This window comes from Mustelus asterias, chromosome 24 (assembly GCF_964213995.1).
Source record: "Mustelus asterias chromosome 24, sMusAst1.hap1.1, whole genome shotgun sequence".
NCBI lineage: Eukaryota > Metazoa > Chordata > Chondrichthyes > Carcharhiniformes > Triakidae > Mustelus > Mustelus asterias.
In genome coordinates, this window is record NC_135824.1 from 52,956,177 (window position 1) to 53,100,355 (window position 144,179).

General features: G+C 49.2%; 3 protein-coding genes, 1 non-coding gene and 1 pseudogene across 8 annotated transcripts; 4 read left to right on the forward strand and 1 right to left on the reverse strand.

Annotated features, from left to right (window-relative positions):
• Window positions 1–972: 972 nt before the first annotated feature.
• LOC144511101 (basic phospholipase A2 PC1 pseudogene) lies at window positions 973–93,857 on the forward strand (annotated as a pseudogene). Its single transcript, XR_013500750.1, has 3 exons — window positions 973–1,060; window positions 2,514–2,682; window positions 93,743–93,857. The product of XR_013500750.1 is annotated as a basic phospholipase A2 PC1 pseudogene (transcript).
• LOC144511436 (basic phospholipase A2-like) lies at window positions 27,959–51,433 on the forward strand. The gene is made up of 4 exons (XM_078241785.1): window positions 27,959–28,179; window positions 33,787–33,955; window positions 45,103–45,209; window positions 51,057–51,433. Exons 1-4 carry the CDS (start codon window positions 28,134–28,136, stop codon window positions 51,197–51,199), a joined length of 465 nt encoding a protein of 154 aa, XP_078097911.1. The 5' UTR covers window positions 27,959–28,133; the 3' UTR covers window positions 51,200–51,433.
• Window positions 50,137–50,329, forward strand: LOC144511603 (U2 spliceosomal RNA). Its single transcript, XR_013500852.1, has one exon. It is a non-coding gene; the product is annotated as a U2 spliceosomal RNA (small nuclear RNA).
• On the reverse strand, window positions 62,878–72,409 carry LOC144511439 (basic phospholipase A2-like). 2 transcript variants are annotated; one of them, XR_013500823.1, is made up of 3 exons: window positions 70,787–70,825; window positions 66,253–66,359; window positions 62,878–63,158 (listed from the first exon to the last, which is right to left on the reverse strand). XR_013500823.1 is itself a non-coding variant. In XM_078241793.1 (3 exons), exons 1-3 carry the CDS (start codon window positions 72,398–72,400, stop codon window positions 63,004–63,006), a joined length of 312 nt encoding a protein of 103 aa, XP_078097919.1. In that variant the 5' UTR covers window positions 72,401–72,409; the 3' UTR covers window positions 62,878–63,003. The 2 variants fall into 2 exon arrangements, 1 of the variants encoding a protein (XP_078097919.1); XM_078241793.1 differs by lacking the exon at window positions 70,787–70,825 and adding an exon at window positions 72,351–72,409.
• A 13,925-nt stretch (window positions 93,858–107,782) lies between the features above and the next one.
• On the forward strand, window positions 107,783–133,940 carry LOC144511434 (basic phospholipase A2-like). Of its 3 annotated transcripts, none has more exons than XM_078241783.1 (4): window positions 107,783–107,859; window positions 109,108–109,276; window positions 111,808–111,914; window positions 133,413–133,940. In XM_078241783.1, the coding sequence occupies exons 1-4, from the start codon at window positions 107,814–107,816 to the stop codon at window positions 133,565–133,567; spliced, it is 477 nt and encodes a 158-aa protein (XP_078097909.1). In that variant the 5' UTR covers window positions 107,783–107,813; the 3' UTR covers window positions 133,568–133,940. The 3 variants fall into 3 exon arrangements, with proteins under 3 accessions (XP_078097909.1, XP_078097906.1, XP_078097907.1); XM_078241780.1 differs by lacking the exons at window positions 109,108–109,276; window positions 111,808–111,914 and adding exons at window positions 127,225–127,393; window positions 129,491–129,597 and having other exon boundaries at window positions 107,797–107,859; XM_078241781.1 differs by lacking the exons at window positions 107,783–107,859; window positions 109,108–109,276; window positions 111,808–111,914 and adding exons at window positions 126,027–126,104; window positions 127,225–127,393; window positions 129,491–129,597.
• Window positions 133,941–144,179: the final 10,239 nt, after the last annotated feature.

The following is a 144,179-nucleotide window of genomic DNA, read 5'->3' on the forward strand; positions in this document are numbered from 1 at the left end:
GAAAGAGGGTGTAAAAGGGTGAAGGAGGGTGAAGGAGGGTGAAAGAGGGTGTAAGAGGCTGAAGGAGGGTGTAAGAGGGTGAAGGAGGGTTAAGGAGGGTGTAAGAGGGTGTAAGAGGGTGTAAGAGGGTGAAGGAGGGTGAAGGAGGGTGAAAGAGGGTGTAAGAGGGTGAAGGAGGGTGAAGGAGGGTGAAGGATGGTGAAGGAGGGTGAAAGAGGGTGTAAGAGGCTGAAGGAGGGTGTAAGAGGGTGAAGGAGGGTGAAGGAGGGTGAAGGAGAGTGGAGGAGGGTGAAGGAGGGTGAAGGAGGGTGAAAGAGGGTGTAAGGGGGGTGTAAGAGGGTGAAGGAGGGTGAAGGAGGTTGAAAGAGGGTGAAGGAGGGTGAATTTCCTTAATCTTCTGAAAAAGTAGGGTGGGCTTTGTTAACCATAGTGTCGGCATGGGGAGACCAGGACAGGTTGTTGGTGATCTGAACACCTAAAAACTTGAAGCTCTCGACCATTTCTACTTCGTCCTCGTTGATGTGGACAGGGGCATGTTGTTCTTTACGCTTCCTGAAGTCGATGACAATCTGCTTTGTTTTGTTGACATTGAGGGAGAGATTATTGTTGCTGCACCTCTTCACCAGATTCTCTACCTCATTTGTCGACTCGACAACCGGATCAGTAAATTTGCTCACTTATAAGTATCAGGAGATCATTGATCTGACTGCTGCGATTAAATAAATTAGACTGGGAATTGTGGTGAACAATCTGTACAGTTTTACTTTCCAGATGTCTTCAATGCCAAGTAAGTTAGTCAATGCAACCAAGCGCATCAGCACCACCCAATGACAACAGCTTCGTCAAACATCTCCCTCCTTGGATCACGGTGAGAATTGGAATGAGCGGCCAATGGGGTTGGAGGCCTATTTGCATTTGCTGAGCAAATATGGGTTGTAACCGCCCCGGGAGCAGAACAAAAGAGACAGAGCCCCGAGGAGACAAACATCCATCTCTGGAAGGAATCGAGAATGCATGGGGTCCTCGAAACTCATTGTGATCCTCCTCATCGTGCTTGGAGGTAAGTGATCAACTGCAGACCTCAGGGATGTGTTGGAGGAGTGCGGGTCATAGCAAATGAAGCAACACCCAAAAACTGGGCATGATTCAGAACAGATAAACTGTCAATGACATAGAAGGTAAAAGGAAATGTGAATACCTGTCCTGGGAGTGTTTGATAGGGTCAGTGTAGAGGGAGATTTACTCTGTATCTAACCCCGTGCTGTACCTGTCCTGTGAGTGTTTGATAGGGTCAGTGTAGAGGGAGATTTACTCTGTATCTAACCCCAAGCTGTACCTGCCCAGGGAGTATTTGATGGGGACAGTGTAGAGGGAGCTTTACTCTGTATCTAACCCCATGCTGGACCTGTCCTGGGAGTGTTTGATAGGGTCAGTGTAGAGGGAGATTTACTCTGTATCTAACCCCAAGCTGTACCTGTCCTGGGAGTGTTTGATGGGGGACAGTGTAGAGGGATTTACTCTGTATCTAACCGCGTGCTGTACCTGTCCTGGGATTGTCTGATGGGGGACAGTGTAGAGGGAGCTTTACTCTGGATCTAACCCCGTGCTCTACCTGTCCTGGGAGTGTTTGATGGGGACAGTGTAGAAGGAGCTTTACTCTGTATCTAACCCCGTGCTGTACCTGCCCAGGGAGTATTTGATGGGGACAGTGTAGAGGGAGCTTTACTCTGGATCTAACCCCGTGCTCTACCTGTCCTGGGAGTGTTTGATGGGGACAGTGTAGAGGGAGCTTTACCCTGTATCTAACCCCGTGCGGTACCTGTCCTGGGATTGTCTGATGGGGGACAGTGTAGAGGGAGCTTTACTCTGTATCTAACCCCGTGCTGTACCTGTCCTGGGAGTGTTTGATGGGGACAGTGTAGAGGGAGCTTTACTCTGTATCTAACCCCGTGCTGTACCTGTCCTGGGAGTGTTTGATGGGGACAGTGTAGAGGGAGCTTTACTCTGTATCTAACCCCGTGCTGTACCTGTCCTGGGAGTGTTTGATGGGGACAGTGTAGAAGGAGCTTTACTCTGTATCTAACCCCGTGCTGTACCTGTCCTGGGAGTGTTTGATGGGGACAGTGTAGAAGGAGCTTTATTCTGTGTCTAACCACGTGCAGTACCTGTCCTGGGAGTGTTTGATGGGGGACAGTGTAGAGGGAGCTGGTTGGTGTGAATATTATTGATGGCTTTAAGGGGAAACTCAGTGAGTACATGAGGGAGAAAGGAGTGGAAAGCTTTGCTGGTTGGGTTGGATGAAGATGGATGGGAGGAGCCTGATGTGGGACAGACACAGCCATGGATTGTTGGGCCGAATGGCCTGTTTCTGAGACACAATTTCTATTAAATTCACAAATATTCTTCTGCAGGTTGTTGTGGTTTTTACAATCCGCGTGCTGTTAAATTGTCTTCCTGCTCACTCTGATTCCGGACTTTCTGATACAATGTTTTATCCTGTTGTCCTCTTGTAGCAATGTGGATCCCTGCACAGGGCGCTTCCATTGAGCGGAGATACTTAATCAACTTAAGAAAAGTTCTTGATTGCACCGAAACGAAGTTCAATATAAGGCACTTCCTTCACTATGGCTGTTTCTGTAGAAGCGGAGGGAATGGCAACCAGCCAGTGGATGCAATTGACAGGTAAAATGAGAGCATTCCAGTGTAAAAAAACTCTCTCCGTGAAGCCAAGATGTGAATGTTTGCGCTGATTGAGAAACAGCAATGTCTTGTTAGATACAGAGTAAAGCACCCTCTACACTGTCCCCATCAAACACTCCCAGGACAGGTACAGCACGGGGTTAGATACAGAGTAAAGCATCCTCTACACTGTCCACATCAAACACTCCCAGGACAGGTACAGCATGGGGTTAGATACAGAGTAAAGCTTCCTCTACACTGTCCCCATCAAACACTCCCAGGACAGGTACAGCACGGGGTTAGATACTGAGTAAAGCTCCCTCTTCACTGTCCCCATCAAACACTCCCAGGACAGGTACAGCACGGCGTTAGACACAGAGTAAAGCTCCCACTACACTGTCTTCATCAAACACTCCCAGGACAGGTACAGCACGGGGTTAGATACAGAGTAAAGCTCCCTCTTCACTGTCCCCATCAAACACTCCCAGGACAGGTACAGCACGGGGTTAGACACAGAGTAAAGCTCCCACTACACTGTCCCCATCAAACACTCCCAGGACAGGTACAGCACGGGGTTAGATACAGAGTAAAGCTCCCTCTTCACTGTCCCCATCAAACACTCCCAGGACAGGTACAGCACGGGGTTAGACACAGAGTAAAGCTCCCACTACACTGTCTTCATCAAACACTCCCAGGACAGGTACAGCACGGGGTTAGATACAGAGTAAAGCTCCCTCTACACTGTCCCCATCAAACAATCCCAGGACAGGGCAAAGCAGAGTGAAGACATTCCTTAGAAAGACAGAACTTGCTTCTGTGCAAACCTTCCCACTGCCTCCAGGCAGAGTAACTGCTTCAGTGATGAAAGATTTTTAAAGTGTGATCACTGTGGTAAGGTCAAAGCCAATTTATACACAGCTTGTGCTCCGCGCTCCCTTCTCTTTAAGCCACCCCTTATGTGTCAGCAAATCCCATTCCAGCCCCTCTCTGGCTGTGCTGCACCCTCCCAATCAGAATGTCCTGCAGTGGATACACTGGGACCCCCCCTCAACAAGGAACATTTCCCCATGGCAAGGCCAAACTTTTCTCTCTCCTGATTGGTTCACCATTCAGTGCCCTGATTGGCCATTCCAACCCAGTGGCACCATTGGCTCATCAGGCATCCCATCGAGGTGGTTAACAGGTGAGGCAGTGGTTTGGAGGAGTTACTGGAGAAATTGTGCAGGGAGCTACTGGGGGTAATTTATAGGAAGTTACTGGGGGTAAATGATGGGGAGTTAGTGGGGGTAATTTATAGGGAGTTACTGGGGGTAATTTATAGGGAGTTACTGGGGGTAACTTATCGGGAGTTACTGGGGGTAATTTATAGGGAGTTACTGGGGGTAATTTTATAGGGAGTTACTGGGGGTAAATGATGGGGAGTTACTGGGGGTAATTTATAGGGAGTTACTGGGGGTAACTTATCGGGAGTTACTGGGGGTAATTTATAGGGAGTTACTGGGGGTAATTTTATAGGGAGTTACTGGGGGTAATTTATAGGGAGTTACTGGGGGTAATTTTATAGGGAGTTACTGGGGGTAATTTTATAGGGAGTTACTGGGGGTAATTTAGAGGGAGTTACTGGGGGTAATTTTATAGGGAGTTACTGGGGGTAACTTATCGGGAGGTACTGGGGGTAATTTATAGGGAGTTACTGGGGGTAATTTATAGGGAGTTACTGGGGGTAATTTAGAGGGAGTTACTGGGGGGTAATTTAGAGGGAGTTATTGGAAAAATTTTGTCGGGAGTTACTGGGGGTAATTTATAGGGGGTTACTGGGGTAATTTATAAAAAGTCTCTGACTATCCACTCTGTCTCTGCCCCTCATCAGTTTCTAGACCTCTATCAGGTCTCCCCTCAGTCTCCATCTTTCCAGTTAAATGGGTCCTAGTTTATTCAAGCTCTCCTCATAGTCAACACCCTCGAGACTAGGCAACATCCTGGTGAAACTGGTGAAACTTCCTTGCCTTCTCTCCCAAAGCCACCCCCCGACTTTATCCCAAATAAACAAATGTGTTGAAACAAAAGAGGAAAACCCCCGTGCAGCAATGACCTTATTCCCTCAGTTCAAGGGAATGAGTTCCCTGAGGATGAATCTTTCATTCCTGAAAACTCCAAGGACAACCCGATCTGAGGCTGGGTTGGAATTATTCAGCCTCTGACTGAGTTTTAGTCTCTCCAAGAGAAAACTTCAATCTGAAATGTTATCTCCTGTTTGTCAACCTGTTTAGATGCTGCCAAATGCACGATGACTGTTACAATGAAGTAAGAAGTTTAACAACACCAGGTTAAAGTCCAACAGGTTTATTTGGTAGCAAAAGCCACACAAGCTTTCGAGGCTCTGAGAAGAAGGGGCTCAGAGCCTCGAAAGCTTGTGTGGCTTTTGCTACCAAATAAACCTGTTGGACTTTAACCTGGTGTTGTTAAACTTCTTACTGTGTTTACCCCAGTCCAACGCCGGCATCTCCACATCATGTTACAATGAAGCCATGAAAATGGGGTGCTTTGCGAAGATCAGGCCGTACCCTTTTACCTGCAATAATGGAGTCCCCAAGTGCGGTGAGTAAAAGCCCAAATACAATCTATTCCGACCTTGGGAATTTCCACTGGCTCCCCGTCCCCTCCCTTCCCTCAACAGGTCAACATCAGCAATGTACAACAGCAGCTTTTATCTGATGCCATTAGAGTCATGAAACATCCAAAGTCGGCTTCAGATGACCAAAAGCTTCGGTCAAAGAGGGTTTAAGGAATGTCTCAATCCAGGCGGAAAGGTGGAGGGAGGGAATTCCAGAGCTTGGGAGCGACTGAAATCAGGAATACACAAGGGAACAGAATTACTGGCGCGCTGAGGTCGGGAAGGGTGATGGGGCTGGGGAAGATTGCAAAGATAGCAATGGGCATGGCCACAGAAGCATTGGAAACAAGATTTTAAAATCAAGAGTTCGCTTGGACAGGCGCCATTGCAGGTCGATGTTCTGGTTTGCCTTAAGTTCATGGATGATCTCATTACGACCTTAACTCCACGTTGCTGCCTGTCCCCATAACCAGGGGTCCCAGGCTCCACTGCTCCCTGGGGTGAAGCTTTCTAAATACTAACCACCCACTGAAGAAATCACTTTCTCCTCCTCTCCTTCTTCACGGAGAGACCCTTTACTTTGAAACTGTATCATCTAGTTCCAGATCCCCCCCAGGAGGGGAAACAGCCTCTCAGCATCTACCCCTGACAAGCCAGTACAGAATTTCATATGTTTCAGTAAGATCACCTCTCACTCTTCTCAACTCCAATGAGTATGGACACAACCTGCTCCAGCTTTTTGTCAGTGACAGATGTCAGGTGAACTGGCCGATAGCTTGCTACGTTCGCTCTCTCTCTCCTTGCTTAACTAGAAGAGTTCACATTCTTCTGAGCCAAGATCATTTCTCACTCACTGCCGTGTTGATCTCATCTTTTATGAACAGATCCACCCCATTTCCTTTTACTTTCTTCCTCTGCTTCCAAAATGTCAATTGCCTTTGAACATTCAGTTGCTCGCCTGAGTCACTTTGCAACTGCATCTCTGCACTGTTGATCAGATCGGACCCACTTATTTCTATCTGGGGGAACATTATCTGTCCCTGATGCTGTTGCCCTGTCCAAAACCCGGAGTCCAGCTCATTCACTCGGACGCGCAGTTCCTCGAGCTGTAGATACTTCATGCAGATGTGGTTGCTGTGAATCAGATACCTGCCTTGCAATGTATTTTGTTTCACGAATTTAGGTTTCCAGTTAAGAAATATCACTCAGTAACGATTTGCAGTTATTAAGCTGTTTAATCAGTTAAGCTATAAAGTTTAAAGTTTACTTATGAGTGTGACAAGTAGGCTTACATTGACACTGCAAGGGAGTTACTGTGAAAATCTCCGAGTCACCGCACCCGTTTGTGTAAACAGAGGGAGAATTTAGCATGGCCAATGTACATAACCTACATGTCTTTCAGACTGTGGGAGGAAACCGGAGCACCCGGAGGACACCCATGCAGACACGGGGAGAACGTGCAGACTCCGCACAGACAGTGACCCAAGCCGGGAATCGAACCAGGGTCCCTGGTGCTAAGAGGCAGCAGTGCTAACCACTGTGACACCGTGCCACAAATTTGCTGCAGTAATTATGAATAAAATAGAATTGACAGGATCCAAGACACATATGACCCCACTCCTACGCACGTAATCATGCACACACACACACTGGGGTACAGTTCCTGAAGGTGCTGACTCTCACTGGGATACAGTTCCTGAAGGTGCTGACTCTCTCTGGGATACAGTTCCTGAAAGTGCTGACTCTCCCTGGGATACAGTTTCTGAAGGTGCTGACTCCCACTGGGATACAATTCCTGAAGGTGCTGACTCTCTCCGGGATGCAGTTCCTGAAGGCGCTGACTCTCACTGGGGGACAGTTCCTGAAGGTGCTGACTCTCACTGGGATACAGTTCCTGAAGGTGCTGACTTTCACTGGGATACACTTCCTGAAGGTGCTGACTCTCACTGGGATACAGTTCCTGAAGGTGCTGACTCTCTCCGGGATACAGTTCCTGAAGGTGCTGACTCTCACTGGGATACACTTCCTGAAGGTGCTGACTCTCACTGGGATACAGTTCCTGAAGGTGCTGACTCTCTCCGGGATACACTTCCTGAAGGTGCTGACTCTCACTGGGATACAGTTCCTGAAGGTGCTGACTCTCACTGGGATACAGTTCCGGAAGGTGCTGACTCTCACTGGGATACAGTTCCTGAAGGTGCTGGCGCTCACTGGGGGACAGTTCCTGAAGGTGCTGACTCTCACTGGGATACACTTCCTGAAGGTGCTGACTCTCACTGGGATACAGTTCCTGAAGGTGCTGACTCTCACTGGGATACAGTTCCTGAAGGTGCTGTACCTGTCCTGGGATTGTCTGATGGGGGACAGTGTAGAGGGAGCTTTACTCTGTATCTAACCTCGTGCTGTACCTGTCCTGGGAGTGTTTGATGGGGACAGTGTAGAAGGAGCTTTACTCTGTATCTAACCTCGTGCTGTACCTGTCCTGGGAGTGTTTGATGGGGACAGTGTAGAAGGAGCTTTACTCTGTATCTAACCCCGTGCTGTACCTGCCCAGGGAGTATTTGATGGGGACAGTGTAGAGGGAGATTTACTCTGTATCTAATTCCATGCTGTGCCTGTCATAAAGATCATAAAACATAGGAACAGAAGTAGGCCATTCGGCTCATCGAGTCTGCTCTGCCATTTAATGAGATTGTGACTGATCTGATAATCCTCAACTCCACTTTCTTGTCTTATCCCCATAACCCTCGATTCCCTTAAAGCAGGGGTCTCCAAACCTTTCAGTACGAGGGCCACATCGTATATTTTACACATTTTCGTGGGCAAAAGAAAAAAATTAGTTTTATAAATGAATGAATAAAATTTATTTTATCCGGGCTGGATGTGGCCCGCAGGCCGTAGTGCTGACTCTCACTGGGATACAGTTCCTGAAGGTGCTGACTCTCACCGGGGGACAGTTCCTGAAGGTGCTGACTCTCACAGGGATACAGTTCCTGAAGGTGCTGACTCTCACTGGGATAAAGTTCCTGAATGTGCTGACTCTCACTGGGATACAGTTCCTGAGGGTGCTGACTCTCACTGGGATACAGTTCCTGAAGGTGCTGACTCTCACTGGGATACACTTCCTGAAGGTGCTGACTCTCACTGGGATACAGTTCCTGAAGGTGCTGACTCTTTCCGGGATGCAGTTCCTGAAGGTGCTGACTCTCACTGGGGTACAGTTCCTGAAGGTGCTGACTCTCACTGGGATACAGTTCCTGAAGGTGCTGACTCTCACTGGGATGCAGTTCCTGAAGGTGCTGACTCTCACTGGGACGCAGTTCCTGAAGGTGCTGACTCTCACTGGGACGCAGTTCCTGAAGGTGCTGACTCTCACTGGGATACAGTTCCTGAAGGTGCTGACTCTCACTGGGGTACAGTTCCTGAAGGTGCTGACTCTCTCCGGCATACAGTTCCTGAAGGTGCTGACTCTCACTGGGATACAGTTCCTGAAGGTGCTGACTCTCACTGGGATACAGTTCCTGAAGGTGCTGACTCTCACTGTGACGCAGTTCCTGAAGGTGCTGACTCTCACTGGGATACACAGATGGTTTGGTGCTTCTCACTGTGATGTGATTCTGATCTGTTAATTTCACCCGGAGAAATCACCATGTTCGGGAACCTCCCACGACATTTATTGCCTCATATATTTGCAAGCCTCAGTAACATTATCGGTCCCTCAACCATTATGGATCACCCACAACTTTAAAGAACCTGCAAGAATAACGATTCCTGCAACATTGCAAATTCTCACATCTTTAAACCCACCCACAACATGAGTGTGTACATTAATGTGTGTACATTCGGGTGTATATCTGTACATGACAGTGCATATTTCACACTGTGTATATTTGGTTACTCTCCTTTCTTTTACAGGTGATGATTTTATAACAAAGCAAAAATCCTGTCGGAAGGTGTGCGACTGTGATGTTGTGGCTGCAATCTGCTTCAAGAAGAATGAGAACAACTTCAAGCAAAAGTTTGAGGGCTGGGACCAAAAGCAATGCAAACCATCTGATAATTCCAGCTAGCAATGAAGCGATGGTGATGGGACTGAGAGTCAGTCTGACAAGCGTGTCTCCAATCGAATATTCCGGGTGTGATTGATGGGATTTCTCTCTCACTGATTTCTAATTCCTCACCGAGTGTCTCTCATATCCACGTTTTGTTGCTGTTTTACCTTTTAATTTGTTTGAAATGTACTTTGCAATTCTGGCAAAATAAATGATTGAAGAATGGAATCCTGTGAGTGGAGTGTTTGTTAATTACTGATACAGGAATCATAGGAACATCGAAAGTAGAAGCAGGAGCCGGCCATTCGGCCCTCCGAGCCTGCTCCGCCACTCCTTTTCATCATCCCTTTCTCTCGGCTCCTTTGCCTCCGTCGCATTTGTTCCGATGATGCCACCTTCCAAACTGGCGCTTCTAATATCTGCTCCATTTTCCTCAACCGTACAGTTGTCGACAGGGCCCTCGACAGCGTGCGGTCCATCTCCCGCCCCATGACCCACACCCCCTCCCCTCCCTCCCAGAACAAGGATAGAGTCCCCCTTGTTAGAAACATAGAAAAACTACAGCACAAACAGGCCCTTCGGCCCGCAAGTTGTGCCGAACACATCCCTACCTTCTAGACCTACCTATAACCCTCCATCCTATTAAGCTCCATGTACTCATCCAGGAGTCTCTTAAAAGACCCTATTGAGTTCACCTCCACCACCACTGACGGCAGCCGATTCCACGCGCCCACCACCCTCTGTGTGAAAAACTTACCCCGAACATCTCCCCTGTACCTACCCCCCAGCACCCTAAACCTGTGTCCTCTCGTAGCAGACATTTCCACCCTGGGAAAAAGCCTCTGAGAGTCCACTCGATCTATGCCTCTCAACATCTTATACACCTCTATTAGGTCTCCTCTCATCCTACGTCTCTCCAAGGAGAAAAGACCGAGCTCCCTCAGCCTATCCTTATAAGGCATGCCACTCAATCCAGGCAACATCCTTGTAAATCTCCTCTGCACCCTTTCAATCTTTTCCACATCCTTCCTATAGTGAGGCGACCAGAACTGAGTTCTGGTCGCCTCACTGAGCACTGAGCACAGTACTCCAAGTTCTCACATTTCACTCCACCAGCCTCCGCATGCAAAGCATAATCCTCCGCCATTTTCACCAACCCCAGCGTGATGCCAACACCAAACACATATTCCCTTCGCTCCCTCTGTCAGCATTCCACAGAGACCGTTCTCTCCGGGATAATCTAGTCCACTCCTCCACTATACCCAACACCTCTCCCGTCACCCCATGGCACCTTCCCATGCAATGGCAGAAGGTGTAACAACTGTTCTTTAACCTCTTCTATGCTTATCATCCAAGGTCCAAAACACTCATTCCAGGTTAAGCAGAGTTTCACTTGCGCCTCTTTCAATTTGGTCTATTGCATTCGCTGCTCCCAATGTGGTCCCCTCTATATCGGAGAGACCACTGGGTGATCGCTTTGCTGAGCACCTTCGGTCTGTGCGCAATCAGGACCCTGACCTTCCGGTTGCTTGCCATTTTAACACACCATCCTGCTCCCCGTTGCTCACATGTCTGTCCTTGGCCCTGCTGCAACGTTCCAGTGAAGCTCAACGCAAACCGGAGGAACAGCATCTCATCTTCCGGCTCGGCACTTTACAGCCTTCCGGTCTCAACATCGAATTCAACAACTTCAGATAATTTGCTCGACCCACCTCGGTCCCTCTGTTTTCATTCTCTATTGTTTAATTTTTTACTGTTCTCTACCTTTTATTTCATTGTTGTCTTTCTTCATTTTTCTTCCCGCTCTTTCCCCCGACTTTATCCCCTTCCCCTACCTTTTCTCCCCCTTTGCTTCCCTTTTTCTAAATCTTACCTCTGTCCCATCCATTTTCCTACCGCCGCCCCCACCCCCGTTCCCCCCAGCAACGTCCTCATGTTAGCTTCTCTGCCGTTTGGCCGTTCACACCCTTTATTCTCTCTGTGGGACTGCTATTAACTGGTTTCCCTAGTTTTTGTGGCTATAACTCATCTTTCATTCCCTCCCCCTGCAGTATAAATATCTTTGGTTTGATTAATTATTGTCACATGTATTATCATACATTGAAAAGTATTGTTTCTTGCACACTATACAGACAAAGCATACCGTTCATAGAGAAGGAAAGGAGAGAGTGCAGAATGTATTGTTACAATCATAGCTAGGGTGTAGAGAAAGATCAACTTAATGCGAGGTAAGTCCATTCAAAAGTCTGACAGCAGCAGGGAAGAAGCTGTTCTTGAGTCAGTTGGTACGTGATCTCAGACTTTTGTATCTTTTTCCCGATGGAAGAGAGAATGTCCGGGGTGCGTGGGGTCCTTAATTATGCTGAGGCAGTGGGAAGTGTAGACAGAGTCGATGGATCGGAGGCTGGTTTGCGTGATGGATTGGGCTACATTCACAACCTTTTGTAGTTCCTTGCGGTCTTGGACAGAGCAGGAGCCATACCAAGCTGTGATACAACCAGAAAGAATGCTTTCTATGGTGCATGTGTAAAAGTTGGTGAGAGTCATAGCTGACATGCCAAATTTCCTTATTCCTCTGAGAAAGTAGAGGTTTTGTGGGCTTTCTGAACTACAGTGTCAGCATGGGGGGGACCAGGACAGGTTGTTGGTGATCTGGACACCTAAAAGGTTGAAGCTGTCGACACTTTCTACTTCGTCCCCATTGACGTAGACAGAAGCATGTTCTCCTTTACGCTTCCTGAACTCGATGACAATCTCCTTTATTTTGTTGACATTGAGGGAGAGATTATTGTTGCCACATCAGTTTACCAGATTCTCTGTCTCATTCCTGTACTCTGTCTCGTCATTGTTTGAGATCCGACCCACTACGGTGGTGTCGTCAGCAAACTTGGAAATTGAATTGGAGGGGAATTTGGCCACAGTCATAGGTGTATAAGGAGTATCGTAGGGGGCTGAGAACACAGCCTTGTGGGGCATTGGTGTTGAGGATGATTGTGGAGGAGGTGTTGTTGCCTATCCTTACTGATTGTGGTCTGTGGGTTAGGAAGTTCAGGATCCAGATGCAGAGGGAGGTGCCAAGGCCCAGGCCACGGAGTTTGGAGATGAGTTTCGTGGGAATAACAGAGTTGAAGGCTGAGCTGTAGTGAACAAATAGGAATCTGACATAAGTGTCCTGGTTATCTAGGTGTAGTAAGAAGTTTAACAACACCAGGTTAAAGTCCAACAGGTTTATTTGGTATAAACCTGTTGGACTTTAACCTGGTGTTGTTAAACTTCTTACTGTGTTTACCCCAGTCCAACGCCGGCATCTCCACATCATATCTAGGTGTGCCAGGGTTGAGTGCAAGGCCAGGGAAATGGTGTCTGCTGTGGACCTGTTGCGGCGGTAGGCAAACTGTAGTGGATCCAGGTAGTCCAGGAGGCTGGAATTGATTCGTGCCATGACTAGCCTTTCGAAGTACTTCATAATGATAGATGTCAGAGCCACTGGCCGATCGTCATTAAGGCACGCTGCTTGGCTTTTCTTAGGTACTGGGATGATGGTCGTCTTCTTGAAGCAGATAGGGACCTCAGATTGTTGTAAAGAGAGGTTAAAGATGTCTGTGAATACCCCCGCCAACTGATCCGGGCAGGATCTGAGTGCACGTCTGGGTACCGCATCCGGGCCAGTTGCTTTGCGTGGGTTGACCTGCGAGGAAGCTGCTCTGACATCTGCAATGGTAACCCCAGATACAGGTTCATCCAGGGTGGAGGGCATGCTCTCGCTGACCTCTGGCTCAAAACGGGCACAGAACGTAATTGAGCTCATCAGGGAGGGGTGTGTTGGAGCCGGCGATTTTTACTTGGACCAATGGGGAAGGTCACCGTCTCTGACAAAGGGTCACCTGGACTCCAAACCTCACCTCTTTTCTCCCCTACAGATGCTGCCAGACCTGCTGAAATTTTCCAGCATTTTCTCTTTTGCTCACTGAAGTCGGAAAATATACCTCTTGAGGCTGGTATGAGTCAAAATACAGTCAGGCTTTATTCTCACAAGCTTATGGGAGAACTTGACCCCTTGAAAGCGGAAGCCAAAGTTCTCTCTGAACATAAGAAGCGTGGATATTTATACATCAGGGTTCCCAATACAAGCCATAAAGCAAAGTCCAGTTAACAGTCCTTGATCATAAATTATAGTTCCTTTAACAGCTTCTGATAGTCTCTGGATCATGGTTAGAGACCATCTGGTATCCTTGGATCATAAAGCACAATTCTCCTGGTAGTCGAAGCCAAGGTGCCACCTCTGGTCCCCTGCTCTTCCCGCAGTTTTTCCTTTGAGGTGACTGAGTACGAGTGCAGCTGTCCCAGTGGGAGTCCTCCTTCAAACGGCCATCCTCGCACTCTACCATTTGCTTCCTTTGTTTAAATCATACACAAGCCTACGAGAAAGAAAGACTTACTCCCTAACATCTATATTTAACTGTCTGTTTTATCAGAATGATATAAACAAGCGAGGGAACCATGAACAAATGGCTTATACTAAAAGTAAAAGATGAAAGACATGAACAAATGGCTTATATTACTACCAGGAGCAATATAAACAAAGGGGAGACTAGCCATAAAGAAGGGTTATGTTTATGATACATTCCAGGTACAAAGTTCAACCTTTTAGGCACAAAATACATTGAGTACAAAAAAAACATTAACCCTTTCCCTTCTTCACTCACAGTCTTAGAGCCTTTCAGCCACAGTGACCAAGGGAAAGGGGGAATTGTGTAAAACTCCCTCTCAGGCTGTATGACTCACATTGAACGTATACAGTGAATATTACATGGATCACAATTGGATGGAGGCACCGTAGCTTGCCACTCAATCTAGGTAGACAACTTCAATACCTTGGCACCATTTGTAAGGACAATTTTGAAATGTCTGTGATGTTTATCTGACTGTATTGAAGCACCTCAGCGAGCAACTGATCTTTGTAGAAAACCGAAATATTGTTGCAGTTTGTGTGACAGCCATTTTGGAATGTTCGTTCAGATATTTTACAAGTATATTTTTGCAAAAAAAATGAAGTATTTTGCGCTTTCTGCAGTCTGTTTCTCTGAATTTCTCCTTCCTGGGGTGTCACAGTGGGTTAGCACTGCTGCCCCACAGCGCCAGGGACCCAGGTTCGATTCCCGGCTTGGGTCACTGTCTGTGCGGAGTCTGCATATTCTCCCCGTGTCTGCGTGGGTTTCCTCCGGGTGCTCCGGTTTCCTCCCACAGTCCAAAGATGTGCAGGTTAGGTGCGTTGGCCGTGCTAAATTGACCCTAAGTGACAGGTAGACTCGCAGGGTAAATATGTAGGGTTATGGCAATAGGGCCTGGGTGGCATTGTGGTCGGTGCAGACCCAATGGGCCGAATGGCCTCCATGAGTCCATGACGGAGTTGAGCCTGACTATTTAAAGTAAAGTTTATTTATTAGTCAAAAGCAAGGCTTACATTAACATTGCAATGAAGTTACTGTGAAAATCCCCCAGTCACCACACTCCAGCGCCTGTTCAGGTCGATGCACCTAACCAGCACGTCTTTCAGAGTGAGAGTGAAAACCGGAGCACCCAGCGGAAACCCACACAGACACGGGGACAACGTGCAGACTTCATACCGACAGTGACCCAAGCCGGGAATCGAACCCGGGTCTCTGGCACTCTGAGGCAGCAGTGCTAACCGCTGTGCCACCGTGCCTATTTGTGGGATGATTGGGATTCCTGACTCCCTGCTGGCAATGATATATCTGACCTCATGCTTGCTGGGAGACAGCCAAAAGGAAGCAAGAGGCAGACTATCTGGTGGCTATTGGATATCACAGAATGAATTTCTGTGTATGTGTATCACAAAGTCTTATCTCAGTATCCTGTACGGCCCGGGAGCCACACCTCTCACTGCAACTCACAACCCATCAATCATTCCCTCAAACCTTTCCTGGTGAAAGTGAGAGCTAACAAGAATGTCTTGGAGACACAAAGCCATTCACTAACCATATGGACCCCTTCAGTAATACAGGAAGCAACTGATAGACCAGGAAAAATGGGTGTGATTTTCCCCCTCCTAGCGGCAGGTTTCACGGTGGCGTGCGGGATCTCACACTTGCAGGTAGCGGGATACTTGGACTTTGGGTGGAAACCGGAGCACCCGGAGGAAACTCATGCAGACACGGGGAGATTTCCTGTAAAACCGCACTGAACTTGAAAACACTTAATCAAAACATAAAATATATCAATACAACAGAATCATCATAACCGTCTCTCACTGGGATACAGTTCCTGAAGGTGCTGACTCTCACTGGGATACAGTTCCTGAAGGCGCTGAATCTCACTGGGGTACAGTTCCTGAAGGCACTGACTCTCACTGGGGGACAGTTCCTGAAGGTGCTGACTCTCACTGGGATACAGTTCCTGAAGGTGCTGACTCTCACTGGGATACAGTTCCTGAATGTGCTGACTCTCACTGGGGTACAGTTCCTGAAGGCGCTGACTCTCACTGGGGTACAGTTCCTGAAGGCGCTGACTCTCACTGGGGTACAGTTCCTGAAGGCGCTGACTCTCACTGGGGTACAGTTCCTGAAGGCGCTGACTCTCACTGGGGTACAGTTCCTGAAGGTGCTGACTCTCACTGGGGGACAGTTCCTGAAGGTGCTGACTCTCACTGGGATACAGTTCCTGAAGGTGCTGACTCTCACTGGGGGACAGTTCCTGAAGGTGCTGACTCTCACTGGGATACACTTCCTGAAGGTGCTGACTCTCACTGAGATACAGTTCCTGAAGGTGCTGACTCTCACTGGGATACAGTTCCTGAAGGTGCTGACTCTCACTGGGGGACAGTTCCTGAAGGTGCTGACTCTCACTGGGATACAGTTCCTGAAGGTGGTGACTCTCACTGGGATACAGTTCCTGAAGGTGCTGACTCTCACTGGGATACAGTTCCTGAAGGTGCTGACTCTCACTGGGATACAGTTCCTGAAGGTGCTGACTCTCACTGGGATACAGTTCCTGAAGGTGCTGACTCTCACTGGGGGTCAGTCCACTGCCTCATGGAATGTGCCTTTGTAAAGAAGGTCTGGAGTGAGATGAGGGCTGGAATTTTCTGGCCGTTCACGCCAGCGGGATTCTGGTCTCGGCGATGGCGCACCCCGGCCATGGTTTTCCCAGCGGCAGGAGGTGCAATCAATCAGAAATCCCATTGACAGCGGCAGGAACAGAAAATCCCAGCGCGAGTGAACGGCGCGCCAGCTCCCGCCATGAGAAACACGTGATGAGGCAGTCAGAAAATCCCGAGCAGCTCCGTGACGCAGGGCTCTGGGCGGCATGGTGGCACAGTGGTTTGCACTGCTGCCTCACAGCGCCAGGGAACTGGGTTCGATTCCCAGCTTGGGTCACTCTCTGTGTGGAGTCTGCACGTTCTCCCCGTGTCTGCGGGTTTGCTCCAGTTTCCTCCCACAGTCCAAAGATGTGCAGGTTAGGTGGATTGGCCGTGCTAAATTGCCCCTTAGTGTCAGGTGGATTAGCAGGGTAAATATGTGGGGCTACGGGAATGGGGCCTGGGTGGGATTGTTGTCAGTGCAGACCCGATGGGCCGAATGGCCTCCTTCTGCACTGGAGGGATTCTATGATGGAGCTTAGCTTGGCTATTGAAAGTAAAGTTTATTCGTCAAAAGCAAGGCTTACATTAACACTGCAATGAACTTACTGTGAAAATCCCCCAGTCGCCACACTCTAGCGCCTGTTCAGGTTGATGCACCTAACCAGCACGTCTTTCGGAGTGAGAGTGAAAACCAGAGCACCCAGCGGAAACCCACACAGACACGGGGAGAACGTGCAGACGCCATACCGACAGTGACAAAAGCCAGGAATCGAACCCGGGTCGCAGGGTAAATATGTAGGGTTATGGCAATAGGGCCTGGGTGGCATTGTGGTCGGTGCAGACCCAATGGGCCGAATGGCCTCCATGAGTCCATGACGGAGTTGAGCCTGACTATTTAAAGTAAAGTTTATTTATTAGTCAAAAGCAAGGCTTACATTAACATTGCAATGAAGTTACTGTGAAAATCCCCCAGTCACCACACTCCAGCGCCTGTTCAGGTCGATGCACCTAACCAGCACGTCTTTCAGAGTGAGAGTGAAAACCGGAGCACCCAGCGGAAACCCACACAGACACGGGGACAACGTGCAGACTTCATACCGACAGTGACCCAAGCCGGGAATCGAACCCGGGTCTCTGGCACTCTGAGGCAGCAGTGCTAACCGCTGTGCCACCGTGCCTATTTGTGGGATGATTGGGATTCCTGACTCCCTGCTGGCAATGATATATCTGACCTCATGCTTGCTGGGAGACAGCCAAAAGGAAGCAAGAGGCAGACTATCTCGTGGCTATTGGATATCACAGAATGAATTTCTGTGTATGTGTATCACAAAGTCTTATCTCAGTATCCTGTACGGCCCGGGAGCCACACCTCTCACTGCAACTCACAACCCATCAATCATTCCCTCAAACCTTTCCTGGTGAAAGTGAGAGCTAACAAGAATGTCTTGGAGACACAAAGCCATTCACTAACCATATGGACCCCTTCAGTAATACAGGAAGCAACTGATAGACCAGGAAAAATGGGTGTGATTTTCCCCCTCCTAGCGGCAGGTTTCACGGTGGCGTGCGGGATCTCACACTTGCAGGTAGCGGGATACTTGGACTTTGGGTGGAAACCGGAGCACCCGGAGGAAACTCATGCAGACACGGGGAGATTTCCTGTAAAACCGCACTGAACTTGAAAACACTTAATCAAAACATAAAATATATCAATACAACAGAATCATCATAACCGTCTCTCACTGGGATACAGTTCCTGAAGGTGCTGACTCTCACTGGGATACAGTTCCTGAAGGCGCTGACTCTCACTAGGGTACAGTTCCTGAAGGCGCTGACTCTCACTGGGGGACAGTTCCTGAAGGTGCTGACTCTCACTGGGATACAGTTCCTGAAGGTGCTGACTCTCACTGGGATACAGTTCCTGAAGGCGCTGACTCTCACTGGGGTACAGTTCCTGAAGGCGCTGACTCTCACTGGGGTACAGTTCCTGAAGGCGCTGACTCTCACTGGGGTACAGTTCCTGAAGGTGCTGACTCTCACTGGGGGACAGTTCCTGAAGGTGCTGACTCTCACTGGGATACAGTTCCTGAAGGTGCTGACTCTCACTGGGGGACAGTTCCTGAAGGTGCTGACTCTCACTGGGATACACTTCCTGAAGGTGCTGGCTCTCACTGAGATACAGTTCCTAAAGGTGCTGACTCTCACTGGGATACAGTTCCTGAAGGTGCTGACTCACTGGGGGACAGTTCCTGAAGGTGCTGACTCTCACTGGGATACAGTTCCTGAAGGTGCTGACTCTCACTGGGATACAGTTCCTGAAGGTGCTGACTCTCACTGGGATACAGTTCCTGAAGGTGCTGACTCTCACTGGGATACAGTTCCTGAAGGTGCTGACTCTCACTGGGGGTCAGTCCACTGCCTCATGGAATGTGCCTTTGTAAAGAAGGTCTGGAGAGAGATGAGGGCTGGAATTTTCTGGCCGTTCACGCCAGCGGGATTCTGGTCTCGGCGATGGCGCACCCCGGCCATGGTTTTCCCAGCGGCAGGAGGTGCAATCAATCAGAAATCCCATTGACAGCGGCAGGAACAGAAAATCCCAGCGCGAGTGAACGGCGCGCCAGCTCCCGCCATGAGAAACACGTGATGAGGCAGTCAGAAAATCCCGAGCAGCTCCGTGACGCAGGGCTCTGGGCGGCATGGTGGCACAGTGGTTTGCACTGCTGCCTCACAGCGCCAGGGAACTGGGTTCGATTCCCAGCTTGGGTCACTCTCTGTGTGGAGTCTGCACGTTCTCCCCGTGTCTGCGGGTTTGCTCCGGTTTCCTCCCACAGTCCAAAGATGTGCAGGTTAGGTGGATTGGCCGTGCTAAATTGCCCCTTAGTGTCAGGTGGATTAGCAGGGTAAATATGTGGGGCTACGGGAATGGGGCCTGGGTGGGATTGTTGTCAGTGCAGACCCGATGGGCCGAATGGCCTCCTTCTGCACTGGAGGGATTCTATGATGGAGCTGAGCTTGGCTATTGAAAGTAAAGTTTATTCGTCAAAAGCAAGGCTTACATTAACACTGCAATGAAGTTACTGTGAAAATCCCCCAGTCACCACACTCCAGCACCTGTTCAGGTCGATGCACCTAACCAGCACGTCTTTCAGAGTGAGAGTGAAAACCGGAACACCCAGCGGAAACCCACACAGACACGGGGAGAACGTGCAGACGCCATACCGACAGTGACAAAAGCCAGGAATCGAACCCGGGTCGCAGGGTAAATATGTAGGGTTATGGCAATAGGGCCTGGGTGGCATTGTGGTCGGTGCAGACCCAATGGGCCGAATTGCCTCCATGAGTCCATGACGGAGTTGAGCCTGACTATTTAAAGTAAAGTTTATTTATTAGTCAAAAGCAAGGCTTACATTAACATTGCAATGAAGTTACTGTGAAAATCCCCCAGTCACCACACTCCAGCGCCTGTTCAGGTCGATGCACCTAACCAGCACGTCTTTCAGAGTGAGAGTGAAAACCGGAGCACCCAGCGGAAACCCACACAGACACGGGGACAACGTGCAGACTTCATACCGACAGTGACCCAAGCCGGGAATCGAACCCGGGTCTCTGGCACTCTGAGGCAGCAGTGCTAACCGCTGTGCCACCGTGCCTATTTGTGGGATGATTGGGATTCCTGACTCCCTGCTGGCAATGATATATCTGACCTCATGCTTGCTGGGAGACAGCCAAAAGGAAGCAAGAGGCAGACTATCTCGTGGCTATTGGATATCACAGAATGAATTTCTGTGTATGTGTATCACAAAGTCTTATCTCAGTATCCTGTACGGCCCGGGAGCCACACCTCTCACTGCAACTCACAACCCATCAATCATTCCCTCAAACCTTTCCTGGTGAAAGTGAGAGCTAACAAGAATGTCTTGGAGACACAAAGCCATTCACTAACCATATGGACCCCTTCAGTAATACAGGAAGCAACTGATAGACCAGGAAAAATGGGTGTGATTTTCCCCCTCCTAGCGGCAGGTTTCACGGTGGCGTGCGGGATCTCACACTTGCAGGTAGCGGGATACTTGGACTTTGGGTGGAAACCGGAGCACCCGGAGGAAACTCATGCAGACACGGGGAGATTTCCTGTAAAACCGCACTGAACTTGAAAACACTTAATCAAAACATAAAATATATCAATACAACTGAATCATCATAACCGTTTCTCACTGGGATACAGTTCCTGAAGGTGCTGACTCTCACTGGGGGTCAGTCCACTGCCTCATGGAATGTGCCTTTGCTAAGAAGGTCTGGAGAGAGATGAGGGCTGGAATTTTCTGGCCGTTCACGCCAGCGGGATTCTGGTCTCGGCGATGGCGCACCCCGGCCATGGTTTTCCCAGCGGCAGGAGGTGCAATCAATCAGAAATCCCATTGACAGCGGCAGGAACAGAAAATCCCAGCGCGAGTGAACGGCGCGCCAGCTCCCGCCATGAGAAACACGTGATGAGGCAGTCAGAAAATCCCGAGCAACTCCGTGACGCAGGGCTCTGGGCGGCATGGTGGCACAGTGGTTTGCACTGCTGCCTCACAGCGCCAGGGAACTGGGTTCGATTCCCAGCTTGGGTCACTCTCTGTGTGGAGTCTGCACGTTCTCCCCGTGTCTGCGGGTTTGCTCCGGTTTCCTCCCACAGTCCAAAGATGTGCAGGTTAGGTGGATTGGCCGTGCTAAATTGCCCCTTAGTGTCAGGTGGATTAGCAGGGTAAATATGTGGGGCTACGGGAATGGGGCCTGGGTGGGATTGTTGTCAGTGCAGACCCGATGGGCCGAATGGCCTCCTTCTGCACTGGAGGGATTCTATGATGGAGCTTAGCTTGGCTATTGAAAGTAAAGTTTATTCGTCAAAAGCAAGGCTTACATTAACACTGCAATGAAGTTACTGTGAAAATCCCCCAGTCGCCACACTCTCGCGCCTGTTCAGGTTGATGCACCTAACCGACACGTCTTTCAGAGTGAGAGTGAAAACCAGAGCACCCAGCGGAAACCCACGCAGACACGGGGAGAACGTGTAGATGCCATACCGACAGTGACAAAAGCCAGGAATCGAACCCGGGTCTCTGGCGCTGTGAAGCAACAATGACTCTCACTGGGGTACAGTTCCTGAAGGCGCTGACTCTCACTGGGGTACAGTTCCTGAAGGCGCTGACTCTCACTGGGTACAGTTCCTGAAGGTGCTGACTCTCACTGGGGGACAGTTCCTGAAGGTGCTGACTCTCACTGGGATACAGTTCCTGAAGGTGCTGACTCTCACTGGGATACACTTCCTGAAGGTGCTGACTCTCACTGGGATACACTTCCTGAAGGTGCTGACTCTCACTGAGATACAGTTCCTAAAGGTGCTGACTCTCACTGGGATACAGTTCCTGAAGGTGCTGACTCTCACTGGGATACAGTTCCTGAAGGTGGTGACTCTCACTGGGATACAGTTCCTGAAGGTGCTGACTCTCACTGGGATACAGTTCCTGAAGGTGCTGACTCTCACTGGGATACAGTTCCTGAAGGTGCTGACTCTCACTGGGATACAGTTCCTGAAGGTGCTGACTCTCACTGGGATACAGTTCCTGAAGGTGCTGACTCTCACTGGGGGTCAGTCCACTGCCTCATGGAATGTGCCTTTGCTAAGAAGGTCTGGAGAGAGATGAGGGCTGGAATTTTCTGGCCGTTCACGCCAGCGGGATTCTGGTCTCGGCGATGGCGCACCCCGGCCATGGTTTTCCCAGCGGCAGGAGGTGCAATCAATCAGAAATCCCATTGACAGCGGCAGGAACAGAAAATCCCAGCGCGAGTGAACGGCGCGCCAGCTCCCGCCATGAGAAACACGTGATGAGGCAGTCAGAAAATCCCGAGCAACTCCGTGACGCAGGGCTCTGGGCGGCATGGTGGCACAGTGGTTTGCACTGCTGCCTCACAGCGCCAGGGAACTGGGTTCGATTCCCAGCTTGGGTCACTCTCTGTGTGGAGTCTGCACGTTCTCCCCGTGTCTGCGGGTTTGCTCCGGTTTCCTCCCACAGTCCAAAGATGTGCAGGTTAGGTGGATTGGCCGTGCTAAATTGCCCCTTAGTGTCAGGTGGATTAGCAGGGTAAATATGTGGGGCTACGGGAATGGGGCCTGGGTGGGATTGTTGTCAGTGCAGACCCGATGGGCCGAATGGCCTCCTTCTGCACTGGAGGGATTCTATGATGGAGCTTAGCTTGGCTATTGAAAGTAAAGTTTATTCGTCAAAAGCAAGGCTTACATTAACACTGCAATGAAGTTACTGTGAAAATCCCCCAGTCGCCACACTCTAGCGCCTGTTCAGGTTGATGCACCTAACCAGCACGTCTTTCAGAGTGAGAGTGAAAACCAGAGCACCCAGCGGAAACCCACGCAGACACGGGGAGAACGTGTAGATGCCATACCGACAGTGACAAAAGCCAGGAATCGAACCCGGGTCTCTGGCGCTGTGAAGCAACAATGCTAACCACTGTGCTGTTTGTGGGATGATTGGGATTCCTGACTCCCTGCTGGCAATGATATATCTGACCTCATGCTTGCTGGGAGACAGCCGAACGGAAGCAAGACGCAGACTATCTCGTGGCTATTGGATATCACAGAATGAATTTCTGTGTATGTGTATCACAAAGTCTTATCTCAGTATCCTGTACGGCCCGGGAGCCACACCTCTCACTGCAACTCACAACCCATCAATCATTCCCTCAAACCTTTCCTGGTGAAAGTGAGAGCTAACAAGAATGTCTTGGAGACACAAAGCCATTCACTAACCATATGGACCCCTTCAGTAATACAGGAAGCAACTGATAGACCAGGAAAAATGGGTGTGATTTTCCCCCTCCTAGCGGCAGGTTTCACGGTGGCGTGCGGGATCTCACACTTGCAGGTAGCGGGATACTTGGACTTTGGGTGGAAACCGGAGCACCCGGAGGAAACTCATGCAGACACGGGGAGATTTCCTGTAAAACCGCACTGAACTTGAAAACACTTAATCAAAACATAAAATATATCAATACAACTGAATCATCATAACCGTTTCTCACTGGGATACAGTTCCTGAAGGTGCTGACTCTCACTGGGGGTCAGTCCACTGCCTCATGGAATGTGCCTTTGCTAAGAAGGTCTGGAGAGAGATGAGGGCTGGAATTTTCTGGCCGTTCACGCCAGCGGGATTCTGGTCTCGGCGATGGCGCACCCCGGCCATGGTTTTCCCAGCGGCAGGAGGTGCAATCAATCAGAAATCCCATTGACAGCGGCAGGAACAGAAAATCCCAGCGCGAGTGAACGGCGCGCCAGCTCCCGCCATGAGAAACACGTGATGAGGCAGTCAGAAAATCCCGAGCAACTCCGTGACGCAGGGCTCTGGGCGGCATGGTGGCACAGTGGTTTGCACTGCTGCCTCACAGCGCCAGGGAACTGGGTTCGATTCCCAGCTTGGGTCACTCTCTGTGTGGAGTCTGCACGTTCTCCCCGTGTCTGCGGGTTTGCTCCGGTTTCCTCCCACAGTCCAAAGATGTGCAGGTTAGGTGGATTGGCCGTGCTAAATTGCCCCTTAGTGTCAGGTGGATTAGCAGGGTAAATATGTGGGGCTACGGGAATGGGGCCTGGGTGGGATTGTTGTCAGTGCAGACCCGATGGGCCGAATGGCCTCCTTCTGCACTGGAGGGATTCTATGATGGAGCTTAGCTTGGCTATTGAAAGTAAAGTTTATTCGTCAAAAGCAAGGCTTACATTAACACTGCAATGAAGTTACTGTGAAAATCCCCCAGTCGCCACACTCTCGCGCCTGTTCAGGTTGATGCACCTAACCGGCACGTCTTTCAGAGTGAGAGTGAAAACCAGAGCACCCAGCGGAAACCCACGCAGACACGGGGAGAACGTGTAGATGCCATACCGACAGTGACAAAAGCCAGGAATCGAACCCGGGTCTCTGGCGCTGTGAAGCAACAATGACTCTCACTGGGGTACAGTTCCTGAAGGCGCTGACTCTCACTGGGGTACAGTTCCTGAAGGCGCTGACTCTCACTGGGAGACAGTTCCTGAAGGTGCTGACTCTCACTGGGATACAGTTCCTGAAGGTGCTGACTCTCACTGGGATACAGTTCCTGAAGGCGCTGACTCTCACTGGGGTACAGTTCCTGAAGGCGCTGACTCTCACTGGGGTACAGTTCCTGAAGGCGCTGACTCTCACTGGGGTACAGTTCCTGAAGGTGCTGACTCTCACTGGGGGACAGTTCCTGAAGGTGCTGACTCTCACTGGGATACAGTTCCTGAAGGTGCTGACTCTCACTTGGATACACTTCCTGAAGGTGCTGACTCTCACTGGGATACACTTCCTGAAGGTGCTGACTCTCACTGAGATACAGTTCCTAAAGGTGCTGACTCTCACTGGGATACAGTTCCTGAAGGTGCTGACTCTCACTGGGATACAGTTCCTGAAGGTGGTGACTCTCACTGGGATACAGTTCCTGAAGGTGCTGACTCTCACTGGGATACAGTTCCTGAAGGTGCTGACTCTCACTGGGATACAGTTCCTGAAGGTGCTGACTCTCACTGGGATACAGTTCCTGAAGGTGCTGACTCTCACTGGGATACAGTTCCTGAAGGTGCTGACTCTCACTGGGGGTCAGTCCACTGCCTCATGGAATGTGCCTTTGCTAAGAAGGTCTGGAGAGAGATGAGGGCTGGAATTTTCTGGCCGTTCACGCCAGCGGGATTCTGGTCTCGGCGATGGCGCACCCCGGCCATGGTTTTCCCAGCGGCAGGAGGTGCAATCAATCAGAAATCCCATTGACAGCGGCAGGAACAGAAAATCCCAGCGCGAGTGAACGGCGCGCCAGCTCCCGCCATGAGAAACACGTGATGAGGCAGTCAGAAAATCCCGAGCAACTCCGTGACGCAGGGCTCTGGGCGGCATGGTGGCACAGTCGTTTGCACTGCTGCCTCACAGCGCCAGGGAACTGGGTTCGATTCCCAGCTTGGGTCACTCTCTGTGTGGAGTCTGCACGTTCTCCCCGTGTCTGCGGGTTTGCTCCGGTTTCCTCCCACAGTCCAAAGATGTGCAGGTTAGGTGGATTGGCCGTGCTAAATTGCCCCTTAGTGTCAGGTGGATTAGCAGGGTAAATATGTGGGGCTACGGGAATGGGGCCTGGGTGGGATTGTTGTCAGTGCAGACCCGATGGGCCGAATGGCCTCCTTCTGCACTGGAGGGATTCTATGATGGAGCTTAGCTTGGCTATTGAAAGTAAAGTTTATTCGTCAAAAGCAAGGCTTACATTAACACTGCAATGAAGTTACTGTGAAAATCCCCCAGTCGCCACACTCTAGCGCCTGTTCAGGTTGATGCACCTAACCAGCACGTCTTTCAGAGTGAGAGTGAAAACCAGAGCACCCAGCGGAAACCCACGCAGACACGGGGAGAACGTGTAGATGCCATACCGACAGTGACAAAAGCCAGGAATCGAACCCGGGTCTCTGGCGCTGTGAAGCAACAATGCTAACCACTGTGCTGTTTGTGGGATGATTGGGATTCCTGACTCCCTGCTGGCAATGATATATCTGACCTCATGCTTGCTGGGAGACAGCCGAACGGAAGCAAGACGCAGACTATCTCGTGGCTATTGGATATCACAGAATGAATTTCTGTGTATGTGTATCACAAAGTCTTATCTCAGTATCCTGTACGGCCCGGGACCCACACCTCTTACTGCAACTCACAACCCATCAATCATTCCCTCAAACCTTTCCTGGTGAAAGTGAGAGCTAACAAGAATGTCTTGGAGACACAAAGCCATTCACTAACCGCACGGACCCTTCAGTAATACAGGCAGCAACTGGTAGACCAGGATAAATGGGTGTGATTTTCCCCCTCCTAGCGGCAGGTTTCACGGTGGCGCGCTGTAGCTCACAGTCGCGGGCAGGGCGATCCTTGGACTTTGGGTGGAAACCGGAGCACCCGGAGGAAACCCATGCAGACACGGGGAGACTTACTGTAAAACCGCACTGAACTTGAAAACATTTCACCAAAACATAAAATATGTAAGTACAACAGAATCATCATAACCGTCTCTCACTGGGATACAGTTCCTGAAGGTGCTGACTCTCAGTGGGATACAGTTCCTGAAGGTGCTGAATCTCACTGGGATACAGTTCCTGAAGGTGCTGACTCTCACTGGGATACAGTTCCTGAAGGTGCTGACTCTCTCTGGGATACAGTTCCTGAAGGTGCTGACTCTCACTGGGATACAGTTACTGAAGGTGCTGACTCTCACTGGGATACAGTTCCTGAAGGTGCTGACTCTCACTGGGATACAGTTCCTGAAGGTGCTGAATCTCACTGGGATACAGTTCCTGAAGGTGCTGACTCTCACTGGGATACAGTTCCTGAAGGTGCTGACTCTCTCTGGGATACAGTTCCTGAAGGTGCTGACTCTCACTGGGATACAGTTACTGAAGGTGCTGACTCTCACTGGGATACAGTTCCTGAAGGTGCTGACTCTCACTGGGATACAGTTCCTGAAGGTGCTGAATCTCACTGGGATACAGTTCCTGAAGGTGCTGACTCTCACTGGGATACAGTTCCTGAAGGTGCTGACTCTCACTGGGATACAGTTCCTGAAGGTGCTGAATCTCACTGGGATACAGTCCCTGAAGGTGCTGAATCTCACTGGGATACAGTTCCTGAAGGTGCTGAATCTCACTGGGATACAGTTCCTGAAGGTGCTGACTCTCACTGGGATACAGTTACTGAAGGTGCTGACTCTCACTGGGATACAGTTCCTGAAGGTGCTGACTCTCACTGGGGGACAAATGCTTAAAGTGCTGAGAGTACTGTTTAACCAGATGGCTGTTGCCAGCTTATGGCTCATTGGAGTCCCCCTTGTTGACCTGTGAGTCTGCAATGCAAATTGTGGCAGGATATTTAACCATGTGGTGCATCACCGCTGATCCCAAAATCGACCAAGTGAAATGGCTCTACATACGTGTCCCCGGTAACATTAACTCAGTGAATGAGGGAGTTGTGGTTAACAGTTGGGACGTAGAGAGTTCTGCAACCCGGTCAGTAAATTTACAGACTGATAAACATGGGGAGATCATTAATCTGACTGTTGTGATTAAAGAAATTATGTTGAACTGACAGCTGAGAGACTCTGGCTCCAATTCAATCCATACACTGGATTGGATTGGATTGGATTGGATTTATTGTTGGCCCATGTAATAGTGTACCGTGAAAAGGATTGTTTCTTCTGAGCTATACATACAAAGCACAACACTCCCAAGTAAATTAGTCAATGAAACCAAGCCCATCAGCACCACCCAATGACAACAGCTTCTTCAAACATCTCCCTCCTTGTATCACGGTGAGAATTGGGATGAGCGCCCAATTGGGTTAGAACCTTATTTGCATTTGCTGAGCAAACATGGGTTGTAACCGCCCCGGGAGCAGAATAAAAGAGACAGAGCCCCGAGGAGACAAACATCCGTGTCTGAAAGGAATTGAGAACACAGTAAGAGTTTTAACAACACCAGGTTAAAGTCCATCAGGTTTATTTGGTAGCAAATACCATTAGCTTTCGGAGCACTGCTCCTTCGTTTACTGTGTTCACGCCAGTCCAACGCCGGCATCTCCACATCAGGAATCGAGAAGTCATGGAGTCCCCGAAACCCATTGTGATCCTCCTCATCGTGCTCGGAGGTAAGTGATCAACTGGAGACCACAGGGATGTGCTGGAGGAGTGCGGGTCATAGCAAATGAAGCAACGCCCAAAAACTGGGCATGATTCAGAACAGATAAACTGTCAATGACAAAGAAGGTAAAAGGAAATGTGAATACCTGTCCTGGGAGTGTTTGATGGGGACAGTGTAGAGGGAGCTTTACTCTGTATCTAACCCCGTGCTGTACCTGTCCTGGGAGTGTTTGATGGGGGCAGTGTAGAGGGAGCTTTACTCTGTATCTAACCCCGTGCTGTACCTGTCCTGGGAGTGTTTGACGGGGGACAGTGTAGAGGGAGCTTTACTCTGTATGTAACCCCGTGCTGTCCCTGTCGTGGGAGTGTTTGATGGGGACAGTGTAGAGGGAGCTTTACTCTGTATCTAACCCCGTGCTGTACCTGTCCTGGGAGTGTTTGGTGGGGGACAGTGTAGAGGGAGCTTTACTCTGTATCTAACCCCGTGCTGTACCTGTCTTGGGAGTGTTTGATGGGGGCAGTGTAGAAGGAGCTTTACTCTGTATCTAACCCCGTGCTGTACCTGTCCTGGGAGTGTTTGATGGGGACAGTGTAGAGGGATCTTTACTCTATATCTAACCCATGCTGTACTTGTCCTGGGAGTGTTTGATGGGGACAGTGTCGAGGGAGCTTTACTCTGTATCTAACCCCGTGTTGTACCCATCCTGGGAGTGTTTGATGGGGGACAGTGTAGAGGGAGCTTTACTCTGTATCTAACCCTGTGCTGTACCTGTCCTGGGAGTGTTTGATGGGGGACAGTGTAGAGGGAGCTTTACTCTGTATCTAACCCTGTGCTGTTCCTGTCCTGGGAGTGTTTGATGGGTACAGTTTAGAGGGAGCTTTAGTCTGTTTCTAACCCTGTGCTGTTCCTGTCCTGAGAGTGTTTGATGGGGACAATGGAGAGGGAGCTTTATTCTGTATCTAACCCTGTGCTGTACCTGTCCTGGGAGTAAGAATATAAGAACATAAGTACTCGGAGCAGGAATAGGCCATCTGGCCCCTTGAGCCTGCTCCGCCATTTAATAAGATCACGGCTGATCTTTTCGTGAACTCAGCTCCACTTACCCGCCCGCTCACCATAACCCTTAATTCCTTTACTGTTCAAAAATCTGTCTATCCTTACCTTAAAAACACCTTGCCTTAAAAACATTCAATGAGTAAGCCTCAACTGCTTCACTGGGCAGGGAATTCCACAGATTCACAGCCCTTTGGGTGAATAAGTTCCTCCTCAACTCTGTCCTAAATCTGCTCACCCTTATTTTGAGGTCATGCCCCCTAGTTCTAGTTTCACCTGCCAGTGGAAACATCCTCCCTGCTTCTATCTTGTCTATTCTCTTCACAATCTTATATGCTTCTATAAAATCTCCCCTCATTCTTCTGAATTCCAATGAGTATAGCCCCAGTCTACTCAGTCTCTCCTCATAAGCCAACCCTCTCAACTCCAGAATCAACCTAGTGAATCTCCTCTGCACCCCCTCCAGTGCCAGTATATCCTTTCTCAAGTAAGGAGACCAAAACTGTACACAGCACTCCAGGTGTGGCCTCACCAGCACCTTATACAGCTGCAACATAACCTCGCTGTTTTTAAACTCCATCCCACCAGCAATGTAGAACAAAATTCCATTTGCCTTCTTAATTACCTGCTGCACCTGCAAACCAACTCCTTGTGATTCCTGCACAAGGACACCCAGGTCCCTCTGCACAGCAGCACGCTGCAATTTTTTACCATTTAAATAATAGTCCATTTTGCTGTTATTCCTACCAAAATGGATGACCTCACATTTACCAACATTGTACTCCATCTGCCAGACCCTCGCCCACTCACTTAGACTATCTATATCCCTTTGCAGACGTTCAGTGCCCTCTACACACTTTGCTCATTTTAGTGTCATCTGTGAATTTTGACACTTGGTCCCCAACTCCAAATCGTCGATGTAAATCGTAAACAATTGCAGTCCCAACACTGATCCCTGAGGCACACCACTAGTCACGGATCGCCAACCAGAAAAACACCCATTTAGCCTCACTCTTTGCTTTCTGTTCGTTAACCAATCCTCTATCCATGCTAATACATTACCTGTAACACCGTGCACCTTTATCTTATGCAGCGGCCTTTGGTGCGGGACCTTGTCAAATGCCTTCTGCAAATCTTGATACGCCGCATCCACACGTTCCCCATTGTCCACTGCACATGTAACGTTCTCAAAGAATTCCACCAAATTAGTCAAACATGACCTGCCCTTAATGAACCCATGCTGTGTCTTCCCAATGGGACAATTTCTATCCAGATGTCTCGCTATTTCTTCCTTGATGAGAGATTCAAGCATTTTCCCTACTACAGAAGCTAACCAGCCTATAGTTACCCACCTTCTGTCTACCTCCACCTCCTTTACCTTTCTGTCTTTCCTTCCGAACAGTCTGATACCCCTGGATATTTAACTCCCAGTCCTGACCATCCTGCAATCATCCCTCTGTAATGGCCACCAAATCATATTCATGCCTTCAACTTATTTATCTTGTTTCGAATGCTACGAGCATTCAGATAAAGTGCCCTTATGTTAGTTTTTGTACCTTCTTTTTGAATCCTAACACCTCCATTGATAACATCTCATGAGTTCTCCTTCCTTTTTACTTTTTTCCTGATTCCTGACTTATCGAATCCCTGGCCCGCAGAAGGAGGCCATTCGGCCCATCAAGTCCACGCCAACCACAATCCCCCTCCTCCTCCTCCCCGGGGCCCTATTTCCGTAACTCCTCATATTTACCCTGCTAATCCCCCTGAAACTATGGTTAATTTAGCATGGCCAATCCACCTAACCCGTGGACTGTGGGAGGAAGCCGGAGCACCCGGAGCAAACCCACGCAGACACGGGGAGAATGTGCAAACTCCGCATAGACCCGAGGCTGGAATTGAACCTGGGTCCCTGGCGCTGTGAGGCAGCAGTGCTAACCCATTGTGCCACCGTGCCGCCCATGTTCTTATGTTCTCTCAGATCCATAGACTGTTAACATCAAAGGATGAGGCAATTTGCTGGTCAGGTGACTGAAATCTGATTGGAATTTTAAGGGGAGTGGTGGCATAGTGGTGATGTCACCAGACTCTTAATCCAGGGACCCACGGTAATATTCTGGGGATTGGGGTTCAAATCCCACCACAGCAGTTCAGTTGTAAATGTGATGATGACAATGGAACCATTGTCGCAAAAACCCATCTGGTTCATTAATGTCCCTGTCGGGAAGGAAATCTGCCGTCCTTACCTGGTCTGGCCTACATGTAACTCCAGGTCCACAGGAATGTCATGTTGCAGCTGCATAAGACTTTGGTTAGGCCGCATTTGGAGTTTTGTGTATAATTCTGGTTGCCACACTACCAGAAGGATGTCGATACATTGGAAAGGGTGCAGAAGAGATTTACCAGGATGTTGCCTGGTTTGGAGGATATGGACTATGAACAAAGGTTGAATTGTTAGGGTTAAACTTGGATTGTTTTCATTGGAGCGTCGGAGGATGAGTGGGGGGACCTGATAGAGGTTTACAAGATTATGACAGGCTTGGATAGATGGATAGCCAGTCTCTTTTCCCAGGGTCGAAGGGTCAATTACTCAGGAGCATAGGTTGAAAATGAATGGGGGAAAGTCTATAAGAGATGTGAGGGGCAAGTTTTTCACACAGAGGGTGGTGAATGCCTGGAACGCGCTGCTGGAGGAGGTGGTGGAAGCAGATTCTATAACAAGAGGCATCTGGATGGATACATCAATCGGCAGCGAATAGAGGGATATGGACCATGTAGAGGCAAGAAAATGTTAGATTAGAGAGGCATCTGTGTCGGCACAGCACTGGTGGGCTGAAGGGCCTGTTCCTCTGCTATACTGTTCTTTGTTCAATGTGGTTGACTCTTAACTGCCCTCAAGTCACTGAGTTCAAGAGCAATTAGGGATGGACAACAAATGCTGGCCACACCACATGAAAGAACCTAAAAAGGACTCGTTCCCTGGTGAGATTGTGGAACTCTCTGGCACAGTGAATGGTTGGTGTGAATATTATTGATGGCTTTAAGGGGAAGCTCGGTGAGTACATGAGGGAGAAAGGAGTGGAAAGCTTTGCTGGTTGGGTTGGATGAAGATGGATGGGAGGAGCCTGATGTGGGACAGACACAGCCATGGATTGTTGGGCCGAATGGCCTGTCTCTGAGACACAATTTCTATTAAATTCACAAATATTCTTCTGCAGCTTGTTGTGGTTTTTACAATCCGCGTGTTAGAAACATAGAAAACTACAGCACAAAACAGCCCCTTCGGTCCCACAAGTTGTGCCGAACACATCCCTACCTTTTAGGCCTATGTATAACCCTCCATCCCATTAAGTCCCATGTACTCATCCAGGAGTCTCTTAAAAGACCCTATTGAGTTCGCCTCCACCACCACTGACGGCAGCCGATTCCACTCGCCCACCACCCTCTGTGTGAAAAACTTCCCCCTAACATTTCCCCTGTACCTACCCCCCAGCACCTTAAACCTGTGTCCTCTCGTAGCAGCCATTTCCACCCTGGGAAAAAGCCTCTGAGAGTCCACCCGATCTATGCCTCTCAACATCTTATATACCTCTATTAGGTCTCCTCTCATCCTACGTCTCTCCAAGGAGAAAAGACCGAGCTCCTTCAGCCTATCCTCATAAGGCATGCCACTCAATCCAAGCAACATCCTTGTAAATCTCCTCTGCACCCTTTCAATCTTTTCCACATCCTTCCTGTAATGAGGCGACCAGAACTGAGCACAGTACTCCAAGTGGGGTCTGACGAGAGTCTTATATAGCTGCATCATTATCCCCGGACTCCCAAACTCAATCCCTCGATTGATAAAGGCCAGCACACCATACGCCTTCTTAACCACCTCCTCCACCTGCGGGCCGATTTTAGAGTCCTGTGGATCTGGACCCCAAGGTCCTTCTGATTCTCCACAGTACTAAGAGTCTTTCCCTTTATATTGTACTCCTTCATCCCATTTGACCTGCCAAAATGGACCACTATGCATTTATCTGGGTTGAAGTCCATCTGCCACTTCTCCGCCCAGTCTTGCATCCTATCAATGTCCCTCTGTAACTTCTGACATCCCTCCAGATTATCCACAACCCCACCAACCTTCGTGTCGTCGGCAAACTTACCAACCCATCCCTCCGCTTCCTCATCCAGGTCATTTATGAAAATGACAAACAGCAAGGGTCCCAGAACAGATCCCTGGGGCACACCACTGGTGACCGACCTCCATTTAGAAAAAGACCCATCTATACCCACTCTCTGCCTCCTTTGGGCAAGCCAGTTCTGGATCCACAGGGCAGCAGCCCCTTGGATCCCATGCCCTCTCACTTTTTCTAGAAGCCTTGCATGGGGGACCTTATCGAATGCCTTGCTAAAATCCATATAAACCACATCTACCGCTTTCCCTTCGTCAATGTGTTTAGTCACATTTTCGAAGAACTCCACCAGGCTCGTAAGGCACGATCTGTTGTTAAATTGTCTTCCTGCTCGCTCTGATTCTGGGCTTTCTGATACAATGATTTATTCTATTGTCCTCTTGTAGCAATGTGGATCCCTGCACAGGGCGCTTCCATTGAGCAGAGAAACTTAATCAACTTCGCACATGTTATTGACTGCGTCAATCTGCAGATCAGCAAATTGCGCTACGCCGACTATGGCTGTTTCTGTGGACGCGGAGGGACTGGCAACCAGCCAGTGGATGACACTGACAGGTAAAATGAGCCATGATGTGGAGATGCCGGCGTTGGACTGGGTGGGCACAGTAAGAAGTCTCACAGCACCAGGTTAAAGTCCACTCACCTGATGAAGGAGCAGCACTCTGAAAGCTCGTGATTCCAAGTAAACTTTAACCTGGTGTTGTGAGACTGCTTAATTTGATTTATTATTGTCACATGTATTAGCATACAGTGAAAAGTATTGTTTCTTGCGCGCTATACGGACAAAGCATACCGTTCATAGAGAAGGAAACGAGAGGGTGCAGAATGTAGTGTTACAGTCATAGCAAGGGTGTACAGAAAGATCAGCTTAATATAAGGTAGGTTCATTCAAAAGTCTGACGGCAGCAGGGAAGAAGCTGTTCTTGAGTTGGTTGGTACATGACCTCAGACTTTTGCATCTTTTTCCCGACGGAAGAAGGTGGAAGAGAGAATGTCCGGGGTGCGTGGGGTCCTTAATTATGCTGCCTGCTTTGCCGAGGCAGCGGGAAGTGTAGACAGAGTCAATGGATGGGAGGCTGGTTTGCGTGATGGATTGGGCTACATTCACGACCGTTTGTAGTTTCTTGAGGTCTTGGGCAGAGCAGGAGCCATACCAAGCTGTGATACAACCAGAAAGAATGCTTTCTATGGTGCATCTGTAAAAGCTGGTGAGAGTCGTAGCTGACATGCCAAATTTCCTTAGTCTTCTGAGAAAGTAGAGGCGTTGGTGGGGCTTTCTTATCTTAAGGTAAAATGAGAGCAGTCCTATGTAAAAAAAATACTCTCCGTGAAGCCAAGATGTGAATGTCTTGCTCTGGGGCAAAGCAGCGAATAGACATTCCTTAGAAAGACAGAACTTGCTTCTGTGTAATCCTTCCCACTGCCTCCAGGTAGATGCTAATTTATACACAGCAAGATCCCACATTAGCTGAGATGTAAAGATCAGGTTGATCTGTGTTACTGATGTTGATGGAGGGATAATAAGTCTCACTGATACCCTGGGTTCCAGTTTCGGGCTTGAAACAACATCCCTCAGTCATTCCTATGAACGGACTGTCATTTATCCTGTGAGGGGGTCTGTTCTAAACAGATTGATACCATGAACACCCGGGGGAGCAGACATCCCGTCTCTCAGCAACATTCCTGTTTTTCACCCAAATTCCTGGTATTCATAGAATCCTACAGTGCAGACGGAGGCCATTCGGCCCATCGAGTCTGCACCGACCACAAACCCACCCAGACCCTATTCCCGTAAGCCGACAAAACCGCATCATATCTGCCCTGCGAATCCCCCTGACAGACTTCCTGTTTCTATCACGAGCTTTCATGGTCAGATGGGCCGACATCAAGCTGGTATCCTCTGACCGCTGCCTCCTACTGACCGCTGCCACCTTCTGACCGCTGCCTCCTACTGACCGCTGCCACGTTCTGACCATTGCCACCTACTGACCGCTGCCTCCTACTGACCGCTGCCACCTACTGACCGCTGCCACCTTCTGACCGCTGCCTCCTACTGACCGGTGCCACCTTCTGACCGGTGCCTCCAACTGACCGCTGCCACCTTCTGACCGCTGCCTCCTACTGACCGCTGCCTCCTACTGACCGCTGCCACCTTCTGACCGCTGCTTCCTACTGACCGCTGCCACCTACTGACCGCTGCCTCCTACTGACCGCTGCCACCTTCTGACCACTGCCTCCTACTGACCGCTAACACCTTCTGACCGCTGCCTCCTACTGACCGCTGCCACCTTCTGACCGCTGCCTCCTACTGACCGCTGCCACCTTCTGACTGGTGCCTCCTACTGACCGCTGCCATGTTCTGACCACTGCCACCTTCTGACCGCTGCCTCCTACTGACCGCCGTCACCTACTGACCGCTGCCACCTTCTGACCACTGCCTCCTACTGACCGCTGCCACCTACTGACCGCTGCCTCCTACTGACCGCTGCCTCCTACTGACAGCTGCCACCTTCTGACCACTGCCTCCTACTGACCGCCGTCACCTACTGACCGCTGCCACCTTCTGACCACTGCCTCCTACTGACCGCTGCCACTGACTGACCACTGCCTCCTACTGACCGCTGCCTCCTACTGACCGCTGCCACCTACTGACCGCTGACACCTTCTGACCACTGCCTCCTACTGACCGCCGTCACCTACTGACCGCTGCCACCTTCTGACCACTGCCTCCTACTGACCGCTGCCACTGACTGACCGCTGCCTCCTACTGACCGCTGCCTCCTACTGACCGCTGCCGCCTACTGACCGCTGCCTCCTACTGACCGCTGCCTCCTACTGACCGCTGCCTCCTACTGACCACTGCCAACTACTGACCGCTGCTTCCTACTGACCGCTGTCACCTACTAACCGCTGCCTCCTACTGACTGCTGTCACCTACTGACCGCTGCCACCTACTGACCGCTGCCTCCTACTGACCGCTGCCACCTACTGACCGCTGCCTCCTACTGACCGCTGCCTCCTACTAACCGCTGCCTCCTACTGACTGCTGTCACCTACTGACCGCTGTCACCTACTGACCGCTGCCTCCTACTAACCGCTGCCTCCTACTGACTGCTGTCACCTACTGACTGCTGCCACCTACTGACCGCTGCCACCTACTGACCGCTGCCTCCTACTAACCGCTGCCTCCTACTGACTGCTGTCACCTACTGACCGCTGCCTCCTACTAACCGCTGCCTCCTACTGACTGCTGTCACCTACTGACCGCTGCCTCCTACTGACTGCTGTCACCTACTGACCGTTGCCACTGACTGACCGCTGCCTCCTACTGACCGCTGTCACCTACTGACCACTGCCACCTACTGACCGCTGTCACCTACTGACCGCTTCCTCCTACTGATCGCTGCCACCTACTGACCGCTGCCTCCTACTGACCGCTGCCACCTACTGACCGCTGCCACCTACTGACCGCTGTCAACTACTGACCACTGCCTCCTACTGACCGCTGCCACTGACTGACCGCTGCCTCCTACTGACCGCTGCCTCCTACTGACCGCTGCCGCCTACTGACCGCTGCCTCCTACTGACCGCTGCCTCCTACTGACCGCTGCCTCCTACTGACCGCTGCCTCCTACTGACCACTGCCACCTACTGACCGCTGCTTCCTACTGACCGCTGTCACCTACTAACCGCTGCCTCCTACTGACTGCTGTCACCTACTGACCGCTGCCACCTACTGACCACTGCCTCCTACTGACCGCTGCCACCTACTGACCGCTGCCACCTACTGACCGCTGCCTCCTACTAACCGCTGCCTCCTACTGACTGCTGTCACCTACTGACCGCTGTCACCTACTGACCGCTGCCTCTAACTGACCGCGGCCTCCTACTAACCGCTGCCTCCTACTGACTGCTGTCACCTACTGACCGCTGCCTCCTACTAACCGCTGCCTCCTACTGACTGCTGTCACCTACTGACCGCTGCCTCCTACTGACTGCTGTCACCTACTGACCGTTACCACTGACTGACCGCTGCCTCCTACTGACCGCTGTCACCTACTGACCACTGCCACCTACTGACCGCTGTCACCTACTGACCGCTGCCTCCTACTGATCGCTGCCACCTACTGACCGCTGCCTCCTACTGACCGCTGCCACCTACTGACCGCTGCCACCTACTGACCGCTGTCACCTACTGACCGCTGCCTCCTACTGATCGCTGCCACCTTGTGGTGAACCATCGTTGGTTCCCACTAGATTGTACTGAGCCATGGTCTGGCCAGTACTACGAGTATGTATATATGTTGCTGTTGGGGTTAGGGATGGGTTGTTCTACTTGTTGCTGTTGGGGTTAGGGTTGGGCTGTTACACCTGTATTATAGTTATTATTGGACATCCCAGTCGGGCTCCGCCTCCTGGGAGAGGTATAAAGGTCACTGCTCTGTCTAGGACCCCTCAGTCTGGGATCGTGTACTATACATGGTAGCTTCGTTGTAATAGTAAATAAAAGCCTTTATTTCCTTGAGCATCTCAAGCCTCGTGTGTGATAACGCTCATCAATTTTATTTACTATTAATTAAACTCTCGTCGTTAAAAAAAAAAGAAAACGATAGAGAGTATGGAGCAAATGTTAAAACCCGAACGTCTTACACTGGATCCACGTGCAGCGGGTGCCTCTAACACCTTCGACCACTGGTTGAAATGTTTTGAGGACTACCTTGCAGCCTCCGCAGCGGTCACCACAGACGATGACAGACTCCGGGTCCTCCACGCGAGGGTAAGCAACACCGTATATCTCGCGATCCGTGCGGCCACCGACTACACAAGGGCCCTCGAGCTTCTTAAGAAGCGCTACATTAAACCGCCAAACGAGATGCATGCTCGATACCTCTTAGCCACTCGACGACGGCAGCCCGGCGAAACGACAGAAGAGTACGCGAACGAGCTCCTACAGCTAGCCAGGGGCTGTAACTGCAAAGCAGTGTCGGCAGACCAGAACATGAACGACCTCGCTCGAGATGCGTTTGTGGCGGGAATCGGATCATCTTATATCCGACTCAGACTGTTGGAGCAAGGTAATCTTGATCTCACTAAGTCGATAGAACTAGTGGATACGTTGGAGACGGCCTCCAAAAGCCTAGTATTGTATCCCGAAGACCACGTGGAGACAATGTGGCAGGAGCAGTCGCTGATCCCTCCTCGTCCCTCGGGTTCGAAAAGCTGCATGATGGCGTGCTCACACTCGGGCCTGACGACGGCAGCAGCTCCGGGCGGCCCGCGGTGTTACTTCTGTGGGGGAGTGAAGCACACTCGGCAGCGATGTCCCGCTAAAGCTGTGTTGTGCTCCGCCTGCAGTAAGACGGGGCACTATTCGAAGGTATGCCGATCCAAACTTACTTCCAGGAACAGCAGTGCGGCCTGCGACTCCCCGGAGCCCGGTTCTTCGTCGTCGGCATCGTCGAGGGTTTCGACCACGTGCGAGGCCGGGACGCCGCCATTACAGTCGACGGAGTCGCAAGAGATGCGCGACCACCAGGGGTCGCTGATTTTGGCGCCATCACCCACGTGCGACCTATGGGAGCAGCCATATTGGTCGGCACCGACCGCGAACGACCAGCAGGGGTCATCTTCATCTATCTCAGCTGCCTGCAGTGGCGCTCACGAACCAACGGTGGCGTCGATCATCCTGGACCAGGCCAAGCCTCACAGACTCGACAAGTCTATGATAGACGTTCAGGTAAACAAACACTTGATTTATTGTCTGTTTGACAGCGGGAGCACTGAGAGTTTTATTCACCCAGACGCTGTGAAGCGGTGTGGCCTCCAGATCCAACCTGTCAAACAGACGATTTCGATGGCATCAAGGTCCCGGTCTGTCACCGTGCTAGGGAGTTGCGTGGTAAATTTAACGGTGCAGGGCACAGTTTACGAGCGCTTCAAGCTCCTGGTGTTACCGCACCTTTGCGCGCCAATACTCCTCGGACTAAATTTGATGGTCCACTTGAAGAGTGTAACCCTACAGTACGGTGGGCCACTCCCTCCGCTTTCAGTGGGAGAACAGCAGCTTCCAAATTGCCTGTAGCCTCTCGATGCTGAAGATTACCACACCCTCCCTGTTCCAGAATCTTGTGCCAGGCTGCAAGCCCATCGCGACTAAGAGTAGGCGTTACAGCGCTGAGGATCGGATCTTCATTCGATCTGAAGTTCAGCGGCTCCTCAAGGAAGGGATCATACAATCTAACGCTAGTCCATGGAGAGCGCAGGTCATGGTGGTCAAGAGTGGGAACAAACCCCGGATGGTCATTGACTATGGTCAGACCATTAATAGATACACGCAGCTGGATGCGTATCCCCTCCCGCGCATATCTGACATGGTCAACCAGATTGCGCAGTACCGGGTGTTCTCCACCATAGACCTCAAGTCTGCCTACCACCAACTCCCCATTCGCCCAGAGGACCGACAATACATGGCTTTTGAGGCGGATGGTCGCTTGTATCACTTTCTCAGGGTTCCTTTTGGTGTCACCAATGGGGTCTCGGTCTTCCAGCGTGCTATGGACCGAATGGTGGACCATAACGGACTGCGGGCTACCTTCCCGTACCTGGATAACGTCACCATCTGCGGTCATGACCAGCAGGACCACGACACAAATCTCCTTAAGTTCCTACGCACTGCATCTCGCCTGAATCTGACCTACAACAGGGAGAAGTGTGTATTTCGTACGCGCCGTTGAGCCATCCTCGGATACGTGGTGGAAAACGGGGTCATTGGCCCTGATCCAGACCGTATGCGTCCCCTCCTTGAACTTCCCCTGCCCACTAGCGCAAAAGCACTGAGAAGATGCTTAGACTTCTTCTCTTACTACGCACAGTGGGTTCCCAATTACGCGGACAAAACCCGTCTGCTCATCAGGTCCACCTCTTTTCCCCTAACACCAGAGGCTCGATTGGCCTTTGATACACTAAAAGACGACATCGCGAAAGCCACGATGCACGCTGTTGATGTGTCCATCCCCTTTCAGGTGGAGAGCGATGCATCTGATTTCGCCCTGGCCGCCACACTTAACCAGGCGGGCAGGCCCGTCGCCTTTTTTTCCCGCACCCTCCAAGGCCCCGAAATTCGACATTCAGCGGTGGAAAAGGAGGCCCAGGCCATTGTGGAGGCTGTCAGGCATTGGCGCCATTACTTGGCGGGAAAACGGTTCACCCTGATCACGGACCAGCGGTCCGTGGTGTTCATGTTCAATAACACGCTGCGGGGCAAGATCAAGAACGACAAGATCTTGAGGTGGAGAATCGAACTCTCCACCTATAATTACGACATCATGTATCGTCCAGGGAAACTCAATGAGCCCTCGGATGCCCTGTCGCGTGGAACATGCGCCAGTATACAGGAGGACCATTTGCAGGCTCTCCATAATGACCTATGCCATCCTGGGGTCACTCGGCTCTACCACTTCGTAAAAGCCCGCAATCTGCCCTACTCGGTGGAGGATGTCAGGTCCATAACGAGAAGTTGTCGGGTATGCGCGGAATGCAAACCGCACTTTTACCGACCTGACCGGGCACAACTAGTCAAGGCCACTCGTCCCTTCGAAAGACTGAGTGTCGACTTTAAGGGCCCCCTTCCCTCGACAGATCGGAATGTGTACTTCCTCAACATCATTGATGAGTACTCGAGATTCCCTTTTTTTATTCCCTGCTCTGATGCATCCGCTGCCACGGTTATCAAGGCATTCCGTGATCTTTTTACTCTGTTCGGGTACCCCTGCTACATTCACAGCGATAGGGGCTCGTCGTTCATGAGCGATGACTTGAGGCAATACCTGCTCTCATACGGGATTGCCTCTAGTAGAACCACGAGCTACAACCCTAGGGGTAACGGACAGGTGGAACGTGAGAATGCTACAGTCTGGAAGGCTGTCTTACTGGCGTTGAAGTCAAAAAGCCTTCCAGTCTCCCGTTGGCAAGAGGTGCTCCCTGATGCGCTCCATTCCATACGCTCACTCCTGTGTACGGCAACCAACGCCAATCCTCATGAGAGGCTGTTTTCATTCCCTCGGAAGTCTTCCTCTGGGACCTCATTACCGTCTTGGTTGATGTACTCAGGACCTGTCCTCCTGCGGCGACATGTAAGGGCCCGCAAGTCCGACCCGTTGGTCGAACAGGTCCATCTCCTCCACGCCAACCCTCAGTATGCCTATGTGGCATACCCTGACGGGCGAGAGGACACGGTCTCGATTCGAGACCTGGCGCCAGCAGGGGGCTTGGAAACCCCTGTCGCTCCCATACCTCCTGTTAGAGACCCCCCAACTATTGTTTCCCCTCCTGACACGGCGCGGGCAGCATCGGGACCATTACTTAACCCTTTTACTCCCGTGTACAGCTTGCCTGAGTCCAGGAGATGGTCACCACTTCAGGGCGTGTCGGAACTCAACGGATTATCATCACCTCGGTGTCAGCCGGCCCATGAGACTGTGGAGGAACCGTTGGACATCGCCTTGGGGAGAACGCCACCGCGAGTGCCTACTCCGGTGTCATCACCGGTGTTGAGGAGGTCACAACGACGGTGCGGTCCCCCAGACCATCTGAACTTATAGACTGATGACAAATTATTCTGTTTTTTTTGTACCCCACCGGCCTTTGTCTTCAAAGGAGGGGTGAATGTGGTGAACCATCGTTGGTTCCCACTAGGTAGTACTGAGCCATGGTCTGGCCAGTACTACGAGTAGTATATATGTTGCTGTTGGGGTTAGGAATGGGTTGTTCTACTTGTTGCTGTTGGGGTTAGGGTTGGGCTGTTACACCTGTATTATAGTTATTATGGTACATCCCAGTCGGGCTCCGCCTCCTGGGAGAGGTATAAAGGTCACTGCTCTGTCTGGGACCCCTCAGTCTGGGATCGTGTACTATACATGGTAGCTTCGTTGTAATAGTAAATAAAAGCCTTTATTTCCTTGAGCATCTCAAGCCTCGTGTGTGATAACGCGCATCACACCTACTGACCGCTGCCACCTACTGACCGCTGCCTTCTACTGGCTGCTGTCACCTACTGACTGCTGCCATCGACTGACCGCTGCCACTGACTGACCGCTGCCTCCTACTGACCACTGCTACCTACTGACCATTGCCACCTACTGGCCACTGCCACCTACTGACCGCTGCCTGCTACTGACCGCTGCCTCCTACTGACCACTGCCACCTACTGACCACTGTCACCTATTGACCGCTGCCAAAAACTGACTGCTGCCACATACTGACCGCTGCCACATACTGGCCACTGCCACCTACTGACCGCTGACTCCTACTGACCGCTGTCTCCTACTGACTGCTACCTCCTGCTGGCCGCTTCCTCCTACTGACCGCTGCCTCCTACAGGCAGACCAGGACATGGAAGCTGAATGTGAAACTGTTGACCCCAGAGGAACTCAACTTGCTTACCCCACACCCCCACCGATCACCCCTAAGCCCTGCCTGTACCCTGCCCCCTTGGCACTATCCCATGCCCGGCGGTCAGTGCCAAGGTGCTCCCTTGGCATGGGCACTTTGCCCCTTGCGCAGTACCAGGGGCACAGGCTACACTGTCAGGGTGCCCATGCCCACGGGGCACCACCCCCCCCGGCGCCCGACCCCCTGGGGGAGGCCCCTATTGCTCCCCCTTCACCCCAGTGGGGTCGTCCCACTAGCTCCCCAAAAGTGGGAGCTTGTCTGTACCCTGCCGGAGTGAAATTGCACTGACGGCCTGGAGACTTCAGTCCTGGGCCCGATAATCACATTTAAGTAAGATTAGAACTAGATTAAAATCACCTACCTGCTGTCCCCGCCGGTTTCCAGCGTGGTCCCGATCGCGCCGGGGTTTGGGGAGAGAATCCACATTTGGAGCCAAGTGCTCTACGCAAACATCAGTAGCACAGTTTCAATCAATGGGTGGGAATCGGAAAGCTTTCCAATTAAACCGGGCAACATGACGAATGGAAAGAACTGGAATATTATTGCACTTTGTGTGACGGCCATTTTGGAATGTCTGTAATGTTCTTTTAGATATTCTATGTTTTACAAAATAAAGAGACCCTTTTCAGAATTCCCAGTGAGAAACATTGAGCTCTGGCTCAAGGTCAGTAAATATTTAAAGTTTATTTAGTAGTGTCACAAGTAGACCTACATTAACACTGCAATGAAGTTCCTGTGAAAATCCCCCATGAGTGAAGCTGCGATCCAGTGATCGCCATTCCCCAGAGGATTCGATCCACTGAAATAAAATTCTGTCGCTCATAACCGCTGTCTGCAATAATTGGGGGGGTCTTTTAAAGGATTAATCAACTCTGATTGGACATATTCCAGAGATGTCATCACATGACGTCTTACCCTTCACTTCCCCCGCCTCCCCCCCCCCCCCCAACCCCTCCCCATCCCACCCAGACCCCTGCCATTGGTCACTCAACTTGGGCATCATCTCGGAGCTCCACTGTCCCAAGGGTTTTGGCCTTTGGAAGACCTGGTCATCACAACAAATGACCTAAGGTAACTGGACATCTGTTGTTACTTAGACGTTTGGGCAATCTTCCATGATCAAAATACAAAAGGAACAAGTTAAAACAGGCATTCAATATTGGATTTTAAGTGTAAAAAACCAAAACATTCCGACAGTCATGTTTGTCATGGGCAGCCTCCATGTTTGTCGTGGGCAGCCTCCATGTTTGTTGTGGGCAGCCTCCATGTTTGTCGTGGGCACCCTCCATGTTTGTTGTGGGCAGCCTCCATGTTTGTTGTGGGCAGCCTCCATGTTTGTCGTGGGCAGCCTCCATGTTTGTTGCGGGCAGCCTCCATGTTTGCCTTGGGCAGTCTCCATGTTTGTTGTGGGTAACCCCCATGTTGTTGTGGGCAAGATGGCATTTTCATTCACAGAATATTGGTTTGATAATGTAGATACCAAGAATAATTGTCCATATTCATCGAGTTCAGGGCAGCATGGTGGCACAGTGGTTAGCACTGCTGCCTCACAGCGCCAGGGACCCGGGTTCGATTCCCGGCTTAGATCACTGTCTATGTGGAATTTGCATGTTCTCCCCATGTCTGTGTGGGTTTCTTCCGGGTGCTCGGGTTTCCTCCCACAGTCTCAAAGATGTGCGGGTTAGGTGGATTGACCATGCTAAATTGCCTCTCAGTGACAAGGGGACTAGCCAGGGTAAATGCATGGGGTTATGGGGATAGGGTGGGATTGTGGTTGGTACAGACTCGATGGGCCGAGTGGCCTCCTTCTGCACTGTCGGATTCTATCAGTATTCATGATATCACCTCTCGGCTCCAAACATCCCTCCTCCATGCTGCCATTGGCCCACTCTCGGGGTGCCCCACCTTTCCAGACCAATTGGAAAGTGAACAGACTCTTTGTCATCTGATTGGATGCTTTTTTTGAGAAACGGTTTCTCCCTCCCTCCCTCCCACTTTATCCCCAATAAACAAATGTGTTGAAACAAAAGAGGAAAACCCCCGTGCAGCAATGACCTTATTCCCTCAGTTCGAGGGAATGAGTTCCCTGAGGATGAATCTTTCATTCCTGAAAACTCCAAGGACAATTCTTCAGAGTTGGTAACCCAATCTGAGGCTGGGTTGGAATTATTCAGCCTCTGACTGAGTTTCAGTCTCTCCAAGAGAAAACTTCGATCTTCTAACAGATATCCCCCGTTTGTCAACCCATTTAGATGCTGCCAAGTGCACGATGACTGTTATGGTGAGGCTGAAAAGATGGGATGCTACCCTATCTTCACATTGTACAACTCATGCTGCGTAAACGGAATCCCAAAATGCCGTAAGTACCGCATTTGGAATACTGCGCCCAGTTCTGGTCGCCACACTACCGGAAGGACGTGGAGGCTTTAGCGAGAGTGCAGAGGAGGTTTACCAGGATGTTGCCTGGTATGGAAGGGCTTAGTTATGAGGAGAGATTGGGTAAACTGGGGTTGTTCTCACTGGAAAGACGGAGGATGAGGGGTGACCTAATAGAGGTGTATAAAATTATGAAAGGCATAGATAGGGTGAACGGTGGGAAGCTTTTTCCCAGATCGGTGGTGACGTTCACGAGGGGTCATAGGTTCAAGGTGAGCGGGGGGGGAGGTTTAACACGGATATCAGAAGGACGTATTTTACACAGAGGGTGATGGGGGCCTGGAATGCGCTGGCGGGCAAGGTGGTGGAGGTGGACACACTGGGAACGTTTAAGACTTATCTAGATAGCCACATGAACGGAGTGGGAATGGAGGGATACAAAAGAATGGTCTAGTTTGGACCGGGGAGCGGCGCAGGCTTGGAGGGCCGAAGGGCCTGTTCCTGTGCTGTATTGAATTTGGGGCTGCATGGTGGCGCAGTGGTTAGCACTGCTGCCTCACAGTGCCAGGGACCCAGGTCACTGTCTGTCTGGAGTCTGCATGTATCTTTGTTCTTTGTACAACACCAAATGAAATCTATTCCAACCTAGGGACGTTCCTCTGGCTCCCTATCTCCTCAACAGGCCAACATCAGCAATGTGCACCGACCACGTTTATTTCCCTGGTGCCATTAGAGTCATGAAACATTCCGAAGTGGCTTCAGATGATTTTGGTCAAAGAGGTTTTAAGGAATGTCTCATAGAGACGGAGAGGTGGAGGGAGGGAATTCCAGAGCTTGGGAACCTGGGAACTGAAGACACGGCCACCAATGGTGGAGGGATTGAAACTGGGGAAGCTCAGTTAGAGGAGCGTTGAGATCTGGAAGAGTTATGGGGTGGCGTAGATTGCAAAGATTGCGACAGGCATTGCCACAGAGGAATTGGAAACAGGATCGAGAATTTTAAACTCAAACTATGGAATTTTCCCGTCCGCTACAGGAATCATAGCGGGCGGGACATGGACAACGCAAAGATCCATTGACGGATTGTCCAGTCTTGGGGCGAACGTGGTCGGAAAATCCTGCCCAAAGAGTTTGCTCGACCGGGAACCATTGGGCGCACAGGGATGAGAAGAACATAAGAGGAGGCCATTTGGCCCATCAAACCTACCCCAGTATTCAAAACGATCATGGCTGATCTGATTGTGGCCTTAACTCCACTTTTCTGCCTGTTCTCCATAACCACAGCTTTGTCGATCAGTCACTCCCCATTGAAATAATATTCTGTCTTTCTATTCTTCCTGCCAGGCTCACATTTTCCCACATTACACTCCACCTGACAACATTTTGACGACTCGTTTATCTTACCTATATCCCTTGGCAGGTTTATTCTGTAAGAGTTTTAACAACACCAGGTTAAAGTCCAACAGGTTTATTTGGCAGCAAATAAACCTGTTGGACTTTAACCTGGTGTTGTTAAAACTCTTACTGTGTTCACCCCAGTCCAACGCCGGCATCTCCACATCAGGTTTATTCTGTACAGTTTGTTTCCTTCAGTAAGTCTAGCTACAATACTTTTAACCAAACCATTAATAAACATTATGAATAGCTGAGGCCCTAACACTGATCCCTGTGGGACCCCACTGGTTACAATTGAACAACCAAAAACAATTTCATTTGGGGCTGCATGGTGGCGCAGTGGTTAGCACTGCTGCCTCACAGTGCCAGGGACCCAGGTCACTGTCTGTCTGGAGTCTGCATGTTCTCCCCCTGTCTGTGTGGGTTTCCTCCGGGTGCTCCGGTTTCCTCCCACAGTCCAAAGATGTGCGGGTTAGGTTGATTGGCCGTGCTAAATTGCACCTTAGTGTCAGGGGGATTAGCAGGGTAAATATGTGGGGCTATGAGAATAGGACCTGGGTGGGATTGTTGTTGGTGCAGACTCGATGGGCCAGGTGGCCTCCTTCTGGACTGTGAGAATTCTATGATAGAGGACATTGTTTAGTTATCAGAACAATATAATTAACATATCATTAACACCCAATACTAGTTTAAACTGATGACTGTCTGTGTGGAGTTTGCATGTTCTTCCTGTGGCTGCGTGGGTTTCTTCCGGGTGCTCTGGTTTCCTCCCAGGCTAGATGGATTGGCCATGTTAAACTGTCTCTTAGAGTCCAAAGATGTGAGGGTTAGGTGGATTGGCCATGCTAAATGTGCGGGGATAGGGTGGGGGGGGGTATGGCCTGGGTAAGGTACCCTTTGGGAGAGTCGGTGCAGACTCAATAGACCAAATGACCTCCTATTGCACTGTAGGGATTCTATGGATTCATAGAATCATAGAAACCCTACAGTGCAGAAAGAGACCATTTGGCCCATCAAGCCTGTACTGATAACAATCCCACCCAGGTCCTATGCTCATAACCCTACATATTTACCTTGCTAATCCCCCTGACACTAAGGGGCAGTTTAGCATGGCCAATCCACCTAACCCGCACATCTTTCGGACCGTGGGAGGAAACCGGAGCACCTGGAGGAAACCCACGCAGACACGGGGAGAACGTGCAAGCTCCACACAGACAGTGACCCGAGGCCAGAATTGAACCGGGGTCCCTGGCGCTGTGAGGCAGCAGCGCTAACCACTGTGTCACTGTGCCGCTATGTGGATCTTTTTGAAAAAAAAACCTCACAAACCAATCACCTACTTGCTTATCTAATTAATACCTCTGGACTTCAATCTCTGGTCATCGCTGAGTCTTACCAACTCCATTGGACCATCCATTATTCTGTCAAAGACTGGAGAAACACCTCTTCCAACACTGTGTCAAATTCCCTTACTCACCATATCCCTCAATTCAGTTCCCTGTCGAATCCGTACTCCAGCGAACTGGCCTTCACACTATTTTGTACATTAGCAAGAAATCTCCTGTATTCACATGAGGTGGAACTTTAAAGATCCAAGTCAGGCCATGCTAACTAGGGAACCAATTCTAACCAGTCACCCAATTAACTACCATTAGCCTGTTCACTATTTTCTGAAAGAAATTGCAAGTTAATGTTAAAATGAATCTAAATGCAACACTTGGCAAGGTATCAAAAAGAGATCATCTTTTAAATGGCTTGGAATTTCCTCGCTCACCTAATCCCAGGGTTCAGTACTCTGTTGTGCACTGGGACAGGTCAGCGGGTATCTGCACCATCCAGTCCATACAAAGCACGAGTCCGCAGATTCGAGGAGGGGCAACATTCATGGCGATGTCAAGCTTTTGGATGGTTTGCTGCTTCTCACTGTGGTGCCTCTCTGGTTAATTTCATCCGTAGAAGTCACCATGTTCAGGATTCCCCCTCCCCGCCCTCGCTCCACCCCCACAATGTTTGGGGACCCCCGCCTTCTGTCCACACGCATGCCTCACCGCCCCCCCCCCCCACAACCCCCCGCCACCCCACCCCCGCATTCTCAATATGTGTTGAGCAGCACGTGGCACAGTGGTTAGCACTGCTGCCTCACAGCGCCAGGGACCCGGGTTCAATTCCCAGCTTGCATCACTGTCTGTGCGGAGTCTGCACGTTCTCCCCGTGTCTGCGTGGGTTTCCTCTGGGTGCTCCGGTTTCCTCCCACAGTCCAAAGATGTGCAGGTTAGGTGGATTGGCCATGCTAAATTGCCCCTTAGTGTCCAAAGATGTGCAGGTTAGGTGGATTGGCCATGCTAAATTGCCCCTTAGTGTCCAAAGATGTGCAGGTTAGGTGGATTGGCCATGCTAAATTGCCCCTTAGTGTCCAAAGATGTGCAGGTTAGGTGGATTGGCCGTGCTAAATTGCCGCTTAGGTCCATAGCATAGGCTAGAGGGATTAGCGGGGTAAATATGTCGGCTTATGGGGATAGGGCCTGGGTGGGATTGTGGTCGGTGCAGACTCAATGGGCCAAATGGCCTCCTTCTGCACTGTAGGGATTCTATGATCCTATGATTCTGTTCTATCACACACGTTCAAATCCCGCCACAGCAGATGGTGGAATTTGAATTCAATTTTTAAAAATCTGGAATTAAGAATCTACTGATGACCATGAAACCATTGCTGATTGTCGGAAAAACGCATCTGGTTCACTAATATCCTTTCGGGAAGGAAATCTGCTGTTCTTACCTGGTCTGGCCTACATGTGACTCCAGAGCCACAGCAATGTGGTTGACTCTCAACTGCCCTCTGAAATGGCCGAGCGAGACACTCAGTTCAAGGGCGACCAGGGATGGGCAATAAATGCTGGCCCAGCCAGCGACGCCCGTGTCCCATGAATGAATAAAGAATAAAACCAACAACATTCTAGAACATTATTGGGCTCCCAACCATTGTGAATCACCCATACATAACATTACATACACAAAATTCTGCTGTACAGAACTTTAGTTCGGCCTCTTTTAGAATATTGTGTGCAACTCTGGTCGCCACATTACCAGAAGGATGCTTTGGAGAGGGTACAGAAGAGGTTTACCAGGATGTTGCCTGGTCTGGAGGGTATTAGCTATGAGGAGAGGTTGGATAAACTCGGTTTGTCGGCCTTTTGGCTAAGATCAAGTGTAGTTATGCGGATGCTGCACTTGGTTGAAGTCATTAGGTTACATTGAAGCTTCATATGTTTCATATGAAGCAATTTTTAAAAGCAGTATCTCGGCCTTTTGGCTAAGATGCAAATGAGATCAAGTCTTGGAGGAGGAATTGCTTTCCCTCCTCCAATCAGCTTGGCTCATGTAGATCAGGCCCAGGACAGGGTAAATGGTCGCTTGCCCTGTCTTGCCAGCCTGGATCGGAAATGTCTCAACTTGTTGAGACTCTGAATTGGACTTGATTTGATTGAATTGGAAAAGTATTTTAAAAAACTCGGTTTGTCGCTTCTCGGCCTTTTGGCTAAGATCAAGTGTAGTATGAAGAGGATGCTGCACTTGGTTGAGGCCATTGGGTCGCATTTAAGCTTCATATTCATATGAAGCAATTTTTAAAAGCGGCATCTCGGCCTTTTGGCTAAACTGCAAATGAGATCAAGTCTTGGAGGAGGAGACCTCCCCCTCCTCCAATCAGCTTGGCTCATGTAGATCAGGCCCAAGACAGGTGTGAAGGCCCTGTCTTGTCAGCCTGGATCGGAAATGTCTCAACTTGTTGAGACTCTGACTTGGATTTGATTTGATTGAATTGGAAAAGTATTTTTTAAAAACTCAGTTTGTTCTCACTGGAACGACAGAGGTTGAGGGGTGACCTGATAGAGGTTTACAAGATTATGAGCGGCATGGACAGAGTGGGTAGTCAGATGCTCTTTCCTAGGTTAGAAAGGTCAAGTACTCGGGGACATAGGTTTAAGGTGCGTGGGGGAAAGTTTAGAGGAGATGTGCGAGGCAAGTTTTTTTTACAGAGGGTGGTGAATGTCTGGAAGGCGCTGCCCGGGGAGGTGGTGGGAGCAGGTACGATAGCGGCATTTAAGGGGCAACTAGACGAATACATGAATAGGATGGGAATGGAAGGATACGGACTCTAAGTGCATACGGTTTTAGTTGAGGCAGGCATCATGATCGGCGCAGGCTTGGGGGGCAGAGGGGCCTGTTCCTGTGCTGCACTGTTTTTTGTTCTTTGTTCTCTTAAGGAACCAACAACAATAAAGGATTTAACAACATTGCAGAATCTCAGATATTTAACCCCCATCCACCACGTTGGTGCGTACATTAACGCGTGTATATTCGAGTGCATGTATTCATGTATACATCACAGTGCGTACCTCAGACTGCGTATATTTAGTTGTTGTCCGCTCTTTTTCAGCTGATACGTGGCCAACAAGTTCAAAATGCGGAAAGAAAGTGTGCACTTGTGATGTGGAAGCTGCCGTGTGCTTCAAGAAACACAGCGACAAATTCAACACCAAGTTTGAGAATTATGACCAAAAGCACTGCAAGACCATCTGATAACTCCAGCTAGCAACGAAGCGATGGTGGTGAGACTGAGAGTCACACTGACAAGCGTCTCTCCAATCGAATATTCCGGGTGTGATTGATGGGATTTCTCTCTCACCCTCTCACTGATTCCTAATTCCTCGCCGAGTGTCTCTCATATCCACGTTTTGTTGCTGTTTTACCTTTTAATTTGTTTGAAATGTACTTTGCAATTTTGGTGAAATAAAACACACCGATTGAAGCTGCAATGCTGGGAGTTGCAGCGTTTGTTAATTACTGATACAGGAAACATTCTCGACGGTCAGGGCGCCGGGAGGGAGATGAACAATTCCAGCAGGTGTAGGCAATTCCATTGAAGGCAGAGAGACAAAACAGAATGTGCAAAGATAGGAGAATGAGGGGCAATGTGGATCATCATCACCATTTCAATTCTCATAAACCGGCCCAAAAATACCCAGTCACGGTTTGTCCATCGAATTGACACATTCTCAGGTGTCATTGCGAATTCCACAGCTCACACCTTCAGCTCTCTCCCACACTCACACACCTAAAGCTATAACGCAGCGAGATTAACACCCCCCCCCAAAACCCACCAGACTACCCCGGAGTAAAGCTCCTTTCAGACAATATTCCCCACACATTCCTCATCCGTGAGGGAATGAATTAGTTACTGAAGGTACAGATGCTCATTGGGACCCACTCAGACAAAGTGCTAACTCTCACTGGGATACGGTTCCCGAAAGTGCTGCCTCTCACTGGGATACAGTTCCCGAAGATGCTGATCTGATTGGGGTATTGTTCCAAAAGGTGAAAGTATCTACTTTCCAGAAGAGGAGTCGCTGGAGTTTTTGAAATGCATTAAGTTAAATACATCCGCGGGAACTGATCAAGTGTATCCCAGGACATTGTGGAAAGGTAGGGAAGAAATTGCGGGGCTCCTAGCAGAGATATTTGTATCATCGACAGCCACGTGTGAGGTGCTGGAAGACTGGAGAGAGGCAAGTGTCATGCCGTTACTTCAGAAAGGGAGCAGGGAAAAGCCAAGGGAGTGGCGTGCAGTGAGCCTAACGCCCGCGGTGGGTAAGTTGTTGGAGGGGTTTCTGAATCTACAGGCATTTGGAAATGCAAGGACTGATCAGGGACAGTCAGCGTCGCTTTGTGTGTGAGAAATCATGTCTTACAAATTTGATAAGAGTTTTTTGAAAGGGTGACCAAGGAAATAGATGAGGGCAGTCTGGTCGACATTGTCTACATGGACTTTAGCAAGGCCTTCGACAAGGTACCGCATGGTAGACTGCTCAGTAAGGTTAGATAACATGGGATCCAGGGAGAACTAGCCAATTGTATACAAAATTGTCTTGCCAGTAGGAGACAGAGGGTGGTGGTAGAGGGCTGCTTTTCAAACTGGAGGCCTGTGACCAGTCGTGTGCCACAGGGATCGGTGTTGGGTCCACTGTTGTTTGTCATTGATATAAACGAGTTGGATGAGAATATCGGAGGCATGGTTAGTAAGTTTGCGGATGACTGCAAAATTGATGGTGTAGCGGTTAGTGAAGAAGGTTATTTGAGTCCACAACGGGACGAAGATCAACTGGGCCAATGGGACGCGGAATGGAAGATGGAGCTTAATTCAGATAAATGGGAGGTGTTGCATTCTGGTAAGACAAACCAGGGCAGGACTTACACAGTGAATGGTAGCGCTCTGGGGACTGATGTCAAACAGAGAGGACTCGGGGTGCAGGTACATAGTGAAAGTGGCGTCACCGGCAGACAGGGTGGTGAAGGAGGCGTTTGGCACATTTGCCTTCATCGGTCAGAGCATTGAGTACAGGAGTTGGGACGTTATGTTATAACTCTACCAGACATTGCTAAGGCCACATTTGGAGTACTGCGTACAGTTCTGATCGCCTTGTTACAGGAGACAAATACATTTGGACAGGGACATGGATGGGAAACATATAGAGGGAAATGGGCCAAACACAGGCAAAATCAGTTCTGAAAAGCTGGTAGGCTTGGACGAGTTTTACTGAAGGGCCTGTTTCTGTGCTGTATACCTCTATGAGTCCAGGAGCAGAGTCTCACTGGGGTAAAGTTCCTGAAGGTGCTGACTCTCACTGGGATACAGTTCCTGAAGGTGCTGACTCTCACTGGGATACAGTTCCTGAAGATGCTGACTCTCACTGGGGTACAGTTCCTGAAGGTGCTGACTCTCACTGGAGGACAGTTCCTGAAGGTGCTGACTCTCACTGGGGTACAGTCTTGGGCAGCCTCCATGTTTGTTGTGGGCAGCCTCCATGTTTGCTGTGGGCAGCCTCCATGTTTGCCGTGGGCAGCCTTCATGTTTGTCATGGGCAGCCTTCATGTTTGTCATGGGCAGCCTCCATGTTTGTTGTGGGCAGCCTCCATGTTTGTTGTGGGCAGCTTCCATGTTTGCCGTGGGCAGCCTTCATGTTTGTCATGGGCAGCCTCCATGTTTGTCATGGGTAGCCTCCATGTTTGTTGTGGGCAGCCTCCATGTTTGTTGTGGGCAGCCTCCATGTTTGTTGTGGGCAGCCTCCATGTTTGTTGTGGGCAGCTTCCATGTTTGCCGTGGGCAACCTTCATGTTTGTCATGGGCAGCCTCCATGTTTGTCATGGGTAGCCTCCATGTTTGTTGTGGGCAGCCTCGATGTTTGTTGTGGGCAGCCTCCATGTTTGCCATGGGCAGCCTTCACGTTTGTCATGGGCTGCCTCCATGTTTGTTGTGGGCAGCCTCCATGTTTGTTGTGGGCAGCCTCCATGTTTGTTGTGGGCAGCCTCCATGTTTGTTGTGGGCAGCCTCCATGTTTGTCATGGGCGGCCTCCATGTTTGTTGTGGGCAGCCTCCATGTTTGTCATGGGCAGCCTCCATGTTTGTGGGCAGCCTCCAAGTGGGTCATGGGCAGCCTCCATGTGTGTTGTGGACAAGATGTAATTTTCTTTCACAAAATATGATGATGTGGATACCAAAAATATGCTACCATTGGTCCGTCATGTCCATTCTCAGGGTGCCCCGCCTTTCCAGACCAATTGGAAAGTGAACAGACTCTTTGTCATCTGATTGGATGCTTTTTTGAGAAACGGTTTCTCCCTCCCACCCCCCACTTTATCCCCAATAAACAAATGTGTTGAAACAAAAGAGGAAAACCCCCGTGCAGCAATGACCTTATTCCCTCAGTTCGAGGGAATGAGTTCCCTGAGGATGAATCTTTCATTCCTGAAAACTCCAAGGACAACCCGATCTGATGCTAGGTTGGAATTATTCAGCCTCTGACTGAGTTTCAGTCTCTCCAAGAGAAAACTTCAATCTGAAATGTTATCTCCTGTTTGTCAACCTGTTTAGATGCTGCCAAGCGCACTCTGATTGTTATGGACAAGCCAGCAATTATCTTTCTGTTCCGAAGTTAGTAACGTTCCATGAAATCTGCATTAAAGAGACCCCCAGATGTCGTAAATAAAACCCCAAACAAAATCTATTCCGACCTTGGGAATTTCCACTGGCTCCCTGTCCCCTCCCTTCCCTCAACAGGTCAACATCAGCAATGTACAACAGCAGCTTTTATCTTTCATTTTATTCATTTGTGGGACATGGGCGTCGCTGGCTGGCCAACATTTATTGACCATCCCTAGTTGCTCTTGGAGGGCAGTTGAGAGTCAACCACATTGCTGTGGTTCTGGAGTCACATGTAGGCCAGACCAGGTAAGGATGGCAGATTTCCTTCTCTAAAGGGACATTAGTGAACCAGATGGGTTTTTCCGACAATGGTTTCATGGTCATCAGTAGATTCTTAATTCCAGATATTTAAATTCCACCATCTGCCGTGGGTGGGATTCGAACCCGGGTCCCCCAGAACATCAGCTGAGTTTCTGGATTAATGGTCTAGCGATAATACCACTGGGCCATCGCCTGTCCTATCTGATGCCATTAGAGTCATGAAAAATCCAAAATGGCTTCAGATGACCAACAGTTTTGGTCAAAGAGGTTTTAAGGAATGTCTCATAGAGACGGAGAGGTGGAGGGAGGGAATTCCAGAGCTTGGGAACCTGGGAACTGAAGACACGGCCACCAATGGTGGAGGGATTGAAACTGGGGAAGCTCAATAGACCCGAGTTACAGGAGCGCTGAGATCTGGAAGAGTTATGGGGTGGCGTAGATCACGAAGATTGCGACGGGCATTGCCGCAGAGGAATTGGAAACAGGATCTGTCTCCCTGTTATTGCTACCAAAGTGGATGACCTCACACTTCTACACAAAGGTTTCCTTGGCCAGGAGCCATTGTAGGTTAGTGTGCACAGGGATGATAAGATTGTAAGAAATAATGGAAGCAGGAGGCCATTTGGCCCCTCAAACCTGCTCTGGTATTAAATACAATCAAGGCTGATCTGATGACCTTACCTCCACTTTTCCTGTCCTCCATAACCACCGCACCTTTGTAGATCTGTCGAACTCAGCCTTGTATATACCGAATGACCCAGCACCACCCTGCTCGCTTGGGGAGAGAATTCCAAAGACTAATGACCCTCTGAGAATGGAAACTCCTCCTCATCTCCATCTTCACTGAGAGACCCTTTGACTCTGAAGCTGTGCCCTTCCAGATTCCCCCAAGAGGGGTAACATCCTCTGGGCACAGGCCTGACACGCCAGCACAGAGTAATGTATGTTTCAATAAGATTACCTCTCATTTTTCCAAACTCCAATGCGTTTAGGCCCAACTTGCTCAACCTTTCCGCCTAAGACAACCCCTCCATCCCAGGAATTAGCCGTGTGACCCTTCCCTGAACTTACACTCGTTTAAGTATATTCCCCCTGAAATACAGTGACCAAAACTGTACACTTTAAAATACAGTGACCAAAACTGTACACTTTATTCCCTGTGTGGCCTCCCCGATGCCCTGTACAGTTGTAGCAAGACTTCCTGACTTTTATACTCCATCCCCCGAGAATACAGGTAACACTCCATTTGCGTCCCTAATGTTTGGTGTACCTGCACGCTCATGTTTTGTGACACATGTACAAGGACACCCAGATCCCTCTGTACCGCAGCGTTCTGCAGTCACTCCCCATTGAAATAATACTCTGCTTTCCTATTCCACCTGCCAAAGTCAACAAGCTGACGTTTCCCCCGCATTACACTCCATCTGGCAAAATTCCGTCCACTCGCTTATCCTATCAGTGGTAGCGGGGCTCCTTTAAGGGAGAGGAAACCCTGAGGGTCACGTGATCGGGCCAGAACCTACGGTTAGACAGCGCGGGAAGCCGAGCCAATCAGGTGCAAGGGCATGCATCCTGGGTCGGGGGAGGGGCCTCAGTTGGAGGCTTGGGGGGCGGGGGGGGAAGAGGGAAGACGTGCATCACTGTTCTTTCAGAGCCTTGTTTGTATCAATATTGTTGGGAATAAACCCTTTCCAACCTGAAGCCACAAGCTGCCTTCAAAGTTTTCACACTATTTACACCCCTTGGCAAACATTTTGCATCTTCCTTACAATTTCTTTCCATCAGTAAGTTTAGCCGCAATACATTTGATCCTTTCGTCTGAACCATTGATCTTGGTTGTAAATGAAGTTTATTTATTAGTGTCACAAGTAAGCTTACATTAACACTGCAATGAAGTGACTGTGGAAATCCCCTCGTCGCCACACTCCAGCGCCTGTTCAGGTACGCTGAGGGAGAATTTAGCATGGCCAGCGCACCCTAACCAGCATGCCTTTCAGACTGTGAGGGGAAACCGGAGCACCCGGAGGAAACCCACGCAGACACAGGGAGAACGTTATCTATTAATGATTCAGAAGAGGGAACTGAATGTATCATCTCCAAATTTGTAGATGATACAAAGTTGGGTGGGAGGGTGAGCTGTGAGGAGGATGCAGAGATGCTTCAGCGTGATTTGGACAGGCTGAGTGTGTGGGCATCTGCATGGCGGATGCAGTATAATGTGTAGAAGTGTGAGGTTATCCACTTTGGTAGCAATAACAGGGAGACAGATTATCACTTGAATGGGTGTAAATTGAGAGAGGTGGATACTCAACGAGACTTAGTGTCCTCGTGCATCAGTCGCTGAGAGTAAGCGCACAGGTACAGCAGGCAGTAAAGAAGGCAAATGGTATGTTGGCCTTCATAGCGAGAGGATTTGAGTATAGGGATAGGGATGTTTTGCTGCAATTGTATAGGGCGTTGGTGAGGCCACACCTGGAGTATTGTGTGCTGTTTTGGTCTCCTTATCTGAAGAAGGATGTCCTTGCTATAGAGGGAGCGCAGCGAAGGTTTACCAGGCTGATTCCTGGGATGGCAGGTCTGTCATAAGAGGAGAGACTAAGTCGGTTAGGATTATAAAGAACAAAGAACAAAGAACAGTACAGCACAGGAAACAGGCCCTTCGGCCCTCCAAGCCTGTGCCGCTCATTGGTCCAACTAGACCATTCGTTTGTATCCCTCCATTCCCAGAATGATCATGTGACTATCCAGGTAAGTCTTAAACGATGCCAGCGTGTCTGCCTCCACCACCCTACTTGGCAGCGCATTCCAGGCCCCCACCACTCTCTGTGTAAAATACGTCCCTCTGATATCTGAGTTATACCTCGCCCCTCTCACCTTGAGCCCGTGAGCCCTCATGATCACCACCTCCGACCTGGGAAAAAGCTTCCCACTGTTCATAGAAACATAGAAACATAGAAAACTACAGCACAAAACAGGCCCTTCGGCCCCACAAGTTGTGCCGAACATATCCCTACCTTTAAGGCCTACCTATAACCCTCCATCCTATTAAGTCCCATGTACTCATCCAGGAGTCTCTTAAAAGACGCTATTCACCCTATCTATACCCTTCATAATTTTGTACACCTCTATGAGGTCTCCCCTCATTCTCCGTCTTTCCAGGGAGAACAAGCCCAGTTTACCCAATCTCACCTCATAGCTAAGACCCTCCATACCAGGCAACATCCTGGTAAACCTTCTCTGCATTCTCTCTAAAGCCTCCATGTCCTTCTGGTAGTGTGGCGACCAGAACTGGATGCAGTACTCCAAATGTGGCCAAACCAGCGTTCTATACAGCTGCAACATCAGACTCCAGCTTTTACACTCTATACCCCGTCCTACAAAGGCAAGCATACCATATGCCTTCTTCACCACCACCTGTGCTGCCACCTTCAAGGATTTGTGGACTTGCACACCTAGGTCCCTCTGTGTTTCTATACTCTTGATGGCTCTGCCATTTATTGTATAACTCCCCCCCTACATTAGTTCTTCCAAAATGCATCACTTCGCATTTATCTGGATTAAATTCCATCTGCCATTTCTCTGCCCAATTTCCCAGCCTATCTCTCTCCTGTTGTATTGTCCGACAATGTTCATCGCTATCCGCACGTCCAGCCATCTTCGTGTCATCCGCAAACTTGCTGATAACACCAGTTACACCTTCTTCCAAATCATTTATATATATCACAAATAGCAGAGGTCCCAGTACAGAGCCCTGCGGAACACAACTGGTCACAGACCTCCAGCCGGAAAAAGACCCTTCGACTGCTACCCTCTGTCTCCTGTGGTCAAGCCAGTTCTCTACCCATCTAGCCACTTCTCCTTGTATCCCCTGAGCCTTAACCTTCTTAACCAACCTGCCATGAGGGACTTTGTCAAATGCCTTACTGAAATCCATATAGACAACATCCACGACCCTTCCTTCGTCAGCCATTTTTGTCACTTCCTCAAAAAACTCCACCAAATTTGTAAGGCACGACCTCCCTCTTACAAAACCATGCTGTCTGTCACTAATGAGATTGTTCCGTTCTAAATGCGCATACATCCTGTCTCTAAGAATCCTCTCCAACAACTTCCCTACCACGGACGTCAAGCTCACTGGCCTATAAATATCCGGGTTATCCCTGCTACCCTTCTTAAATAATGGTACCACATTCGCTATCCTCCAATCCTCAGGGACCTCACCTGTGTCCAATGAAGAGACAAAGATTTCCGTCAGAGGCCCAGCAATTACATCTCTTGTCTCCCTGAGCAGTCTAGGATAGATGCCATCAGGCCCTGGGGATTTGTCAGTTTTAATGTTACCTAAAAAACCTAACACTTCCTCCCTTGTAATGGAGATTCTGTCTAACGGGTCAACACCTCCCTCTGTGACACTCCCAGTCAACAAGTCCTTCTCCTTTGTGAATACCGATGCAAAGTATTCATTTAGGATCTCCCCTATTCCCTTGGGTTCTAAGCATAATTCCCCTCCTTTGTCCCTGAGAGGTCCGACTTTTTCCCTGACAACTCTTTTGTTCCTGACATATGAATAAAATGCCTTAGGATTCTCCTTAATCCTGTCTGCCAAGAACATTTCGTGACCTCTTTTTGCCCTTCTAACTCCCTGTTTGAGTTATTTCCTACTCTCTCTGTATTCCTCCAGAGCTCCATCTGTTTTCAGTTGCCTGGACCTAACGTACGCCTCTCTTTTCTTTTTGATCAGATCCTCAATTTCCCTGGTTATCCACGGCTCTCGAATCCTATCTTTCCTATCCTTCCTTTTTACAGGCACATGCCTGTCCTGCAGCCTTATCAACTGTTCCTTAAAAGACTCCCACATGCCAGACGTGGACTTACCCCCGAACAGCCTCTCCCAATCAACGGCCACCAATTCCTGCCTAATCCGGTTATAGTTAGCCTTCCCCCAATTTAGCACCCTACCCTTAAGACAACACTCGTCCTTGTCCATTACTATCCTAAAGTTAACAGAGTTCTGGTCACTATTTGCCACATGTTCCCCTACCGAAACTTTGATGACCTGACCGGGCTCATTTCCCAGAACTAGATCCAGCATAGCCCCCTCTCTAGCCGGGCTATCTACATACTGTTCCAAAGAACCTTCCAGTACGCATTTGACAAATTCCTCCCCGTCCAGACCCCCAGCCCTAAGCACTTTCCAGTCTATACCAGGGAAATTGAAGTCTCCCACTACAACAACCCTATTTTTTCTGCACATATCCAGAATCTCCTGACATATCTGTTCCTCCACTTCCCGTGGGCTGTTGTATATTCACTGGAGTTTAGAAGAGTGAGAGGGGATCTCATGGAAACTTATAAAATTCTAACAGGGTTAAAGACAGGGTGGATTCAGTAAGAATGTTCCCGATGGTGGGGGGAGTCCAGAACTAGGGGTTATAGTTTGAGGATAAGGGGATAAACCTTTAGGCCTGAGTTGAGGAGAAATTTCTTCACCCAGAGGGTGGTGAATGTGTGGAATTCACTCCCACAGAAAGTAGTTGAGGCCAAAACATGTGATTTCAAGAAGAAATTATATTTCGCTCTTGGAACTAAAGGGATGAAGGGATATGGGGGGAAGGGGGGGATCAGGATATTGAATTTGATGATCAGCCATGATCAGAATGAATGGCGGAGCAGCTGGAAGGGCCGAATGGCCTCCTCCTGCTTCTGGTTTCTGTGTAAAAATGTTCTTTATAATTCTGGTGAAATAAAATACACTGATTGAAGCATGCAATGCTGAGAGTGGGAGTGTTAATTCATTATTGATACAGGGAACATGTCCAGTTAATTCCTGTGCACACAATGTGATCTCTCACAGACAGTGTGGGATCCTGCTGCCCTCTTTGTACTTTGTGGTGCGACTCTGCCGCCTGCTGGTGTAACAGCGGCAGCAGCAGCCGTCACCTCTCTGCTCTCAAATGGTGATAGACCGCCTCCTGCTGTCACAGTCTGGAACTGCCGACTTGACTGAGGCAAATGCTGCAACTGCGAGGGGAATTTCCACATTGCTGTGATCAGTGTAAATAAAAGTTGGGAGAGATGTTAAGTGGGCTATCACACCCGGGTCGAAATTACACCAAGTAAATATTACTAAAAACCCTTATTCATTCTGACTCCAGTCCCAAGTTATTGAAAAGCGTTGAATTCTTGAGCAATGTAAGTCAAGACTTTGTCCATTATGATGTCCAAAGGTGTGCGGGTTAGGTTGATTGGCCATGCTAAAATTGCGCCTTAGTGTCCTGAGATGCGTAGGTTAGAGGGATTAGTGGGTAGATGTGGGGGTAGGACCTGGGTGGGATTGTGGTCGGTGCAGACTCGATGGGCCCAATGGCCTCTTTCTGCACTGTAGGATTTCTATGATTTCTATGATTTCTATGTGGAAATGCTGGCGTTGGACAGAGGTGGGCTCAGCAACAAGTCTCACAACACCAGGTTAAAGTCCAACAGGTTTATTTGGAAGCACGAGCTTTCGGAGCGCTGCTCCTTCATCAGGTGAGTGGAAGTAGGTTTCACAAACACGGCATATATAGGCAAAGACACAATTGCAAGATTATGGTTGGAATGCGAGTCTTTACAGTTAAGCAAGTCATTACAGGTCCGGACAGTGCAACTGGAGAGAGGGATAATCACAGGTTAAAGAGGTGTGAACTGTATCCCAGTGAGAGTCAGCACCTTCAGGAACTGTATCCCAGTGAGAGTCAGCACCTTCAGGAACTGCATCCCAGTGAGAGTCAGCACCTTCAGGAACTGTATCCCAGTGAGAGTCAGAACCTTCAGGAACTGTATCCCAGTGAGTGTCAGCACCTTCAGGAACTGTATCCCAGTGAGAGTCAGCACCTTCAGGAACTGTATCCCAGTGAGAGTCAGAACCTTCAGGAACTGTACCCCAGTGAGAGTCAGCACCTTCAGGAACTGTATCCCAGTGAGAGTCAGCACCTTCAGGAACTGTATCCCAGTGAGAGTCAGCGCCTTCAGGAACTGTATCCCAGTGAGAGTCAGCACCTTCAGGAACTGTCCCCCAGTGAGAGTCAGCACCTTCAGGAACTGTCCCCCAGACAGAGTCAGCACCTTCAGGAACTGTATCCCAGTGAGAGTCAGCAACTTCAGGAACTGTATCCCAGTGAGAGTCATCACCTACAGGAACTGTCCCCCAGTGAGAGTTAGCACCTTCAGGAACTGTATCCCAGTGAGAGACAGCACCTTCAGGGACTGTATCCCAGTGAGAGTCAGCACCTTCAGGAACTGTATCCCAGTGAGAGTCAGCACCTTCAGGAACTGTATCCCAGTGAGAGTCAGCACCTTCAGGAACTGTATCCCAGTGAGAGCCAGCACCTTCAGGAACTGTATCCCAGTGAGAGTCAGCACTTTGTCTGAATGGGCCCCAATGAGGATCTGTACCTTCAGTAACTAATACATTCCCTCACGGATGAGGAATGTGTGGGGAATATTGTCTGAAAGGAGCTTTACTGCGTGGTAGTCTGGTGGGTTTTGGGGGGGTGTTACTCTCGCTGCGTGATAGCTTTAGGTGTGTGAGTGTGGGAGAGAGCTGAAGGTGTGAGCTGTGGAATTCGCAATGACACCTGAGAATGTGTCAATTCGATGGACAAACCGTGACTGGGTATTTTTGGGCCGGTTTATGAGAATTGAAATGGTGATGATGATCCACATTGCCCCTCATTCTCCTATCTTTGCACATTCTGTTTTGTCTCTCTGCCTTCAATGGAATTGCCTACACCTGCTGGAATTGTTCATCTCCCTCCCGGCGCCCTGACCGTCGAGAATGGTTCCTGTATCAGTCATTAACAAACGCTGCAACTCCCAGCATTGCAGCTTCAATCAGTGTGTTTTATTTCAGCAGAATTGCAAAGTACATTTCAAACAAATTAAAAGGTAAAACAGCAACAAAACATGGATATGAGAGACACTCGGTGAGGAATTAGAAATCAGTGAGAGGGTGAGAGAGAAATCCCATCAATCACACCCGGAATATTCGATTGGAGAGACGCTTGTCAGAGTGACTCTCAGTCCCATCACCATCGCTTCATTGCTAGCTGGAGTTATCTGATGGTTTGCATTGCTTTTGGTCCCAGCCCTCAAACTTTTGCTTGAAGTTGTTCTCATTCTTTTTGAAGCAGATTGCAGCCGCAAAATCACAGTCACACAATTTCTTCCAGGATTTTTGCTTTGTTATCAAATCATTGTCTGCAAAAGAAAGGAGGGTAACCAAATATACACAGTGTAAAATATGCACTGTCATGTACAGATATACACCCGAATGTACACACATTAATGTACACACTCATGCTGTGGGTGAGTTTAAAGATGTGAGAATTTGCAATGTTGCAGGAATCATTATTCTTACAGGTTCCTTAATCTTGTGGGTGATCCATAATGGTTGAGGGATCGATAATGTTGTTGAGGCTTCCAAATATATGGGGCAACAAATGTCGTGGGAGGTTCCCTACACGTTGATTTCCACGGGTGAAATTAACCGATCAGAATCACATCACAGTGAGAAGCAGCAAACCATCTGCGTATCCCAGTGAGAGTCAGCACCTCCAGTAACTGTATCCCAGTGAGAGTCAGCACCTTCAGGAACTGTATCCCAGTGAGAGTCAGCACCTTCAGGAGCTGTATCCCAGTGAGAGCCAGCACCTTCAGTAACTGTACCCCAGTGAAGAGTCAGGACCTTCAGGAACTGTATCCCAGTGAGAGTCAGCACCTTCAGGAACTGTATCCCGGAGAGAGTCAGCACCTTCAGGAACTGTCCCCCAGTGAGAGTCAGCACCTTCAGGAACTGTACCCCAGTGAGAGTCAGCACCTTCAGGAACTGTACCCCAGTGAGAGTCAGCACCTTCAGGAACTGTATCCCAGTGAGAGTCAGCACCTTCAGGAACTGTATCCCAGTGAGAGTCAGCACCTTCAGGAACTGTATCCCAGTGAGAGTCAGCACCTTCAGGAACTGTACCCCAGTGAGAGTCAGCACCTTCAGGAACTGTACCCCAGTGAGAGTCAGCACCTTCAGGAACTGTACCCCAGTGTGTGTGAGTGCGTGCGTAAGAGTGGGGTGATATGTGTCTTGGTTCTGACTTCACCAACTGGCTTGGGTTCTATCAATTCTATTCTGTTCATAACTACTGCTGCAAATTTGTGGCGCGGTGGCACAGTTGTTCGCACTGCTGCTTCACAGCACAGGGACCATGGTTCAATTCCCGGCTTGGGTCACTGTCTGTGCGGAGTCTGCACGTTCTCCCCGTGTCTGCGTGGGTTTCCTCCGGCCGCTCCGGTTTCCTCCCACAGTCCGAAAGACGTGCTGGCTAGGTGCATTGGCCATGCTAAATTCTCCCTCAGTGTACCCGAACAGAGTGTGGTGACTAGAGGATTTGCACAGTGACTTCATTGCAGTGTTAATTTAAGCCTACTTGTGACACTAATAAATAAAATTTAAACTTTCTAGCTTAATTGATTAAACAGCTTAATAACTGCAAATCATTACTGAGTGATAATTCTAAACTGGAAACCTAAATTAGTTAACAAAATACACTACAAAAGAGGCCATAGAGTCATAGATGTTTACAGCATAGAAACAGGCCCTTTGGCCCAACTTGTCCATGCCGCCCTTTTTTTTTAAACCTCTAAGCTAATCCCAATTGCTCGCGTTTGGTCCATATCCCTCTATACCCATCGTACCCATGTAACTATCTAAATGCTTTTTAAAAGATAAAATTGTACCCGCTTCTACTACTACCTCTGGCAGCTTGTTCCAGACACTCACCACCCTCTGTGTGAAAGAATTGCCCCTCTGGACCCTTTCGTATCTCTCCCCTCGCACCTTAAACCTGCACCCTCTAGTTTTAGACCCCCCTACCTTTGGGAAAAGATATTGACTGTCTAGCTGATCTATGCCCTTCATTATTTTACAGACCTCTATAAGATCACCCCTCAGCCTTCTACGCTCCAGAGAAAAAAGTCCCAGTCTATCCAGCCTCTTCATATAACTCAATCCATCAAGTCCGGGTAGCATCCCAGTAAATCTCTTCTGCACTCTTTCTAGTTCAATAATATCCTTTCTATAATCGGGTGACCAGAACTGTACGCAGTATTCCAAGTGGCAAGGTGTCGGATTCACAGCAACCACATCTGCATGAAGTATCTGCAGCTCGAGGAACTGCCTGTCTGAGTGAATGAGCTGGACTCTGGGTTTTGGACAGGGCAACAGCATCAGGGACAGATAATGTTCCCCCAGATAGAAATAAGTGGGTCCGATCAGATCAACATTGCAGAGATGCAGTTGCAAAGTGACTCAGGCTGGCAACTGAATGTTCAAAGGCAATTGACATTTTGGAAGCAGAGGAAGAAAGTAAAAGGAAATGGGGTGGATCCGTTCATAAAAGATGAGATCAACACGGCAGTGAGTGAGAAATGATCTTGGCTCAGAAGAATGTAAACACTTCTGGTTAAGCAAGGAGAGAGAGAGCGAACGTAGGAAGCTATCGGCCAGTTCACCTGACATCTGTCACTGAAAAAAAGCTGGAGCAGGTTGTGTCCATATTCATTGAAGTTGAGAAGAGTGAGAGGTGATCTTCCTGAAACATATGAAATTCTGTACTGGCTTGTCAGGGGTAGATGCTGAGAGGGTGTTTCCCCTCCTGGGGGGGGGATCTGGAACTAGATGATACAGTTTCAAAGTAAAGGGTCTCTCCGTGAAGAAGGAGAGAAGGAGAAAGTTATTTCTTCAGTGGGTGCTTAGTATTTAGAATGCTTCACCCCAGGGAGCAGTGGAGCCTGGGACCCCCTGGTTATGGGGACAGGCAGCAATGTGGAGTTAAGGTTGCAATGAGATCAGCCATGAACATAGGGCAAACCAGAGCAAGTTTGAACCCGTCGACCTGCAATGGCACCTGGCCAAGCGAACTCTTGATTTTAAAATCTTGTTTCCGATGCTTCCGTGGCCGTGCCCATCGCTATCTTTGCAATCTTCCCCAGCCCCATCACCCTTCCCGACCTCAGCGCGCCACTAATTCTGCTCCCTTGTGTATTCCTGATTTCAATCGCTCCCAAGCTCTGGGATTCCCTCCCTCCACCTTTCCGCCTGGATTGAGACATTCCTTAAACCCTCTTTGACCGAAGCTTTTGGTCATCTGAAGCCGACTTTGGATGTTTCATGACTCTAACGGGATCAGATAAAAGCTGCTGTTGTACATTGCCGATGTTGACCTGTTGAGGGAAGGGAGGGGACAGGGAGCCAGTGGAAATTTCCAAGGTCGGAATAGATTTTATTTGGGTTTTCACTCACCGCAATTGGGGACTCCATTATTGCAGGTAAAAGGGTACGGCCTGATCTTCGCAGAGCACCCCATTTTCTTGCCTTCATTGTAACAGTCATCGTGCACTTGGCAGCATCTAAACAGGTTGACAAACAGGAGATAACATTTCAGATTGAAGTTTTCTCTTGGAGAGACTGAAACTCAAGTCAGAGGCTGAATAATTCCAACCCAGCCTCAGATCGGGTTGTCCTTGGAGTTTTCAGGAATGAAAGATTCATCCTCAGGGAACTCATTCCCTCGAACTGAGGGAATAAGGTCATTGCTGCACGAGGGTTTTCCTCTTTTGTTTCAACACATTTGTTTATTGGGGATAAAGTCGGGGGTGGGAGGGAGAAACCGTTTCTCAAAAAAGCATCCAATCAGATGACAAAGAGTCTGTTCACTTTCCAATTGGTCTGGAAAGGCGCGGCACCCCGAGAATGGGCCAATGGCAGCATGGAGGAGGGATGTTTGGAGTCGGGAGGTGGTGTCATGAATAGTCGATGAATATGGACAATTATTCTTGGCATCTACATCATCAAACCAATATTTTGTGAAAGAACATCGCATCCAGCTCAAGACAAACATGACAAGGAAGGACGTGGAAGCTTTGGGAGAGAGGGCAAAGAAGGTTCACCAGGATGTTGCCTGGTCTCGAAGGTGTTGACGATGAGGAAAGGTTGAATAAACTAGGATCCATTTAACTGGAAAGATGGAGATTGAGGGGAGACCAGATAGAGGTCTACAAAATTATGAGGGGCAGAGACAGAGTGAATAGTCAGAGGCTTTTAATAAATTACCCCCAGTAACCCCCTATAAATTACCCCCAGTAACCCCCTATAAATTACCCCAGTTACCACCTACAAATTGCCCCCAGTAACCCCCTATAAATGACCCCCAGTAACTATCTATAAAATACCGTAGTAACTCCCTGAAAATTACCCACATTAACTCCCTATGAAATTTCTCCAGTAACTCCCTGTCACATTTCTTCAGTAACTCCCTATAAATTACCCCCAGTAACACTCTATAAAATTTCTTCACTAACTCCCTATAAAATATTTCCAGGAACTCCCTGCAAATTAACCCCATTAACAACCTATAACATTTCTCCAGTAACTTCCCATAAAATTTCGCCAGTAACTCACTAAACATTACCCCAGTAACCCCCAGTAGCTCCCTGCACAATCACTAAACATTACCCCCAGTAACTCCCTGTAAATTACCCCCAGTAACTCCCTGTAAATTACCCCCAGTAACTCACTAAACATTACCCCCAGTAACTCCCTGTAAATTACCCCCAGTAACTCACTAAACATTACCCCCAGTAACTCCCTGTAAATTACCCCCAGTAACTCCCTATAAATTACCCCCAGTAGCTCCCTACACTCGCTCAACATTACCCCCAGTAACTCCCTGTAAATTACCCCCAGTAACTCCCTATAAATTACCCCCAGTAACTCCCTATAAATTACCCCCAGTAACTCCCTATTAATTACCCCCAGTAACTCCCTGTAAATTACCCCCAGTAACCCCCTATAAATTACCCCCAGTAACCCCCTATAAATTACCCCCAGTTACCACCTACAAATTGCCCCCAGTAACCCCCTATAAATGACCCCCAGTAACCCCCTATAAATGACCCCCAGTAACTATCTATAAAATACCGCAGTAACTCCCTGAAAATTACCCACATTAACTCCCTGTGAAATTTCTCCAGTAACTCCCTGTCACATTTCTTCAGTAACTCCCTATAAATTACCCCCAGTAACACTCTATAAAATTTCTTCACTAACTCCCTATAAAATATTTCCAGGAACTCCCTGCAAATTAACCCCAGTAACAACCTATAACATTTCTCCAGTAACTTCCCATAACATTTCGCCAGTAACTCACTAAACATTACCCCAGTAACTCCCTATAAATTACCCCCAGTAGCTCCCTGCACAATCACTAAACATTACCCCCAGTAACTCCCTGTAAATTACCCCCAGTAACTCCCTGTAAATTACCCCCAGTAACTCCCTGTAAATTACCCTCAGTAACTCCCTGTAAATTACCCCCAGTAACTCCCTGTAAATTACCCCCAGTAACTCACTAAACATTACCCCCAGTAACTCCCTATAAATTACCCCCAGTAACTCACTAAACATTACCCCCAGTAACTCACTAAACATTACCCCCAGTAACTCCCTATAAATTACCCCCAGTAGCTCCCTACACTCACTCAACATTACCCCCAGTAACTCCCTGTAAATTACCCCCAGTAACTCCCTATAAATTACCCCCAGTAGCTCCCTACACAATTTTTCCAGTAACTCCCTATAAATTACCCCCAGTAACTCCCTATAAATTACCCCCAGTAACTCCCTATTAATTACCCCCAGTAACTCCCTGTAAATTACCCCCAGTAACTCCCTATAAATTACCCCCAGTAACTCCCCATAAATTACCCCCAGTAACTCCCTATAAATTACCCCCAGTAACTCCCTATTAATTACCCCCAGTAACTCCCTATAAATTACCCCCAGTAACTCCCTATAAATTATCCCCAGTAACTTCCTATAAATGACCCCCAGTCGCTCCCTGCACAATTTCTCCAGTAACTCCTCCAAACCAGTGCCTCACCTGTTAACCATCTCGATGGGATGCCTGATGAGCCAATGGTGCCACTGGGATGGAATGGCCAATCAGGGCACTGAATGGTGAACCAATCAGGAGAGAGAAAAGTTTGGCCTTGCCATGGGGAAATGTTTCTTGTTGAGGGGGGGTCCCAGTGTATCCACTGCAGGACATTCTGATTGGGAGGGTGCAGCACAGCCAGAGAGGGGCTGGAATGGGGTTTGCTGACACATAAGGGGTGGGTTAAAGGGAAGGGAGCGCGGAGCACAAGCTGTGTATAAATTGGCTTTTACCTTACCACAGTGATCACACTTTAAAAATCTTTCATCATTGAAGCAGTTACTCTGCCTGGAGGCAGTGGGAAGGTTTGCAAATGGAAATTGGAGAAACATATGTTCTGGTAGACAAACATGCTAGTATAGTTCGTCATAGAACATAGAACATAGAAAAGCTACAGCACAAACAGGCCCTTCGGTCCACAAGTTGCGCCGAACAATTTCCTTACCTTCTAGGCTCATTTATAACCCTCTATCTTACGAACCTCCATGAACCTATCCAAAAGTCTCTTAAAAGACTCAATCGAATCCGCTTCCACCACCACTACCGGCAGCCGATTCCACGCACCCACCACCCTCTGAGTGAAAGACTTACCCCTAACATCTCCTCTATACCTACTCCCCAGCACCCTAAACCTGTCATATAGATTTACTTTGCGGAATTTGGGAGGATAGCAATGATCATAAAATATTTGTTCCAGCAGAGAAAAAAACTCAGCTGCTCCTCCCAATCTTCCAATTTTCTATTTTAAAACTGCTTTAACAGTATTTTGTACCCTTGCAAAGTGTTCGGAACATTATAACCACTGTGTGGAATCATTGCTTATAATTTGTGCTGACTACTAATGATTTGCATATGACACTGGACTACCAATTGAATTTGTTTTTGTCATTGAAAGAACATGTGAGGTAATGCATTTTGGAAGGTCTAGTACAGATAGGAAATATACAGTAAATGGCAGAACCCTTAAGAGTATTGACAGGCAAAGGGATCTGGGTGTACAGGTACACAGGTCACTGAAAGTGGCAATGCAGGTGGAGAAGGTAGTCAAGAAGGCATACGGCATGCTTGCCTTCATCAGCCGGCGTACTGAGTTTAAAAATTGGCAAGTCATGTTGCAGCTTTATAGAACCTTAGTTAGGCCGCACTTGGAATATAGTGTTCGATTCTGGTCGCCACACTGCCAGAAGGATGTGAAGGCTTTGGAGAGAATACAGAAAAGATTTACTAGGATGTTGCCTGGTATGGAGGGCATTAGCTATGAGGAGAGGTTGGAGAAACTTGGTTTGTTCTCACTGGAGTGACGGAGAATGAGGGGCGACCTGATAGAAGTCTTCAAGATTATGACAGGCATGGACAGAGTGGATAGTCAGAAGCTTTTTCCCAGGGTGGAAGAGTCAATTACTAGGGGGCACAGGTTTAAGGTGCGAGGGGCAAGGTTTAAAGGAGAGGTACGAGGCAGATCTTTTACACAGAGAGTGGTGGGTGCCTGGAACTCGTTGCCGGGGGAGGTAGTGGAAGGGGATATGGTAGAGACTTTTAAGGGGTGTCTTGACAAGTACATGAATAGGATGGGAATAGAGGAATATGGTCCCTGGAAGGGTAGGGGGTTTTAGTTAAGTCGGGCAGCATGGTCGGTGCAGGCTTGGAGGGCCGAAGGGCCTGTTCCTGTGCTGTAATGTTCTTTGTTCTTTGATTACACAGAAGCAAGTTCTGTCTTTCTAAGGAATGTCTTCACTCTGCTTTGCCCCAGAGCAAGACATTGCTGTTTCTCAATCAGCGCAAACATTCACATCTTGGCTTCACGGAGAGTGTTTTTTTTACACAGGAATGCTCTTATTTTACCTGTCAATAGCATCCACTGGCTGGTTGCCATTCCCTCCACGAATACAGAAACAGCCGTAGTAAAGGAGTTGCCTTATATTGAACTTCGTGTTGGCGCAAACAAAAAGGTGTCGAAAGTTCATTATGTTTCTCTCCTCAACAGCGATTCCCTGTGCAGGGATCCACATTGCTACAAGAGGACAACAGGATAAATCATTGTATCAGAAAGCCCGGAATCAGAGCGAGCAGGAAGACAATTTAACAGCACGCGGATTGTAAAAACCACAAGCTGCAGAAGAATATTTGTGAATTTAATAGAAATTGTGTCTCAGAGACAGGCCATTCGGCGCAACAATCCATGGCTGTGTCTGTCCCAGATCAGGCTCCTCCCATCCATCTTCATCCAACCCAACCAGCAAAGCTTTCCATTCCTTTCTCCTTCATGCACTCACCGAGCTTCCCCTTAAAGCCATCAATAATATTCACACCAACGATTCCCTATGCCAGAGAATTTCACAATCCCAACATCAGGCAATCCCAGGACAGGCACAGCACGGGGTTAGATACAGAGTAAAGCTCCCTCTACACTGTCCCCATCAAACACTCCCAGGACAGGTACAGCACGGGGTTAGATACAGAGTAAAGCTCCATCTACACTGTCCCCATCAAACACTCCCAGGACAGGTACAGCATGGGGTTAGATGCAGAGTAAAGCTCCCTCTCCACTGTCCCCATCAAACACTCCCAGGACAGGTACAGCATGGGGTTAGATACAGAGTAAAGCTCCCTCTACACTGTCCCCCATCAGATAATCCCAGGACAGGTACAGCGTGGGGTTAGATACAGAGTAAAGCTCCCTCTTCACTGTCCCCCATCAAACAATCCCAGGGCAGGCACAGCACGGGGTTAGATGCAGAGTAAAGCTCCCTCTACACTGTCCCCATCAAACACTCCCAGGACAGGCACAGCACGGGGTTAGATACAGAGTAAAGAACCCTCTACACTGATCCTCATCAAATACTCATCGGACAGGTACAACACCGGGTTAGATATGGAGCAAAGCTCCCTCGACACTGTCCCAATCAGACACTCCCAGGACAGGTATAGCATGGGGTTAGATACAGAGTAAAGCTCCCTCTACGCAGTCACCATCAAACACTCCGGGGACTGGTACAGCATGGGGTTAGATACAGAGTAAAGCTCCATCTACACTGCCCCCACCAAACACTCCCAGGACAGGTACAGCACGAGGTTAGATACAGAGTAAAGCTCCCTCTCCACTGTCCCCATCAAACACTCCCAGGACAGGTATAGCATGGGGTTAGATACAGAGTAAAGCTCCTTCTACACTGACCCTATCAAACACTCCCAGGACAGGTACAGCACGGGGTTAGATACAGAGTAAAGCTCCCTCTACACTGTCCCCCATCAAACACTCCCAGGACAGGTATTCACATTTCCTTTTACCTTCTTTGTCATTGACAGTTCATCTGTTCTGAATCATGCCCAGTTTTTGGGCGTTGCTTCATTTGCTATGACCCGCACTCCTCCAGCACATCCCTGAGGTCTCCAGTTGATCACTTACCTCCAGGCACGATGAGGAGGATCACAATGAGTTTCGGGGACCCCATGCATTCTCGATTCCTTCCAGAGATGGATGTTTGTCTCCTCGGGGCTCTGTCTCTTTTGTTCTGCTCCCGGGGCGGTCACAACCCATATTTGCTCAGCAAATGCAAATAAGGTTCCAACCCCATTGGCCGCTCATTCCAATTCTCACCGTGATCCAAGGAGGGAGATGTTTGACGAAGCTGTTGTCATTGGGTGGTGCTGATGCGCTTGGTTTCATTGACTAACTTACTTGGCATTGAAGACACCTGGAAAGTAAAACTGTACAGATTGTTCACCACAATTCCCAGTCTAATTTATTTAATCGCAGCAGTCAGATCAATGATCTCCTGATACTTATCAGTGAGCAAATTTACTGATCCGGTTGTCGAGCTGACAAATGAGGTAGAGAATCTGGTGAAGTGGTGCAGCAACAATAATCTCTCCCTCAATGTCAACAAAACAAAGCAGATTGTCATCGACTTCAGGAAGCGTAAAGGACAACATGCCTCTCTCTACATCAACGAGGACAAAGTAGAAATGGTCGAGATGTTCAGATCAACAACAATCTGTCCTGGTCCCCCCATGCTGACACGATAGTTAAGAAAGCCCCACCAATGCCTCTACTTTCTCAGAAGACTCCGGAAATTTGGCATGTCCGCGACGACTCTGACCAACTTTTACAGATGCACCATAGAAAGCATTCTTTCTGGTTGTATCACAGCTTGGTATGGCTCCTGCTCTGCCCAAGACCGCAAGGCGCTACAAAAGGTCGTGAATGTAGCCCAATCCATCACGCAAACCAGCCTCCCATCCATTGACTCTGTCTACACTTCCCGCTGCCTCGGGAAAGCAGCCAGCATAATCAGTGACCTCACGCACCCCAGACATTCTCTCTTCCACCTTCTTCCGTCGGGAAAAAGATACAAAAGTCTGAGTCACGTACCAACCGACTCAAGAACAGCATCTTGCCTGCCGCTGTCAGACTTTTGAATAAACCTACCCCACACTAAGTTGATCTTTCTCTACACCCTAGCTATGACTGTAACACGACATTCTTCACTCTCTCCTTTCCTTCTCTATGAACGGTATGCCTTGTCTGTATAGCGTGCAAGAAACAATACTTTTCACTGTATGTTAATACACGTGACAATAATAAATCAAATCAAAAATCTCTTCACATCCCAACTGTGAATGACAACTCCCGAATTCACTGAGTTAATAATCCTGTGGACACATATGTAGGGATGTTGCTTTTTGTCAACTTTTGGAAAAGCTATGATGTACCACATGGTTAAATATCCTACCAAAACGTGCATTGCAGACTCATAGGTACAAAAGTGGGACCCCAATGCGTCAGAGGCTGGTAACAGCCATCTGGTTAAACAGTAATGTCAGCAATTTAAGCAATTGTCCCCAGGTGAGAGTCAGCACATTCAGGAACTGTATCCCAGTGAGAGTCAGCATCTTCAGGAACTGTATCCCAGTGAGAGTCAGCATCTTCAGGAACTGTATCCCAGTGAGAGTCAACAACTTCAGGAACTGTATCCCAGTGAGAGTCAGCACCTTCAGGAACTGTATCCCAGTGAGAGTCAGCACCTTCAGGAACTGTATCCCAGTGAGAGTCAGCACCTTCAGGAACTGTATCCCAGTGAGAGTCAGCGCCTTCAGGAACTGTATCCCAGTGAGAGTCAACAACTTCAGGAACTGTATCCCAGTGAGAGTCAGCACCTTCAGGAACTGTATCCCAGTGAGAGTCAGCACCTTCAGGAACTGTATCCCAGTGAGAGTCAGCACCTTCAGGAACTGTATCCCAGTGAGAGTCAGCGCCTTCAGGAACTGTATTCCAGTGAGAGTCAGCACCTTCAGGAACTGTATCCCAGTGACAGTCAGCGTCTTCAGGAACTGTCCCCCAGTGAGAGTCAGCACCTTCAGGAACTGTATCCCAGTGAGAGTCAGCACCTTCAGGAACTGAATCCCAGTGGGAGTCAGCACCTTCAGGAACTGTATCCCAGTGAGAGTTAGCACTTTGTCTGAGTGGGTCCCAATGAGGATCTGTACCTTCAGTAACTAATTCATTCCCTCACGGATGAGGAATGTGTGGGGAATATTGTCTGAAAGGAGCTTTACTCCGGGGTAGTCTGGTGGGTTTTGGGGGGGTGTTAATCTCGCTGCGTGATAGCTTTAGGTGTGTGAGCGTGGGAGAGAGCTGAAGGTGTGAGCTGTGGAATTCGCAATGACATCTGAGAATGTGTCAATTCGATGGACAAACCGTGACTGGGTGTTTTTGGGCCGGTTTATGAGAATTGAAATGGTGATGATGATCCACATTGCCCCTCATTCTCCTATCTTTGCACATTCTGTTTTGTCTCTCTGCCTTCAATGGAATTGCCTACACCTGCTGGAATTGTTCATCTCTCAGTCCCATCACCATCGCTTCATTGCAAGAAAGTTACAGCACAGAAACAGGCCCTTCGGCCCTCCAAGCCTGCACCGACCATGCTGCCCGACTTAACTAAAACCCCCTACCCTTCCGGGAACCATATCCCTCTATTCCCATCCTATTCATTTACTTGTCAAGACGCCCCTTAAAACTCACTGCCATATTGTAGCGGGATCCCTCTTTTTAACTCCACTGGGCTTATTTTAGGTTTGGTTCTCCGTCACCCAAACCCCACCAATGCCCGAGTGATTCTCTCTCTCGCCGATGGAACAACGGCCACCTTGCGTCTACTTCACTAGAGTAGCGCTCCCAAGAGAGAGAAAAGGAAACTGCTGCCTATCCACTACCTGGCAGCCTTTCCTGAGTGGGCGGTTTCGAAGCGCCCAGGGTACCCTCAGTTCTAGACTCCGGAATTATGGTAAGGAATATTTCATATTGTGACTTAGTCAGAGATCATTGGTGAGAAATTGAAAAAGATCAAAACGGACTCCAATGGAAGTCAAAGATATATATATATATATTTATTAAAACATCAAGGTCAATCACCAAACACCAGGAAAACAACACACAATGCCTTATGCTCTATAAGACTATAGCTATGGAAGGAATACTAAAACGGACACACCGGAATGCTTACTTTACACAAGTTTACCACATCTTAAACTATGAAAGGTGCATGCAAAAGCCCCCCCTTTTCCCAAAGCCTCATCCACTATGATGATCTCGGGAACTTCGCGAATTACATGGGAATACTCACAATCCGAGTTTAAATTGCTCAGTGGGCTTCGGGCTGCGTGCTGGAGACGAACGAGAGGCAGGAACAGGAGACAAGTGCTGCTATGCTGGTCCGAAGAGAAAAGAGAGAGATGGCCGGCCTGACCATTCTTTTATATTGTAAAACTTGCATTTTTTTCCTGCCAACTCCGCCCCCTTCCAACCGGCAGTTCCACAGACAAAGGCTTGCTAATGTTATCTGCAGCTGCGATCTTACAGTCCATAGAGACCAGATGATCCCATCCCAGGTGATAGGTCTCTTGCTGTTCTTTATTGTTCCATCGGAGATCGTTTAATTGTTTTCCCACTGTGGAAATGGGCTTCTCCTCGCTCTGGGACAAGGCCATTATCACCTGTATTGAGTCCAGACCAGGTGTATTGTCTTGCTGCCGGCCTAGTCTGGTGATGTCGTGAGTTCCTTTTTGTGCTGCTGATAACCTAATCAGCAGTCCGTCTGGTTTCTGGCTGCTTGCAATTTTTGGACTGGACCCCTTCACACACACACACACACACACACACACACACACAGGCTGGCTGAGCTCCCTGGGAAATTTTTGGTCAAGTCCTGCAGCCAAATGTGGCCACTTTCACAGTTCTTTAGGGTTCAAGTCCTTTTCCCAGCTCATAAAAAGGCCTGAGTTGCCCGAAAAACTTACAGATGCCCCTTCGATACATCCAGACTCGCTCGGACCGTATCGACATAAACGTTTGAGGGGCAACATTTCTCCTCCTTCGTGACTGTAAGCACCCCCTACTAACCCGCGAAGCCCTGTGTCCCGAGGAATCCCCTTAATCTGAGCTACACCCCTTTTATATACAGCAACACAGAGAAAGGTGACATAGGTAGATACATTACAACAATCCCTTGCAATATGCGGGATGGAAAAACATTAAATACAACAAGTACAGCAATAAACCAGCGGCCCCCAAACGTAGGGGTTACCGCATATATGTACAGAAACTTCACAGCATTGGGATACAGTAGCGGTTTTTCTTTTAACAACACCTGGTATAATAGCTCTGTCTCGCGAGGGCACCATGCTGGTAGACGCACTTCAGTCAAATTTAACACAACAGAGGCAACAGCGTAATGTACCCCCTGGTACAATAACTTCTTGGTGGGGATGAGCACTAGGCCATTCTCAGACCCCTTGGTGGTTGTCGGACAGTTGTGGGGGTTGATCGGTTGGGCCGTGGGCAGGGGTCTCTTTACCTGAACCAGCAGTTCGGTAGCTTTCACAGTCATCCCAGCCCAGGGAGTTACGCATCCCTTCCCAATGCGGTCCCAATTTATCCCGCCCCCGGAGTCCTGCCACCACCTCACGAAGGTGATCGATGCCCCTTGTGGACATACCCTGGCAGACCCCCATAGGCACAAATATATCCCCTGGTCATAAGCCCACCACTTCTCCCAACATACAGTAATCCCTCCTGGTGACCACATGATGGTCCGGTAGGTATCATTGTCCAGTTGTTCCCAGTCCGAGGATCGATCCCTCATGTCCGGGCTCAGCTTCCTGAGCCACCACCACCTCCCCAAAGGAACATCCCCCTTACAGGTTAAACACACCCGCCTGCCCTCCGTCACCCTAACCCGGTCAGTCGCCACCTGTATCTCTCTGCAGAGTACAGAGGCCTCTCCGTATGTGAAGCTCTGGTGGCTGGGGTACCTGGTCGAGTTCGACCCCAGCCACCCAGGCCACCTCCCCACGTGGGAGTAGCGTGTCTGCTCCGAGGTCACCAGGTCTCCCTGACCGGTAGTTACGAGGGGTGCCCTGCCGCCAGAGCACCCATATAGCAACGACTCCTCCATTTCCCCTCTACGGGTCTCACACATCTCCAGGCACATTGTTATACTCAGTATCCATATGGCAGGACGACCCATCTGTAAAACAAAACAGAAGACCTCCTTGCCTCCACATTGCCGTTTACCCTTCCTGGAACCACTTCAAACGGAAGGGCGCCATTGTATTCCTCGCTTGCAGTTACCGCTTTTGAAATTGCCACCGTGCAATTTCACAAGCTGCCGGCTGCAGTACTGTATTTCGCAGCCTGGCTCCCCAGGGTCCTAGTGCCCTGCGTCCATTCTTAAACTAGAGAAGTTCCCGACCTCCTCACTACTGTTCCCAATTCGGAAAACATCACATACACAGAATAATCTACACGGAAAACTACTAAAACAACCAGAACGTGAATCCTATATCTATTTACACCACCACCCGTCTCCGGGTGGTCAACTTAAAACTGATCCTCACCCTGCTGAGGCCAGTCGTCTGCCTGGCCTGACCGTCCGGTCCAGACCTCCGTGGGCCGAGGGTCCTGACTGCCCCTGGCCTCCCCTTCCCCAAAGGGTTTCCGGAATCCCTCTCCGTTCCCTGCGGAGACTGGGCTACCCGTGGCCGCACTTCGTAGTGCCCCACGCCTTCTACTTTCCACCCGGGCCCTTTTGCTGCGGGGTCAGGCCCCGAGTGCCATGTGTGAGGGAGACCACCTTACCGGGGGTCTGGAGACCCTGCTGCTCCGACGACCCCTCCCTGACTCCCATACCAGAGGTGATACCTCCATCTCCTCTGCCTCCCTAACTTCGGCCTCACTGAGGCAGTTGACCCGGCCGGTGAGCTGATGCTCGGGTAGTTTAAAATTACCCAGGCTGGGTGCTTGTATCACCGTTAACCTCACTGCGGCCGCTACCTCCGGTGCTGCCCCCTTCCTCACTCCCTTCTTGCTCTTCCCGGCCCTGGTGGGGTCAAAGAGCCTGCATTGGTTTACATGAAACCATTTCACCTTGCGGGGGAGCTGAACAGCATATACCATGGGGCTGGCCTTGTCCACTATACTGTACGGCCCCGCGTACAGTGGCTCAAAGGTCCCCACCCGCGCAAAATTGCGGACCATCACCTGCTCTCCTATGGCCCACTCGTGAGTTGTGCTGGGCTCCAGCAGCAGCCTGTTTCTGCGGTGCTGGGCCCCCATGTTACTGGCTGCCTGCCGGTGAACCTGCTTCAGCTGTTCCAACAGCTGTTTTGCGAACTTATCCCTATTGACCTCCCTGAGCTGTCCCTCTGTCAGGGCAGGTACCATGACATGAATCGGAGTCCTCATGACTCGCCCGGTCATGAGCTCGTGTGGGGAATATCCTGTACTCCTGGACTGACTAGCCCGGATCCTCATGAGTACTAGGGGCAGAACTTCCACCCACCGGTTAGGAGAGTTGCCAGTCTCCTTCCGCAACCTCTCTTTAATGGTGCAGTTTAACCTCTCCACAGGACCCGAGGACTGGGGGTTATAGGCCACATGCCATTTTGCCCTGATGCCCAGGACCTTAAGGGTCGCCTGCATGACCTGCCCCGTGAAATGACTCCCCTGGTCCGACTCCACAAACTGCGGGAGTCCCCACCTGGAGAACACCTCCCTGACTAGGATCTTAGCCGTGCCTACAGCGGTGGCTGTTCGGCACGGGAAGGCTTCGAAAACGCATTCACTAATACAAGGCAGTACTTGTATCCCCCTGCGGCGGTGGGAAGGGGTCCAATATAGTCGATCTGTACCGACTGCCAGGGCCCCTCCACCCTACGGACGTGCCCCAGCGAAACCTTCCTCTTTTGGGGATCGGGGTTATTCGTGGCGCACACTAAACAGTTCGCACAAAAGTCGCGAACGTCCTCCCGGAGGCCAGGCCACCATCCTGCCTTCTCTACCCGCTGCCAGGTGGTCTCGGGACCGGGGTGTCCCGCTCCGGGGCTCTCATGAGCTACCTCTATGAATTCCCTCCTATGCTGGGAAGGCACCATCCACTGGTCCCCTCTAAAGAGCATGTCTTCCTTTAAGGTCATGTCCTTCTCTCCATAAGGACCCTCTACCCTTTCCTGCCTACCCAGGGCTGTTATGGCGGTCTTCAACTCGGGGTCCTGTGCCTGAACAGTGGCTAGGTCTGGGGCCAAGGTCACTCTTGGATCCCCTCTCCGGGGCTGTCCCCTGACTGCTGCCACCTGTCCTTCCCCGTAAGGATCCCACTCTACCCCGTACCTAGCCCCCTCTCTGGCCAGACTGTCTGCCCTCTGGTTCCCCTCACCCTGTGGCTCTGTCTTGGAGTGGGCTTTAACCTTATGGATGTACCTATCCCCGCCCTCCCCTACAGCAGCCACGATCCTCTCTAACAGGGGTTTTGTGGCGAGGGGCTTCCCATCCGAGGAGGTGTACCCTTGGCGGGACCAGATGGCCAGATACTCCGTGCACGAGTTGCACGTAAACATGCTGTCCGAGCAGATGGTGTATGGAATGGGGAAACGCTCCGGATGTGTGACCACATACATCACTGCGGCCAGCTCTGCCTGCTGAGCGCTCAGTGTGTGGGGGAGCTTGAGGGCCAGGGCTATCTCTGCTTCAGGGTCCCAGATCCTACAACCCGTGAATCTGATGCCCCCCGATATGGAACTGGATCCGTCTACGTATATCTCCCTACCCGTGGGATGCAGCCCTGCCCGAAAACCAAAACCTACCTCCCATACCCCCTCTACGGAACAATGGTGTGGCTCCCCTGGGTACACCAGGTTGGCTGCGAGCTGTGGCTCACTCGGCCCCTTCACCCGTAGCGCCATTTGGGACAACAAGAGAGTCCACCGGGTGATCCTGGCGCTACTGACCGTGCCATCTTTAATCTGACCGTTTAACAACATTTGGGTTGGGGTGTGATGGGTCAGGAGGGTGATGGGTGCCATTCTAATAAAAACCTGCACCCGCTTCACCGCCCAGTATGTGGCTAGCAGGTGCCATTCACAGTTGGAGTATGCCCGCTCCACTTCTGTGAGAACTCGGGAGGAATACACCACTGGCCTCAACTTGCCATGCCGTTCTTGGAGGAGTACAGCGCTCAGGCTAACACTGCCTGCTGCTACCTCCAGGAAAAATTCCTCCCGGGGGTCAGTGGCTCCCAGAGCTGGGGCCTTTTGCAAGTCCTCCTTGAGTCGGACGAATGCCGACTCACACTTGCTGTCCCACTCCCATTCCACCCCCTTGTGCAGCAGCCTGAGCAGAGGCGCTGCAGTCACGGCGTAATCTTCAATGAAGTCATGGCAGTAGCCTGTGACTCCCAGAAAGGACCGTACCCCCCTAACGTCTACCGGGACTGGGAGTTCCTGCACTGCCTGTCTCCTGGCCGCATCTATCCCTCTCTCCCCAGCCCCAAGGGTTAAACCCAGGAACTTGACCTCCCTCAACCCGATTTGGGCTTTCTTGGGGTTAACTTTTAACCCTCCCTTATGGAGTAACCCCAACAACTCGTCTACCAGGGGGCCATGTTCCTCGCTACTGTCCGTGAACAGTAGTATATCATCCACATACTGGACCAGTCTGTGGGGCTCACTAAACTCTTTCAGGCATTCAGCCATGCACTGGTGAAAAATGCTGGGGCTGTTGTGGAAACCCTGTGGGAGACAGCTCCATGTATACTGCTGCCCCTTAAACGTGAAGGCGAACTTACACTGGTCCTCCTGCTTGACTGGGATGGACCAAAACCCATTCGAAATATCCAGCACTGTAAAAACAGAGGCTGACGCTGGAATTTCTCCTAACAGGTCCGCCACGGCTGCTACCGTTGGGGCGCATGCCGGAATATTCTTATTTAGGACTCTGTAGTCCACTGTGACCCTCCAGGAATTATCTGGCTTCCTCACCGGCCAGAGCGGTGAGTTCACATGTGTGGGAATTGGCCTCAAAATGCCTTGCCTTACCAGTGAATTTAGGGCCACCTCTAAATCTGCCTCCACTTCCCGGGGGAAACTATACTGTTTCTGGGGTCGGGACATGGGGTCTCCATCTATCCTGACCTCTGTCCCGGTGACCCTCCCGCAATCGTGCTTGTGGGTCGCAAAGGCGGCCAAATTCTTCCGGACATACCCCCTATATTCCTCCGAGGTATTCCCTACCATGGCTTCCAAATCATACCCCTCTTTGGGTTTCACTACACACAAAGCCCCCCTTTCTTGTGCCCTCTCTATGACCATGACCTCTTTCTCAGCCCCTTCCCCTGCTATGCCCCACAAACAGTGGTTCCTCAGGTCCACCAAGACCTGATGAGCCACTATAAAATCGGCGCCTTTCCCTCCTGCTCCCATCTCATCAGGACGCATTTCCACCGCGCCTGGAGTGTCCCCAACCTGATGGACAGGGGAACAGAGAAAAAACCAGTCTTCTCGTTTCCCGTGAAGCCGACAAGACTGTAGGGCGCCCCGCTGGATAGAGGGGATGTTTGGGGATTGTCCGTGTGGACAATGGTACTGGAAGCACCTGTGTCCAGTAGGTAACTCCCGACCACATCCTGGACCTCCATCCTGACCCAGGGTCTCCCGCATGGGCCATACTCTAATGGACATAGGAAGGTGGGCTGCCCCGCTGGCAGTCATAAGGGAGCTCGTGGTGCGGGTGCGGGCTGGCCCTGGCCTGTTACCATCGCTATCTGCCCGGACCCTATTGCCTTGGTCTGCAGATAAGCCAGCAGATCCTTTACATCGATCGTCTCCGGGGTAAGTGCTCCTACCACCGGGGTTGGTGTCTTTTTCATGGGAACCCTTCCCTTCCTGCTCGGGTTCCTACACTCCCTCCTGAAGTGCCCGGGCTTCCCACACCCGTAGCACACCGGCCTCCGGTCTGAGGCCCGGCTGCCTTCCTGCTTCCACTCCCTCCTAGGGAGGGGTGCCGGTGCGACCTCATGCACCTTGCCCTTATGGGGCTGTTCCTCACTTCTCTCCCCATTGCGATATGCAAGGGTGAGCTTTCTTATTACCTCCGCCTCGTTAAGGTTGGGGTCCAGCGGGTCGAACCAATGCTCGGCCTTTGCCCTAACTCGCGGAAGGCAGTTAGCTACGAGAGTCTTCAGCCAGTGGGCTGTCCTCTCGTCCAGATGTTGCCTGTCTAAGGGAGTCCCACACGCTCCCTCATATACTGTCCACAGCCTGTCTGCGAACATGTCCGGGGACTCTGCGACTTGCTGCTTTGTCTCCCCCACCCTCGTGAAGGGACTACCCTGATTTAACCCCATGGCCTCCAGAACTGCTGTCGTGCCGCTACCCATGTGGCAGGTCTTCCCCCTTCCCTGGAGGTCACTGCCTTACATAAATATGAGTCTAGGGTCATCAGCAATAGTTTTACCCGTTCCACCTCATCACAGTCGTTTATGTCAGCTGCCTGCTGCACCTCCATAAAATGTAATGACGGGTCTCCCGCCCTAGTCAGTCTTGGGATGTGGGTTACCATCCCCCTGAGCACATGTGCCCCATGGGGAATTATTATATCACTCTCTATCGGTCCCCTTGCGTCCCCTCCCACCGGGGGACCATACTTTCTTTGTCTAACCGGGCACATCTGCCCCACCTGGGGCTGTTGCCCCCCTGCCTCATCGGCATCCGGCTCTCCCTCCATGCTCGGTAGCCCCACCACTCCGGGGTGTGCTACCCATGTCGGAGACACCACAACCTGGGGATACTCCACTGACCCCCCTTGGACCCGTCCCTCCCTGGACGTCCCAAACCCTACCTGCTGACCCGGACACATTACCGGCATCTCAGGCAGCGGTCTGTTCCCTTTCCCAAAGGAATGGTGCGCTATACCCGGCGGACACGCCGCCACCTGGGGGTACCCCGTTGACCCCCCTTGGACCTGCCCCTCTCTGGACAGCCCGAACCCCACCTGCCGACCCGGACACGTTTCCGGTGCTTCAGGAGGCGGTCTATTCCCCTTAGCGCCCGGGGAATCATCCGCTGCGAGGAGCCCTCTGCCCCTCGGGGACCCTCCTGGACCTCCCAGGTGCACCCGTCCCCTGACCTTGGACAGAGCCTCCTCCAGCTCTTCTATCCATGCCTGGCACGGCCCATGCTCGCCGTCACCTAACTCGTTGCAAGCCACCCTGTACGCTGCCTGGATGTCCCTGAACCTCCCTTCCAGCTCCTTGTACCTCTGCGCACCTTGAGCCAGGAGTTCCTGGGCCTCCCGTTCCCTCTCCTTTGCCTCAACTACCTGGCATTGGAGGAACTCCTTTTCGTATCGGTGTGACTCGCTAGCTTGTAGGATGCACTGCCTCGCATCAGTTAATTCATTAAATAACTGTTCCTCTGCTCTAGCGCTGTCCCCCGCGCTGGCCCTAACTTCGCTCAACTCTCCCTCCAGAACAGCAATTCTCCTTTCCATTTTGGTTACCTGCTGGGACAGACAGGCTAGCCAAACTGCCTTTTCCAACCCTTTAGTGTATTCCTTGCTCTCTGTCCATGCAGCCGCAGCCATTACGGGCTGCTCTGCATTGATTAGTGCTAATACCCACGTTTTGGTGAGGTTGACCTTTTTCCACAGATATGAGGAGATTCTCTCCTCCATTTTGCTTCTTTCCCTCACCCCCTCTGACAAGTCACATATTCCAGACCACCGGAGTCCTGTCGCGGTCGCCATTGTAGCGGGATCCCTCTTTTTAACTCCACTGGGCTTATTTTAGGTTTGGTTCTCCGTCACCCAAACCCCACCAATGCCCGAGTGGTTCTCTCTCTCGCCGATGGGACAACGGCCACCTTGCGTCTACTTCACTAGAGTAGCGCTCCCAAGAGAGAGAAAAGGAAACTGCTGCCTATCCACTACCTGGCAGCCTTTCCTGATTGGGCGGTTTCGAAGCGCCCAGGGTACCCTCAGTTCTAGACTCCGGAATTATGGTAAGGAATGTGGTGAACCATTGTTGGTTACCACCAGGAGTGCTGAGCCATGGTTTGGCCAGTACTATGAGTCTGTAGATATGTTACTGTTGGGGTTAGGGTTGGGCTGTTCTACCTGTTAATATAGTCCTATGGTACACCCCAGTTGGCTCCGCCTTCTGGGAGAGGTATAAAGGTCACTGCTCTGCCTGGTGACCCTTTAGTCTGGGATTGTATATTGTATATAGTAGCTCCGTTATTGTTGGCAATAAAAGCCTTTATTTCCCGGGTACATCCTGCCTCCCGTGTGATTTATCGCGCATCAATTTTATTGCCAACAAATACATTTTTTTTTGAAAAAACCCAAAAGAAAACCATGGAGCAAATGCTGAAACCCGAACGGCTTACGTTGGATCCACGTGCGGCGGGAGCATCGAACACTTTCGACCACTGGTTGAAGTGTTTCCAAGATTACCTCGACGCCTCCACAGCGGTCTACAACGACGCCGACAGACTCCGGGTCCTCCACGCGAGGGTAAGCGACGCTGTATACTTCGCGATCCGTGAGGCCCCAGACTACAAAGGGGCCCTCGAGCTTCTCAAAAAGCGATACAACAAACCGCCGAATGAGATCCATGCTCGACACCTTCTAGCCACTCGACGGCGGCAGCCCGGCGAAACGACGGAACAGTACGTGTGTGAACTTCAGCAGCTAGCCAGAGCCTGCAACTGCAAGCCAGTGTCGGCAGCCCAGTACATGAGCGACTTAGTTCGAGATGCGTTCGTGGCGGGAATCGGCTCGTCGTACATCCGCCTTCGGCTGCTGGAGCAAGGTAACCTCGACCTCACTAAAACCGTAGAGTTAGCTGACGCTCTAGAAACGGCCTCCAAAAGTCTGGAGATGTACCCCGACGACCGCGTGGGGACATTGTGGCAGGTGCAGCCGCAGACTCCACTTTATTCAGCGGGATCAAAAAACTGCGCGATTGCGTTTCCAGCCTCGGACCTGACGATGGCAGCAGCTCCAGATGGCCCGCGGTGTTACTTCTGTTGGGGGGGTGAAACACCCTCGGCAGCGATGTCCAGTTAAAGTGGTATTGTGCTCCGCCTGTGGCAAGAAGGGACATTATTCCAAAGTATGCCAAACCAAATCACTCTCCAAACACAGCAGTGCGGCGTGTGACTCCCCGGAGCCGGCCTCCTTGCCTTCTGCGTCTTCGAGGTATTCCACCACCTGCGATTCCAGGACGTCGCCATTCCTAACGACGGAGTCACAAGACACGTGCGACCTGCAGGGGCCGCCGGTTTTGGCGCCATCGACCACGTGCGACCTATGAGGGCAGCCATTTTTGTCGGCACCGACCGCAAATGACCAGCAGGGGCCGTCATCAACCATCTCAGCTGCCTGCAGTTGCACCCACGATCCAACGGTGGCGTCAATCATCCTGGACCAGGCCAAGCCTCACAGACTTGACAAGTCCATGATGGACACACAGGTAAACGGACGTCAGATTTATTGTTTGTTTGACAGCGGGAGCACGGAGAGCTTCATTCACCCTGACACCGTGAAGCGGTGCGGTCTCCAGATTCGGACTGTCAAGCAGACAATTTCGATGGCGTCAAGGTCCCGGTCTGTCACCGTGCTAGGGAGCTGCATGGTCAACCTGATGGTGCAGGGCACGGTTTACGAGAACTTCAGGCTCCTTATGTTACCGCACCTTTGCGCGCCGATACTCCTAGGACTAGATTTTATGGCCCACCTGAAGAGTGTAACCCTGCAGTACGATGGGCCACTCCCTCCGCTTTCAGTGGGAGCACTGGAGCCTCTAAATTGCCCAACGCGCTCCACATGTAGTCTCTCGACGCTCAGGATTACCACACCCTCCCTATTCCAGAATCTCGTGCCAGGCTGCAAGCCCATCGCGACTAAGAGTAGGCGTTACAGCGCTGAGGATCGGATCTTCATTCGATCTGAAGTTCAGCGGCTCCTCAAGGAAGGGATCATCCAACCTAGCGCTAGTCCTTGGAGAGCGCAAGTCGTGGTGGTTAAGAATGGGAACAAACCCCGGATGGTCATAGACTATAGTCAGACCATTAATAGATACACGCAGCTGGATGCGTATCCCCTCCCGCGCATATCTGACATGGTCAATCAGATTGCGCAGTACCGGGTGTTCTCCACCATCGACTTAAAATCTGCTTACCACCAGCTCCCCATTCGCCCAGAGGACCGACAATACACGGCCTTTGAGGCGGATGGTTGCCTGTACCACTTTTTAAGGGTTCCCTTTGGTGTCACGAATGGGGTCTCGGTCTTCCAGCGTGCTATGGACCGAATGGTGGACCAGAACGGGCTGCGGGCTACCTTCCCGTACCTGGATAACGTCACCATCTGCGGCCATGACCAGCAGGACCACGATGCCAACCTTCTTAGATTCTTACGCACTGCATCTCGCCTGAATCTGACCTACAACAGGGAGAAGTGTGTATTTCGCACGCGCCGCCTAGCTATCCTCGGATACGTGGTGGAAAACGGGGTCCTTGACCCTGATCCAGACCGTATGCGTCCCCTCCTCGAACTCCCCCTGCCCACTAGCATAAAAGCACTGAGAAGATGCTTAGGCTTCTTCTCATACTATGCACAGTGGGTTCCCAATTACGCGGACAAAGCCCGTCCGCTCATCAAGTCTACCTCCTTTCCCCTAACAACAGAGGCTCGCTTAGCCTTTGCAGGAATAAAAGCCGACATCGCGAAAGCCACGATGCACGCTATTGATGAGTCCATCCCCTTCCAGGTGGAGAGTGATGCATCTGATTTCGCCCTGGCCGCCACACTTAACCAGGCAGGCAGGCCTGTCGCCTTTTTCTCTCGCACCCTCCAAGGCCCTGAAATTCGGCATTCTGCGGTGGAAAAGGAGGCCCAGGCCATTGTGGAGGCCGTTCGGCATTGGCGCCATTACTTGGCGGGAAAACGGTTCACTCTGCTCACGGACCAGCGGTCCGTGGCGTTCATGTTCAACAACACGTTACGGGGTAAGATCAAGAATGATAAAATCTTGAGGTGGAGAATCGAACTCTCCACCTACAACTATGATATCATGTACCGTCCGGGGAAGCTCAACGAGCCCTCAGACGCCCTGTCACGTGGAACATGCGCTAGTATGCAGGAGAATCGATTACAGGCCCTCCACAATGATCTCTGCCATCTGGGGGTCACTCGGCTCTTCCACTTCATAAAGGCCCGGAATCTACCCTACTTGGTGGAGGATGTCAGGTCCATAACCAGAAGCTGCCAGGTATGCGCGGAATGCAAACTGCACTTCTACCGACCTGACAGGGCACACCTCATTAAGGCCACTCGTCCCTTCGAAAGACTGAGTGTGGACTTCAAGGGCCCCCTTCCCTCGACAGATCGGAACGTGTACTTCCTCAATGTGATTGATGAGTACTCACGATTCCCTTTTGTCATTCCCTGTTCTGATATGACCGCTGCCACGGTTATCAAGGCATTACGGGATCTTTTCACCCTGTTCGGTTACCCCTGTTATATCCACAGTGATAGGGGCTCGTCGTTCATGAGCGATGACTTGAGGCAATACCTGCTCTCATATGGGATTGCCTCTAGTAGAACCACGAGCTACAACCCTAGGGGTAACGGACAGGTTGAACGAGAGAATGCTACAGTCTGGAAGGCTGTCTTACTGGCGTTGAGGTCTAAAGGTCTTCCAGTCTCCCGTTGGCAAGAGGTACTCCCTGATGCGCTCCACTCCATACGCTCACTCCTGTGTACGGCAACCAACGCTACTCCTCATGAGAGAATGTTTTCATTCCCTAGGAAGTCTTCCTCTGGGACCTCATTACCGTCTTGGTTGATGTACTCAGGACCTGTCCTCCTGCGGCGGCATGTTAGGACCCGCAAGTCCGACCCTTTGGTTGAACAGGTCCATCTCCTCCACGCCAACCCTCAGTATGCCTATGTGGCATACCCTGACGGGCGAGAGGACACGGTCTCTATTTGAGATCTGGCGCCAGCAGGGGGCTTGGAAACCCCAGTCGCTCCCACACCCCCAGTTAGGGACCCCCCCGACCATTATCTCTCCTCCTGACACGGCGCGGGCAGTACCGGGACCACCACTTAACCCTCTTACTCCCGTGTACAGCTTGCCTGAGTCCAGGAGATTGTCGCCACCTCGAGGCGTGCTCGAGTCCAGCGGATTGTCACCACCTCGTGGTCTACTGGCCCGTGAGGAACTGGAGGAGTCACGGAGAAGGTCACCGCGATTGCCTGAACCGGCGTCATCGCCGGTGTTGAGGAGGTCGCAGCGACGGTGCGGTCCCCCAAACCGTTTGAACTTATAGACAGATGAACAGTTGTTCTGTTTTTGTACCCCGCCGGCCTTTGTTTTAAAAGGAGGGGTGAATGTGGTGAACTATTGTTGGTTACCACCAGGAGTGCTGAGCCATGGTTTGGCCAGGACTATGAGTCTGTAGATATGTTACTGTTGGGGTTAGGGTTGGGCTGTTCTACCTGTTAATATAGTCCTATGGTACACCCCAGTTGGCTCCGCCTTCTGGGAGAGGTATAAAGATCACTGCTCTGCCTGGTGACCCTTTAGTCTGGGATTGTATATTGTATATAGTAGCTCCGTTAATAAAAGCCTTTATTTCCCGGGTACAAAGAACAAAGAACAGTACAGCACAGGAAACAGGCCCTTCGGCCCTCCAAGCCTATGCCGCTCCTTGGTCCAACTAGACCAATCGTTTGTATCCCTCCATTCCCAGGCTGCTCATGTGACTATCCAGGTAAGTCTTAAAGGATGTCAGCGTGCCTGCCTCCACCACCCTACTTGGCAGCGCATTCCAGGCCCCCACCACCCTCTGTGTAAAAAACGTCCCTCTGATATCTGAGTTATACTTCGCCCCTCTCACCTTGAGCCCGTGACCTCTCGTGATCGTCACCTCCGACCTGGGAAAAAGCTTCCCACTGTTCACCCTATCTATCCCCTTCATAATCTTGTACACCTCTATTAGATCTCCCCTCATTCTCCGTCTTTCCAAGGAGAACAACCCCAGTCTACCCAATCTCTCCTCATAGCTAAGACCCTCCATACCAGGCAACATCCTGGTAAACCTTCTCTGCACTCTCTCTAACGCCTCCACGTCCTTCTGGAGGTAGTGCGGCGACCAGAACTGGACGCAGTACTCCAAATGTGGCCTAACCAGCGTTCTATACAGCTGCATCATCAGACTCCAGCTTTTATACTCTATACCCCGTCCTATAAAGGCAAGCATACCATATGCCTTCTTCACCACCTTCTCCACCTGTGTTGCCACCTTCAAGGATTTGTGGACTTGCACACCTAGGTCCCTCTGTGTTTCTATACTCCTGATGACTCTGCCATTTATTGTATAATTCCTCCCTACATTATTTCTTCCAAAATGCATCACTTCGCATTTATCCGGATTAAACTCCATCTGCCACCTCTCCGCCCAATTTTCCAGCCTATCTATATCCTGCTGTTTTGCCCGACAATGCTCTTCGCTATCCGCAAGTCCAGCCATCTTCGCAAACTTGCTGATTACACCAGTTACACCTTCTTCCAAATCATTTATATATATCACAAATAGCAGAGGTCCCAGTACAGAGCCCTGCGTAACACCACTGGTCACAGACCTCCAGCCGGAAAAAGACCCTTCGACCACTACCCTCTGTCTCCTATGGCCAAGCCAGTTCTCCACCCATCTGGCCACTTCTCCTTGTATCCCATGAGCCTTAACCTTCTTAAGCAACCTGCCATGTGGGACTTTGTCAAATGCCTTACTGAAATCCATATAGACGACATCCACGGCCCTTCCTTCATCAACCGTTTTTGTCACTTCCTCAAAAAACTCCACCAAATTTGTAAGGCACGACATCCCTCTTACAAAGCCATGCTGTCTGTCACGAATGAGATTGTTCCGTTCTAAATGCACATACATCCTGTCTCTAAGAATCCTCTCCAACAACTTCCCTACCATGGACGTCAAGCTCACCGGCCTATAATTTCCTGGGTTATCCCTGCTACCCTCCTACGGGACCACATTCGTTTTCCTCCAATCCTCAGGGACCTCACCCGTGTCCAAAGAAGCGACAAAGATTTCCGAGTACATCCTGCCTCCCGTGTGATTTATCGCGCATCAAGGAATATTTCAGATTGTGACTTAGTCAGAGATCATTGGTGAGAAATTGAAAAAGATCAAAACGGACTCCAATGGAAATCAAAGATATATATATATATATTTATTAAAACATCATGGTCAATCACCAAACACCAGGAAAACAACACACAATGCCTTATGCTCTATAAAACTATAGCTATGGAAGGAATACTAAAACGGACACACCGGAATGCTTACTTTACACAAGTTTACCACGTCTTAAACTATGAAAGGTGCATGCAAAAGCCCCCCCTTTTCCCAAAGCCTCATCCACTACGATGATCTCGGGAACTTCGCGAATTACATGGGGATACTCACAATCCGAGTTTAAATTGCTCAGTGGGCTTCGGGCTGCGTGCTGGAGACGAACGAGAGGCAGGAACAGGAGACGAGTGCTGCTATGCTGGTCCGAAGAGAAAAGAGAGAGATGGCCGGCCTGACCATCCTTTTATATTGTAAAACTTGCATTTTTTTCCTGCCAACTCCGCCCCCTTCCAACCGGCAGTTCCACAGACAAAGGCTTGCTAATGTTATCTGCAGCTGCGATCTTACAGTCCATAGAGACCAGATGATCCCATCCCAGGTGATAGGTCTCTTGCTGTTCTTTATTGTTCCATCGGAGATCGTTTAATTGTTTTCCCACTGTGGAAATGGGCTTCTCCTCGCTCTGGGACAAGGCCATTATCACCTGTATTGAGTCCAGACCAGGTGTATTGTCTTGCTGCCGGCCTAGTCTGGTGATGTCGTGAGTTCCTTTTTGTGCTGCTGATAACCTAATCAGCAGTCCGTCTGGTTTCTGGCTGCTTGCAATTTTTGGACTGGGCCCCTTCACACACACACACACACACAGGCTGGCTGAGCTCCCTGGGAAATTTTTGGTCAAGTCCTGCAGCCAAATGTGGCCACTTTCACAGTTCTTTAGGGTTCAAGTCCTTTTCCCAGCTCATAAAGTTGCCCGAAAAACTTACAATATCCCCTTCCACTACCTCCCCCGCCAACGAGTTCCAGGCACTCACTACTCTCTGTGTAAAAGATTTGCCTCGTATCTCTCCTTTAAACCTTGCCCCTCGCACCTTAAACCTGTGCCCCCTAGTAATTGACTCTTCCACCCTGGGAAAAAGCTTCTGACTATTCACTCTGTCCATGCCCCTCATAATCTTGAAGACTTCTATCAGGTCGCCCCTCAATCTCCGTCACTCCGGTGAGAACAAACCAAGTTTCTCGAACCTCTCCTCATAGCTAATGCTAGGCAACATCCTGGTAAATCTTTTCTGTACCCTCTCCAAAGCCTCCACATCCTTCTGGTAGTGCGGCGACCAGAATTGAACACTATAGTCCAAGTGCGGCCTAACTGAGGTTCTATAAAGCTGCAACGTGACTTGCCAATTTTTAAACTCAATACCCCGGCTGATGAAGGCAAGCATGCCGTATGCCTTCTTGACTACCTTCTCCACCTGCATTGCCACTTTCAGTGACCTGTGTACCTGTACATCCAGATCCCTTTGCCTGTCAATACTCTTAAGGGTTCTGCCATTTACTGTATATTTCCTATCTGTACTAGACCTTCCAAAATGCATTACCTCACATGTTCTTTCAATGACAAAAACAAATTCAATTGGTAGTCCAGTGTCATATGCAAATCATAATTATAAGCAATGATTCCACACAGTGGTTATAATGTTCCGAACACTTTGCAAGGGTACAAAATACTGTTAAAGCAGTTTTAAAATAGAAAATTGGAAGATTGGGAGGAGCAGCTGAGTTTTTTCTCTGCTGGAACAAATATTTTATGATCATTGTTATCCTCCCAAATTCCGCAAAGTAAATCTATATGACAAAAGGAGTGATTTAGCATGTTTGCCTACAAGAACATATGTTTCTCCAATTTCCATTTGCAAACCTTCCCACTGCCTCCAGGCAGAGTAACGGCTTCAGTGATGAAAGATTTTTAAAGTGTGATCACTGTGGTAAGGTCAAAGCCAATCTATACACAGCTTGTGCTCCGCACCCCCTCCCCTTAACCCACCCCTTATGTGTCAGCAAACCCCATTCCAGCCCCTCTCTGGCTGTGCTGCACCCTCCCAACCAGAATGTCCTGCAGTGGATACACTGGGATCCCCCCTCAACAAGGAACATTTCCCCATGGCAAGGCCAAACTTTTCTCTCTCCTGATTGGTTCACCATTCAGTGCCCTGATTGGCCATTCCATGCCAGTGGCACCATTGGCTCATCAGGCATCCCATCAAGGTGGTTAACAGGTGAGGCACTGGTTTGGAGGAGTTACTGGAGAAATTGTAGAGGGAGCTACTGGGGGTCATTTATAGGGAGTTACTGGGGGTAATTTATGGGGAGTTACTGGGGGTAATTTCCAGGGAGTTACTGGGGGTAATTTATAGGGTGTTACTGGGGGTAATTTATCGGGAGTTCCTGGAGAAATTTTATCGGGAGTTACTGGGGGTAATTTATAGGGAGTTACTGGGGGTAATTTATAGGGAGTTACTGGGGGTAATTTATAGGGAGTTACTTGGGCTGATTTATAGGGAGTTACTGAAGAAATATTACAGGGAGTTTCTGGAGAAATTATATAGGGAGTCAGTGTGGGGAATTTTCAGGGAATAACTGGGGTATTTTACAGATGGTTACTGGGGGTAATTTATAGGGGGTTACTGGGGTAATTGATAGGGAGTTACTGGGGGTAATTTATAGGGGGTTACTGGGGGTAATTTATTAAAAGCCTCTGACTATCCACTCTGTCTCTGCCCCTCATAATTTTGTAGACCTCCACGTCCGTCCTTGTCATGTTTGTCTTGAGCAGGATGCGATGTTCTTTCACCAAATATTGGTTTGATGATGTAGATGCCAAGAATAATTGTCCATATTCATCGACTATTCATGACACCACCTCCCGACTCCAAACATCCCTCCTCCATGCTGCCATTGGTCCATTCTTGGGGTGCCCCGCCTCTCCAGACCAATTGGAAAGTGAACAGACTCTTTGTCATCTGATTGGATGCTTTTTTGAGAAACAGTGTCTCACTCCCACCCCCCGACTTTATCCCCAATAAACAAATGTGTTGAAACAAAAGAGGAAACCCCCGTGCAGCAATGACCTTATTCCCTCAGTTCGAGAGAATGAGTTCCCTGAGGATGAATCTTTCATTCCTGGAAACTCCAAGGACAACCCGATCTGAGGCTGGGTTGGAATTATTCATCCTCTGACTGAGTTTCAGTCTCTCCAAGAGAAAACTTCAATCTGAAATGTTATCTCCTGTTTGTCAACCTGTTTAGATGCTGCCAAGTGCGCGATGACTGTTACGATGAAGCCATGAAAATGGAGTGCTCTGCGAAGCTCACACCGTACCATTTTACCTGCAATAATGGAGTCTCCAAGTGCGGTCAGTAATAACCCAAATAAAAACTATTCCGACCTTGGGAATTTCCTCTGGCTCCCTGTCCCCTCCCTTCCCTCAACAGGTCAACATCAGCAATGTACAACAGCAGCTTTTATCTGATCCCATTCATGGAATCCCAACAGTGCAGGAGGCCATTTGGCCCACTGAGTCTGCACTGACCACATCCCACCCAGGCCTTGTTCCCGTAACCCCACACATTTACCATGTTATTCCCCTGATACTAAGGGACAATTTAGCCTGGCCAATCAACCTAAGCCGCACGTCTTTGGGCTGTGGGAGGAAACCGGAGCACCCGGAGGAATCCGACCCAGATACGGGGAGAATGTACAGGCTCCATGCAGACAGTGACCCAAGCCGGGAATCGAACCCAAGTTCCTGGTGCTAAAAGTCTGCAGTGCTAACCACTGTGCCACCGTGCCAGGAATGAAGTCGGCTTCAGATGACCAAAATCCCCCAGGGGCAGAGACGTCACATCTCCCCCCCACCGCCCCCTCAGGGAAGAGATGTCACATCCCCCCTCCTACCCCCCCCTCAGGGAAGAGACGTCACATTCCCCCCCCCCCCCCAGGGAAGAGACATCACATCCCCCCACTACCCCCCTCAGGGAAGAGATGTCACATCCCCCCCCCCACCCAGTGAAGAGACGTCATCCTACCCATCAGGATGTTGTGGGAAAAATCCACTAGTAGTCAGACTTCGAGATTCAGAAAATACAATTTATTAAACGGAGCTCCGTGGAGACAAGGCACATGTCTGTAGCAAACCTTCTCTCACTAGAATGTCAGGAGCAGTTCATTTTTATACCCTTTACACAATGGGTAAGCCGGTGATTCGAACATTATCACATCGTTTAAGTGAGTACAAGCAGGTATAGACATTTAACATAATATGAATGAGTACATTTCCTCATGTCTGTATCTGTCAATAGTCAGTTTCGTCTCATTCAGGTGCTAATTGGTTTCCTCGCATTCATATTTTCCCGCTTCCTAAGGTTAATCTAAGCTCTTTGTTTCGGGGTTTCCTTATCTTAAGAGATGTTTTGACCCTTGGCTTGGCTTCCTGAGGTGTTTGTTTGCTATGAGTCACTGTCTGTGATTTGGAAATGGCTTGTCTGTTAGGTTTTGATTTAAAGTGATTTCTGAACAGCAGGAGCCTGTGTCTGCTTTTTTGGCTTCTTTCCCAATTAACCCTTTATCATAGAAACCCTACAGTGCAGAAGGAGGCCATTCGGCCCATCAAGTCTGCACCGACCACAATCCCACCCAGGCCCTACCCCCACATATTTTACCCACTAATCCCTCTAACCTACGCATCCCAGGACTCTAAGGGGCAATTTTTTTAACCTGGCCAATCAACCTAACCCGCACATCTTTGGACTGTGGGAGGAAACCGGAGCACCCGGAGGAAACCCACGCAGACACGAGGAGAATGTGCAAACTCCACACAGACAGTGACCCGAGCCGGGAATCGAACCTGGGACCCTGGAGCTGTGAAGCAGCAGTGCTAACCACTGTGCTACCGTGCCGCCCACATAGGGTTTATGTGCCAGGCAGCCATTTTAAAGTGTGGTCCCTTGTATTTTTTCCCTTACAGTCCCTCCTTTTTGGTCGGATTATAGCTTGAACAATCCCCAGACCAACAATCATGCATTCACATATACAGGTCTTCGTTCTTCTCTCCTTCTTTGTTTCTTTCGATGTCTTCATTTCTTCCAGTATCTTTATTTCTTCTGACGTCTTCAGGGATCTTCATTAGGGGCTCTTCTTCGATGTACACACTGGCTCCTGGCACAATTCTTGTCAACATTATTTTAAAACAGACTTTAAGACATCCCACAGTCAGACAACAGACAATTATAATGACAATGAGTCTGACCAATCCATGTAACAGGTACGATTCCCAGGATTCTCCCACCAGCCATGCCAGCCAACTACTTCCTCTCCTGGGTCCCTGTCTAAAGTTATCAAGTTGTTTCCTGATGTCATTGATGACCTGTGTAATATTGTAAGACTCACCTGTATTTGGCTTCCCGTTTGATCCCACCACCTGGTAAGTATCAAAGGGGTATGTCCATTTGGCTGAGCTTACGTGAGTTCCATTACATTGCCCGCAAATAAGCTGTCTTCCCGCGGTTATATTCAAACATTTCCGTTCGTCACAAATACAAGTAATCTGTCCCTTGTTAATCCGACAATGTTGATGGACACACTGTGTCTGTACACAAGAATCATTCTTGGGGACTAAGGCATAGGCACATCCCCATCCCTGCCCCGTGAATCAAAGCGGATAGCTTGCAGTATCTGGGCAAGCTTTTCCTCCCTCCTTTTGTTACCCCTCGCATGTAGGATTTGTGGGGTTTACAAGTCCCACACATCTCCCCTGTAAACCTCTTTTATATTTGCCAATTTGTCCCTTACAGGGTGTCTCTGATGTATCTTCAGTATATAAGTCATGAGGGGTCCACCCAGGGGTGGCTACAAATAGGGCTTCTACAGATTGTGTTAATGGGTAACATACAGTTTGATTCCCATGTAAATGTATGTGAGCTTTGTAAAACAAATTATCTTTCAGTCCAGTCAAATTTACAGTTGCCACAACGCAAAATAATACAGTTACATATGCGATTACACACATATCCGCAACAGTCATAAAACTTAACACTATAATTCAATTTTTTACAAGTTATTTTATTTATTAACCCGCGCACGCCGGCTCTTGCTTGCAGTCTTTGCCTGTGTTGAGGAAAGCAGTTCTGTTAGTTCATCAATTTAGCTACTTATCTCCTTTGTGTCATTTCAGCTGCGTCCAGTGCTTCCAGACTGATGCGCGATATAACTCACGAGGCTAGAGGTACTCGGGGAAATAAAGGCTTTTATTGACTACAACAATAGAGCTACCATATATAATACACGATCCCAGACTAAAGGGTCCCAGACAGAGCAGTGACCTTTATACCTCTCCCAGGAGGCGGAGCCCGACTGGGATGTACCATAAGAACTATATTACAGGTAGAACATCCCAACCCTAACCCCAACAGTAACATGTAGAACAGCCCAACCCTAACCCCAACAGCAACATATATACAGACTCATAGTACTGGCCAGACCCTGGCTCAGCACTACCTGGTGGGAACCAACAATGGTTCACCACATTCACCCCTCCTTTGAAAACAAAGGCCGGCGGGGTACAAAAACACAGAACAATTGTTCATCAGTCTATAAGTTCAGACGGTCTGGGGGACCGCACCGTCGTTGTGACCTCCTCAACACCGGCGATTACACCGGTGTAGGCACTCGCAGTGGCGTTCTCCCCAAGGCGGTGTCCAACGGCTCCTCCAATGTCTCACGGGCCGGTAGACACCGAGGTGGTGACAATCCGCTGAACTCGGGCACGCCTTGAAGTGGCGACCATCTCCTGGACTCAGGCAAGCTGTACACGGGAGTAAACGGGTTAAGTGATGGTCCCGATGCTGCCCGCGCCATGTCAGGAGGGGAAACAATAGTTGGGGGGTCTCTCACAGGAGGTATGGGAGCGACAGGGGTTTCCAAGTCCCCTGCTGGCGCCAGGTCTCGAATCGAGCCCGTCAGGGTATGCCACATAGGCATACTGAGGGTTGGCATGGAGGAGATGGACCTGTTCAACCAAATGGTTGGACTTGCGGGTCCTAACATGTCGCTGCAGGAGGACAGGTCCTGAGTACGTCAACCAAGACGGTAATGAGGTCCCAGAGGAAGACTTCCGAGGGAATGAAAACAGTCTCTCATGGGGAGTAGCGTTGGTTGCCGTACACAGGAGTGAGCGTATGGAGTGGAGCGCATCAGGGAGCACCTGTTGCCAACGGGAGACTGGAAGGCCTTTAGACTTCAACGCCAGTAAGACAGCCTTCCAGACTGTAGCATTCTCACGTTCAACCTGTCCGTTACCCCTAGGGTTGTAGCTCGTGGTTCTACTAGAGGCAATCCCGTATGAGAGCAGGTATTGCCTCAAGTCATCGCTCATGAACGACGAGCCCCTATCGCTGTGGATGTAACAGGAGTAACCGAACAGGGTGAAAAGATCACGAAATGCCTTGATAACCGTGGCAGCGGTCATATCAGAACAGGGAATGACAAAAGGGAATCGTGAGTACTCATCAACCACATTGAGGAAGTACACGTTCCGATCTGTCGAGGGAAGGGGGCCCTTAACATCCACACTCAGTCTTTCGAAGGGACGAGTGGCCTTAACGAGTTGTGCCCTGTCAGGTTGGTAAAAGTGCGGTTTGCATTCCGCGCATACCCGGCAGCTTCTGGTTATGGATCTGACATCCTCCACCGAGTAGGGTAGATTCCGGGCTTTTATAAAGTGGTAGAGCCGAGTGACCCCCGGATGGCAGAGGTTATTGTGGAGAGCCTGCAATCGATTCTCCTGCATACTAGCGCATGTCCCACGCGACAGGGCATCCGAGGGCTCGTTGAGTTTCCCTGGACGATACATGATGTCGTAATTATAGGTGGAGAGTTCGATTCTCCACCTCAAGATCTTATCGTTCTTGATCTTGGCCCGTAACGTGTTATTGAACATGAACGCCACGGACCGCTGGTCCGTGAGCAGGGTGAACCGTTTTCCCGCCAAGTAATGGCGCCAATGCCGGACGGCCTCCACAATGGCCCAAGCCTCCTTTTCCACTGCCGAATGTCGAATTTCAGGGCCTTGGAGGGTGCGAGAGAAAAAGGCGACGGGCCTGCCCGCCTGGTTAAGTGTGGCGGCCAGGGCGAAATCAGATGCATCGCTCTCCACCTGGAAGGGGATGGACTCATCGATAGTGTGCATCGTGGCTTTCGCGATGTCGGCTTTTAGTTTTTCAAAGGCCAAACGAGCCTCTGGTGTTAGGGGAAAAGAGGTAGACTTGATGAGCGGACGGGCTTTGTCCGCGTAATTGGGAACCCACTGTGCGTAGTAAGAGAAGAAGCCTAAGCATCTTCTCAGTGCTTTTACGCTAGTGGGCAGGGGAAGTTCGAGGAGGGGACGCATACAGTCTGGATCAGGGCCAATTACCCCGTTTTCCACCACGTATCCGAGGATAGCTAGGCGGCGCGTGCGAAATACACACTTCTCCCTGTTGTAGGTCAGATTCAGGCGAGATGCAGTGCGTAGGAATCTAAGAAGGTTGGCATCGTGTTCCTGCTGGTTATGGCCGCAGATGGTGACGTTATCCAGGTACGGGAAGGTAGCCCGCAGTCCGTTATGGTCCACCATTCAGTCCATAGCACGCTGGAAGACCGAGACCCCATTCGTGACACCAAAAGGAACCCTTAGAAAATGGTACAAGCGACCATCCGCCTCAAAAGCCGTGTATTGTCGGTCCTCTGGGCGAATGGGGAGCTGGTGGTAAGCAGACTTTAGGTCGATGGTGGAGAACACCCGGTACTGCGCAATCTGGTTGACCATGTCAGATATGGCGGCACGGTAGCACAGTGGTTAGCACTGCTGCTTCACAGCTCCAGGGTCCTGGGTTCGATTCCCGGCTCAGGTCACTGTCTGTGTGGAGTTTGCACATTCTCCTCGTGTCTGCGTGGGTTTCCTCCGGGTGCTCCGGTTTCCTCCCACAGTCCAAAGATGTGCGGGTTAGGTTGATTGGCCAGGTTAAAAATTGCCCCTTAGAGTCCTGAGATGTGTAGGTTAGAGGGATTAGCGGGTAAATATGTGGGGGTAGGGCCTGGGTGGGATTGTGGTCGGTGCAGACTTGATGGGCCGAATGGCCTCCTTCTGCACTGTAGGGTTTCTATGATTCTATGCACGGGAGGGGATACGCATCCAGCTGCGTGTATCTGTTAATGGTCTGACTGTAGTCAATGACCATCCAGGGTTTGTTCCCACTCTTGACCACCACGACCTGCGCTCTCCAAGGACTAGCGCTAGGTTGTATGATCCCTTCCTTGAGGAGCCGCTGAACCTCAGATCGAATGAAGATCCGATCCTCAGCGCTGTAACGCCTGCTCTTAGTCGCGATGGGCTTGCAGCCTGGCACGAGATTCTGGAATAAAGAGGGTGTGGTAATCTTAAGCGTCGAGAGGCTACAGATGGAGCGCGTTGGGCAATTTAGAGGCTGCGAGTCTCCCACTGAAAGCGGAGGGAGTGGCCCACTGTACTGCAGGGTTACACTCTTCAAGTGGACCATGAAATTTAGTCCGAGGAGTATTGGCGCGCAAAGGTGCGGTAACACCAGGAGCTTGAAGCTCTCGTAAACCGTGCCCTGCCCCGTCAGATTTACCACGCAACTCCCTAGCACGGTGACAGACCGGGACCTTGACGCCATCGAAATTGTCTGCTTGACAGGCTGAATCCGGAGGCCACACCGCTTCACGGCGTCTGGGTGAATGAAGATCTCCGTGCTCCCGCTGTCAAACAGACAATAAATCATGTGTTTGTTTACCTGTATGTCCATCATGGACTTATTGAGTCTGTGAGGCTTTGCCTGGTCCAGGATGATCGACGCCACCGTTGGTTCGTGGGCGCCACTGCAGGCAGCTGAGATGGATGATGACGACCCCTGCTGGTCATTCGCGGTCGGTGCCAACCAAAATGGCTGCCCCCATAGGTCGCACGTGGGCGATGGCGCCAAAACCAGCGGCCCCTGGTGGTCGCGCGTCTCTTGCGACTCTGTCGTCTGGAATGGCGACGTCCTGGCATCGCACGTGGAAGAAGCCCTTGACGATGCCGACGACGAGGAAACCGGCTCCGGGGAGTCACACGCCGCACTGCTGTTCCTAGATGGAAGTTTGGATCGGCATACCTTCGAATAATGCCCCTTCTTGCCGCAGGCGGAGCACAACAATGCTTTCGCGGGACATCGCTGCCGAGGGTGCTTCACTCCCCCACAGAAGTAACACCGCGGGCCGCCTGGAGCTGCTGCCGTCGTCAGGCCCAAGGGTGGGAACGCAATCACGCAGTTTTTCGGTCCCGCTGAATGAAGTGGGGTCTGTGACTGCCCCTGCCACGCTGTCTCCACGTGGTCGTCGGGGTACATCGCCAGGCTTTTGGAGGCCGTTTCTAGCGCATCCGCTAGCTCTATAGACTTAGTGAGATCGAGATTACCTTGCTCCAACAGCCGAAGGTGGATGTAAGACGAGCCGATTCCCGCCACAAACGCATCTCGAGCGAGGTCGTTCATGTTCTGGTCTGCCGACACTGCTTTGCAGTTACAGCCCCTGGCTAGCTGTAGGAGCTCGCACGCGTACTGTTCCGTCGTTTCGCCGGGCTGCCGCCGTCGAGTGGCTAAGAGATATCGAGCATGCATCTCGTTCGGCGGTTTAATGTAGCGCTTCTTAAGAAGCTCAAGGGCCCCTTTGTAATCGGTGGCCCCACGGATCGCTACATATACAGCGTCGCTTACCCGGAGTCTGTCGGCGTCGGTGGTGACCGCTGCGGAGGCTTCGAGGTAATCCTGAAAGCATTTCAACCAGTGGTCGAAGGTGTTCGAGGCGCCCGCCGCACGTGGGTCCAATGTAAGCCGTTCGGGTTTAAGCATTTGCTCCATGTTCTCTGTGTCATTTTTTTTTCAACGAAGAGATTTCAATTGTAGTCAATAAAATTGATGCGCGATATAACTCACGAGGCTAGAGGTACTCGGGGAAATAAAGGCTTTTATTGACTACAACAATAGAGCTACCATCTATAATACACGATCCCAGACTAAAGGGTCCCAGACAGAGCAGTGACCTTTATACCTCTCCCAGGAAGTGGAGCCCGACTGGGATGTACCATAATAACTATATTACAGGTAGAACAGCCCAACCCTAACCCCAACAGTAACATGTAGAACAGCCCAACCCTAACCCCAACAGTAACATATATACAGACTCATAGTACTGGCCAGACCCTGGCTCAGCACTACCTGGTGGGAACCAACAATGGTTCACCACACAGACACCTTTCCCTCTTATGTCTATACAGGCACAGGTGTCCCCATTAATTATAATTTCATATGGCCCATTCCACTTCTGGTGCAAACACTGGTTTGTCGGGTAGTGTTTTCACTAGGACGCGACTTCCCACTGTTGGGACGTCAGGGAGCATTTCCAGCTTTCTCTCTGCGTCTTTTATTTCCTGATTATCTCTTACCAATTTGCGCATCCCTTTTAGCTGGGTGCTCAGGTCCAGAACGTATCTCTTGATTTTATCTTTTAGTGGACCGACATCGGTCCCACCTGTTATGATGCCTTCTGGTAATTGCATCGCCCGTCCTGTCATTAGCTCATAAGGGGTTAATCCGGTTGTCCGGTTTGTGGTAGCTCTTAATTTCTTTAAACTAGTGGGCAATACCTCTGTCCACCTTCTCCCTGATGTTCGTATGGCTTTACCTAGTGCATTATACATTTTAACTATATATCCCCCTTCCATAGAAAGCTTAGTATGAATTAAATAACACTTTGTACTGGCCTTTTTTGGCTGCAGTTGGACATCCATTCATTTGTAAGTAATCTTATCAAAAGACATCACTTTCCCCATTAAAATCACATGCCATACAGTTCCGATCTTTATATGAGTACTCTTACACTATCTCTAATTTGATCATTTGTTTGCGTGCAAGCGCCGCACCATAGTACTTCACAAAATAATTATGTCTTTATCAATACACAATATAGTATATGAATATATCATACAAAGTTGGTTAAGGCTTTTCAGGATTTGATGTTATTCTTGTGTCTATATGGCAGTGTATAATGACTGTATAATAAAAATAATCAAGCGGCAGTTGTATCATACCACTTTACACATCGTAACCGTGATATCCAAACCCTTTTAATTCAAGCCGTTTCCATTTTTAAACTGAGCTCCAGATCAAAACCCCTGCACTCTAGGAAAAATAACAGGCGCCGAATCAAAATCAAAGTAGGTACAATACATACCAGTTATTTGATTAGGAACATTTTGGTTTCTTAACTGGCTAGATTGTAAGCTTTGCAGTGTTTTTATATTTGGCAAACCTTGAACAATAAATGGCACATGAAATTCCGACGGCAGCACATAATTTTAACTAGTTCAGAATACTAAACTATCTGACGTTCGTAAATCGCGATATTCTGCGATTAATACTGTATTTCACTGACTTGATACACTTTAAACTGACTCATAGACAATATATTTACCTCAGTCTTTTGTTCCTGCTTTTCTACCTTTCCACAAAATAACTTATTTTCTTCTCTTAACTCCTCAACTAACTCTTATAATTTCTACTTCAAGACAAAGGAAAGAGCACATGCTTCCTTCCAAGGTTTAAATTCTTTCTTAACATTAAAACATTAAAGCAAACAACAACAAAACATCCACGCAACCACTTTGTTTAAACACACACAGACACACATGGAAGCTTCCAAAAGTCATTCCACAGCACATCCTTTTTCATTCAAACTTATCATTTCAAACTGGGATGAATGTAAAACATTCAAAGAGAATACAGAACATTGATTAAGACAGTCGCTTTTATTCTTCTTTCTTCCAAACTGTAATTAACTCAAAACAGAAGTAAATTCAAGAAATCTTATCACTTTAATCTTTAACAATTTTAACACTCTCCCAGCCCCCCTGAGGCTAAACCAAGGTGCAATGCACTCCACCCACTGCCAGCAGCAAACATTCCACAGGAACAAACAGGCTTCTGCAGATTGTGTTAACATTATTCCTATTTTCTTCGTTCTGTTTCTTTTTTTCCTTATCTATCCACTTTCTCTGCTGCTCTAAGGTTTGAGAAGTATCCCAGCCATCCTTTTGCATTCTCTTTATTAACTCCTTCCTGTCTGTCATGTAGATTTCAATCAGGGAACCTGCAGATCCCCTTTTAACTTCACTATCTGCCACTTCGGAGATTTCACTAACCCCGGCCACGATTATTGTTTAGTAAAGTGTGCTAACTACCGTAGGGACTTCACTACCCCCGGCCACTATTACTATTCTTAGCAAAGTGTGCTCTCTACCGTAGGGACTTCACCGGCTTACCCATTGCTATTGCTATTCTCACACCGTGTTTCACTGCCGTTACAGGGTTTCAAGTTATACTCACGGCTTCCACGATTACCACTTCGGCAATGTGCTTCTCCACCGGAGTCCGGTTTAGGTCAGAGTTGATCAAACTCCTGTTCCGCCCCGCTTTTCACAACATTGACAGTACAGTTCCCAACTTTTCAATACTTCCATGCAATCAGCTGGCACCTCTGCGTCCGTTCGCCACTACAGAGTTTGATGTTAAACCGACTTCTGCCCTTTTGTGCTTCACAATCCTTTAGTGCCCTTGGTGTCTCTCACTCACTTCAATTCCTGACCTTCACGTGGCAGATTTCTGCTCTTAATAGCCAGTCTAAGGCAGAGGTTTTGAGACAGGCACTACCTTGTCCTTTTATCGATCAGCACAAATCACAGTTATTTATTACTATCAGCAGTTAGTACTTATCACTATAACAAAATACTATCACAAATACACAGTACAAATATTTCCCCCTTATAAACCGTATTTTCCGATCCAGTCCGACTCTCACAGATTCTGCGATCTCTACCCCGGTTGCGACTGTGGCCAATCGGTCTCACCAGTAATAGGATCCTGCCGACTACGCCATTTGTTGTGGGAAAAATCCACTAGTAGTCAGACTTCGAGATTCAGAAAATACGATTTATTAAACGGAACTCCGTGGAGACAAGGCACATGTCTGTAGCAAACCTTCTCTCACAAGAATGTCAGGAGCGGTTCATTTTTATACCCTTTACACAATGGGTAAGCCGGTGATTCGAACATTATCACATCGTTTAAGTGAGTACAAGCAGGTATAGACATTTAACATTTTATGAATGGGTACATCCCTTCATGTTTAAGTGAGTACAAGCAGGCATAGACATTTAACATAATATGAATGGGTACATTTCCTCATGTCTGTATCTGTCAATAGTCAGTTTCGTCTCATTCAGGTGCTAATTGGTTTCCTCGCATTCATATTTTCCCGCTTCCTAAGGTTAAGCTAAGCTCTTTGTTTCAGGTTTTCCTTATCTTAAAAGATGTCTTGACCCTTGGCTTGGCTTCCTGAGGTGTTTGTTTGCTATGAGTCACTATCTGTGATTTGGAAATGGCTTGTCTGTTAGGTTTTGATTTAAAGTGATTTCTGAACAGCAGGAGCCTGTGTCTGCTTTTTTGGCTTCTTTCCCAGTTAACCCTTTATGTGCCAGGCAGCCATTTTAAAGTGTGGTCCCTTGTATTTTTTCCCTTACAAGGACCCCCGGAGCAAGGCCAGGATCCAGGATCGCAAGATGCTTTCGACGGACACCAGCGATCAAGATAGGTCGGGGGCCTGGGGGGTCCGATCCCAGGGGGAGGAGGGGGGGGTGGGGGGTGGGCGCGGCTGGCGGGGCCTGCGTCCCAGGGTGGTCCAATCAGGGGGGGGGGCGGTGGGTTGCCGGGGTGGTTCGCGGGGGCGGTCCACGAAGGGTGGTCGTGGGCGATTCGGCGGTGCAGTTGCTGAGTTGAAGCCCTATCGGACTTGAATTCAGCAACACAGTAAATACGCAGGCGTCGATCGGATCGGAGCCTCGTAAAGTGGGAATCCTTGGGTAAGTTGGGCGCGGGCTTCATTATGCCGATTTAAATGCATGCAAATGCATTTAAATTGGCCCACTGGCCGATTCGGGCGCGTGCCGGATCGGCGCCCGGATCGGCCGTTGGTAAAGGCGCGATTGGCCTTGGGTCAGGTCTGGACCGCGTTATAGGCCCGACGCCCAACTTTACCACGATTTCGCGCCCGAAAATGGGCGCAAAATTTTAGTAAAATCGGGCCCAATATGTTTTCCCAAAGGGAGGGGAGTCTAGAACTAGAGGTGATAGGTTTAAGGTGAGAGGGGAGAGATACAAAAGTGTCCAGAGGGGCAATTTTTTCACACAGAGGGTGGTGAGTGTCTGGAACAAGCTGCCAGAGATAGTAGTAGAGGCGGGTACAATTTTGTGTTTTGAAAAGCGTTTAGAAAGTTACATGGGTATGATGGGTATAGAGGGATCTGGGCCAAATGCGGGCAAATGGGATCAGCTTAGAGGTTTAAAAAAAAGGGCGGGATGGACAAGTTGGGCCGAAGGTCCTGTTTGCATGCTGTAAACCTCGATGACTCTATGACCTCTTTTGCAGTATATTTTGTTAACTAATTTACGTTTCCAGTTCAGAATTATCACTCACTAATGATTTGCAGTTATTAAGCTGTTTAGTCAGTTAAGCTATAAAGTTCAAAGTTTATTTATTAGTGTCACAAGTAGGCTGACATTAACTCTGCAATGAAGTCACTGTGAAAATTCCCTAGTCGCCACCCTCTGTTTGGGTACACTGAGGGAGAATTTAGCACGGCCAATGCACCGAACCAGCAGGTCTTTAGGACTATGGGAGGAAACCAGAGCGGCCGGAGGAAACGCACGCAGACATGGGGAGAACGTGCAGACTCCACACAGACAGTGACCCAAGCCAGGAATCGAACCATGGTCCCTGCGCTGTGATGCAGCAGTGCTAACTCCTGTGCCGCCCTGCCACAAATTTGCTGCAGTAGTTATGAATAAAATAGAATTGATAGAACCCAAGCCAGTTGGTGAAGTCAGAACCAAGACACATATCACCCCACTCTTAAGCATGCACTCACACACACTGGAGTACAGTTCCTGAAGGTGCTGACTCTCACTGGGATACAGTTCTTGAAGGTGGTGACTCTCACTGGGATACAGTTCCTGAAGGTGCTGACTCTCACTGGGATACAGTTCCTGAAGGTGCTCACTCTCACTGGGATACACTTCCTGAAGGTGCTGACTCTCACTGGGATACAGTTCCTGAAGGTGCTGACTCTCACTGGGATACAGTTCCTGAAGGTGCTGACTCTCACTGGGATACAGATCCTGAAGGTGCTGACTCTCACTGGGATACAGTTCCTGAAGGTGCTGACTCTCACTGGGATACAGTTCCTGAAGGTGCTGACTCTCACTGGGATACACTTCCTGAAGGTGCTGACTCTCACTGGGAAACAATTCCTGAAGGTGCTGACTCTCACTGGGATACAGTTCCTGAAGGTGCTGACTCTCACTGGGATACAGTTCCTGAAGGTGCTGACTCTCACTGGGATACAGTTCCTGAAGGTGCTGACTCTCACTGGGAAACAATTCCTGAAGGTGCTGACTCTCACTGGGACACAGTTCCTGAAGGTGCTGACTCTCACTGGGATACAGTTCCTGAAGGTGCTGACTCTCACTGGGATACAGTTCCTGAAGGTGCTGACTCTCACTGGGATACAGTTCCTGAAGGTGCTGACTCTCACTGGGAAACAATTCCTGAAGGTGCTGACTCTCACTGGGATACAGTTCCTGAAGGTGCTGACTCTCACTGGGATACAGTTCCTGAAGGTGCTGACTCTCACTGGGATTCAGTTCCTGAAGGTACTGACTCTCACTGGGATACAGTTCCTGAAGGTGCTGACTCTCACTGGGATACAGTTCCTGAAGGTGCTGACTCTCACTGGGATACAGTTCCTGAAGGTGCTGACTCTCACTGGGATACAGTTCCTGAAGGTGCTGACTCTCACTGGGATACAGTTCCTGAAGGTGCTGACTCTCACTGAGATACAGTAGTATCAGGAGATCATTGATCTGACTGTTGTGATGAAATAAATAAGACTGGGAATTGTGGTGAACAATCTGTACAGTTTTACTTTCCAGGTGTCTTCAATGCCAAGTAAGTTAGTCAATGAAACCAAGCACATCTGCACCACCCAATGACAACAGCTTCGTCAAACATCTTCCTCGTTGGATCACGGTGAGAATTGGAATGAGCGGCCAATGGGGTTGGAGGCCTATTTGCATTTGCTGAGCAAACATGGGTTGTGACTGCCCCCGGGAGCAGAACAAAAGAGACAGAGCCCCGAGGAGACAAACATCCATCTCTGGAAGGAATCGAGAAGTCATGGAGTCACCGAAACTCATTGTGATCCTCCTCATCGTGCTCGGAGGTAAGTGATCAACTGGAGACCTTAGGGATGTGCTGGAGGAGTGCGGGTCATAGCAAATGAAGTAACACCCAAAAACTGGGCATGATTCAGAACAGATAAACTGGCAATGACAAAGAAGGTAAAAGGAAATGTGAATACCTGTCCTGGGAGTGTTTGATGGGGACAGTGCAGAGGGAGCTTTACTCTGTATCTAACCCCGTGCTGTACCTGTCCTGGGAGTGTTTGATGGGGACAGTGCAGAGGGAGCTTTACTCTGTATCTAACCCCGTGCTGTACCTGTCCTGGGAGTGTTTGATGAGGGACAGTGTAGAGGGAGCTTTACTCTGTATCTAACCCCGTGCTGTACCAGTCCTGGGAGTGTTTGATTGGGGACAGTGTAGAGGGAGCTTTACTCTGTATCTAACCCCGTGCTGTACCTGTCCTGGGAATGTTTGATGGGGGACAATGTAGAAGGTTCTTTACTCTGTATCTAACCCCGTGCTGTACCTGTCCTGGGAGTGTTTGATGGGGACAGTGTAGAGGGAGCTTTACTCCGTATCTAACCCCGTGTTGTCCCTGTCCGATGAGTATTTGATGAGGATCAGTGTAGAGGAGCTTTACTCTGTATCTAACCCCGTTCTGTACCTGTCCTGGGAGTGTTTGATGGGGGACAGTGGAGACAGAGCTTTACTCTATGCTGTGCCGGTCCTGGGAGTGTTTGATGGGGACAGTGTGGAGGGAGCTTTATTCTGTATCTAGCCCTGTGCTGTACCTGTCCTGGGAGTGTTTGATGGGGACTGTGTAGTGGGATGTTTACTCTGTATTTAACCCCGGGCTGTACCTGTCCTGGGAGTGTTTGATGGGGACTGTGTAGTGGGATGTTTACTCTGTATTTAACCCCGGGCTGTACCTGTCCTGGGATTGCCTGATGTTGGGATTGTGAAATTCTCTAGCATAGGGAATGGTTGGTGTGAATATTATTGATAGCTTTAAGGGGAAGCTCGGTGAGTGCATGAGGGAGAAAGGAATGGAAAGCTTTGCTGGTTGGGTTGGATGAAGATGGATGGGAGGAGCCTGATGTGGGACAGGCACAGCCATGGATTGTTGGGCCGAATGGCCTGTTTCTGAGACACAATTTCTATTAAATTCACAAATATTCTTCTGCATGTTGTTCTGGTTTTTACAATCCGCGTGCTGTTAAATTGTCTTCCTGCTCACTCTGATTCCGGACTTTCTGATACAATGATTTATTCTGTTGTCCTCGTGTAGCAATGTGGATTCCTGCACAGGGAATCGCTGTTGAGGAGAGAAACTTAATCAACTTCTTTGAAGTTATTCGTTGCACCAAAACGGAGTTGAAAATAAGGCACTTCGTTGACTACGGCTGTTTCTGTATTCGTGGAGGGAATGGCAACCAGCCAGTGGATGCTATTGACAGGTAAAATGAGAGCATTCCTGTGTAAAAAAAAACACTCTCCGTGAAGCCAAGATGTGAATGTTTGCGCTGATTGAGAAACAGCAATGTCTTGTTAGAGACAGAGTAAAGCTCCCTCTACACTGTCTCCAGCAAACACTCCCAGGACAGGTACAGCATGGGGTTAGATACAGAGTAAAGCTCCCTCTTCACTGTCCCCATCAAACACTCCCAGGACAGGTACAACACGGGGTTAGATACAGAGTAAAGCTCCCTCTACACTGTCCCCATCAAACACTCCCAGGACAGGTACAGCACGGGGTTAGATACAGAGTAAAGCTCCCTCTTCACTGTCCCCATCAAACACTCCCAGGACAGGTACAGCACGGGGTTAGATACAAAGTAAAGCTCCCTCTTCACTTTCCCCATCAAACACTCCCAGGACAGGTACAACACGGGGTTAGATACAGAGTAAAGCTCCCTCTACACTGTCCCCATCAAACACTCCCAGGACAGGTACAGCACGGGGTTAGATACAAAGTAAAGCTCCCTCTTCACTTTCCCCATCAAACACTCCCAGGACAGGTACAACACGAGGTTAGATACAGAGTAAAGCCCTCTCAACACTGTCATAAGACACATAAGCATGAGTAGGCCATCTGGCCCCTCAAACCTGCTCCGCCATTCAATAAAATCATGGCTGAACTGATAGTGGGTTCAGTTCCACTTACCCACCCGCTCCCCATAACCCTTAATTCCCTTATTGGCTCAAAACCTATCTATCTGTGACTTAAACACATTTGTCACTATCTGTGACTTAAACACATCAAACACTCCCAGGACAGGTACAGCATGAGGTTAGATAGAGAGTAAAACTCCCCCTACACTGTTCCCATCAAACAATGATGTGGAGATGCCGCGTTGGACTGGGGTAAATACAGTAAGAGTTTTAACAACACCAGGTTAAAGTCCAACAGGTTTATTTGGTAGCAAATACCATTCTACCAAATAAACCTGTTGGACTTTAACCTGGTATTGTTAAAACTCTTACCCCATCAAACATTCCCAGGACAGGGCAAAGCAGAATGAAGACATTCCTTAGAAAGACAGAACTTGCTTCTGTGCAAACCTTCCCACTGCCTCCAGGCAGAGTAACTGCTTCAAAGATGAAAGATTTTTAAAGTGTGATCACTGTGGTAAGGTCAAAGCCAATTTATACACAGCTTGTGCTCCCCACCCCGTCCCCTTCAACCCACCCCTTATGTGTCAGCAAACCCCATTCAAGCCCCTCTTGGCTGTGCTGCACCCTCCCAATCAGAATGTCCTGCAGTGGATACACTGGGACCCCCCCCTCAACAAGAAACATTTCCCCCTGGCAAGGCCAAACTTTTCTCTCTCCTGATTGGTTCACCATTCAGTGCCCTGATTGGCCATTCCATCCCAGTGGCACCATTGGCTCATCAGGCATCCCATCGAGGTGGTTAACAGGTGAGGCACTGGTTTGGAGGAGTTACTGGAGAAATTGTAGAGGGAGCTACTGGGGGTAATTTATAGGGAGTTACTGGAGGCAATTTTATAGGGAGTTACTAGGGGTAATTTATAGGGAGTTACTGGGGGTAATTCATAGGGAGTGACTGGAGACATTTTACAGGGAATTACTGGAGACATTTTATAGGGAGTAAATTGGAATTCTCAGGGAGTACTGGGATATTTTATAGATAGTTACTGGGGGTCATTTATAGGGGGTTACTGGGGGTAGTTTATAGGGGGTTACGGGGTAATTTATAGGGGGTTACTGGGGGTCATTTATAGGGGGTTACTGGGGGTAATTTATAGGGGGTTACGGGGTAATTTATAGGGGGTTACTGTGGGCAATTTATAAAAAGCCTCTGACTATCCACTCTGTCTCTGCCCCTCTATCAGGTCTCCCCATAGCCTCCATCTTTCCAGTTAAATGGGTCCTAGTTTATTCAACCTCTCCTCATCGTCAACACCTTCGAGACCAGGCAACATCCTGGTGAACCTTCTTTGCCCGCTCTCCCAAAGCTTCCACGTCCTTCTTGTCATGTTTGACTTGAGCTGGATGCGATGTTCTTTCTCAAAATATTGGTTTGATGATGCAGATGCCAAGAATAATTGTCCATATTCATCGACTATTCATGCCACCACCTCCCGACTCCAAACATCCCTCCTCCATGCTGCCATTGACCCATTCTCGGGGTGCCCCGACTTTCCAGGCCAATTGGAAAGTGAACAGACTCTTTGTCATCTGATTGGATGCTTTTTTGAGAAACGGTTTCTCCCTCCCACCCCCCACTTTATCCCAAATAAACAAATGTGTTGAAACAAAAGAGGAAAACCCCCGTGCGGCAATGACCTTATTCCCTCAGTTCGAGGGAATGAGTTCCCTGAGGATGAATCTTTCATTCCTGAAAACTCCAAGGACAAGCCGATCTGAGGCTGGGTTGGAATTATTCATCCTCTGACTGAGTTTTAGTCTCTCCAAGAGAAAACTTCAATCTGAAATGTTATCTCCTGTTTGTCAACCTGTTTAGATGCTGCCAAGTGCACGATGACTGTTACGATGAAGGAAAGAAAATTGGGTGCTCTGCGAAGGTCAGACTGTACCCTTCCACCTGCAATAATGGAGTTCCCAAGTGCGGTAAGTAAAAGCCCAAATAAAATCTATTCCGACCTTGGGAATTTCCACTGGTTCCCTGTCCCCTCCCTTCCCTCAACAGGTCAACATCAGCAATGTACAACAGCAGCTTTTATCTGATCCCATTAGAGTTAAGAAACATCCAAAGTCGGCTTCAGATGACTAAAAGCTTCGGTCAAAGAGGGTTGAAGGAATGTCTCAATCCAGGCGGAAAGGTGGAGGGAGGGAATTCCAGAGCTTGGGAGCGATTGAAATCAGGAATACACAAGGGAGCAGAATTAGTGGAGTGCTGAGATCGGGAAGGGTGATGGGGCTGGGGAAGATTGCAAAGATAGCGATGGGCACGGCCACAGAAGCATCGGAAACAAGATTTTAAAATCAAGAGTTCGCTTGGCCAGGTGCCATTGCAGGTCGACGGGTTCAAACCTGTTCTGGTTTGCCCTATGTTCATGGCTGATCTCATTGCGACCTTAACTCCACGTTGCTGCCTGTCCCCATAACCACGGGTCCCAGGCTCCACTGCTCCCTGGGGTGAAGCTTTCTAAATACTAATCACCCACTGAAGAAATCACTTTCTCCTCTCCTTCTTCACGGAGAGACCCTTTACTTTGAAACTGTATCATCTAGTTCCAGATCCCCCCCAGGAGGGGAAACAGCCTCTCAGCAACTACCCCTGACAAGCCAGTACAGAATTTCATATGTTTCAGGAAGATCACCTCTCACTCTTCTCAACTCCAATGAGTATGGACACAACCTGCTCCAGCTTTTTGTCAGTGACAGATGTCAGGTGAACTGGCCGATAGCTTCCTACGTTCGCTCTCTCTCTCTCCTTGCTTAACCAGAAGTGTTTACATTCTTCTGAGCCAAGATCATTTCTCACTCTCTGCCGCGTTGATCTCATCTTTTATGAACAGATCCACCCCATTTCCTTTTACTTTCTTCCTCTGCTTCCAAAATGTCAATTGCCTTTGAACATTCAGTTGCCAGCCTGAGTCACTTTGCAACTGCATCTCTGCAATGTTGATCAGATCGGACCCACTTATTTCTATCTGGGGGAACATTATCTGTCCCTGATGCTGTTGCCCTGTCCAAAACCCGGAGTCCAGCTCATTCACTCAGACAGGCAGTTCCTCGAGCTGCAGATACTTTATGCAGATGTGGTTGCTGTGAATCAGACACCTTGCCACACTTGGTAAACTGTGTACAGTTCTGGTCACCCTATTATAGAAAGGATATTATTAAATTAGAAAGAGTGCAGAAGATATTTACAAGGATGCTTCCGGGACTTGATGGTTTGAGTTATAAGGAGAGGCTGGATAGACTGGGACTTTGTTCTCTGGAGCGTAGAAGGCTGAGGAGTGATCTTATAGAGGTCTGTAAAATAATGAGGGGCATAGATCAGGTAGATAGTCAATATCTTTTCCCCAAAGGTAGGGGAGTCTAAATCTAGAGGGCATAGGTTTAAGGTGAGAGGGGAGAGATACCAAAGTGTCCAGAGGGGCAATTTTTTGACACAGAGGGTGGTGAGTGTCTGGAACAAGCTGCCAGAGGTAGTAGTAGAGGCGGGTACAATTTTGTCTTTTAAAAAGCGTTTAGACAGTTACATGGGTAAGATGTGTACAGAGGGATATGGGCCAAATGAGGGCAATTAGGACTAGCTTTGAGGTTTAAAAAAAAAAGTGCGGCATGGACAAGTTGGGCCAAAGGGCCTGTTTCTATGCTGTAAACCTCTATGACTCTATGACCTCTTTTGCAGTGTCTTTTGCTAACTAATTTAGGTTTCCAGTTTAGAATTATCACTCAGTAATGATTTGCAGTTATTAAGTTATCAATCAGTTAAGCCGTAAAGTTTAAGTTTTATTTATTAGTATCACAAGTAGGCTTACATTGCAATGAAGGTACTGTGAAAATCCCCTAGTCGTCACACTCCGGCGCCTGTTCGGGTACACTGAGGGAGAATTTAGCATGGCCAATCCACCTAACCAGCACGTCTATCAGACTGTGGGAGGAAACGGGAGCGCCCGGAAGAAACACATACGGATAAGGGTAGGTCTTATGAGGAAAGGTTGAGGGAGCTAGGGCTGTTCTCTCTGGAGCGGAGGAGGCTGAGGGGAGACTTAATAGAGGTTTATAAAATGAAGAAGGGGATAGATAGAGTGAACGTTCAAAGACTATTTCCTCGGGTGGATGGAGCTATTACAAGGGGGCGTAACTATAGGGTTCGTGGTGGGAGATATAGGAAGGATATCAGAGGCAGGTTCTTTACGCAGAGAGTGGTTGGGGTGTGGAATGGACTGTCTGCAGTAATAGTGGAGTCAGACACTTTAGCAACATTTAAGCGGTTATTGGATAGGCACATGGAGCACACCAGGATGATAGGGAGTGGGATAGCTTGATTTTGGTTTCAGATCAAGCTCGGCACAACATCGTGGGCCGAAGGGCCTGTTCTGTGCTGTACTGTTCTATGTTCTATGTTCTAAGGGGAGAACGTGCAGCCTCCACACAGACAGTGACCCAAGCCGGGAATTGAACCATGGTCCCTGTGCTGTGAAGAAGCAGTGCTAACCACTGTGCCACCGCGCCACGAACTTGCAGCAGTAGTTATGAATAAAACAGAATTGATAGAACCCAAGCCAGTTGGTGAAGTCAGAACCAAGACACATATCACCCCACTCTTACGCACGCACTCACACACACTGGAGTACAGTTCCTGAAGGTGCTGACTCTCACTGGGATACAGTTCCTGAAGGTGCTGACTCTCACTGGGATACAGTTCCTGAAGGCGCTGACTCTCACTGGGATACAGTTCATAAGAACATAAGAAATAGGAGCAGGAGTAGGCCATCTAGCCCCTCGAGCCTGCCCCGCCATTCAATAAGATCATGGCTGATCTGACGTGGATCAGTACCACTTACCCGCCTGATCCCCATAACCCTTAATTCCCTTACCGATCAGGAATCCATCCATCCGCGCTTTAAACATATTCAGCGAGGTAGCCTCCACCACCTCAGTGGGCAGAGAATTCCAGAGATTCACCACCCTCTGGGAGAAGAAGTTCCTCCTCAACTCTGTCTTAAACCGACCCCCCTTTATTTTGAGGCTGTGTCCTCTAGTTTTAACTTCCTTACTAAGTGGAAAGAATCTCTCCGCCTCCACCCTATCCAGCCCCCGCATTATCTTATAAGTCTCCATAAGATCCCCCCTCATCCTTCTAAACTCCAACGAGTACAAACCCAATCTCCTCAGCCTCTCCTCATAATCCAAACCCCTCATCTCCGGTATCAACCTGGTGAACCTTCTCTGCACTCCCTCCAATGCCAATATATCCTTCCTCATATAAGGGGACCAATACTGCACACAGTATTCCAGCTGCGGCCTCACCAATGCCCTGTACAGGTGCATCAAGACATCCCTGCTTTTATATTCTATCCCCCTCGCAATATAGGCCAACATCCCATTTGCCTTCTTGATCACCTGTTGTACCTGCAGACTGGGCTTTTGCGTCTCATGCACAAGGACCCCCAGGTCCCTTTGCACGGTAGCATGTTTTAATTTGTTTCCATTGAGATAGTAATCCCATTTGTTATTATTTCCTCCAAAGTGTATAACCTCGCATTTATCAACGTTATACTCCATTTGCCATATCCTCGCCCACTCACTCAGCCTGTCCAAATCTCTCTGCAGATCTTCTCCGTCCTCCACACGATTCACTTTTCCACTTATCTTTGTGTCGTCTGCAAACTTCGTTACCCTACACTCCGTCCCCTCCTCCAGATCATCTATATAAATGGTAAACAGTTGCAGCCCGAGTACCGATCCCTGCGGCACGCCACTAGTTACCTTCCTCCAACCGGAAAAACACCCATTTATTCCGACTCTTTGCTTCCTGTCGGATAGCCAGTCCCCAATCCACTTTAACACACTACCCCCAACTCCGTGTGCCCTAATCTTCTTCAGCAGCCTTTTATGGGGCACCTTATCAAACGCCTTTTGGAAATCCAAAAACACCGCATCCACCGGTTCTCCTCCATCAACCGCCCTAGTCACATCTTCATAAAAATCCAACATGTTCGTCAAGCACGACTTTCCCCTCATGAATCCATGCTGCGTCTGATTGATCGAACCATTTCTATCCAGAAGGTGCTGACTCTCACTGGGGTATCGTTCCTGAAGGTGCAGACTCTCACTGGGGGACAGTTCTTTAAGGTGCTGCCTCTCACTGGGATACAGTTCCTGAAGGTGCTGACTCTCTCTGGGGGACAGTTCCCGAAGGTGCTCACACTCAGTGGGATACAGTTCCTGAAGGTGCTGACTCTCACTGGGATACACTTCCTGAAGGTGCTCACTCTCACTGGGATACACTTCCTGAAGGTGCTGACTCTCACTGGGACACAGTTCCTGAAGGTGCTCACTCTCACTGGGATACAGTTCCTGAAGGTGCTGACTTTCACTGGGATACAGTTCCTGAAGGTGCTGACTCTCACCGGGATACAGTTCCTGAAGGTGCTGACTCTCACTGGGATACAGTTCCTGAAGGTGCTGACTCTCACTAGGGGACAGTTCCCGACGGTGCTGACTCTCACTGGGATACAGTTCCTGAATGTGTTGTGTATCACAGTGGTAAAGGATTTTACAGTGCTGTCTCTCATTGGGCTATAGTTCCTAAAGGTGTCTTGAAAAGTATCCACTTTCCAGAATATGAGTCGCTGGAGTTTTTAAAATGCGGAAAGGTAGATAAATCCGCGGGATCTGATCAAGAGTATCCCAGGACATTGTGGGAAGCTAGGGAAGAAATTGCGGTGCCCCGAGCAGAGATATTTGTATCATTGACAGCCACGTGTGAGGTGCCGGAAGACTGGAGAGAGGCAAGTGTCATGCCGTTACTTATAAAGGGAGAAGGGAAAAGCCAAGGGAGTGGAGTGCAGTGAGCCTAACGCCAGCGGTGGGTAAGTTGTTGGAGGGGATTCTGAATCTACAGGCATTTGAAAATGCAAGGACTGATCAGGGACAGTCAGCGTGGCTTTGTGTGTGAGAAATCATGTCTTACAAATTTGATAAGGGTTTTTTGAAGGGGTGACCACGGAAATAGATGAAGGCAGTCTGGTAGACATTGTCTACATGGACTTTAGCAAGGCCTTCGACAAGGCACCGCATGGTAGACTGCTCAGTAAGGTTAGATAACATGGGATCCAGGGAGAACTAGCCAATTGGATACAAAATTGTCTTGCCAGTAGGAGACAGAGGGTGGTGGTAGAGGGCTGCTTTTCAAACTGGAGGCCTGTGACCAGCTGTGTGCACAGTACGAGTTTTAACAACACCAGGTTAAAGTCCAGCAGGTTTATTTGGTAGCAAATACCATTAGCTTTCGGAGCGCTGCTCCTTCGTCAGATGGAGTGGAAATCTGCTCTCAAACAGGGCACCAGCCGTGTGCCACAGGGATCGGTGTTGGGTCCACTGCTGTTTGTCACTGATATAAATGATTTGGATGAGAATATCGGAGGCATGGTTAGTAAGTTTGCGGATGACAGCAAAATTGATGGTGTTGCAGTTAGTGAAGGTTATTTGAGGCTACAATGGGATCTTGATCAACTGGGCCAGTGGGACGCGGAACGGCAGATGGAGTTGAATTCAGATAAATGTGAGGTGTTGCATTCTGGTAAGGCAAACCTGGGCAGGACTTACACAGTGAATGATAGGGCTCTGGGGCGTAATGTCAAACAGAGAGAACTCGGGGTGCAAGTACATCGTTCCTTGAAAGTGGCGTCACAGGCAGACAGGGTGGTGAAGGAGGCATTTGGCACACTTGCCTTCACCGGTCAGTGCATTGAGTACAGGAGTTGGGACGTTACGTTACAACTGTTCTCGACATTGCTAAGGCCACATTTGGAGTACTGCGTACAGTTCTGATCGCCTTGTTACAGGAGACAAATACATTTGGACAGGGACATGGATGCGAAACATTTAAAGGGAAATGGGCCAAACACAGGCAAATGGGGCCAGTTCAGTTCAGAAAACCTGGTAAGCTTTGGACGAGTTTTACTGACGTGCCTGTTTCTGTGCTGTATATCTCTATGAGTCTAGGTGCTAACTCTCAGTGGGATACAGTTCCTGAAGGTGCTGACTGTCACTGGGACACTGTTCCTGAAGGTGCTGACTCTCACTGGGGGACAGTTCCTGAAGGTGCTGACTCTCACTGGGATACAGTTCCTGAGGGTGCTGACTCTCACTGGGATACAGTTCCTGAAGGTGCTGACTCTCACTGGGATACAGTTCCTGAAGGTGCTGACTCTCACTGGGATACAGTTCCTGAAGGTGCTGACTCTCACTGGGATACAGTTCCTGAAGGTGCTGACTCTCACTGGGATACAGTTCCTGAAGGCGCTGACTCTCACTGGGGCACAGTTTGTCGAAATCTCGACTTCCGAGTTTGACTTGAACACAAACACACATGAACAAATTTAAAACATAAAGTAAGCTGGCGTTCCCTTCTGGGGGATTTTACTCGAACCAGCTCCCATTCTCTTAACTGATTGAGTTGGCACAGATCACGGTATCACAGTCCCGTCGCTCCAATCTCTGTTCCCTCTGCCCACTTCACCTGGCCTTCACGTGACCCATTTGGGCTCTTAATTCCGGCTCAGTCTGGGTGTCTGAGATAGTTGTTGGCTACAAGCCACTCGTTTGCTGATCAACTGATTATCACAGCAACTCAATCAGTTAAGGATGATTTATTGTGTCACGCCCTGTTACTTCCCAGGGCTCGACAGGAACATAAAGTACAAAACTCACGACAAATACCACAAGCAGTACACACCCAACAGCGGGAAGCGTTGATATCCTTGGCATAGGGGTATGACACATGCCTGAAGGCATTTTTGTGCAATTTAGACAATACAGGTAGTATAAATGTCACAAGTAAATAGAGTCTTAATGTCCAATTTCCTCCATCGGTGAGGCTGACGATTCCTTTCCCTCGGGGCCTGGAGTCCTCTCCTGCCATGAGACGTGGGGATCCATGTCTGAAACATTGGGGGGCGGCACGGTAGCACAGTGGTTAGCACTGCTGCTTCACAGCTCCAGGGACCTGGGTTCGATTCCCGGCTTGGGTCACTGTCTGTGTGGAGTTTGCACATTCTCCTCGTGTCTGCGTGGGTTTCCTCCGGGTGCTCAGGTTTCCTCCCACAGTCCAAAGATGTGCAGGTTAGGTTGATTGGCCACGCTAAAATTGCCCTTAGTGTCCTGGGATGCGTAGGTTAGAGGGATTAGTGGGTAAATATGTAGGGATATGGGGGTAGGGCACGGGTGGGATTGTGGTCGGTGCAGACTCGATGGGCCGAATGGCCTCTTTCTGTGCTGGAAGGATTCTAAGAATGTCGGCCTTTCCTTCACCTTGATGGCAGTGCTGGTGGTCAGCAAGACGTGATAGGGGCCCCTCAAATCTTGGGTGAAGACTGGTCCCTCTTTTAAACACCTTCACATAAACAAAGTCGCCCCGATCTGAGCTGTGGCACCTCCCTTCTGCGGGATCAGTCTGAGCTTTCCTTTACCTGGGAATGGAAACTAGAAATACATTTTGTTAACGCAATACAATGTTTCAGCATTTCCTCTTCCACTCTGTGAGCATCCATCCGCTTAACAGTAAGTGGTGCAGAAAAAGGCAAACGTTGGGGGCTCGTCCCATGATGATTCTGTGCGGTGATAGCCCAGTTCTTTTGTTTGTTGCCCTCTTTTTAGGTCAAACCAAATAAACAAACTCAGATTAAGTCAGGACAAAGTAAAAGGGGCAGCTCCCCAAAAGGAGGGGGAACAGCCCGAACAGAAATCAAAGTAGAAAGGAAACTTAAAAACATCAAATTAAAATGTGATTGTCAGGGTCAATAACGCACCCCAACCCCTGCGGTGCCCAACGGGCGCGGAAGGCGTCAACCGCGCCCGTGGACACCGCATGCTCCCTCTCCAGGGACGCATAACCATTAATGCTAGGGGGCGACAGTTCAACCCATTTTAGTCCGGTTTCAGCACACAGTTTTGCCAGCTTGTTCTTCAGCATTCCATTATATCTCTCGACCAGTCCAGCTGACTGTGGGTGATAACTGCAGTTAAAATACTGATTGATTTGCAATGCTCGGCACATTTCCTTCATAACTGTCCCAGGGAAGTGTGATCCATTATCACTTGAAAGCTGTATGGGTGTGCCAAATCGTGGCACAAATTTCTTTCAGCAAATATTTACCGACAGAAGTAGTGTCATTCTTTTTTACAGGGAAAGGCTTCAATCCATTTAGAAAATGCATCTACAGTTACTAATACATAATTAAATCCCATACACGGGGGGTAATTCAATAAAATCCATTTGCAGATTTACAAAGATTTACAAAGATACAAAGTTGGATTTGGGTGGGAGGCAGACAGTACCTTTTCTGTTTTTCCCGGATTCATGGTTTGACAGGTAACACATCTTTCACTAATTTGTTTTGCAATTACCCGATGCATACCATGTTTTTAAAATATAGTCTGCCATCCCCCCCTTTTCCCATCTCCAAAAGCTGACCTTTTTTTTCGGGATCTCTGCTCAAAAGGCATTCTTCTGGACAGGTTATTCTTTCGAGGTTGAATGTACCAGCAGGTGGGAAAGATTTATTCTTCCCCTTGCTCCGTTCTACCCATTTTTTTTTGCAGGTCACTGACCGCAATTTTTAAAACATAAAGTAAGCCGGCATTGCCTTCTGGGGGATTTTACTCGAACCAGCTCCCATTCTCTTAACTGATTGAGTTGGCACAGATCCCGGTATCACAGTCCCGTCGCTCCAACCGGTGTTCCCTATGCCCACTTCACCTGGCCTTCGCGTGACCCAGTCTGGGTGTCTGAGATAGTTGTTGGCTACAAGCCACTTGTTTGCTGATCAACTGATTATCACAGCAACTCAATCAGTTAAGGGTGACTTATTGTGTCACGCCCTGTTACTTCCCAGGGCTCGACAGGAACATAAAGTACAAAACTCACAACAAATATCACGAACAGTACAAACTTATACTTGAACTAAACATAAAAACAATTCTCTGTCTGTGTTGTTCGCCACTACAGACAGAGCCCTTAACACATCTTAAACTCTAACAGTGCACTTTACTCATTCTCACTTATGATCCTATCACACCGTGACCCTGTCTGTCGCTTTTATCTTTCTCACCCCATCAAACAAGGACTTGTTCCTCTCCCAGAGGGAACAAGGACTCTCTCTCTTTCTTGCGACGTCTTTCCTTTAGTCTCAGACGATCTGCCCGGTCTGTTCAGGAGTGAGACTTCAGCAATCTGTCCCTCTTTGTCGTCAAGCTAAAAAATAGGAAGTGATTTAAAAAAGTTAACCCATTCCTGAAATAAGTCAAATATCGCAGTACACCCGCCGGTACAAACAGACTGCACTGTGAACCATCCAAGGGAGGGCCTCTTTAGTGACTAAAGTATCACCTTTTTTTTAGACTGGCCAGTTAGAGTCATTCCCTGGACAGCCGCTGTGCTTGTGTCTGGTCACTTACCAGCCAGGAGCAAGCGATCTCGATGGAACCTCCAAGGAATACTGTCAAAATCTCGACTTCCGAGTTTGACTTTAACACAAACACACATCAACACAAGATACTTAAACGACAGATTGTCTTTATTTTACTTGGTAGCAAGGGGGCCAGTTCCAAACACAATGGGTCGAGACACCGGACAAAGAAAATCATCCTGGTTTATACAATTCTGCAGCTCACAGTCAGTTGGACACAATCCAATCAGAAGTGTTACAAATGACGCCTTGGTCCAATGGAAATAAATACTAAACCACCCTGATCTATGAGATCACGATACCTCGTGGGATGCCACAATATATCATCCTGTCCTCTCGTCTCTTAGTGGCCCCCTCCACTCACATTGTTTGTATCTTTAAGATCAGGTTGGTTGTAGGGATTCGCACTTTAATCAGTATTCTGTAACTTGATTTTGTGTCTCTGTGCCCTGTTTGAGAGCAGATTTCCACTCCATCTGACGAAGGAGCAGCGCTCCGAAAGATGGTATTTGCTACCAAATAAACCTGTTGGACTTTAACCTGGTGTTGTTAAAACTCTTACTGTCTCTAGTCTCTTAGTAAGAAGTCTCACAACACCAGGTTAAAGACCAGGTTAAAGACTTCTTACTGTGCTTACCCCAGTCCAACGCCGGCATCTCCACATCTAGTCTCTTAGTCAGACATCATGTCTCTATTTTGATAGCAGCCTCACAAAGCATCTTCACTAAAACAGTCTCACATGGGCATCATTTAATTGATAACGGGGGCCTACAAAAGCCATTAGTATTCTGTGGTCTTGACAGTGAAGTTAGCTGAATCTCGAAGGGATGTGGTCAACTCAAGTTGCCTTCAGGATATTCCCCGATTATAGCCCTGATAAGTTTTATTTATTGCCAACATAATGAAACACATTATACGTTACTTATCAATTCAATGACTGAGCTTTTCATCACGACCTACAATTAAAAGGGGTATCATCATGTCACCATTAATTCTTGTCAGTTCCCACTAAGTCCCCTACCATAACTCTTTCATGAGCTAAGACATTAATGTCTTTCTGACTCTGTTTTGATGAGAAACTGTGAAGCAGCTTCATTAAAACTCACTCTTGTATCAGTTGTTTCTGATAAGGTGTCTGGTGAGGGAATTAAGTCTCCTTTAAGGCCTTGTGATTCCAACAGTTTAAAGGAATGTATCTAACATATGTTTGGTATCAAAGGGGCATTCTGTAACTGTGCATCAAAGTTTCTTTGTTCAATTGCTAAAAATGTATAGAAGATATATTTATATGAATGGACTAATTAAAGGTATTACATGTAGCTTTAAAACTACAAAGTATTTAAAACACCTCATTACAATTACAAAACTTGCTCCCCAAAGATTTAAAGTCAATTATACATCTCGGTTGATAAAACAAAAACCTAGCAGAGTCTGGCAATCTCATAGTAGCCCTTTTCTTTTCTAACTTGCTACAAGAGGAAGGTAACTAGTGGCGTGCCGCAGGGATCGGTACTCGGGCCGCAACTATTTACCATTTATATAGATGATCTGGAGGAGGGGACGGAGTGTAGGGTAACGAAGTTTGCAGACGACACAAAGATAAGTGGAAAAGTGAATCGTGTGGAGGACGGAGAAGATCTGCAGAGAGATTTGGACAGGCTGAGTGAGTGGGCGAGGATATGGCAAATGGAGTATAACGTTGATAAATGCGAGGTTATACACTTTGGAGGAAATAATAACAAATGGGATTACTATCTCAATGGAAACAAATTAAAACATGCTACCGTGCAAAGGGACCTGGGGGTCCTTGTGCATGAGACGCAAAAGCCCAGTCTGCAGGTACAACAGGTGATCAAGAAGGCAAATGGGATGTTGGCCTATATTGCGAAGGGGATAGAATATAAAAGCAGGGATGTCTTGATGCACCTGTACAGGGCATTGGTGAGGCCGCAGCTGGAATACTGTGTGCAGTATTGGTCCCCTTATATGAGGAAGGATATATTGGCATTGGAGGGAGTGCAGAGAAGGTTCACCAGGTTGATACCGGAGATGAGGGGTTTGGATTATGAGGAGAGGCTGAGGAGATTGGGTTTGTACTCGTTGGAGTTTAGAAGGATGAGGGGGGATCTTATGGAGACTTATAAGATAATGCGGGGGCTGGATAGGGTGGAGGCGGAGAGATTCTTTCCACTTAGTAAGGAAGTTAAAACTAGAGGACACAGCCTCAAAATAAAGGGGGGTCGGTTTAAGACAGAGTTGAGGAGGAACTTCTTCTCCCAGAGGGTGGTGAATCTCTGGAATTCTCTGCCCACTGAGGTGGTGGAGGCTACCTCGCTGAATATGTTTAAAGCGCGGATGGATGGATTCCTGATCGGTAAGGGAATTAAGGGTTATGGGGATCAGGCGGGTAAGTGGTACTGATCCACGTCAGATCAGCCATGATCTTATTGAATGGCGGGGCAGGCTCGAGGGGCTAGATGGCCTACTCCTGCTCCTATTTCTTATGTTCTTATGTTCTTAAGTTCCAGTAGGTGCTGACTCTCAATGGGATACAGTTCCTGAAGGTGCTGACTCTCACTGGGACACAGTTCCTGAAGGTGCTGACTCTCACTGGGATACAGTTCCTGAAGGTGGTGACTCTCACTGGGATACAGTTCCTGAAGATGCTGACTCTCACTGGGATACAGTTCCTGAAGGTGCTGACTCTCACTGGGACACAGTTCCTGAAGGTGCTGACTCTCACTGGGATACAGTTCCTGAAGGTGGTGACTCTCACTGGGATACACTTCCTGAAGATGCTGACTCTCACTGGGATACAGTTCCTGAAGGTGTTTACTTTCAATGGGATACAGTTCCTGAAGATGCTGCTTCTCACTGGGATACAGTTCCTGAAGGTGCTTACACTCACTGAGATACAGTCCTTGAAGGTGCTGACTCTCACTGGGGCACAGTTCCTGAAGGTGCTGACTCTCACTGGGATACAGTTCCTGAAGGTGCTGACTCTCACTGGGATACAGTTCCTGAAGGTGCTTACTTTCAATGGGATACAGTTCCTGAAGATGCTGCTTCTCACTGGGATACAGTTCCTGAAGGTGCTTACACTCACTGAGATACAGTCCTTGAAGGTGCTGACTCTCACTGGGGCACAGTTCCTGAAGGTGCTGACTCTCACTGGGATACAGTTCCTGAAGGTGCTGACTCTCACTGGGGGGCAATTGCTTAAAGTGCTGACAATACTGTTTAACCAGATGGCTGTTACCAGCCTCTGACGCATTGGAGTCCCCCTCGTTTACCTATCAGTCTCCAATGCAAATTTTGGTAGGATATTTAACCATGTGGTGCATCACAGCTTATCCCAAAGTTGACAAAAAGCAACATCCCTACATATGTGTCCACAGGAATATTAACTCAGTGAATTAGAGAGTTGTCATTCACAGTTGGGATGTGAAGAGATATTTGATTTGATTTTATTATTGTCACATGTATTGGTATACAGTGAAAAGCATTGTTTCTTGCGTGCTATACAGACAAGGCATACTGTTCAGAGAGAAGGAAAAGAAAGAGTGCAGAATGTAGTGTTACAGTCACAGCTAGGGTGTAGAGCAAGATCAACTTGATGCTGGGTAGGTTCATTCAAAAGTCTGACAGCAGCAGGCAAGAAGCTGTTCTTGAGTCGGTTGGTATATGACCTCAGACTTTTGTATCTTTTTCCCGATGGAAGAAGGTGGAAGAGAGAATGTCCGGGGTGCGTGAGGTCACTGATTATGCTGGCTGCTTTTCCAAGGCAGCGGGAAGTGTAGACAGAGTCAATGGATGGGAGGCTGGTTTGCGTGATGGATTGGGCTACATTCACGACCCTTTGTTGTTTCTTGAGTTTCGGGCAGAGCAGGAGCCATACCAAGCTGCGATACAACCAGAAAGAATGCTTTCCATGGTGCATCTGTAAACGTTGGTGAGAGTTGTAGCGAACATGCCAAATTTCCTTAATCTTCTGAAAAAGTAGAGGCGTTGGTGGGCTTTGTTAACTATAGTGTCGGCATGGGGGGGACCAGGACAGGTTGTTGGTGATCTGAACACCTAAAAACTTGAAGCTCTCGACCATTTCTACTTTGTCCTCGTTGATGTTGTTCTTTACGCTTCCTGAAGTCGATGACAATCTGCTTTGTTTTGTTGACACTGAGGGAGAGATATTGTTGCTGCACCACTTCACCAGATTCTCTATCTCATTTGTCGACTTGACAACCGGGTCAGTAAATTTGCTCACTGATAAGTATCAGGAGATCATTGATCTGACTGTTGCGATTAAATAAATTAGACTGGGAATTGTGGTGAACAATCTGTACAGTTTTACTTTCCAGGTGTCTTCAATGCCAAGTAAGTTAGTCAATGAAACCAAGCGCATCTGCACCACCCAATGACAACAGCTTCGTCAAACATCTTCCTCCTTGGATCACGGTGAGAATTGGAATGAGCGGCCAATGGGGTTGGAAGACTATTTGCATTTGCTGAGCAAATATGGGTTGTGACCGCCCCCGGGAGCAGAACAAAAGAGACAGAGCCCCGAGGAGACAAACATCCATCTCTGGAAGGGTTCGAGAAGTCATGGAGTCCCCGAAACCCATTGTGATCCTCCTCATCATGCTCGGAGGTAAGTGATCAACTGGAGACCTCAGGGATGTGCTGGAGGAGTGCGGGTCATAGCAAATGAAGCAACGCCCAAAAACTGGGCATGATTCAGAACAGATAAACTGTCAATGACAAAGAAGATAAAAGGAAATGTGAATACCTGTCCTGGGAGTGTTTGAAGGGGGACAGTGTAGCGGGAGCTTTACTCTGTATCTAACTCCATGCCGTAGCTGTCCTGGGAGTGTTTGGTGGGGCAGCAGAGAGGGAGATTTACTCTGTATCTAATCCTGTGCTGTGCCTGTCCTGGGAGTGTTTGATGGGGACAGTGTAGAGGGAGCTTTACTCTATATCTAACCCCGTGCTGTGCCTGTCCTGGGAGTGTTTGATGGGGACAGTGTAGAGGGAGCTTTACTCTGTATCTAACCCCATGCTGTACCTGTCCTGGGAGTGTTTGATGGGGACAGTGTAGAGGGAGCTTTACTCTGTATCTAACCCCGTGCTGTACCTGTCCTGGGAGTGTTTGATGGGGACAGTGTAGAGGGAGTTTTACTCTGTATCTAACCCCGTGCTGTACCTGTCCTGGGAGTGTTTGAAGAGGGACAGTGTAGACAGGGCTTTACTCTATGCTGTACCCTGTGCTGTCCCTGTCCTGGGAGTGTTTGATGGGGACAGTGTAGAGGGAGATTTATTCTGTATCTAACCCCGTGCTGTACCTGTCCTGGGATTGTTTGATGGGGGACAGTGTAGAGGGAGATTTATTCTGTATTTAACCCCGGGCTGTACCTGTCCTGGGATTGCCTGATGTTGGGATTGTGAAATTCTCTAGCATAGGGAATGCGTGGTGTAAATATTATTGATGGCTTTAAGGGGAAGCTCAGTGAGTACATGAGGGAGAAAGGAATGGAAAACTTTGCTGGTTGGGTTGGATGAAGATGGATGGGAGGAGCCTGATGTGGGACAGACACAGCCATGGATTGTTGGGCCGAATGGCCTGTTTCTGAGACACAATTTCTATTAAATTCACAAATATTCTTCTGCATGTTGTTCTGGTTTTTACAATCCGCGTGTTGTTAAATTGTCTTCCTGCTCACTCTGATTCCGGACTTTCTGATACAATGTTTTATCCTGTTGTCCTCTTGTAGCAATGTGGATTCCTGCACAGGGCGCTTCCATTGAGCGGAGATACTTAATCAACTTAAGAAAAGTTCTTGATTGCACCAAAACGAAGTTCAATATAAGGCACTTCCTTCACTACGGCTGTTTCTGTAGAAGCGGAGGGAATGGCAACCAGCCAGTGGATGCAATTGACAGGTAAAGTGAGAGCATTCCAGTGTAAAAAAAACACTCTCCGTGAAGCCAAGATGTGAATGTTTGCGCTGATTGAGAAACAGCAATGTCTTGTTAGATACAGAGTAAAGCACCCTCTACACTGTCCCCATCAAACACTCCCAGGACAGGTACAGCACGGGGTTAGATACAGAGTAAAGCTCCCTCTACACTGTCCCCATCAAACACTCCCAGGACAGGGACAACACGGGATTAGATACAGAGTAAAGCTCCCTCTACACTGTCCCCATCAAACACTCCCAGGACAGGTACAGCACGGGGTTAGATACTGAGTAAAGCTCCCTCTACATTGACCCCATCAAACACTCCCAGGACAGGTACAGCACGGGGTTAGATAGAGAGTAAAGCTCCCTCTACACTGTCTCCATCAAACACTCCCAGGACAGGGCAAAGCAGAGTGAAAACATTCCTTCGAAAGACAGAACTTGCTTCTGTGCAAACCTTCCCACTGCCTCCAGGCAGACTAACTGCTTCAATGATGAAAGATTTTTAAAGTGTGATCACTGTGGTAAGGTCAAAGCCAATTTAGACACAGCCTGTGTTCCGCACCCCCTCCCCTTTAACCCACCCCTTATGTGTCAGCAAACCCCATTCCAGCCCCTCTCTGGCTGTGCTGCACCCTCCCAATCAGAATGTCCTGCAGTGGATACACTGGGATCCCCCCTCAACAAGAAACATTTCCCCCTGGCAAGGCCAAACTTTTCTCTCTCCTGATTGGTTCACCATTCAGTGCCCTGATTGGCCATTCCAACCCAGTGGCACCATTGGCTCATCAGGCATCCCATCGAGGTGGTTAACAGGTGAGGCAGTGGTTTGGAGGAGTTACTGGAGAAATTGTAGAGGGAGCTACTGGGGGTCATTTATAGGGAGTTACTGGGGGTAATTTATAGGGAGTTACTGGGGGTAATTTATAGGGAGTTACTGGGGTAATTTATAGGGAGTTACTGTGCGTAATTTATAGGGAGTTACTGGGGGTAATTGATGGGGAGTTACTGGGGGTAATTTATAGGGAGTTACTGGGGGTAATTTTATTGGGAGTTCCTGGGAGTAATTTATAGGGAGTTACTGGGGGTAATTTATAGGGAGTTACTGGGGGTAACTTATCGGGAGTTACTGAGGGTAATTTATAGGGAGTTACTGGGGGTAACTTATCGGGAGTTACTGGAGAAATTTTATAGGGAGTTACTGGGGGTAATTTTATAGGGAGTTACTGGGGGTAATTTTATAGGGAGTTAGTGGGGGTAATTTATAGGGAGTTAGTGGGGGTAATTTATAGGGAGTTACTGGGGGTAATTTAGAGGGAGTTACTGGAGAAATTTTATAGGGAGTTACTGGGGGTAATTTATAGGGGGTTACTGGGGTAATTTATAAAACGTCTCTGACTATCCACTCTGTCTCTGCCCCTCATCATTTTCTAGACCTCTATCAGGTCTCCCCTCAGTCTCATCTTTCCAGTTAAATGGGTCCTAGTTTATTCAAGCTCTCCTCATAGTCAACACCCTCGAGACCAGGCAACATCCTGGTGAAACTTCCTTGCCCTCTCTCCCAAAGCTTCCACGTCCTTCCTTGTCATGTTTGTCTTGAGCAGGATGCGATGTTCTTTCACCAAATATTGGTTTGATGATGTAGATGCCAAGAATAATTGTCCATATTCATCGACTATTCATGACACCACCTCCCGACTCCAAACATCCCTCCTCCATGCTGCCATTGGTCCATTCTCGGGGTGCCGCGCCTTTCCAGACCAATTGGAAAGTGAACAGACTCTTTGTCATCTGATTGGATGCTTTTTTGAGAAACGGTTTCTCCCTCCCACCCCCCACTTTATCCCCAATAAACAAATGTGTTGAAAGAAAAGAGGAAAACCCCCGTGCAGCAATGACCTTATTCCCTCAGTTCAAGGGAATGAGTTCCCTGAGGATGAATCTTTCATTCCTGAAAACTCCAAGGACAACCCGATCTGAGGCTGGGTTGGAATTATTCAGCCTCTGACTGAGTTTTAGTCTCTCCAAAAGAAAACTTCAATCTGAAATGTTATCTCCTGTTTGTCAACCTGTTTAGATGCTGCCAAGTGCACGATGACTGTTACAATGAAGCCATGAAAATGGGGTGCTTTGCAAAGATCAGGCCGTACCCTTCCACCTGCAATAATGGAGTCCCCAAGTGCAGTGAGTAAAAACCCAAATACAATCTATTCCGACCGTGGGAATTTCCACTGGCTCCCTGTCCCCTCCCTTCCCTCAACAGGTCAACATCAGCAATGTACAACAGCAGCTTTTATCTGATCCCATTAGACTTAAGAAACATCCAAAGTCGGCTTCAGATGACCAAAAGCTTCGGTCAAAGAGGGTTGAAGGAATGTCTCAATCCAGGCGGAAAGGTGGAGGGAGGGAATTCCAGAGCTTGGGAGCGACTGAAATCAGGAATACACAAGGGAGCAGAATTAGTGGCGCGCTGAGTTCGGGAAGGGTGATGGGGCTGGGGAAGATTGCAAAAATAGCGATGGGCACGGCCACAGAAGCATTGGAAACAAGATTTTAAAATCAAGAGTTCGCTTGGACAGGCGCCATTGCAGGTCGATGTTCTGGTTTGCCTTAAGTTCATGGATGATCTCATTACGACCTTAACTCCACGTTGCTGCCTGTCCCCATAACCAGGGGTCCCAGGCTCCACTGCTCCCTGGGGTGAAGCTTTCTAAATACTAGCCACCCACTGAAGAAATCACTTTCTCCTCCTCTCCTTCTTCACGGAGAGACCCTTTACTTTGAAACTGTATCATCTAGTTCCAGATTCCCCCCCCCCCCCGCCCCCAGGAGGGGAAACACCCTCTCAGCATCTACCCCTGACAAACCAGTACAGAATTTCATATGTTTCAGTAAGATCACCTCTCACTCTTCTCAACTCCAATGAGTATGGACACAACCTGCTCCAGCTTTTTTTCATTGACAGATGTCAGGTGAACTGGCCGATAGCTTCCTACGTTCGCTCTCTCTCCTTGCTTAACCAGAAGTGTTTACATTCTTCTGAGCCAAGATCATTTCTCACTCACTGCCGTGTTGATCTCATCTTTTATGAACAGATCCACCCCATTTCATTTTACTTTCTTCCTCTGCTTCCAAAATGTCAATTGCCTTTGAACATTCAGTTGCCAGCCTGAGTCACTTTGCAACTGCATCTCTGCAATGTTGATCAGATCGGACCCACTTATTTCTATCTGGGGGAACATTATCTGTCCCTGATGCTGTTGCCCTGTCCAAAACCCGGAGTCCAGCTCATTCACTCGGACACGCAGTTCCTCGAGCTGCCGATACTTCATGCAGATGTGGTTGTTGTGAATTAGACGCCTGCCTTGCAATGTATTTTGTTTCACGAATTTAGGTTTCCAGTTAAGAAATATCACTCAGGAATGATTTGCAGTTATTAAGCTGTTTAATCAGTTGAGCTGTAAAGTTCAAAGTTTACTTATTAGTGTCACATTGACACTGCAATGAAGTTACTGTGAAAATCCCCTAGTTGCCACACCCTTGTTCGGGTAAACGGAGGCAGAATTTAGCATGGCCAATGTACCTAACCAGCATGTCATTCAGACTGTGGGAGGAAACTGGAGCACCCGGAGGAAACCCACGCAGAGACGGGGAGAACATGCAGACTCCAAACAGACAGTGACCCAAGCCGGGAATCGAACCCGGGTCCCTGTGCTGTGAGGCAGCAGTGCTAACCACTGTGTCACCGTGCCACAAATTTCCTGCAGTAGTTTTGAATAAAATAGAATTGATAAAATCCAAGCCAGTTGGTGAAGTCAGAACCCAGACACATAAGACCCCTGTCTTACGCACGCATTCACGTGCCCACACACACACTGGGGAACAGTTCCAGAAGGTGCTGACTCTCCCTGGGATACAGTTCCAGAAGGTGCTGACTCTCCCTGGGACACAGTTCCTGAAGGTGCTGACTCTCACTGGGATACAGTTCCAGGAGGTGCTGACTCTCAATGGGATACAGTTCCTGAAGGTGCTGACTCTCACTGGGGTACAGTTCCCGAAGGTGCTGACTCTTAATGGGATACAGTTCCTGAAGGTGCTGACTCTCACTGGGATACAGTTCCTGAAGGTGCTGACTCTCACTGGGATACATTCCTGAAGGTGCTGACTCGAACTGGAATACAGTTCCTGAAGGTGCTGACTCTCACTGGGATACAGTTCCTGAAGGTGGTGACTCTCACTGGGATACATTCCTGAAGGTGCTGACTCTCACTGGGACACAGTTCCTGAAGGTGGTGACTCTCACTGGGATACAGTTCCTGAAGGTGCTGACTCTCACTGGGATACAGTTCCTGAAGGTGGTGACTCTCACTGGGATACAGTTCCTGAAAGTGCTGACTCTCACTGGGATGCAGTTCCTGAAAGTGCTGACTCTCACTGGGATACAGTTCTTGAAGGTGCTGACTCTCACTGGGGGACAGTTCCTGAAGGTGCTGACTCTCACTGGGATACAGTTCCTGAAGGTGCTGACTCTCACTGGGATACAGTTCCTGAAGGTGCTGACTCTCACTGGGGGACAGTTCCTGAAGGTGCTGACTCTCACTGGGATACAGTTCCTGAAGGTGCTGATTCTCACTGGGGGACAGTTCCTGAAGGTGCTGACTCTCACTGGGACACAGTTCCTGAAGGTGCTGACTCTCACTGGGATACAGTTCCTGAAGGTGCTGACTCTCACTGGGGTACAGTTCGTGAAGGTGCTGACTCTCACTGGGATACAGTTCCTGAAGGTGCTGACTCTCACTGGGATACAGTTCCTGAAGGTGCTGATTCTCACTGGGGGACAGTTCCTGAAGGTGCTGACTCTCACTGGGACACAGTTCCTGAAGGTGCTGACTCTCACTGGGATACAGTTCCTGAAGGTGCTGACTCTCACTGGGGTACAGTTCGTGAAGGTGCTGACTCTCACTGGGATACAGTTCCTGAAGGTGCTGACTCTCACTGGGGTACAGTTCGTGAAGGTGCTGACTCTCACTGGGATACAGTTCCTGAAGGTGCTGACTCTCACTGGGATACAGTTCCTGAAGGTGCTGACTCTCACTGGGTTACACAGATGGTTTGCTGCTTCTCACTATGATGTGATTCTGAGCTGTTCATTTCACCAGGTGAAATCACCATGTTAGGGAACCTCCCACCACATTAGTTGCCCCATATATTTGGAAGCCTCAATAACATTCATAGAAATCATAGAATCCCTACAGTGCAGAAAGAGGCCATTCGGCCCATCGAGTCTGCACCGACCACAATCCCACCCAGGCCCTACCCCCATTTCCCCACATATTTTACCCACTAATCCCTCTAACCTACACATCTCAGGACACTAAGGGCAATTTTTAGCATGGCCAATCAACGTAACCCGCACGTCTTTGGACTGTGGGAGGAAACTGGAGCACCTGGAGGAAACCCACACAGACACGAGGAGTACGTGCAAACTCCACACAGACAGCGACCCAAGCCGGGAATCGAACCCAGGTCCCTGGAGCTGTGAAGCAGCAGTGCTAACCACTGTGCTACTGTGCCGCCCTAACATTATCGATCCTTCAACCATTATGGATCACCCACAACATTAAGGAACCTGCAAGAATAATGATTCTTGCAACAAAGATCCAAAGATGTGCCAGTTAGGTTGATTGGCCATGCTAAAAATTGCCCTTACTGTCCTGGGATGTGTAGGTTAGAGGGATTAGTGGGTAAATATGTAGGGATATGGGGGTAGGGCCTGGGTGGGATTGTGGTCGGTACAGACTCGATGGGCTGAATGGCCTCTTTCTGTACTGTAGGGTTTCTATGATTTCTATGATTTCTATGATTGCAAATTCTCACATCTTTAAACCAACCCACAGCATGAGTGTGTACATTAATGTGTGTACATTCGGTTGTATATCTGTACATGACAGTGCATATTTCACACTGTGTATATTTGGTTACTCTCCTTTCTTTTGCAGACAATGATTTTATAACAAAGCAAAAATGCTCTAAGAAGGTGTGTGACTGTGATGTTGCGGCTGCAATTTGCTTCAAAAAGAATGAGAACAACTTCAACCAAAAGTTTGTGGACTATGACCAAAAGCAATGCAAACCATCTGATAACTCCAGCTAGCAATGAAGCGATGGTGATGGGACTGAGAGTCACTCTGACAAGCGTCTCTCCAATCGAATATTCCGGGTGTGATTGATGGGATTTCTCTCTCACCCTCTCACTGATTTCTAATTCCTCACCAAGTGTCTCTCATATCCACGTTTTGTTGCTGTTTTACTTTTTAATTTGTTTGAAATGTACTTTGTGTGGTGAACCACTGTTACTACATGTATATGCCTGGACACACCCATGCTACACTTGGCCCGAGACTCCTCCCTTTCCACCTGAGACTCCTCCTTTTCCACCCAGAGTGGGGTATAAAGGTGATGGTTCCTCCTCCTCGCCTCAGTCTAGACCAGGTCAGCTACAAGGGTGTGCTCCTGTTCTCTGTGAATAAAAGCCTATTCGTTTCCCTCACTCTCTGAAGTCTTCGTGTCGATAATTGATTGTGCATCACTTTGCAATTCTGCTGAAATAAAACACACTGATTGAAGCTGCAATGCTGGGAGTTGCAGCGTTTGTTAATTACTGATACAGGAACCATTCTCGACGGTCAGGGCGCCGGGAGGGAGATGAACAATTCCAGCAGGTGTAGGCAATTCCATTGAAGGCAGAGAGACAAAACAGAATGTGCAAAGATAGGAGAATGAGGGGCAATGTGGATCATCATCACCATTTCAATTCTCATAAACCGGCCCAAAAATACCCAGTCACGGTTTGTCCATCGAATTGACACATTCTCAGATGTCATTGCGAATTCCACAGCTCACACCTTCAGCTCTCTCCCACACTCACACACCTAAAGCTATAACGCAGCAAGATTAACACCCCCCCAAAACCCACCAGACTACCCCGGAGTAAAGCTCCTTTCAGACAATATTCCCCACACATTTCTCATCCGTGAGGGAATGTATTAGTAACTGAAGGTACAGATCCTCATTGGGGCCCACTCAGACAAAGTGCTGACTGTCACTGGGATACAGTTCCTGAAGGTGCTGACTCTCACTGGGATACAGTTCCTGAAGGTGCTGACTCTCACTGGGATACAGTTCCTGAAGGTGCTGACTCTCACTGGGATACAGTTCCTGAAGGTGCTGACTCTCACTGGGATACAGTTCCTGAAGGTGCTGACTCTCACTGGGATACAGTTCCTGAAGGTGCTGACTCTCACTGGGATACAGTTCCTGAAGGTGCTGACTCTCACTGGGATACACTTCCTGAAGGTGCTGACTCTCACTGGGATACAGTTCCTGAAGGTGCTGACTCTCAGTGGGCTACAGTTCCTGAAGGTGCTGACTCTCACTGGGATACAGTTCCTGAAGGTGCTGACTCTCACTGGGATACACTTCCTGAAGGTGCTGACTGTCACTGGGATACAGTTCCTGAAGGTGCTGACTCTCACTGGGATACAGTTCCTGAAGGTGCTGACTCTCACTGGAGTACAGTTCCTGAAGGTGTTGTGTATCGCAGTGGTAAAGGACCTTACAATGCTGTCTCTCATTGGGCTATAGTTCCTGAAGATGTGATGTCCTGAAAAGTATCCACTTTCCAGAAGATGAGTCGCTGGAGTTTTTAAAATGCATAAAGATAGATAAATCCGTGGGACCTGATCAAGTGCATCGCAGGACATTGTGGGAAGCTATGGAAGAAATTGCGGGGCCCCTAACAGAGATATTTGTATCATTGACAGCCACGTGTGAGGTGCTGGAAGACTGGAGAGAGGCAAGTGTCATGCCGTTACTTATAAAGGGAGAAGGGATAAGCCAGGGGACTAGAGTGCGGTGAGCCTAACGCCAGCGGTGGGTAAGTTGTTGGAGGGGTTTCTGAATCTACAGGCATTTGGAAATGCAAGGACTGATCAGGGACAGTCAGCGTGGCTTTGTGAGAAATCATGTCTTACAAATTTGATAAGAGTTTTTTGAAAGGGTGACCAAGGAAATAGATGAGGGCAGTCTGGTAGACATTGTCTACATGGACTTTAGCAAGGCCTTCGACAAGGTACCGCATGGTAGACTGCTCAGTAAGGTTAGATAACATGGGATCCAGGGAGAACTTGCCAATTGTATACAAAATTGTCTTGCCAGTAGGAGACAGAGGGTGGTGGTAGAGGGCTGCTTTTCAAACTGGAGGCCTGTGACCTGCCGTGTGCCACAGGGATCGGTGTTGGGTCCACTGTTGTTTGTCATTGATATAAACGAGTTGAATGAGAATATCGGAGGCATGGTTAGTAAGTTTGCAGATGACAGCAAAATTGATGGTGTAGTGGTTAGTGAAGAAGGTTATTTGAGACTACAATGGAACCTTGATCAACTGGGCCAGTGGGACGCGGAATGGCAGATGGAGTTTAATTCAGATGAATGCGAGGTGTTGCATTCTGGTGAGATCAACCAGGGCAGGACTTACACAGTGAATGGTTGGGCCCTGGGGAGTGATGTCGAACAGAGAGAACTCAGGGTGCAGGTACATAGTTCCTTGAAAGTGGCGTCACCGGCAGACAGGGTGGTGAAGGAGGCACTTGCCTTCACCGGTCAGGGCATTGAGTACAGGAGTTGGGACGTTATGTTACAACTGTACTTGACATTGCTGAGGCCACATTTGGAGTACTGCGTACAGTTCTGATCGCCCTGCTATAGGAAGGACATTTTTAAACTGGAAAGGGTGCAAAAAGATTTACAAGGATGCGATCGGGACTGGAAGGTGTGAATTATAAGGAGAGGCTGGATAGGCTGGGACTTTTTCCCTTGGAGCGTGGGGGGTTGAGGGGTGATCTTATCGAGGTTTATAAAATCATGAGGGGCATAGGTAAGGTGAATAGCCAAGGTCTTTACCTCAGGGGAGTGAAATCCAAAACTAGAGGACATAGGTTTGAGGTGAGAAGGGAAAGATTTAAAAGGGGACCTGAGGGGCAACATTTTCACACCGAGGGTGGTGCGTAAATGGAATGAGCTGCCAGAGGAGGTGATAGAAGCGGGTACAGTTACAACATTTCAAAGACATTTGGACAGGTACATGGATGGGAAACATTTAAAGGGATATGTGCCAAACGCAGGCAAATGGGGCTAGTTCAGCTCAGGAAACGTGGTCAACATGGATGAGTTGGGCTGAAGGGCCTGTTTCCGTGCTGCATATCTCTATGATTTGAGGTGCTGACTCTCACTGGGATACAGGGGGGGGTCGATTCTCCCATCACGACCCGCAAATTTTCGGGCAGGTCGGGCCAGGAAATGCACGTGTCGGCCATTTTAGGGGATTCGTGCATGCGTTCCCAATGCAAGCGCGTCTCCCATAACCAGAGAAAGGTGGCAGCCGGGACCGCGCTGGAAACCGGCGGGAAGAGAAGTGAAGCTTTTAGATCTATTTTTAAAGTATTTTTCATCTATTTTAACTGCAATTATCGTGCCTGGCACGGAACTTGCCGGACCCGCTCGCATCTCCCACCTCGCCAGGAGCATTTCACTCTGCTGGGGTTCAGAGTAGCTCCCCACATTCGGGGAACTAGCGGGAGGCCGTGACGGAGTGAAGTGGGGAGGGCAATCGGGGCCCTCCAGGGTGTTGGGTGGCAGAGAGGTAGTGCCCCCTGGGCATGCACACCCTGGCAGTGCCAGCCTGTGCTCCCTGGCACTGTCCAAGGGGCAAAGTGCCCATGCCCTGGGGCCACCTTGGCACTGCCCACCATGCATCGGGCAGTGTCAAGACGATGGGGCCTATTGTGGGTGGGGCCGAGGGGGCGATCGGTGGGGGTGGGTGGAGGGGAGGGGGGACGCGCTGCCACTCTGCAGGCAGGATTGGTCGGAGCTGGAGGGAGGCCAGCGATCGGGGTGGGCTGGGGTTGGGGGGGGGGGGCTCCTGTGGGGAGGGGGGATGGGGAGGCTGCCTCCCACAGGTCAGTCGGCCTTCCGTCGGGGGCGATGGGCAGGGTCTGCCTCCATGGGGGTCAGCGGGGAGGGGGGTACTGCCTGGATGAGGGGGGTGGGGGCATCGCGGGGGGCTGGACATGGGGGGACAGCGATCGAGCTGACCAGCAAACAGGGAGACTAACAGATCGGGGTCACTGCGCATGTGCAGAGTTGCGGAATATTCAGAGTCTGGCAAAAATAGGTCCCGCCCCCTCCCACGGGTATTTAATGATATTCAGCATTGTGACCTCTGCAGTGCACAGAGTGCGGAGATTCGGGTCTGAAATTGCACTGGAAAAACAGTCGTGATCGAAACCAGTTTTCTCACCAATTCAGCACTTTCGGGAGAATCCTCCCCAAAGTTCCTGAAGGTACAGACTCTCACTGGGGTACAGTTCCTGAAGGTGCTGACTCTCATTGGGATACAGTTCCTGAAGGTGCTGACTCTCACTGGGATACAGTTCCTGAAGGTGCTGACTCTCACTGGGATACAGTTCCTGAAGGTGCTGACTCTCACTGGGATACAGTTCCTGAAGGTGCTGACTCTCACTGGGATACAGTTCCTGAAGGTGCTGACTGTCACTGGGATACAGTTCCTGAAGGTGCTGACTCTCACTGGGATACAGTTCCTGAAGGTGCTGACTCTCACTGGGATACAGTTCCTGAAGGTGCTGACTCTCACTGGGATACAGTTCCTGAAGGTGCTGACTCTCACTGGGATACAGTTCCTGAAGGTGCTGACTGTCACTGGGATACAGTTCCTGAAGGTGCTGACTCTCACTGGGATACAGTTCCTGAAGGTGCTGACTCTCACTGGGATACAGTTCCTGAAGGTGCTGACTCTCACTGGGATACAGTTCCTGAAGGTGCTGACTCTCACTGGGATACAGTTCCTGAAGGTGCTGACTCTCACTGGGATACAGTTCCTGAAGGTGCTGACTCTCACTGGGATACAGTTCCTGAAGGTGCTGACTCTCACTGGGATACAGTTCCTGAAGGTGCTGACTCTCACTGGGGGACAGTTCCTGAAGGTGCTGACTCTCACTGGGATACAGTTCCTGAAGGTGCTGACTCTCACTGGGGTACAGTTCCTGAAGGTGCTGACTCTCACCGGGATACAGTTCCTGAAGGTGCTGACTCTCATTGGGGGACAGTTTAATAAAGTGGTCCCTTCCCCTGGCAAACTGTTCTCCCAGATGGCTGTTACTGGCCTGTGACTCATTGGAATCATTGGTTACATTTGAGTCTGCAATGCAAGTTGTGGCAGGATATTTAACCATGTGGTGCATCACAGCTTATCCCAAAGTAGACAAAATGCAACATCCAGACGTATGTGTCCGCAGTAATATTAACTCAGTGAATTAGGGAGTTGCCCTTAACAATTGGGGTGTGTAGAACTTTCCATCCCGGTCAGTAAATTTACTCACTGATTAGTGTCAGGAGATCATTAATCTGACTATTGTTGTGTCAAGTGGGAATTGTGGTGGACTGGCAGTTGAATGATTCTGATCCCTTATCAACGTCTTTGGTGACCTTTTCCAGATGTCATCACGTGGTCGATGAAACCAATCGCATCTGCACCACCCAATGACAACAGGTTCTTCAAACATCTCCCACCCTGGATCACGGTGAAAATTGGAATGAGCGCCCAATGGGGTTGGAGGCCTATTTGCATTTGCTGAGCAAATATGGGTTGTGACCGCCCCAGGAGCAGAATAAAAGAGCAGAGCCCCGAGGAGACAAACATCCATCTCTGGAAGGAATCGAGAAGTCATGGAGTCCCCAAAACCCATTGTGATCCTCCTCATCATGCTCGGAGGTAAGTGATCAACTGGAGATCTCAGGGATGTGCTGGAGGAGTGCGGGTCATAGCAAATGAAGTAACACCCAAAAACTGGGCATGATTCAGAACAGATAAACTGGCAATGACAAAGAAGGTAAAAGGAAATGTGAATACCTGTCCTGGGAGTGTTTGATGGGGGCAGTGTAGAGGGAGCTTTACTCTGTATCTAACCCTGTGCTGTACCTGTCCTGGGAGTGTTTGATGGGGGCAGTGTAGAGGGAGCTTTACTCTGTATCTAACCCCGTGCTGTACCTGTCCTGGGAGTGTTTGATGGGGACAGTGTAGAGGGAGATTTACTCTGTTTCTAATCCCGTGCTGTACCTGTCCTGGGAGTGTTTGATGGGGCGGTGTAGAGGGAGTTTTACTCTGTATCTAACCCCGTGCTGTACCTGTCCTGGGTGTGTTTGATGGGGGACAGTGCAGAGGGAGCTTTACTCTGTATTTAACCCCGTGCTGTACCTGTCCTGGGAGTGTTTGATGGGGGACAGTATAGAGGGTGCTTTACTCTGTATCTAACCCCGTGCTGTTCCTGTCCTGGGTGTGTTTGATGGGGTCAGTGTAGAGGGAGATTTACTCTGTATCTAATCCCGTGCTGTACCTGTCCTGGGAGTGTTTGATGGGGACAGTGTAGAGGGAGATTTACTCTGTTTCTAATCCCGTGCTGTACCTGTCCTGGGAGTGTTTGATGGGGCGGTGTAGAGGGAGCTTTACTCTGTATCTAACCCCGTGCTGTACCTGTCCTGGGAGTGTTTGATGGGGGAAAGTGTAGAGGGAGCTTTACTCTGTATCTAACCCCGTGCTGTACCTGTCCTGGGTGTGTTTGATGGGGGACAGTGCAGAGGGAGCTTTACTCTGTATTTAACCCCGTGCTGTACCTGTCCTGGGAGTGTTTGATGGGGGACAGTATAGAGGGTGCTTTACTCTGTATCTAACCCCGTGCTGTTCCTGTCCTGGGTGTGTTTGATGGGGTCAGTGTAGAGGGAGATTTACTCTGTATCTAATCCCGTGCTGTACCTGTCCTGGGAGTGTTTGATGGGGACAGTGTAGGGGGAGATTTACTCTGTATCTAACCCCGTGTTGTAGCTGTCCTGGGAGTGTATGATGGGGACAGTGTAGAGGGAGATCTAGTATGTATCTGACCCCGTGCTGTACCTGCCCTGGGAGTGTTTCATGGGGGACAGTGCAGAAGGAGCTTTACTCTGTATCTAACCCTGTGTTGTAGCTGTCCTGGGAGTGTTTGATGGGGACAGTGTAGGGGGAGATTTATTCTATATCTACCTCCATCCTGTACCTGCCCTGGGATTGTTTGATGGGAAAGTGCAGTGGGGGCTTAACCCTGTATTGAACCCTGTGCTGTACTATTCAGCGAGTGTTTGATTGGGACAATATAGAGGGGGCTTTGTTCCATATTTAACCTTATTATAAACATGCTGTGGGAATATTTGACTGTGAGATTGTGAAACTAGCACAGGGAATGGTTGGGGTGAATATTATTGATGTCTTTAAGGGGAAGCTCGGTAAGTACATGAGGGAGAAAGGAATGGAAAGCTTTGGGTGATAGTGTGAGATTAAAAGGAATGGAAAGGTTATGTTGTAGGACAGATACAGCCATGGATTATTGGGCCGAATGGCCTATTTCTGAGGTGCAATTTCTCCTGAAATCACAAATATTCTTCTGCTGGTTGTTCTGGTTTTGCAATCTGTGTCTTAAATTGTCTTCCTGCTGGCTCTGACACAATGATTTCTCCTGTTGTCCTCTTGTAGCAATGTGGATCCCTGCACAGGGCGCCTCCATTGAGCAAAGAAACTTAGTGAATCTTGATTATGATGTTGACTGCGCCAATCCGCAGGTCAGTCCTTGGCGCTACGTTGACTACGGCTGTTTCTGTGGATGGGGAGGAACTGGCAACCAGCCAGTGGATGAAATTGACAGGTAAAATGAAAGCATACTTGTGTGAAAAAAACACTTTGGGTGAAGCCAAGATGTGGATGTTTGAGCTTCTTGAGAAACAGCAAAGCAGACAGGAGACGTTCCTTATAAAGACAAAGCTTGTTTCTCTGCAGTTCTTACCACTGCCTCCGGGTAGATGCTAATTTATACACAGCAAGATCCCAGAATGGCAGTGATGGAACGATTAGGTTGAAAAGTAAAGTCAAGGAATATTGATTATTGTCACAAGTGGGCTTACATTAACACTGCAATGAAGCTACTGTGAAAATCCCCCAGTCCGGCGCCTGTTCGGGTAACACTGAGGGAGAATTTAACAAGGTCAATGCACCCTAACCAGCACATCTTTCGGACGGTGGGAGGAAACCGGAGCACCCGGAGGAAACCCACGCAGACACGGGGGTAGAACGTGCAGACTTCACACAGACAGTGACCTAAACTGGGAACTGAACCCGGGTACCTGGCGCTGTGAGGCAGCAATGCTGACCACTGTGCCACCGTGCCGCCCCGGCACGCTGTTTCAATCAGTTTTAATCATGTTAGTTGAGGGATAAAATGTCTATGCTGCTTGTCACTGATACCCTGGGTTCCAGTTTCCGGCTTGAAGCAACATCCCTCAGCATTTCTCTGAATGGACTGTCATTTATCCTGTTAGGGGGTCTGTTCTAAACAGACTGATACCATGAACGCCTGGGGGAGCAGACATCGTAAGAAGTCTCACAACACCAGGTTAAAGTCCAACAGGTTTATTTGGTAGCACAAGCTACAACCTTTCGGAGCGCTGCTCCTTCATCAGGTGAGTGGGAGTTCTGTTCACAAACAGGGCATATAAAGACACAAACTCAATTTACAAAATAATGGTTGGAATGCGAGTCTTTCCAGGTAATCAAGTTTCAAAAGGTACAGACAATGTGAGTAGAGAGAGGGTTAAGCACAGGTTAAAGGGATGTGTATTGTCTCCAGCCAGGACAGTTAGTGAGATTTTGCAAGCCCAGGCAAGTCGTGGGGGTTACAGATAGTGTGACATGAACCCAAGATCCCGGTTGAGGCCGTCCTCATTTGTGCGGACCTTGGCTATCAGTTTCTGCTCAGCATTCTGCGTTGTCGTCTCTTTAACCTGTGCTTAACCCTCTCTCCACACACATTGTCTGTACCCTTTATTTTGTAAATTGAGTTTGTGTCTCTGTATGCCCTGTTTGTGAACAGAATTCCCACTCACCTGATGAAGGAGCAGCGCTCCGAAAGCTTGTGGCTTGTGCAACCAAATAAACCTGGTGTTGTGAGACTTCTTACTGTGCTTACCCCAGTCCAACGCCGGCATCTCCACATCATGAGCAGACATCCCCAGTCTCTCAGCAACATTCCTGCTTTTCACCCAAATTCCTGGTATCCCAACTAGATTTCTCCAGATTGCTGAAATGTCCAGCTCCCCTGAACACTCCCCCACAGCTCCCCTCCCCCGGCACCCCTCCCATTCCATTTACACCATTCAACCCCCTCTCTGGTTGTGCTGCACCCTCCCAATTAGAATGTCGTGGAGCGGATACACTGGGTCCCTGCTCGCAACAAGAAACATTTCTCTCTGGCAAGGCCAAACTTTTCTCTCTCCAACATGGCGGCACAATGGTTAACACTGCAGCCTCACAGCGCCAGGGACCCGGGTTCGATTCCCGGCCTTGGGTCACTGTCTGTGCAGAGTCTGTCCGTTCTAACCCTGTGCTGTACTCTTCTGGGAGTGTTTGATTGGGACAATGTAGAGGGGGCTTTATTCTATATTTAACCCCATTACATACCAGCTGTGGGAGTGTTTGATGGTGTGAGATTGTGAAATTCTGTAGCACAGGGAATGGTTGATGTGAATAGTGTTGAGAAGCTCGGTAATTAAATGAGACAGAAAGTGATCCAACAATGCATGGCATTATCTGTCCCACAACAGAACTCTCCCAATCCTCTTCATTCCACACTACCACCCTTCGCTCAACATTCCTTTCTCCCTCCTGTACAAGACACCAGAATAAATTATTGTGTCAGAGCAAGCAGGAAGACAATTTAACAACACACGGGTTTTCTCCAGATGCTCCGGTTTCCTCCCACGGTCCGAATGACGTGCTGGTTAGGTGCATTGGCCGTGCTAAATTCTCCCTCAGTGTACCCGAACAGGCGCCGGAGTGTGGCGACCAGGGGACTTTCACAGTAACTAACCCTGGACAAAGGTTGCGAATGTAGCCCAATCCATTATGCAAACCAGCCTCCCATCCATTGACTCTGTCTACACTTCCCGCTGTCTCGGCAAAGCAGACCCAGTGGCACCCTGGACATTCTCTCTTCCACCTTCTTCCGGCAGGAAAAAGATACAAAGGTCTGAGGTCACGTACCAACTGACTCAAGAACAGCTTCTTCCCTGCTGCCATCAGACTTTTGAATGGACCTACCTCGCACAAAGTTGATCTTTCTCTACACCCTAGCTATGACTGTAACACTACATTCTGCACTCTCTCATTTCCTTCTCTATGAACGGTATGTTTTGTCCGTACAGCGTGCAAGAAACAATACTTTTCACTGTATGTTAATACATGTGACAATAATAAACCAAATCAAATCAAAATTTGATTCCTCCCTACCACCGCGCCTCCCCCCCCCCCCCCCCCCCCACCCGCCAAAATACCTCCACCCTCAATGCTCCTCCTCTCTGAGGTATGGGCACTTCACATTTCTCTGGAGTCCCCAGTTTGGAGCTCCGGATGAGAAGGTAAGTCACGTGGAAGGCAATCCGATGATTGGTGATTGCCACTCCTCGGAAGATTTGATCCACTGAAATAAAATTCTGTCGCTTATAACCTCAGGGTTAACCAATTGCAGGAGATTTCAACACATGACCTCCTATTCTCATCTGCCTCCATAGAACCATAGAAAATTACAGCTCAGAAACAGGCCTTTTGGCCCTTC

Coding starts and splice junctions, on each gene's coding strand:
- LOC144511439 (XM_078241793.1), bottom strand. CDS start 72,400: ATGCATGGGGTCCCCGAAACTCATTGTGATCCTCCTCATCGTGCCTGG. Junction 66,360..72,350: donor CCTCCTCATCGTGCCTGGAG/GTAAGTGATCAA, acceptor CAACCTGTTTAG/ATGCTGCCAAGTGCACGATG. Junction 63,159..66,252: donor TAATGGAGTCCCCAATTGCG/GTGAGTGAAAAC, acceptor TTTCTTTTGCAG/ACAATGATTTGATAACAAAG.
- LOC144511434 (XM_078241783.1), top strand. CDS start 107,814: ATGGAGTCACCGAAACTCATTGTGATCCTCCTCATCGTGCTCGGAG. Junction 107,860..109,107: donor CCTCCTCATCGTGCTCGGAG/GTAAGTGATCAA, acceptor GTCCTCGTGTAG/CAATGTGGATTCCTGCACAG. Junction 111,915..133,412: donor TAATGGAGTTCCCAAGTGCG/GTAAGTAAAAGC, acceptor TTTCTTTTGCAG/ACAATGATTTTATAACAAAG.
- LOC144511436 (XM_078241785.1), top strand. CDS start 28,134: ATGGAGTCCCCGAAACCCATTGTGATCCTCCTCATCGTGCTCGGAG. Junction 28,180..33,786: donor CCTCCTCATCGTGCTCGGAG/GTAAGTGATCAA, acceptor GTCCTCTTGTAG/CAATGTGGATCCCTGCACAG. Junction 45,210..51,056: donor AAACGGAATCCCAAAATGCC/GTAAGTACCGCA, acceptor GCTCTTTTTCAG/CTGATACGTGGCCAACAAGT.